Genomic DNA, 142,897 nt, shown 5'->3' with positions numbered 1-142,897 from the left:
ACTATCCCACTGGCACTGGGTTTTACAGATTTTGTGCCCTTTGCAGGGAAAGTATGAGCCCCTGAGATGCTCGGGAGCCCTTTTGGCTGCCTGTAGCACCAAGTTGGAGGTCTCTACTCCTTTGGTCCCCTGGCGTCTCTCGGGGTACAACTAGATTCCAGAGAGGGACAGATCCAGGGGCTCCTGCCTGGGGCTTGATTTATACTCTGACCTCCTGAGTCCACTCTGTGAGCAGAGTGGGGAGCCCCGCTGGGGTCCTGGGGCTTCCTACAGTTCTGGCAAGTGCAGTTTTGTCTTTCAGAGCCTGAAGGTGCTGAGGGACAGAGGCAGTTCCCCGGCCACACCTCTTGTAAACAGTCTCCCCACTGCAATTGGGGGACATGACGCTCTCCCCACCGAGGGTCTGAGGAGTCTTCAAATGACCCAGGATCCCCTCCTCCTGCCTCCTTCCCTCTCTGCTAGCACGAGTTAGGGATCAGAGACGGCATGCTTACCTAAGATAAAGGAACAGAGAGGAAGAGATGACAGAGAGTAAGGGGGGTGCAGGCAGGAAGGAAGGTGAGGGGAGACAGATGGGAAGAGATGAAACAGGGCAGGAGAGCAGGGAGAGAGATTGAGCTACAGGTGTGGGAAGAATCTAACTGCTGGGGGGCCTGGGGTGAGGGCAGCTGTGGTGGCAAAGGGCAGGATGGCATGGCAGTGGCATGTGGCCCTGGAGCTGGATGACGTGGGTTCAGACCATAGCTCCTCTGCATGGTAGCTGGCCTGGCCTTCAGCAGCTCACTTCCCTCACATCTTAGAGGGGAGGCCTTTCCTCCTCTTTACAAGAGGGTGTGGCTAGTACCCGATCTCAGGACTGCTCCCCCCCCCCCAGCCCTGGAGGAGTCACCACGTGGACAGCACCGCTCACAGATCACAACTGCAGCCGGGGTCACCGTAAAGGCCGGGACAGGTAGCTGCGGCTGGGTCTGGTTCTGAGGCCCGGGGGGGCCCTCCTGCAGGAGACCTGGTCTCCCCAGGGCAGCCTCTTGCCTTCCCCCCACAGGCTGCTCCTGGGCATCCGTGCGTGCTCCCTGGAAGGGGCGCTGCTCCCCGGGACTGGAAATCAGTCTGAAAACCAACCAACGGAGCAGGCTTTCCTAAATAAAAGCACACCCAGCCCCTTTAAGCTGCTCAGTAACTTCGTTAGGGAGGTGAGATTGTTATCTTCATCCCCATTTTATAGCTGAAGAAACTGAGGCTCAAAGTGCCAATCTAGTGAGTAATAGAGCCGGATCTAAACTCAGGTGTGGTCTGACGCCAGATTGCAATCGGGCCATTCCTGTGTGAAACTGACCTCTGGGGACACCCGGGCACAGAAGTGGGCCTGGGGGTGCACAGGTAGATGGTGCCCATGACGAAGCCCCTGGATGCCCCGCCTCTCCCCTGTTTCTCTCTATGGCCCGTCCCCCAGCTGAGAACATGGTCCTTGGGTAAGAGAGGGAGGGATAAAGAGAGCAAGAGCAAGTGACGTGGGCACTTCTGCCCTCCTTGCACACCCTGACTGAGCCTGCCGAGGGGCTCCGCCTGTGTGGGGGACTGGATGAGGTGAGAGGTTCCAGAGGATGTCATCGGAGGCAGCGCGGGCCAGAGTGGTAATCCGGCCAGTCCCTGGGCTGGAGTTTTATCCACGAGGCCGGCCCCAGTGCATCACCATTGAGTGCATCAGGAAGCCAGCCTGCTGTGTGCCAGCTGTGGTAGTGGGTGCTGTGGAATGGAAATCCTGACGAACAAGGCAGGCAGGGTCCTTCTCTGTGGGTTTTACAGTCTAGTGGGGGAGATGGACAATAAACAAAGGAATAGATTGATACCAAGCTAAAGATAGTGCGGAGAGGCTGGAGGGAGGCCTGCTTTCCACAGAATGGGAAAGAATGATCTTTTCTTGCTCACCTTTAGAGACCATCTTCTCTAATGGGCTCACTTCTGGGAAATCGAGGCCCAGACAGGAAGTGATGGACAGAGGCATGCTGAGGCCAGCCTGGGTTGGGAGCTTGACCGCCTGGCCCAGATCCGTGTCTCCTGCATCCTGAGACCTTTATTCCCCCCAGGGTTCCTGCTGGGCACACAGTGCATGGAAGAGAGAAGTGTCGCTCAGCCCCTCGTCTCTCCCTTTGTTTTCCAGATTAATAAGAAATATTATTCCTTAAAATACCAAGAAATTGGGCTTGGGCTTGTGGCTGCCATCACCATTCTCCCTGCCCCCATGATGCCGCTAACTTGGCACATGTTGGCTGGATCCATGGTTTCTGGGGATTCCAGCCTGATTATTCTGAACACTTGGAGGTACTGTCCTCCACAGGGGATGCACCAAGAAAGCAGTTTCTCTGCAGACTCCACATGACCAGTTTCCCAGGGAAAAAAAGGTTTAGCTGTGAAAGTAGGAATTGGCAATGCCCAGAGGGCCACGGACAATGGGGTTGACGTGACCAGTCCTCCTTTCCCCTTTCTCCAGACCTCACTGCCTTCAACCTCCCGGCCTCTTCTGAGGGGAGAGGTACTCCAGGCTTGGGCTTAGCCTCAGGCCTGCTATTGGGTCTTCCTGCTTCCAGGGATCCAGAAGGGAAGCCAAGGCAGGTGGGTTTCTCATGGCTATGTATCCCAGGGCTGAGGTGTGGGGGCCCCTGTCTTTTGCCAACGACACATATCATGAGGTGCCTCCTGGAGGAAGAATTGTTTCTTTTGGCTCCTGTGATCCTTCCCTACCTTACCTTCTCATGCAGGGCTGTGGATTTCCAGGATGTAGCTGACAGTAGAGCCCCTTGCTTTTAGGTTGGGACACCAAGTTATCATCCACTCCTCGCCTCTCACAGTGAAGAAGTGAAGGGACTTTGCACAAAGCAGGATTTGGTGGGCACTGGTTCCCAGGGACTCAAGAGACTCTGGACCCCTTCTCGAAAAGTTACCACAGGGTGGCTGCCCCTCAGCCTGGGGCCCAGCTGACTCAGGCCTGTCCTTTACCCCTGCCCTTGCCCCTGCCTACTTATTTAGGGCCTGTTTGGAAGCTAATCCCTGTATTCATTAAGTGACCCCTCATCCTGCCCCTTTTCTTTCATTAGAGACAAGAGAACTAATTACCAGCCCTTCTGAGGCCCCATCACAGGCCATTTTAGAGCTGACACAGCCCTTTAAGTGATTTAAAAATCCTATCTCCCTGCAATGAAATGGGCTACCCTTCCCTCCCTGTTAAAACTAATTACTATGCACTTCCCATCTGAAGAGGGACCCTGCTTCTTGTCCTCCCCGGACAGTTCCTCATAGAAGAAACTGTCCTTCCTCATAGAAGGTTCCTCATAGAAGCCTTTCCAGGTTGCTGGAAAGGCATGAGGTGGAAGTATCTGAAGCTCTTCTCCTTCCAGCTGGACATCCCAGTGAGTTCAGGAAGGCTGAGCCTGGTGGTGACTGGGCAGGACAAGCTCAAACTGGAGAGTTGGATGGAGAGAGTGTTAAGGAATAGGGAGAAAAACCAGCCCTGAATGGTGGCCACCAGCCCCTCTGGGGCCTCAATACTGGAAGAGTTCCCTGCCCAAATCAAAGACTTGAACATATCCTATGGGAGGGGGAACCAGGTCAGGCCACAGAGTTCTCTGGAGCTCTCCATGGTCCTGGAGGTTTTGAGCCTGAGCCTTTGGGTTCACGATCAAATGCATAAAGTGAAAGGGGTGGTGGAAAGCACCTCCAAGTATTATGATGTGGGCTATGCCTGGTACACAGGAGCTCACCATTTCAAAAAAAAAAAAAAAGCTCAATTTTATAAAGGGAAGACCTTGCTCAGGCCCCCTGATTCCAGGAAATGATGCCAACAGGGACCTTCATTGTGACCTTTGTCTTCCCCTCTACCCCCTGTCTGGGATCTGCAAGGCAGAAAAACCACACTTAGAAAAAAAAAAAAAGACTATCTACAAAAGGGTGTCTTAATTTCAGCATATATATAAGCTTATTTCATTTCAAGCATATAATTTTATTCAGCAATTTATTTTATTTATTTTAAATCACATAGGGAGATGATGTAACATTCTTTCTTGCACTTAAGACCTCTAACTTAAGTTCCAGACTTCATCTGGCTCTGTTCACTGGGGGCTTTGCTACATAATCTTAGAGGTCATTCCACCTCCCACCTTCTGAGAGCCCTTGAGACCCCTCCCCAGGGACATGTGGCAGTGGGCTGTCACTACATGCTCTCTTCCCACCCCCACCAGCAGTAGATGCACACCAATGTTTAGCCCAGAACCTAGTTCAGAACCAGTTAAAGTGGGAACATAAGGGAGAAAAGTAAGCATGATCTTCCCTCTTGGGGACCCCAAGGCCTCCGCAGCACGAGTCCCAGACCCTCCTCAGGCCAAGCAGGACTCAGACTCTATGCTCTGCCACTGGCCTTGTCTCTTACAGGCCTTCCCACCTGCAGCACTTTGAAGCATGAGGCATCATATTCCTATCCCCCTCTTCCTGTGCTCAACCAGTCCTGTGCACCTTCAAGCTTTGCCTTCTGATCTTTTGCAGGGAAACAGGTGAGGATAAAAACTCCATACAGAGGAAGAGGCACAAAGTCCAGAGTCCCACAATAGATGTAGGTTCCAGGCTCTTGAACCCATCAGGTGATGACCAGATCCCCATTACACTTCGGGTTGCCTTTATTCCCTAGGAAAAGGCTCACATGTCCACCTACCCTCACTGCTCATAAGTAGCCCTTTTGTGCAGCAAAATAATGCCCTTGAGCCTGTAGAGACTTTAGAGAGAGAATATCAAGGGCTCCTTGCTTCCTGTGGACTAAATTTCCAAGCTTATAGGTCTGTATCTTCTGGGAGCTTAGCCCCACCAGGGCCAACAACTCCCCATACTGGAAAATGTTTCTGCTTATTAAATCCACATCACCTCCTTTGCTATATTGTGTCTCACAGTGTCCCTGGGAGCACAGAGGTTAACATCCCCCTTTACAGGTGAGGAAATAAAACACATCATGATGTAGCTAGGTGGTGCAGAGGAGAGAATTAAAGTCAGCTCTTCTGGATCTTGGGACAGGGGAGCTGCTCTGTGGTGCCTCAGGTATACACATCAATAAAAGCAGCACGTGGGGAGAATGAATGGATGCGTATTATGTTGTGAGAACTCCGAAGAAGGGGCAGCCCATGTGGCACCAAATAGCTGAGAGAAAGCAGATACTGAGTTGCTTCTTGCAGAAAGAATGGCTGGAGAGATGAAGGAGGCCTTCCAGTTACAGGAGGAAGTCTGAAATCTTGACTGGTTGAAACACAAGAGGGGACAGTGGCAGTGGAGTGGGTTTGGAGTTGAGGTAGGGCACAGGAAATGGGAAGCTGAGTGGAAGAGTTTAAGCCTTGGCGTGTGACACAAAAAGCTGTTCTGGGTTCTCAAGCAGAATGTGGCACACAAGTCCTCTGTTTCCTAAGTCACAGCCACTTTCAATATATCCTTTCCTACCAGCACACAGAAAACCTCATTGCCCACCTCTATCAAAGCTCTACCTTGGTAAGAACAGAGGGACAGCCTACAGTGAAGCAAGAGTACCAAGGAAGAAGGCTTTTGGTGGTCTCAGGAAGCAGAATTATTTGAGCTAGGCCTTGGAGTCATCTGGGTGGAGACACAGAGAAAGGACTCTTCGGGCTGAGACAAAAGCATGTGCAGAGGCCTAGAGGCAAGGACAGGACTTGGGGAGCTCCCGCAGGTGGCCAGCTGTGCTGCTAGAAGTGGGGGGAGGAGGCAACAAGCAAAGGGGCGTGGCACTTGGAGACACTGGATGGTCTCTGTCTTGGGAATCAGGCACATGATTGAAGAGCCCTTTTTGGGGAGAACTTGAGGCCTGATAGACCAGAAAGTTTCTGCAGGCGGTAGAGTTTGGCACAGGGAATGACGTTTTTAAGTGCCATCTCTGCCAATAATGCCAATGAAAAGCAGAGATAACCATTCTCGTTGGTTAAAAGTTGAGCAATGACATGGCCCAGGCCAGAGCCCTGTGGCTGGTCACTAGGGACCTTCTGTCAGACTACTGTTATTGAATGCTCTTTGGGGGTAGTTCTTCAAACAGCTAAGTAGTACCATGTCAAATGCAGTTTTCCATCACAGGCATGGATGAGGTTATGAAATAATTTATCAAAAGTCTGGACACCACAAAGCATCCCTGATAGCTGTCTCATGCCCTAAGCAGAAAAAAATGTAGGATCGGTTTCATTCATCCCTCCCTCCCACTGTCCCTCCTTAAACCTCCTTCTGTTCTTCCTCCCGCCTACCTTTCTATCTATCCAATGTATGTTGAGTGTCTAATGCAGGGTAAGACAAGGGAGGCACAAAAGAAATGAAGCAAAGTCCCTGCCCTAAAAAAACTCTCACAGAAAGGAGGCAAGCAAGGAGCCAGCCTGTGAAAAAAGTCATAAGTCGGGGTGGTCAGTATCATGACAGCTTCAGAAAGAAGGCAGAGGAGGTGACTAACCCACCCTGGAATATGGGGGAAGTTTCTGGGGAAGGGACCCTTGAACATCAAACAAGGGACCTTGGATGAGCCCAGCAGATGGTGGGGAAAGGCACAGAAATGGGAGAGAGTGGAGCTGGGGTGAAGGGCGGCCCCGACTTCGACGTGACTGCACGCAGATGCAGAGGTCCTGGAGGAGAGCGGCAGGACCCAGGTGGGGCCTCTCCTGCTGGCCTGGGGAGATGCGCCTTTATCCCCGAGAAACAGGAAAATGTCAGAGCTTTGTAAGTGGAACAAGGCATGATCAGATCTGCACTCTTTGAAAGATCACTCTGGGGTGATATAAAGGGAGAATCAGAGGGAGCGGACACCAAGGGTGGGAGACACCTGCAGTTTCAGTTGCCCAGGTGAGAAATGAGTTTTGCATGACTTCCTCTTCATGAGCCCCTGCTGGGCTTTCTTTTTTTTATTTTATTTTATTTTTTTATTTTTGTACCCATTCAAAAACATACTAGAACTATCCTGGGAATACAGAGGTGAAATGCTCCACCCTGCCATAGCTTCCAAGGTCTGCTTTTTCCCTTTTCAGAAAACCCAGCCTCCCAAATCCTCTCCAGGACCTTCACCCGTGATCTGCTCCTAGGGCTTCTTCCAGAACAGAGAATAAAATGGTCAAAGGAAAAGTGTACGTGTTGGGCAAAGAATCTCTTATGAATTGAGATGGACTGTGGCTACCTCCCCAATGCCCTATTACCAGGGAAGACATTTGGGGCTTAAAGAGAGATGAATTAAGAATGGTGCCCATGTCCCGAAGGACTCAGGTAAATGAAGGGTGCTGTGAAAGCAGGGGCGGAAATGAGTCAAGCACTTCTTTAGCACAATAATTCTGGGTCATAATTATTGGGGAGAAATAAAAATCAGGTTACTAGAAGGCATCTGCACCCCTCTGGTGAGAATCAGCTTGTTGCAGTGGTGAATTTCTCTTAGCTCTATCCAGGAGGAAGCAATGCATGCCTGGTTGAGAGACCGAACTGGGTAGAGTCAGAGCATGAACATGTTCTTGTCTCTCATATAGACCAGGGATCTACCTGCGACACCCTCTGTGGTGGACATTTGGTTAACTCCCAACCTCTATTCTACAGATGATCACTTTAAATCGAAAGGGCAGATATATTCTGCAGCGTTACTGGTCCAGGGTGAGTAGGTATCTGAGTTGTCCTGATCAGACTAAGGACTTATATTTATGATCGGAGGAGAATTTTTCCATTTTTCTTTTTGTATGTGAATAAGGAAACAGCCGTGTTTGCCACTGGAAGCATCTTATGGCCACAAAGGAAACCAGGAAGGCAGGATGACACCAAGGCAGCAATGGGCAACCCGGATGTCCTTGACAGCTCCATTACGCTGCTGGTAGTTCATCCTGGGGGCCCATCCTTCATCCTATGTCCCTATCAAAGCCCTTTGAGTCAGGACTTGCAGTAGTTTTGTTACTTGCAGCTCAAGCATCTTTACTAACACCCTCTCCAAAGGACTCCAAAGGTGAAGCCTTGTCCCCCCTTGGTGTGGTACAAGGAACTTTTTGGTGGCATAAAATCTCATGCCACCATCTTCCAGCTTCCCATATTGATTTCAGGTGCTGAGTTGAACCCCTCAAGAGAACCGCTTACACCTCCAACCACTGTGTTAGACCTGGAGAAGACAGGGCAGGGGGGCCCTCAGAGAAGAGGCACGACCTTCTCCTTTGTCCTCAGATGGAGCGCTGGCCCTGCCACTGGGTATCACTGCCCAGAGCACGGACAGCTCCCCAGGCCTGAGGCTCCAAGGGCCAGCTGCCTAATTTTCCTCTTGAGAGAATAACAACAGACCATGCACTCGCCTCCCCCGAGGGCCAGAAAGGAGGGTCTTGCACTGCAGGTGAGGGTGGCTGTTCTCTCCACGTGCCACAGTATGTTCAATCCCATCCAGCCCCGCATTTCACCCCCTCCCTGACCATGTTGTTGGGGGGAGGAGCCATGCTCACGCAGGTAGCACCTGGGAAATCCACTGTGCATGAGCCAGAGCCCAGCGGAAGCCTGAGGCCAGTCTCCTATGGGGTCAATTGGCAGGCAGGCAAAGCTGGAAGCTGTTGTTCTCCTTCCCCCAGGCTGAGGCACCAGCTAGGATGGGCTCTCGAAATCCGCCAAAGGCAGTGTCTGTGGTGTAACCTGCCCTAGCTCCAAGGCATGGCCTGGCTGGGGACTGCAGGGGCCGGGGAACTTCAGAGCTGGTCTCCCTCCCCTCCTCTGCCTTGGAAACATGAAAGGGATTCTGATCCCCCATGCTGGTTGCTTTCATACCCAGCCTTCCCCACTGAAGAGACCTTTCCGTGTCGGTGCTGTCTCTCCTCGTGACTCTTGCCCTGTCTCCTCTTTGTCTCTCCCTCTCTCTTTTCCTTCCTTTTGGTCTTTCCTTTTGACTCTCTTCGTCTCTCTCTCTCTCCCAGGCTCTGTGTAGCTCAGATTTTTTTTTTTTCAAGTAAAATCTGAGTCACCCTGTGTAAGACGGTTAGGCTGCCACAGGGCCTTTGCTGGCCCAAGCCTGAGGCTGCCCATACCCCACTCTCCTTTCTTAGAAAGGACTCGAGCCTTCTGATACTCACAGGTGGTCCTGCCTACAGGAGAAATGAAAGCCTATCTGTGTCATCTGGGAGGCTCCCCCAGGCCCCAGAATAACCCCAACCCATCTGCCTGGAGTCTGAAACCATTATTAGTCATGCCATTGGGAACTCCCATCCATACACCAAGTGACACCATGTGTGAGCCTCACACTTTTTCCCTGAAGGGCCCTAGTTATCAGAAGGAAGGAGCTTCAGAGGGATATGGTCTGCTATATGCACAAGATTGTGTTTAAGTCTCATGGTTTGTCACACACAAAAGTTCAGACACATAATTCTAGTTCATAATATGGGCTTTTTAAAGTATGCTTTTTATTGAAATGTAAACAAAAGTGTCCAAATCATAAATGCTCAACCCCATGATTTTTCAAAAGAAGCATACCTATGTCACCAGAACCCAAAGAAAAGGGTTATCATTGGCACCCTAAGAACCTCTAAAACCCCTTCCAGCCACTATCCCTGAGAGGTAACCTCTATTTCACCAATCCATAATATATTCTTTTCAAAATACATGTTTTAAATCCCTTTCTACATAGTGAAAGTGTTGTTTGCAGGAGCCCATACCTGTCCTGTGGCATTCACAAGCTCCTGCATAGTGATGGGTACTCCAGACAGAGAAGTACAGAGCCTCTTCTTGCCCATCTTCCCAGCAACTTCAGGAAATGAGGACTAGCCTTGTTATTTTTACCACTTGACAGCTAAGAAACTGATGTTCAGAGAGATGTGATTTGCCCAAGGCCACTGAGCCTGAGTGATGAGTCAGGGCTGTGAAACCCCCACCAGCACCCTGCAGCTCCAGAGGAAAGATATTTGCTCCCTGGAGCCTGAGATGTCCCATCTGATGAAAGGATTCCTGTTGAGAGCTTGATAACATCATATTAGAGATGTACAGGGGGCAGGGGGCCGGGGTTTAAGCAAGACTGTCTCCCAAAACATGGACATGGGAATGAGGGCAGGATACCAGGCAACCTGACTGAGGTGCCCTGTGGGCCAGTGGGTGTTCAACCTTCAGAATCAAGCTCCCAACAGGAGATGACCTTAGTCCTTAGACACGAGTGTGACCTTTGGCTCCCAGATCCATTCATCGGCCCTTCCCTAGGGGCAGAGAACAGGACATGGTCCTGCCCCCATAGTGTGGCTGGGTGACCTTAGGCAGGTCTCCTCCCTACTCCTCTTCACAAAAGAAGGAACTGGAAGAAATTTCCCCAAAGGGCCCAGTGTGGCTTACAGTCCCCAGGGCACCCAGTAAATTATGCTGCCAGTGCAGAGGGTCCTGCCAAGGCCACACTAGTAGAATAGGGTTTGAATGGTCTAGAAGGGTCTATGCAGCCCCACTGACCTCCAGACTAGAGCCTCCAACTCGCATAACTTAACTCCCTGAGGGAGGCTGCAGCCCAGAGAAAGGGTCCCGAAGCAGATTCTGAAAACCTGCTTGAGGAAGATCACACCAAATTTTGCTAAAATTGAGACAATTGGAGAAGGTGACTTTTTAAGCTGCTTTTCAAAACAATGAGTCTGAACTTGGGAGGGCAGGAGGTGTTGTACAGGGGGCGGTGACCCCTTGCCGAGACCCTCACTGCCGACCAGCCTGGATTAACAGAGTACAGTGCGGGGATCCCTGGGTGGCTCAGCGGTTTAGTGCCTGCCTCTGGCCCAGGGTGTGATCCTGGAGTCCCGGGATTGAGTCCCGCATCGAGCTCCCTGCATGGAGCCTGCTTCTCCCTCTGCCTGTGTCTCTGCCTCTCTCTCTGTCTCTCATGAATAAATAAATAAAATCTTTTAAAATAAAAAATAATAAAAAAAAATAAACAGAGTACAGTGTTTCACATGGGGGCGGGACAGACTCACTCTGCTGTCTCCCGGCCAGACCACCTCTGGGCTGTGGACTTCAGGAAGAAGGTTCAGGATGGGGGAGAGAAAAGAAACCTTGTAGAACAAGGAGCAGCTGCTGCTAATGAGCTGGTTTACCCTTCGGGGGAGCAGCCTCGGGAACGTGATTTCCCGATGGTAGAGCAGAGTGGCCAAAAGCGGGGGCTCAGGTCTGGCGGGGTGGGGTTTCGTGCCTCGTGCTGCTGCTTTCACCAGTGACCTTGCTTTGGTTACATCCTATGTCTGTGCCTCCGAATCCCACCTACCTCACAGGGACAGCAGGAACACTAAATGAGGTGGTGCGTGGCAGAGGGCCTTGTTGTGGCATATAGTAGTTCAGTTACTATTAGATACTGTTATGGTTGTTGCTGTTATTAGCTGAGTGGCTCTTAGGGGGAGAAGGAGACTCCGGGTGGGGGTTGGAGAGGGGAGCACACAGACTCTGTAATCAGGATGACCCTTCTCGTTATGAAAGCTGCCACAGTGGCTGTGAGCTTCCTGCCCCTCCAGGTTCAAACAGAGGCTGAGTGACCTCCTGCCCCAGCTCTTAGGGCCACCTCTCGCTCTTAGCCAGACTTTTGGAGTCCCTTCCACTTTTGTACCTGGTGGGGATGCTCATGACGGTCTGTCGGTCTGTCCACTGGGCTTTTATCCTGGTCCAGAGCAAAGGAAATGGGCAGATGGTATGGTCCTGGCCAGTGTCTGCAGAGGAGGATGCAAAAACTCCTTCCTGATTCATCTCTTTGCTCAGAAAAGCCCTCAGAATTCCTCTTTCTGAGCACAAGCAGCAGGATAGGGACAGGGATGAGGGCAGGAAGAGGTGGCTTAATAAAAAATCCCAATAAAGCTCTGCAGCCCCTGGTGGCCAGGGGCAGGTCCTGGGCACAAGCCTTCCTTAGACCCGCCCACCCGGGGGCCCTGACTAATATTCCTGGAGCCTCTGCCTGCCCCTGGCTTCATTAATGATGCTGAAGGGGCCGAGAGGTCCAAGGGGGTTCCCAAATGCTGCCTGACAATATTGCTGAGCAGCCTATGCTGGCCCCACCCCGGCACACATACCCCAGCCCCCCACTCCAGACCCTCTGCTGAGGAATGGGTTTGATTCAATCAGCCATTTGCCTGTGGGACCATCCGGGTCAACTTATTATGGGCAGATGCCAGCTCCAGGGAGTCCGGCAGCCCTGGTGTGGAATTTGGAGCGAGGACTCATTAAAGAGCAGCTGACATGTGCAGGCCTGGGGTTCTGTTCCCCCCAGAGCAAACCAGACCCAAGATAGGCTCTAGCTAGGGAAGGCCGGGCTGGGGTACGTAGGGGCAGAATCAGGCACGGCCCCCACTGGGCACTGCCCTCCTGGTCAGAGCTGGCCTCCCTCCCTCGGGGGCTCTGGGTGTGACAAGCTGGGGCCTGTTCCTTCTACCTCCCCCCGCTAGAAGGCTTTAAGGAGTTGGGGCCCGTTTGAAGGCAGCCAGACAAAGGCCTGGCGCGGGACCGCGGGTGCCAGGCCCTCAGCCGCCTGCGCCTGCGAAGACAAGGGAACAGGAGTGCGGACTCTGCAGTTCGGCTTAGAAAGCAAACCTGTGAAACAGAGCCAGGCCCCCTCCCTCCCCGGCGCTCGGGCATTAGCAGGAGGGGCTGAAAACATTTGTTCCGAGGGGGAGGGGGGGTGAAAAGCCCTAAGTGCTTCTGCTTCCTTTTTTTTGCCAAATCATGCAGAAGATGCTGGCAGCTGCAAAGATTCAATTATGCACAATGCGAAAAATCATTTACAAAAATAATGGCACTCGAAAAAAATGGCCTCTCCAGAAATGGCGTGGAACAATAAATCCGTTAATTAGCTAATTAATATTCAATTGGGGTCAGTGGGCTTAATAGAACCTTTCTTGGAGACCCAAGAAATTCTAAACTGCCGCGAGGCGCCTGCCCACTGCCATTATCTCGGGCGAGCAGGCCCTTATCGGGCCGCCAGCTGTCCCCGAACAATGCAGGCCCTTATCAGCTGGGGCAGCAGCCCTGGCCGCTCGCTCGGGCTCCCTCCACCCTCCCTCCACCCCGAGGAGCACGCAGCCTCTGGGTAATTGATATATGGCGCAGCTTTGTCTGAGGCTGTTTGCTCTGCTGGTATTTAAGGCAGCGCGGGCCCCCTGATTGATTGCCATTGGCCAAGTGTCTGCCGTCAATGACAACCTGTCAATGAGGGGCGAGCCAATGACGGTGGCTAACCCTCCTGATGCCCCTGGCCATCTGGGCTGGGCCACGGACACGTGGCGATGTGACCCACTTGGGTTTGGCTTGAGTTTTGTTGCCCTCCTCAAGTGGGAACCCAAGCCCGCATAGACTTGGGTTTGTGTGGCTGAGCAGCGTCCCCTGCCCTGCTTTGTGGAGAGGGTGGACCAGACCCTTGCTACTCTGGTAGTCCATGGTCTTGAGGCATCCATTGCCTGGGAGATTGTTAGAAACACAAATTCTTGCCCCCGCACACCGCCCCCCCGCCCCCGATCTCCTGAATCTGACTTTCTGGGGGTGAGGCCCAGGAATCTATGTTTCATCAAGCTCTTTAGATGGTCCTGATGCATGCTCAGGTTCAAGAAACATTTGACAAAAGCAGAGTTCCCGCTCCGGATGCGTCTTAGCATTACCCAGGGAGGGGAAGAATTGATTATATACATTGCTAGGTCCTGCTGTAGAGTCCCTTTTGCCTCACCCACGGAAAGCACTGAGGGGGGGGGGGGCACAGGGCATTCTAGGAACACTAGGACCAGCCAGCAAAGAGGCCACGGGTTCCTCTGCATCCTGCATTCCCATCCTGCTCTTACTTTCTCTCATCACCCCACTGGCCCATCCCCCAGGTCTGCCCTGTCAGGTGGGGCTCAGTGTCCCATAGCTCATCTCTTCCAGCCTTCCCCCCACCCAGACCCACATGTCCAGAGTCACAAGCACTCAGGCAGCAGCTGTGGGTGTCTCCACACATGAAAGAGCAAGCCTGGGTCCCTGAGGTAGAGGGCTTTGATCGGATGCAGACTGGGAGGCAGCCTAGGATGAGGAAGTGGGGAGAGTCCTCCCCCTAATTATACCCCACCTTCACTCAGGTCCTATGTGAGAGTTCATCAAGAAACAGGACCTGGGAGGCCATGGGGAGAAGCAAACACCCCAGGCATGACCCAGCTCAGGCTCAATGCCCCTGATCCCACGAAGTGGGGGAGGAATCTATAGATCACAGAGCTTGATGGCAGGAATTCAGGGCTGTGCTCTCCAGGGAGCCAAGGCTGGGTGCAAGGAGGGCTGAGCATCAGCAGGCAACAGGGCCCCAGCCACAGTGGGCAAAGTTTGAGCAGAGGACAGCTCTAAGCTTAGGAAGATGGCATCCTTGAGCAGGTGACCCAAAGGGGCCTTGAACCAGCTATGATGAAGTGATCAGCCCTGGGGCATGAGGCAGGGACGGATGTGATACTGAATGAGGCCAGAGTGACATCTCCTGGGCCACCCTGAGGCCACAGGTGGCTTCAGTGGCTGATGAGACAGGAAAGAAAGAAGCCAGGGAGGCAGCAATTCATTCATCTAAGCAGTTCCTTTGTTTTTCATGTGACTCCACAGCAAGGGCTCTAGGTGCTGCTCCTCTGGGGTCATTTCTGTCTTGAGGAACAGGTGCCCTTACGGCCTTGACTCCTGTGTGGGAGGATTAACAGCTGCCCCAGGCCTCTGGGGAGGCTCAGCAGCTAGCTCTGTCTGATTCACCAGTGCTCAGCAAGGGAAGGAACATAGCTCATGCTCAATGATCTTTTCATTGGTGCCCTCCCTGGGGCTCTTTGGTGTATCAAAAGGCTGTTGAATAACATCAAAGGCAGTTATCCATCATCCATCACTCTGCTAGGTTAAATGACTGCTCTTCTGATATGTTAACAGACCCTAATGAGAAAAATAACCTTCCATTAAGAAGCAGAACATTGACTTGAGAGCCCATGGATTAGCCCAAACCCTAATCTACCAAGTTAGCTTCTGAAGCTTCCCAGAATGTCAAAAACAGTCCCTTCCTTTTCTCACAAATGTGCACACACATGTCTTTCGCCCTCCTAGGGCTCCTGGGTCCCTCACTGAGCAAGTCTGTTCCTTTGGACACCTTGAGTTTGGCTCATCTTGTCAGATCTTGGGGTTGGGGTCAAAAATGGTCTAGAGTCTTTGGGGAGTAAGTATGTGATCCGAGATTGGGGGTACTGCCCTGCACAAGATGATGCAAGAGAAAGATACTCCCATCCTCCTCTGCCAGATTGAATCTGTTTTGGTTATGCTTCAGGAGGCTACTGAAGAGGCTGGAGAGGCTCCCATAGCCACCTGGTGGTAGGAGAGAGAGACAGTGAGAGGCAACAATGGAACAGAGACATGGAGAGAGACATTGAGAGACTGGAGAGGCAGGGAGAGACATCAAGAGTGCTGGTTAGTTTGTGTAAGAGTGAAGGGGAGCTCTAGTCATTAGTTAAATCATCTGGGACTCTCCCTTGGCTGCCACAGAGACTTCCTACACCTATGATGACAGACGCCAGGATAAGTGGTGGTGGGCTGGGACCCTGGAGGTTTTCTTGACTCCAAGTCCCTATTCTGATCTTGAGTCTCTGGTTTCCTGCAAGTCCACAGTGGGCTCGTTCTTGAATAGAGGAAAAGCTGAGCTTCTTTCTATCCCCTCTGCCTCTTACCCTTGAAACACCAGACTATTGGGAGCCTCTGACCAGTGTCCACCTTGACTTTATAGGCAAGGGAACGGGGTCCATGTACAGACTATACATATCGAGTCAGGTGCTGGGCTGGGACTCCAGAAACAGCCCTCTGTCCCTCTTGGATTCTCTACCTCCTGCCCCTTACTCCCTCACCTGTCTCCACTGCCTGGGAGTCCAGCCTCCACCACCAAAGGAAAGAAAGTTTCTGCTCACCTGAAAAGTAGCCAGCCTTAGGAGCAGGAGGGCCCTGAGTGCGCCTGCGGAGTTTGGAGCTCCTTCAACTTCACGACTAATTGCAGAGAGGCAGTGGGCGGGCTCTTGGCAAGCGATTAGCTGTCCCACTGCATGAATAATTTGCATAGAAAATGCTTTATTTTGGCAATCTATTAAAGGGCCCACAGTGCTGTGGCTTATCTCGGTCTCACAGCAAGGAGAAGGCTTGGCTATCTCGTTAAGTTCTGTTGATGCATAACAATTTGAAATGGGCACAAGCTAGTATGACATTTAAAGATGCCTTCACTTAATTATATTACACAAACATGGGGTTGTTTATCCTTGGGAATAAAGTCTTTTTGAAGTCAAAGTTGGCATGTGCATAAAGGAGGGCCTTTTAACTGATTTTTCAAGAGGGGGCCTCCTCACTTCAAACTTTGGGGGGTTGCATTTCCCTAGGGCCTCGTAACACAGAAGGTTCTATGGCTGAGATGCAGACTTTGAGATTGGTTCTCTTGTTCTTCTCTGGGGGTGGCCTACAGTTTGGCACTTAATGTAAAATCATGGAAAGAAAAGCTTGTTAGAGCAAGGAAAAGAGACTCACTGTGTGACCTTGGCAGAGCCCCTCCCCGTCTCTGAGCGTCCACTGCATCAGTGCAACATGTGGGGTGGGGCTTTCCTGCACTAAGGCAATGATTGGCAAAACACAATGTATTTTTGTTTTCTCTTTGCCTCTCATCTTGTTGACTCTGTAAATAAAAATACAGCCTCTCTGTTAAGAGCCAAAGGGAACTCAAGGTCTCCGTCATGCTCTTTCTAAGGACTAGAAACATGCTGGGAAGGAGAGATTGGGGGAAACGAGGAAGGGGCTTGCAGCTGCAGAGGTAGGAGTATGTTTTCTGCTCTGTCAAACCAGAAGGCCCTGGGAGACTACAGAGTGAGTAGCCTCGCCTCACTCCCTTGAAAACCAGGAAGTGGGCCCTGGCTGGAGGGAATGCAAGGAGAAGCCCTAGGGGCATTGAGGAAATTCTGCAAAGCCCTGAGAAGCCTGTTTTTGCCCACAAGGTGCACAGGGAAAACCTTATGGATATGGGCTATCTCTTCACCTCTGAGCTTTGGAGCAGAGACCAGTGCTGCTGTGGGAGGAGCTCTGGACACAAGGTTAGGTGGGCTGGTTTCTGGCAGGATAGAGTCTTTGATGTTTCCAGTGATAGTGCTGCCTGAGTAAGTCTTTCAAGAGAAAAAGATGCAGAGAAAGGAGGGCTTGTCCAGGGCCCTGGCTTCGAGGCTCTGTGTTCCTCCCGGAGTTAAGCTTTCTGGAAAACAGACTCTTATTCCACCTTCCACTCCCCTCTTTGCCCCCTAGGACTGAAGACTGAATTCTCCAAAGCTCATAGACAACATGCTCCTACTCTGCCTCTTCCTGGCACTTAAAAAAATAGATTTGTGATTAATGGACACATTATCTGTGATTAAGTATAGAGACGATTCCCATTCCATTATGACTTCCTAGAAACAAAACTCTCTGTTGAAATAATTAAGAGAGTATTAATTAGCATTAATAGTTAGTTAACCTTATATTTAACTGATGTGTACCACTTTGAATAAAATCTAAGGAAATGCCAGCTCCCAGACACAATAGGTAACTCCTTGGCTAGTCATGAATTGTCGGTCACTGTCTGCTCTAACATGATTGTCGCCCAGGCTTGAGTAAAACTAAGCCATTGACTATGTAAATCTTTTTTTTTTTTTAAGGTTTATTTATTTATTTATTCATGAGAGACACACAGAGAGAGAGAGGCAGAGACACAGGCAGAGGGAAAAGCAGGCTCCATGCTGGGAGCCCGATGTGGGACTCAATCCCAGGACTCCAGAATCACACCCTGGTCCGAAGTCAGCAGCTAAACCCCTGAGCCACCCAGGGATCCCCATATTTTTTTAAAGATTTTACTTATTTATTCATGAGACACAGAGAGACAGAGGCAGAGACACAGGCAGAGGGAGAAGCAGGCTCCATGCAGGGAGCCCGACGTGGGACTCGATCCCTGGTGTCCAGGATCACACCCTGGATCGAAGGCGGCGCTAAACCGCTGAGCCACCAGGGCTGCCCTGACTATGTAAATCTCAAGTCAAATCCTTCCTGGTGATTGCTAGAAAGAGCTTCATCTCTAAGTGTTAGCACTAGACAGTCAAGGTGGGGAAACTCACTCACTGTTAGGCTTGTACCATCCGGATAATAAGCAAAGTTGCCACTCACTGGGCAGTTGTTCTGAACCAGGGCCCATACTAAGTACTTTGTTAGACTAAACCATATGAAATTAATGTTTTTGTAGTTCAAAAATAGCCAGCTGGTGGCCACTTCATATGACTCAACCTAATATCTCATTTAATCCTTACCATACTGAGTAAGTCTTTCAAGAGAAAAAGATGCAGAGAAAGGACGGCTTGTCCAGGGCCCTGGCTTCCAGGCTCTGTGTTACCTTACCATTGTTACTACCCTTTCCATACTGCACAGGAAGAAAATAAGGCACAAAGAAATTAAATAATTTACCCAAATTACAGAACAAGTTAGTAGGGCCAGGTGTCATGAGCATTGACTCCATACTCATCTAGCCCTGACACTTTGCTTCTTATCAAAATGTTCCCATAAGTATTTCACATGTTTTGCTCAATGGACATACTTAAACTGAAACTGGTACATATTGTGTGTTCAGTTAATGTTTATTAAATGAACAAATAGATAAAGGATGGATTACAGGGTGCCTGAGGCCCCATTATCAGTATGGTACACAGGAATGGGCTGGCTGGATACTACTGAGCCATCGAGTACTTGGCCAAGGATCCTCACGTTCTCTTCTCTTCATCTGCCCCCGCCCCCCATACACACACCAGGTTCTTTTCCAGAGTGAAATGTGGGGCCAGACATGGCTTGAAAGGTGGTGTGGGTAGAGGGAGATTGACCCAGCAGCTACCTGGCTGTCAAGGCAGAGCACTAGGACAGAGGGTTATTTGGAGAAATGGAGGAAAGAGGGTAAACAGAACCATCATGCCATGAACAGCTGTGATTAGGCTAAGAAGCAGAGCCTCCCCAGATCTGGATTCCTCCTGCAGATGTAAAATGTCCACTAACATCAGAGAGTCCCTGTGCCACAGACATTATTTCCTGAGCACTTAGAGTCCTTTCTTCCTGAGCCTCAGGTCTAGTCTCTGGGCTTGAATCAAATCTTCCCTTTCACAGCCACCTAAACCTCAGCTTCTCTTAACATTGCCCTATGACCATGCCCAGGAGACCGAGGTTGGGCATACTTAAAGGCCAGCCATGGAAGAAAGGAAAAGAGAAGGCACCTCATGATCCCATGCATGGTATGAATCAATGGGTTGTACTGTAATTTATGTATTTGTCAATTTTTGACCAAACATAACTAAGAGATTGAAAACTGTAAAATGACACATAGATGCACAATAATTACAGTTCCTCTATTGAATAGCTTCCAATAACAAGAAATGGATGTAGTTAGCATAATTGTTCCTTTCAATTTTGCATTGAGTAGTATTTCTGAAAGTGATGGATTAATAGGTGCTGACACCACACCTTGCCCTCCCTTTGGGCAGCAGCTGCACTGCACATGGTGATGGTTATAGAAGTCCATGGTGACAGGAAAAATTTGGTGAAGTTGGAGTTTCAGATTCCAGGCTATTTCCTCAAGACCAAGGGGAATGGATGAGTGGGTGCAAAAGGAGGAACAGCTAATCCCTTGGGAATGGTAGGTGCTAGAAAGCCTCACCTTCCTGGGCCTAAAACCTCCAGATCTGGATCATGAGGAAGGGTCTTCTGAAAGAAAGAAATTCAGTTTCATTCAATGACTTCCTTTTCCATACTGTCCATATTGAACCCTGGAGACTACACAAACCCACATATTTTGCCCTCAAAGAGCTTGCAGATTTTGCCTGGCTAAGACCTTATCTTGGATGCCATGCTCAATATCATTACCATCACAAGTCCTAACCCCATGCACCTTGTTTGATGATTCATAAAACTTTCGTTAGCGTGTTTAATTTTGCAACAAACCTCTAAGGGCAGAAATCATTATTCTCAGGGAAAACTGAGGCCCCAAGAGTAAGTGATCTTTCCAAGCTCACTCAACAAGTCAGTGATGATGAAGGGACTGCAACATCGGTGTTCAATTTTGAGTCCAGAACTCATCCCACAAAAGCACACTACCTCCTGGGATGAGGTGGTGAGAGAGGAGGAGAACCCTGTTCTGCCAGGATTGATCTGGTGTGGAACGAACAGGGTAGAACTCATCTGGCCTTTGGGACTCACACAGAGAACACGAGTCTTCATGAAGTCAGCGTGCAAAGAGCCTCACCTGGATGGAAGAAAGCAACAAAGAGGGCAGCCCGGGGGGCTCAGCGGTTAAGCGCTGCCTTCAGCCCAGGACATGATCCTGGAGACCTGGGATTGAGTCCCACATCGGGCTCCCTGCGTGGAGCTTGCTTCTCCCTCTGCCTCTCTCTCTCTGTCTCTCATGAATAAATAAATAAAATCTTTTTTTTTTTTAAAAAAAAGCAACAAATAGACAAATCTTCTTCCAGATAAGATTACACCTGTATGATGTCCTGAGTCATTTATCATTCATTCAACAAATTAACTGAGATCCTGCTGTGTGTCAGACACTGTCCTGCAGGATATCCTGGTAACGGAAGACATCCTATTACAATCCCCCAGCTCTGTCCTCTCCCTTCGCCTGTCCTCAGTCCAGCTGTCATAACCCAGAAAAGGAAGGCTACTTCCTAGCTGTACTACGGACAGCTCAGTACATGTACCAGTCAGAGGAGTAGCCCAGGAAAGCGGGGTAAAAGGCCACATATGCCTCCTTGCTGAGGATAGCCTCATTTCCTGGTCTTGCCCTATACCTCCAGGACATTTAAGACAATCTATACACCTGCCCCTTTGGTATATGGCATCCAAGGCTATGAAAGATGATTTGGATGTTTCAAGGCTGCTTTCAAGGCTGCTCAAAGAAACCACCCAGACCCACTCTTCCTTGCTCCTTCCTCATGGGCTTTTCCTTGTGACACCATCTCAATATGACTCTGTGCTCTTGCTTTACAAACCAGACTTTGATCTTGCCACTGTCCTTTTAGGCTTCCAGTTTGTTCTGGGTGTTTCTAGTGGATCTTTGCTTTTTCCTAAAATAGGGTCTGATTTAGCTTGCCCCTGTCCTGCCTTGGATAGGAGCTCCACATGGTACCCAGACCCACATGTCAGCCATGTGGCTGTGTCCCCTCTAGGCTAAACCTAAACAGACAGGTGGGATGGACTTGTCTTCAAAGTGGCTCACTAGGAGAGGAAAGAAAAGCTGGCGTTTGAGAACCAGCTAGAGCCAATTGACAGAGAAAGGTTGCAATTTGTAAATGACAGAGAAGAGAAGAGCATCAAAGGAGTTTCCCTATGAAGTTTCTTATTTCTTAGGGTTTTCTGATATGAATGAAGTGAAGAAAGATTTGAGGACAAGGAGTCAATTCTGAAATTGTTTCTGTGGAAAGCAGGAAGCAGAGATACTGGGGACCAGCAGAGGGATGGATGGACAGTGCTGAGGGCTCAGCATTGTTCATACGGTTCTGGTCCTTGTGTTTGGGTAACTGTCCCCAGTAGCACTCAGCTCCTTCCATGCAGAGATTAGGATAAGGCGTGTACTAATAAGGGCAATGGGAAAACAGGTCAATGGAGTTGAGTGTTGACAAGACCCTGCTCTCTAGCCCTGCAAAATCCTCTGCTTGGGGAGTCTAGAAGCCATAGCTTTCGTTCCCATACACACACTGCCATCTGCTGGGAAGATGGAGGAGCAACCCAGAGGCTGCCTGGCCCTTGAGCCCAAGCAGAATCCATCCTAGGAAAGCCCCTCTTTCCTGCTAGTTCCAGCCAATCGGTCCTCATCTTCCCTCTCTCCCTCCCTCCCTCCCTCCCTCCCTCCCTCCCTCTCTCCCTCCCTCCCTCTCTCCCTCCCTCCCTCTCTCCCTCCCTCCCTGCTTCTTCTGGCCTCCCAAGCCCTCTCTCACACCCCATCAGGGTACGGATCCCTCTCTGGCATGGATTCCTCTCCCCCAACTCCTCACCTGACAGAGTTGCTCCATGAGGATGGATTCCATCCCAAGCACGGAGGCACAGGCACAAAGCAGGACCCCTGGGGCACATGGCCTCTCGGGCAGAAGGTGCTACCCATCACCTCCATCATTCTGGACCAGGCCAGGCAGGAAAGAGGCAGACATGGGGCCTGACTTGTCATAGGTCTGGAAGGGAGGCTACGTGGATGTGCTGTTTCCAGTCTGCCTGAGGGTTCTCAGCCCAGAGAACCAGGCCTGTTCCAGAGCTAGCTGCACTGAAGCTGCACTGGGAATAGAGAATGCCCCTCTCGTGACCTCTGGGAGGAAGGCAGGGTTGCAGAGCCACCTAGCAGACCACCAGAGAGTGCTGATCCTCTGAGACTTCCCATTGGAATCCCCATTTCATGGATGAAAAAATTGAGGCCCAAAAATAGGTTGCATCACATTGCCCCTCTTGGTAAGAGGAGCTGTTAAAGCATATCCCTAAAGCACTCAGAGGATGTCTGGTCTAATCTTCTCACTTATAAATGGGACACCAATTCCCAGAGCGAGGACAGAGGGATGCTGACCTGCTGCAGGTTGTGATACTCGTTAGTATCTGCTCTATGCTTTCTCCATGCACCAGACTGACCCAGTTGGAAGAAGTCAGCTCCTAATGGAGGCTCTGCTTGCACACGGGAGGGCTCAGGGGCAGAGGGTAGGCAGGGAGACCGTCTGGCCTTCTGGTGAAGAAGAATGCTGAGGCAGCTGCCACCAGCTGCCCTGTCCTGCTGCGGTGTTCCCACCCTTGCCTTTGCTGCTCAGAGCAAGGCCAAAGTAGGAGGCTTATTTATTCCTACGCTTTTATTTATTCATCTTTTATTCATTCACATCCTGTCAGTGTATATTGTTTACATTATAAATCATATGTATTCCACACTCCTTCTTAAGGAAAAGACCCAAGAATACAGATTGTTGCAAAGCTGTAAAAAACGGTGACGGTGGCAGCATGCCTCCATCCCCCCTCGGGCCTCCTGGCAGGGTTTGGAAAGCCCTCATTATGGTAGGCTGAGGACTGAGACCACCTGGGTCTCCCAAAGCACCCACTCCATGCAGCATATACATCTGCCCCTCAACAGAGAGAACAGGAGAAAGAGGGATGAGAGAAGGTAGGGGTCTGCAGGGACATCTGAGGATGGTATTTTTCCCACACCCTTTCCCAAGCTGGGCTGGGGAAGTAGCTGCCTGAAGCCATCTGTAGGGAGTAAGCTGAATCCAAGCTAATCTGTAGGAAAGCCTTAAGCCACCAGAGAGATGATTGCAAATGCGAAGACCAAAAGAAGAGAAGCAGATTTGTGAAGGAGAGATGGAGCCAAGAACTGGTAACCTGGTGGGGTGTGGCATTCAAGCAGAAGCATGTTAGGAGCAAATGCAGAGGCTCTGGAGAGGCCCGGTGGGCAATCACAGTTTGTATTTACAGACTGCCCTAAGTGAATGGGAGGGCCTGGAGTTGTGGCTAGACTGGGGTTGGAAGCACTGGACTGAGCAGATGTATCCTGCAGCTGCCAGACAGCAATGAGAACTGACACATGTATCTCTGTGCAGGGGGGAAAATCATTATGTTAATTGTGTATCAAAACCTTTGGATAAGTCTAAAGCCATACTCAGAGGAAGAGTCATAGACTCAGATGCATTGTTGGACAAGATAAGTAACCAATAGCTGGTACAACAAGCAAACCCCTAAAATTGTGGTGGCTTAGTACAATAAAGATTACTTCTTGTTCATGCTATATGACTGTTTCAAATAGGCACTTAAGGATGCAGACTGATAGAGAATCTTCTGTCTTGTAGCTGGACCATCTGGAACACATGGGGAACACATAGTCTACAAGACTGTGGTAAAGTGGAAGGAGGAGGAGGAAGAAAACATACCGGCTCATAACTATTTCAATCCAGACAAAATATACACCACTTCTGCTCACAAACCATTGCCTACATCTAGTCACATGGATGATCCCAGATTTCAAGAGATGCTGTGATATGTAGGGGAATAGCACATATATATCCACTGAGCACTGTCTCAGCCACACATTAAACATTAAACAAGAAACGATTAAAATAAATGACTTAAGGATCCAGCTAAAGAAACTAGAAAAAAGAAAATCATTCTATGAACAGGAGTAAGAAGAAATTAATAATGAAATAGAAAATCACTCATTAAGAACAACTTATTAACTGCCCAACTGATGAAAAGACTAAAAAAAGATGAATTAGGAGTTAATCAGATTTAAAGAGAAGGAAAGAAGCATAAGTAGACAAAATAGGGAAATAACTACAAATATATAGGAAATTAATTATAATTTTAGAGTGTCACAACTCTGTGTTAATGTATTTTAAAAACCGTGTCATTATTTCTAGGAAAATGATATTACCAAAATTGGCTGAAGAGTGTTAATAGTCATGGAAGATACTGAGAAAAAAATCTTTTAATGATTTCGTTGTATGTATATACGCACATACACACACAGTTTCACGAGTGAATTCATTCAAATCTCTGAGGAACAAGTAATTCTGGAGTTGAACTGTTCCAGTGCATAAAAAGGAAAGGAAATCTCCAAGTTATTTGTTACAGAGCTAGTAAAGTAGTGATAGCACAACTGGACAAGGTAAAACAACTACTACAGATTAATCTCACTTTGAATAACAAAACAAAAATCTTAAATAAAATATTAGCAAATAAAACTTAGCAGCATATTTTTATATATTATATAATTATCAAGTAAAATTCATAGCAGAAATGGAAAAGTGATTTAAAATTAGGAAATGTAATTTATCATATTAATACACCTGGATGTATATTCTTAGACTAAAATTTAGCACCATTTTTAATGCTGATGTGTTAAAGTCATTTCTACCAATACCAAAAACAAGGTCAGAACATACTCTTATGCTACTATTATGTAATATTGTGTGTAGTTACTGACTACTGTAAATAGCCAAAAACTAAATACAAGGCATAAAATTGGAAAGAAGAAAGTTCCTGATTATTTTTAAAAGATATAAAAGATCCAAATAACTTGATGGGAAAAACAAATATCAATTAGAAAATTGACGTAAAATTAGATGATTTCTGTACAAAAAATAGCCAGTTAAAAAATAATATAGGGAAAAAAGTTCACAGTCACAATAGCAGCAAAACAGAATTACATTTAAGAGAAAGTGTTCAGAAGCTATGAACTTTTTAAAAAAGATTTATTTATTTTAGAGAGAGCGAGTAGGGGGAGGGGCAGAGGGAGAGAATCTTCTGGCAGAGTCCCTGCTAAGCTTGGAGCCTGACTCAGGGCTTGATCCCACGATTCATGAAATCCCTGAGTGGAAACTAAGAGTCAGATGCTTAACCAACTGAGCCACCCAGACACCCCTGAACCTATGAATTTCTCAAGAATTAAAAGACTAGAATAAATGATGACACAACTGGTATTTAGCTATGAAGACTCAATTCTTCTTAAATTAAAAAAAAATCAAAGATTTTATCTTTGAGAAAGAGAGAGCACAATAGAGCAGGGGGCAGAACAGAGGGAGGAGCAGAGGGAGAGGGAAAGAGAAAGGGAAAGGATCTCAAGCAGACTCCCCCACTGAGTACGATGCCTGACTCAGGGCCTAATCTCATGACCCTGACATCATAACCCTAACTAAGATCATGATCTGAGCCAAAACCAAGAGTCACATTAACCAGCTAAGCTACCCAAGCACCCCTGGGAAAACTCAATTTTATAAAGATGGCAATCATCAATAAATTGATCTATACGTTCATTGTATTACCAATCCTACTAGTCCACTTAGAAAGTGATTCTTTTTTTTTTTTTAAGATTTTATTTATTTATTCATGAGAGACACGGGGGCCGGGCAGAGACACAGGCAGAGGGAGAAGCAGGCTCCATGCAGGGAACCCCACGTGGGACTCGATCCCGAGTCCCCAGGATCACACCCAGGGCCAAAGGTGGTGCTAAACCGCTGAGCCACCTGGGCTGCTGCCCCTTAGAAAGTGATTCTAAAGTTAGTCTGGAAAATATATTTGTGGGAATAGGCAGTAAAATTCTGGATAAGAGAAAGAAATGATAATGAATTAGCTCTCCCAGATAATAAAACATATTACAAGTCTTCAGTAAATGAAACAGTATACTACAGAGACAATAGACTGATCACTGGCACATAATGGAGAGTTCAGAGAAAAATCAAAATACGTGTGTGGATTTACTATAAGAATAGTGTTTTTAATCAATTCAGTAATGGTGCTGGGTCACCAGCCAGTGTTTTTCTGGGGCAGAAGATGGGAAGAAGAAGCAGTATTTCTGCCTCACTAGTTTAGCAAAATGAATTTCAGATGGGGCTGATATAAATGTTGGGCATAGAGGCATTAAAGTACCAAGATAAGATACTGGTGGATGCTCTTCAAATTCTTAAATTGGAGAAAGCTTTCTTATGCATAAAATAGAACCTCAAAGCCTTAAAGGAAAAGGTTAATAAATTAGGCTACAGACAAGGTAAAAATCTCCTCTCTAATGAAATCTGCCATAATTAAAGACAAAAGAGAAGCTGGGGGCAGAAAAAAAATCTACCACACATTAGGCAGGCAAATGGAGAAGCACCAAATGGAGAAGCACCCATCATTCTATGGAGAAGGGAACAGGGGAGTGAACAGAAGAGTGAGAGGAGAAAGAGTAAGAAGAGGGGAGCAAAGTGGAAGGAATCAAAAAAGAAGAGAAAGAACATTGAAAGAGAAAAATCCATTTCTTCTGTTGGAAAGTTGCTTCCCACGGGTGAATTTCCCTCTTTCCACTCCACTTCTGAAAGGCAATGCAGTCAGCTCTTCCCTGTAGATAGGGTGTTCCAACCCCTGGTGACTGTAGAGAGGCTTGGTAATCGCAGGAAGGCTTAGTTGACCGTGCAGAAGAGGCTGCCAACTTCAGATCTGGAGAAATAGCTTAGACCTGGGCTGGTTATATCTCACTGCCAGGAAACCTGCAAGGCCTTCAAATGGCAGAGGTGAATGCCTTTAAGCAAATTCGGTGGCTTCTTATGGGTGCTAAGATTAGATTTAGCATCTTTGAAGTAGGCTAGTATTTTTCACAGTTTTCACAGCAGAACCCTTTTGTTTCTCAAATGAAATCTATGAAGAAATCTAATATATAAGCAGATTGAGAAGTATCTTATTAGTATACATACATTTATCTTTAAAGTTGAAACATTTTATTACTGTAAAGTTACAAGGAATCTAGTTAAAGCTGGTAGTATAAAAAATTCTACTTTTCTTGTTCAAAACACACCACACAACCACAAAAAAAAAAAAAACATAATGAAAAATAGAGGTGAGAAATGCCATTTTCATTGGAACAGAGAAAAATCCACAATCTCACTGTATCAACTATGAAGTCTACCTGACAAAAGTTATGAATAATCTGGAGCAAAATGAGGAGGTACCCTCAAAAACAAGACATAAGTCAAACATCCAGCAGAATATTGTTCTGTTTTGTCATAGCAGATATAAATATTTTTTAAAAATATCCAATTCAACACACCTTTGATTAGCAATGGACTCAACCTTGCCACACATTCTAATCCCTTAGCAGATATTTTATTTAATACTGTGCCCAAGTCCTATCACAGACATATTAATTCAGAGTTGTAGGAAGTAGGGTCCAGACATTAGCATTTTTAAACGTGCAACCAGGGCATGGGAGCAACAAGAACTCAGGACTCAGGTCACAGGAGCTGAAATGACTGATCTTTGAGATACCCAGTTTGCCATGGAAGAAGGGCAGGGTGGATGAGTTGGCGGGAAAAAAGACACTACTTGCAATTATCACTATCTGCTACCTAAACTCCTAGCCAGAGGTGAAGTAGTATAGAGGCAGAGCTTAAATGGGGGTCATGAGATCATAATAAGGAGAACCTGTGACTTTAAGATCCCTGCTGTAAGCCTTCTGGATCTCTTGAAAGCTGAAAACTGATGGAAAACAGGCACCCAGGGCAGGAGAAATAATGTTGCTGAGAGGCTGTTTGCCACGACTCGCTAGAATTGAAGCTGTTAACTGTCTCAGCTCTCTCTTCTCTCACCTCTCCCTGCACTATTTTTCAACAACCCGTTCAGCTATAGGGTAAGATACAACCAGCTGGAAGTCACACAGGAATTTAGCAAGGGGTAGGGAACATAAAAAAAGAACATAAACAAAAAAAGCAGATGAAGGACATATATTGCAAGAGGAATTAAGCAAACAAAAGAAGGATTCAGAAATCCTTCCAAAAGAAGGATTCACAAACAATTTTTTAGAGCCTTCATTAAATTATAGATTACATGATCTCTCTTTCTAAAGAAAAGTACAGAGAAGCAAAGGTGTAGAGAAGAGCTTATAAGATAGCAAATAGTAAAATGGCAAAAGTCAAGAGAATAAATAGAAGCAAAAGAAAATAAGAGATAGTGAGGCAATATTATAGAGAGCAGTCTCACATTAGAAGCAACAAATAACAGGGGGAAAAAATGAGTGAAAATACAGCCACAGTCCTTGTGATCAGAATTTAGGAAATCACGCAAGATAAAGTGGAACAAAAATAAAAGTAAAAACATGATTATGAAGAGGTTGATAGATAAGACTAAAGAAATCTCTATATATAATTGGTGTTCTTAACATGAAAATGTCCCCCGCCCAAAAAACATTTAAAATACCTACTTACCTATCTTTTGCACATTTTTCTTCTCCCCTGCCCCAGTCTATCTATATATATAAGCTCAAAGATTTCTGAAATAATGTTCATTAAGAGTTATAGATGGTTCTTTTCAGGTAGTAGAGTTTAGGAGTGAATAACTCCTAAATAACTAATAACTAATAACTCTCTTCTTTATGTCCTGTATTGTTCCTTATAGTAAGCAAGTGTTAGTTTCATAAAAACAAAATCATTATATTTAAAAAAGGAATTCAAACAATTAAAACAAATGGTTTTGAATGTCAAGAACTAAAAGCAACCATCTACAAAAATCAGCTTAAAATGGATAATGGTCCTAAAGGTAAAACTCACATAGAAGAAAACACAGAAGAAATTTTTCTTGACCTTGGGTTAGGCAAAGAAAGCACAAATCCAGAAAAGAAAACACTAATAAATTGGATTTCATCAAAATTGAAACTTGCGCTCTGTGAAGGATACTGTTAAAAGAATAAAAAGATCAGCCACATGTTGGGAGAAAATATTTGCAAATCATATTATCAGACAAATTACTTGTACCCAGAAATATAAAGAACTCTCAAAACTCAACAATAAGGAAGCAACTCAGTTGTTTAAATGACAAGGGTTTAAATAGATACTGCACCAAAGAAGGCATATTAATGACAAATAAGCACATGAAAAGAAGCTTAACATCACTCATCATTTGATAAATGTAAATGAAAACTGCAAAAACATATGAGTATATACACATCAGATGGCTAAAGTTAAAAAACAAAATTGACAATACCAAGTGCTGATGAGGAAGAGGAGCAACTGAAACTCTCTTATGCTCCTGGTAGAAATGCAAAATGATACAGCTCTCTGAAAAACATAGTGTAGCAGTTTCTTTAAAAAGTGAAACATGGGGCACCTGGCAAGATCAGTCCGTGGAGCATACAACTCTTGATCTCAGGATTGTGAGTTCAAGCCCCATGTTGGGTGTAGAGATTACTTAAAAATAAAAGAAATCTTTAAAAAAAAGTAAAAATAAATACAGAATGAAACATACATTTACTTATGTCTTGTGAATCCCATTTCTTTGTATTTATCCTAGAGAAATGAAAACCTATGCTTACACAAATACCTGTGCACAAAAGTTTATAGCAATATTTTGTAATCGCCAAAACCTGCAATCCAAATGTCCTTGACTAGGTGAGAAGATAAACTGGCCTATACAGTAACTTCTTGCAAGATTCATCCATGAAGGCAAGAGAAACAAAAGCAAAAACGAACTATTGGGACTTCATCAAGATAAGAAGCTTTTGCAAAGCAAAGGATACAGTCAACAAAACTAAAAGACAACCTACAGAATGGGAGAAGATATTTGCAAATGATGTATCAGATAAAGGGCTACTTTCCAAGATCTATAAAGAACTTATTAAAGTCAACAGCAAAGAAACAAACAATCCAATCATGAAATGGGCAAAAAACAGGAAGAGAAATCTCACAGAGGAAGACATAGACATGGCCAATAAGCACATGAGAAAATGCTCTGCATCACTTGCCATCAGGGAAATACAAATCAAAACCACAATGAGATACCACCTCACACCAGTGAGAATGGGGAAAATAAACAAGGCAGGAAACAACAAATGTTGGAGAGGATGCGGAGAAAGGGCAACCCTCTTGCACTTTTGGTGGGAATGTGAACTGGTGCAGCCACTCTGGAAAACTGTGTGGAGGTTCCTCAAAGAGTTAAAAATAGACCTGCCCTAGGACCCAGCAATTGCACTGCTGGGGATTTACCCCAAAGATTCAGATGCAATGAAACGCCAGGACACCTGCACCCCGATGTTTCTAGCAGCAATGTCCACAATAGCCAAACTGTGGAAGGAGCCTCGGTGTCCATCGAAAGATGAGTGGATAAAGAAGATGTGGTCTATGTATACAATGGAATATTCCTCAGCCATTAGAAACGACAAATACCCACCATTTGCCTCCACGTGGATGGAACTGGAGGGTATTATGCTGAGTGAAGTAAGTCAATCGGAGAAGGACAAACATTATATGGTTTCATTCATTTGGGGAATATAAAAAATAGTGAAAGGGAATAAAGGGGAAAAGAGAAAAAATGAGTGGGAAATATCGGAAAGGGAGACAGAACATGAAAGACTCCTAACTCTGGGAAACAAACTAGTGGTGGTAGAAGGGGAGGTGGGCGGGGGGTGGGGGTGACTGGGTGACGGGCACTGAGGTGGGCACTTGACGGGATGAGCACTGGGTGTTATTCTATATGTTGGCAAATTGAACACCAATAAAAAATAAATTTATAAAAAAATAAAAATAAACTGGCCTATATCTACACAATGGAATACCACTCAGCAATAAAAAGCAATGAACTATTAATACACACATCTTCAATGAATCTCAGATGCATTTTTAAAAAGGATTTTATTTATTCATGAGAGACAGAGAGAGAGAGGCAGAGACATTGGCAGAGGGAGAAGCAGGCTTGCTGTGGGGAGCCTGATGCTGGACTGGATCCCAGGACCCCAGGATCACGACCTGAGCCAAAGGCAGACACTCAACCACTGAGCCACCCAGGTGGCTCTCAAATGCATTTTTCTAAGTGAAAGAACTCAGTCTCAAAGATTACATTCTGTGTGATTTCATAATTTTGGAAAGGGCAAAAATACAGAAACAGATAACAGATCTGTGGTTGCCTGGAATGGGTATAGGGAAAGGATCTGAGGACAAAGGTACAGCATATGGGAGTTCTCTGGGTTGTTGGAATTTTCCTGTATCCTGTGTGAGGTGGTAGTTAAAAGGATCCAGGTATGGGGCAGCCCGGGTGGCTCAGTGGTTTAGCACCACCTTCAGCCCAGGGTGTGATCCTGGAGTCCCGGGATCGAGTCCCACGTTGGGCTCCCTGCATGGAGCCTGCTTCTCCCTCTGCCTGTGTCTCTGCCTCTCTCTGTCTCTCTCTGTGTCTCTCATGAATAAATAAATAAAATCTTTAAAAAAAAAAAAAAGGATCCAGGTATGTATAAAACCTCATAGAAAGTGAATTTTACATTTGTAAATTTAAAAACTTTAAAAAGAATCCCCAGTGAACCCTCAGCTTTCCACATTCAAAACCTTGATGTGAATGCATCAACCCAGACAGAGGGGGACAAAATATAGAATAATGCTTGGATCTACAGGTTCCCAAGACTTTTTAAAGACTCGAAATTGTACCCTTGTGGTGACACTAGTTTATTTGTTAACATAACTGCATCAGTTTCCTAAGAAAAACAGAATAAAACCAAAAAATAAAAGACCACCCAAAGTACCACAAATGCAAAATAATTACCATTTCAAAGAGAAGGCTATTGAGGAGAGTTTCTGCTACTTATCAGTTTTGGCACTCAGTCAATTTCTACCTTTTGTTTTGGTCACAGTATTGAGAAGATTCTAATACCTAGAAAAATGTAGTGCAAATGGCAACATACTTTAAGTTCACCTTGCAGCCTCAAGGTAATCTTCAATCTACCTCAGAAGCTTGAAAGAGAACAGAAAACTGGTGTGTTTGTTTCCAACAGAGAATCACCAAAGGTATCTGACTGCTTGCTTGCATTCCTTACTAGATAAAGTGTTGCAAATGGAGAACTCCAAACTTATCATGTTTTATGCACATATTTATAAGTAATCCAAATATATTTATAGAAATGAAAGAAGAATCTTTATTCTTAGGCTCTACTTTTTAAAAAATGAGCCAGCATGACAGTACTAGTTAACACATCGGGAGTTGTCAATATATTCAAATTTAATATACACTGCATTTGAGTATGTTATTCTAAATATAGTTAAAATATATTTGAAAAAAAATAAGAACAAACATTGAAGAGAGCCCTGCAGCACCTGAGTTTCTACAGAACACCATTTAAAAACCACTCAGCTCCAGCATGGTAAACACCATCTAAGCCAAACATGAGAAAGTGGATGATCAATCATTCAATGGAAATCTGTTCCCACTTCATTTACCCAATTGTGGTTTTCAGCTGCTATATAATATGCACGTAACTTATTTCCAGCCAGTTTAGAAGCCTTTTCAAAGCACTTTATCTGTAGAATCTATACGTCGTCATCTTCACTCATCCATTCAAAGAATATTTATTGACAGCAGGCACTGTCCTAGGTACTAGGGAAGCAGAAGTAAGCAAAACGGACCAAATTCCCTTCCCTCATGCAGCTTATACTCCAAAGGAGAGAAACAGGAGAGAAACCAAAGTAATAAGCTATAGAAGATGATAAGTGTTGCTATAGAATGTATGTTTGTGCCCCTCCAAAATTCATATGTTGAAGCCTAATCCCCAATGTAATGGTATTTGGAGGTAGAGCCTTTGTGAAGTGATTAAGTCATGAAGGTGATGAGCCTCATGATTAAGTCATGAACTCTTATGAAAGAGACCCTAGAGAGTTCCCTTGCCTCTTCCACTGTGGACACTGGAAGAAGATGGCCTTCCATAAACCAGGAAGCAGGCTCTCACCAGACACCAAATCTACTGGTGTACTGTTCTTAGATTACAGCCTCCAGAATTATGAGAAATAAAGTTCTGTTGTTGATAAGCCACCCATCTATGGTACTTTGTTATAGCAGCCTGAACTGGTTAAGACAAGTGCCATGGAGAAAAATAAAGTAGAGCATGCAGATAAAGGAGTGCTTCACCTTGCATAGGTTGGCCAGGGAAGGTCTCACTGAGTATGGTGATATTTGAGGAAAGACTTGAAGGAGGTGAGGGGTTGGGCCATACCAATGTTTGGGGCAAGAGCATCCCAGGCAGAGGACACAATTGCAAGGACACAAGGTGGCGCTGCCCAGGCCTGTGTGAGTGTGAGAAGGAGGCCAACGTGGCTGCAGCTGGAAGCAGAGACATCCCAGGAGATGTGTCCAGAAAGGCGAAGACACCGTATATACAAACTCTGGCTGCTTTGGGACCCTAAACCACATAATAGTAGGATTCAATCCTTCCTTCTGCCCCTTTCCCTTCCAGGATTGCTGTCTTCCAGTGCATTTGGGAGAAGCAGCCTTTGTCCCAAGTACATTCTTACCAAACATGCTGCAGCCAGCCTCTCTGCTTTCACCCAGCCACCCCACAGCCTTCCATGCACATTGTTTTTTGTAACCTTGGTCTTTGGGATTAGCATTCTCTACTGATTCAATGCTGCTCCCTCAGGCCTGGTGTTAGGAGGTGAGAAAAGCTGGAACCAATCCCCTCCCATATTCCCTAGCACCAATGGCACCACCCATTGCATGTCACAGGCTTTTCTAGAGGCTGGAGGAAACCATCAGAGGAATGCAGTGCAGGAGGAAAGCCTGACTATCACCTTACTGAACCCATAGCCCATTAAGCATCTCTTATCACAGGGAGCTCCTTCCTGGTTGACTCTCTAAGAGGCATGTTCCTCCACAAACCACGAGCCTTCAAACCCTTGCTGTCTTTCCTAGTCCCTCACTGTCAAACTCCTGTCTCTGAGCCTCCAGAAATTTCAAACTTTACAACATAACAGCCTCTCATTGAAGGAAAACATCACTTTAATTTACTCCGAAAAGCCCCTTGTCTCATTGTCTTAACCTCAACCCAGTCCAGATGACCCTTCTCGGCCTTGCTGGGCCAGAAGATTCCTAGAAGCATTTTCCTGTGCCAAGATAAGTCTTCCACCATCCCTAGGATACAGAAACATCTCTTGGAATAGAAAAGCTTCCACTAGTCTTTCCTCCACCCTCTTCAGTAACTAAAACCCATATTCATTATATAAGTACTTAGTCCTAAGGCAAAGACTGGCGTGGCTTTCCCAGCAACCAGGGCACTGACAGACACAAAACTGCCTGGTTCTCCAGTTTTCACCATCTTGATCCCCCTGCAGGAAGAAAATAGTCGTTATCAAAAAGGCAATTGTCATTCTCCCTCTTTAGAAAAATTCCCATTAAAGATAAAGCAAATTTTAATTAGATTAAGTATCCAATTACTGTAATTACATTTTTTAAAAATTCACATCATGAAGATGACCCTTTTTAAAAGGGTTACAGGAATAATTAGTGTATTCATATTAACCAAAATGTATTGGATAATATTTATACCCAGAAGACAAAGTACATTACACACATTTCACCTTTGGGGAAAGCTTGCAAATGTTTTGGCAGTGGTATGAATATTTATAGGCAAGAGTGTGCTTTAGCAAGATTATGTGAGGAAGCATTTAAATGCTCACCAATTTTTACCCAGGGGTAAAGTATACAGAAAATGTAGCTCAGAGATTATGGATATGCAAAGTGTGACTTAGGCAGGGAATTTCTATCAGTTTGCTTAATTAATTGGAGCCAAAGACTATTTCTTCTCATTTGAGGCAGAAAGGCCCAAGGTATCCAACTGTGACTTCTCTCTGCTTGGCATCCGCTGGGGGCAGGGGCCAGTGAGGAGAGGTGGTATGAGAGTGGTAAGGACACTCTTACCTTGACCATACTCCACCCAGAAACCTGGGTCCTCATGCCCCCAGCCTCTGCCCACCCATTCCCAGTGTGGGAAAGCTTTAGCATGACAAATAGGGGCCTTAGAGAAGCTTCCTCCCAATAGGTTTGCTCCTGAAACTGTCTCCCCTTTTCTGATTCTGGTTTTCTTCCTGTTACCTGCTTTGAGCTGTAGCTACGGCTGTTGTTTTGTGTTACACCCAATTGCCTTCCAGGCTCCATCACATCTGGTAACTCAGGGAGGGGAGGCAGCACAAAATCCATTTCACAGGTGAGAAAACTGGGGCCCCAGACCTTGGAGCAACCCCCAGAACCATGCCACAGAGCTGGCCTCCTGAGGGATCTCTGCAGGCACTGCCCCAAGGCCTGTATGGTCTCAGCTCTGCCTCTCCGGAGGCTGCTGTGGCAGCCACCAACTGCAGGAACATCCCACCTCTGCTGCTACCTAGGACCATTAAAAGGCACCCCAGGCATTGCTGTTTACTCTCACAGATAACTTCCTAACCAAAGTCAGGCATGGGTAGGTCTGACTGAGGAAGTGGTCATAGACCTCTACCTAGTGGCAAGGGGGAGTATAGTTTGTTGGATTCTACACTGAGAATGTGAGGTTCTTGATGTGGACAGCATCAAAGAAGGAATATTCAGGGCACCTGGGTGGCTCAATGGTTGAGCGTCTGCCTTCAGCTTAGGTTGTGATCCCGGGGTCCTAAGATTGAGTCCTGCATCAAGCTCCCTGCAGGGAGCCTGCTTCTACCTCTGCCTATGTCTCTGCATCTCTCTGTCTCTCATGAATAGATGAATGAAATCTTAAAAAAAATAAAAAAATAAAAAGGTATTCAAAATATTTTGGACATCCACAATTAATAGGTGTTTATCACATTTCCTTCATCCTCGATGGAAATTCACCCTTCTTTCAAGGCCTAGGTCCAGTATTTGCTCTGGGTCTATCCTGCGCCATCTCCTTCCTTCCTTCTTTAGCTTCTTCAATCTGGTCTAGGAGTTACAGGCCATGCTCCCTTATGCTCAGTGTTCTGGATATTTGGGTCTTAATTTCCTGTGAACCAGCCCAATTTCCTGCCTATATTAAGGGTCCATGACTCTTTTTTTCTTTTTAAAGATTTTATTTATTTATTCATGAGAGAGAGAGAGGCAGACACAGGCAGAGGGAGAAGCAGCCTCCATGCAGGGAGCCCGAAGTGGGACTTGATCCCGGATCTCCAGGATCACTCCCTGGGCTGAAGGCAGCGCTAAACTGCTGAGCCACTGGGGATGCTCAGTGTCCATGACTCTTGACTATAGTTCCTTTGGGCTCGTCTTTAAATCTGTTCTCAGAGACCAAGGTGCATCCTTGGAATCTCCTCTGGGATGGAGAAGCTTCAGTCACAGGGGGAATCTAATTGGAAATGTGAACCAATTGGATGTTGAGTATGGTCAGGATGGGGAGTGGGGATGGGGGAAGAAGGAGAGAGAAAAAGAGGGAGCAAGGGAGAGATTTATTTTAAGGAATTGGCTGATGTGATTATAGAAGTTGGGCAAGTCCAAAATCTTCAGGGTGGGCTGACAGACTTGAGAGATCCGGGAAGAGCCAATTCTGCAGCTCAAGTCAGAAGACCTCCTGCTACAGAATTCTTTCTAACCTAGAAGAGATGAGTCTTTTGTTCTGTGCGGGAACTTCAGCTGATTGGGTGAGGCCCATCCACATTATGGAGGGCAATCTGCTTTACTCAAATTCCACAGATTTAATCTCATCAGAAAATGGCACCCTCATAGAAACATCCAGAATAATGTATGACCACATATCTGGGTGCTGTGGCCTAGTCAAGTTGAAAACATAAAATTAACTATCATGGTCACTAGGAGATTTGGTGGATGAGGTAGAGTGACCTATGGTAGGCAAAATCAGTGACTTGTTGAAATGAGACTCTCTGGGGTAACTTTTTTTTTAAGCCATGTCTTTTTAAATTGAAATATAAATATAGAATATTGAAATTGACATAGAGCATATTAGTTTTTATTTTGTATTTTTAAAAAGATTTCATTTATTTATTCATGAGAGACACAGAGAGAGAGACACAGAGAGAGAGAGACACAGAGAGAGAGACAGAGAGACATAGGCAGAGGGAGAAGCAGGCTCCTGTGGGGAACCTGATGCAGGACTCAATATCAGGACCCCGGGATCATGACCTCAGCCAAAGGCATATACTGAGCCAGGCAGGTGCCCCAGCATATTAGTTTTTAAAAAGAACACATTAGTTTCAGGTGTGCAACATGATTCAATATTTGCATGTATTATAAAATGCTGACCAAAATAAGTCTAGTTAACATCTAACACTACATTTTTTTTTCTTTTTTTTTTTTAAAGATTTTATTTATTTATTTGAGAGAGAGATCATGAGCAGGGGGGGAAGGGCAGAAGGAGAAGCAGACTCCCCACTGAGCAGGAAGCCCAACATGGAGATCCATCCCAGGACCATGGGATCATGACTTGACCTGAAGGCAGATGCCTAACTGACTGAGCCACCCACGTGCCCTACAAGCTTTTTCTTACAATGAGAACTTTTAGGATCTCATAACAACTTTCAAATATACAACACATTATTATTAACTATAGTCACTATGCTGTACATTATATCCCCAGGACTTATTTATTTTTATAACTGGTATTTTATATATCTTCTGGGGTGACTGTCAAGGAAACTCTATTGATTCCTAGGAAAATGTATAGTTCTTGGAGCAGTGGCAAAATCGATGTGTGTGTGTGTGAAACCAGCAGCCTCATACTTCAGTAAGAACCTACCGTGAATCAGTTCTGTGCTCAGTCTTGTTATGGAAAGAAGCTATAACCCTATCCTCTTGGGGTTCCCACCCAGATTAAAAGACCCAACAAACCTATAAACCCATAATAAACAATGTCCACAGCAATTCAATGAAAGGAGAATTGGCATGAGCTGGACCTGCAGAGCTTCCTGGAAGGGGTTCAGGTTTATTTGGGCCTTCTGTCTTAGGCAACGTCAGCTGTGAAAGGAGTGGAGGGAAGGACTTTATTGGCAGCAGCTGCAGGTCAGTGGCTCCAGCTGTAGGCCCTCATGGGCCTCATATCAGGGTGCCCTGCTGGTCATTAAAAGGCAGAGTAGAAATAGATTCCAAGGAGAAGGAGACAAATAGAGGTCTTTCTCTTCTTTGGTGTTTAAGGCTGGAAGAGCCTTTCTCTGCTTCCTACTGCACACTAGAGAAAGGCAGGTTCTCTGTTTTGGGTCTTGTGATCCATGAGCAGTTTGTTTCTGGGCTGAAATTGAATGACAAGATAAGTGGAACAAAGGTAAATTAGGAATGTTGGGAAGGCGACTAGCATAGGGAGAATGCCAGCAACATGGGGGAAAGCTTCGAGGGGGCAATTTACAGGTTTCACTGCAATGGGATGGCAGACAAGAGGAATAAAGGTCTATTTGAGTATAGAACAATAAAAAAATATAATGAGATTAAGCATTTAATGATTAAGGGCAGGCGTTTATTCAGAGTCTTGTATTATCATCAATGCATTTCCGTATGTAAAGGACTTAGGAGTATGCTAAGGAGAACCTGCCACCACCGCTACAACTGGTCTCAAAACAAGCAAACACAAGACCTACCACTCCTTACAAGAGCATGCCTTCTGATTGTTCATTACACCTTCTGTTTCTGTCACCTTCTAACTTCTCAGTAAGTCTTTATTCAAGATTTTAACACTCAGATCCCATCTTCTTTCATACCCCATTTCTGTCCTCATAGTTGGAACTTCAACATAATGGTGTAATCTAGATTTCCTCGTGTGGCATCTCCTCACTCTATGTGAGCACTCTTGCTAATCTTATCTTCTCCCAGACTTCACTTACTATTGAAGGGCCGATTGCTTCCATATTTGCAGCCCACACATCTCTTGTGAGTTTCAGACCCCTATATCCAACTGGATAGCCGTACCTGGATATTTCATGGGACACAAATCTAACTACTCAAAATCTGAACTCCTTGTCATTCTCACAAACCTGATTCTTCTGTTCTCAAAATGCTGCTATATGGAATCAGTGCCTATCCAGTCACCCAAGCCAGAATTTCAGGGGTCATCACAGTTTTTTCTGCACCTCTTAGAAGCCATATCCCATCAGTCACCACCTCCATGAGCTGCACCTGTTGTCCATGAGTCCAGAGCTTTACTCTCTGATTCCAGAGAGTAAAACTGCTGGTTAAGAGGGCTCTAGAGTAAGCATGCCTGGGTTCAAATAATAGCTTTCAATTGATACTACGTGATTGTTGGGGGGTTACTTAAGCTGTTTCTTGGTTTTCTCATCTGTAAAATGAGTATAATGCTTCATAAAATTGTTAGAATTAACTGTTATGTAAAATACCTGGAATACATAGTAAGTACTCAATAACCTTTGGTGATGCTGATGATATCAACAATGATGATGCCCGAGCAATGCTGGTAGGGGCAACCACCCAGCTGCAATAATTGAGGAACAAGAGTTGGAGGATAGCATCTGCTTCTTTTATTATTATTATTATTATTATTATTATTATTATTTATGACAGTACACATACACACACAGAGAGAGAGAGGGGCAGAGAGAGAAGCAGGCTCCATGCACCAAGAGCCCGATGTGGGACTCGATCCCGGGTCTCCAGGATCGCGCCCTGGGCCAAAGGCAGGCGCCAAACCGCTGCGCCACCCAGGGATCCCAGCATCTGCTTCTTAACTAGATTTTCAGCCCATCCTTTATTCAGTCTCACATCTCTGCCTTTAAAGGAACTCTATGCCTCCAATTCTTAAGACCTCCTAGGTTCTGAGGGGCAAATTAGTTTGCCTTTTCTGGGCTTTCCCTCAGTAGGTAACTCCACTTTTTATGCTCTACACCTGCACTGCCCAGTATGGTACCCACTAGTCACATGTGGCTATTGAGCCATTGAAATGTGACTGGTGAGTGCTATACATGTTGAAATAATATTTCGGATATATTAGGTTAAATAAGATGTATTAAATGAATGTCTCTCCTTTTTCACTTTTCATGTGGCTAGTGGGAAATTTTAAATTACATATGTGACTGTCATTGTTGGATAATGTTGCATCTTACTGTTGACCTTTCTTGTCTGCTGTTATTTTCACTCCTTCTCCTTAGTCTGCTAGTGGATACCCTTTCATTTTCATTTTTTTGTGAGGTGTCTGGAAAAGGAAAGATAAATGGGTGTGTTTCATCTGCCATGTTGAACTGTAAGTTATACCCAGGCTTCTCACACTCTCGCTCCTGCTTGTATTTGTAGTCTTACCACTTTCTACCCTGTCACCAACCCTACGGCCCAGCCAAAATGAATCACTTGTAATCTTTGGAGGACACAGGGGCTTTCATGCCTTTGCTTTCTTTGCATCCTTTGAGTAACTCCTCCCACCTGTCTAGTGACTTATTCTTCAAAATCTCAAATTTCACCTACTTTCAGGAGCTTTTTCTTGACCTACCTCTCCTTCCAGTTGAGCTGACTGCTCCAGAGTTCAGAATATTTCCTGCATTTTCTTTATTATTTTTATTTTTAAAAAGATTTTATTTATTTATTCATGAGAGAGAGAGAGAGAGAGAGAGGCCGAGACACAGGCAGAGGGAGAAGCAGGCTCCATGCACCGGGAGCCCGACGTGGGACTCGATCCCGGGTCTCCAGGATCAGGCCCTGGGCCAAAGGCAGGCGCTAAACGTCTGGGCCACCCAGGCTGCCCCGCCTTCTCCTGTTCAGATACCTCCCTGCCCCGTAGGAAACTCCCTCTTCTTCATCAGACCCTGTAGGGCCATTTCTGGATTTGATGCATCGAAGGAACTAAACGTTTATTATTTAATGTCCATAAAATAAAGACCGGAAGGACGGGCTGTGGGAATACGGAGGGAGGCGAGGGCTGTCTGGAGAGGTTTCGTGAAGTTAGTATTTTTCATTTCTTCCGAGTTTCCCGCCGGGGGAGGCGGCCTTGGGAGTTCCCGGGGGAGGGAACAGGACGAGCCCAGCTTCCCTGGAGGCGAGGACTACGCCAGGGCAAGGGCAGATGCTCCGCCTGCACGCGGCTCTGTGAAGACATGGCTCAGGGCCCCGAGGTCCTGGAAAGAAGTTTGAGGGCTGGGCTGGGGAGGAGAGGAGGTGTTCGCGAAAGGCTTCGGGCCCAGGCGCGAGGTCACGGCGCGCGCGGTTTGGCGGGGGAGGCGGGGGTGGGCTGGCTGCGGGGGCGGGCGGCGGGCGGCGGGCGGGCAGGGGAGCGCACGCGTGGTCTGGGGGCGCGGCGGGCAGCGCCGCCAGCGGGTGGGGGAAGCGGCGGCACCGGGGGCACCACCTTCAGCAGCTCGGCGCGGGGAGCGAGGAGCTTCCAGGCGGCCCAGACCCCAGGGCGCGCGCAGCGGGTGGGGGCGGGGCGAACGGAGGCCGCGGCCGCGGTCGCGGTGCGGGGGGCCTCACGCGCTTGTCCCTCGCGCGTCGCCGTCCGCGCAGCTCGCAGTTCGGCCGCCGGCGCAGTGGTTCCGGTTCCGGTTGCGGCGGGCGTCGGCACCTGCGGCGAGGGCGGCGGCCATGGCGTACTCCACCGTGCGGAGGGTGGCCCTGGCCTCGGGGCTCGTGCTGGCCGTGTCGCTGCTGCTGCCCAAGGCCTTCCTGTCTCGCGGAAAGCGGCAGGAGCCGCCACCTGCGCCGGAAGGTAGGCGGCGGCTAGCTAGGTCCCCGTCAGCGTACGGAGAGCGCTGCTGCTCCAGGGCGGGGGCCCTCGAGGTCTCCTCCACCGTGGGGGGGGGGGGGGGCTGGGAGAGCCGCGACGACTCAGACCCCCCTCGGCAGGGAGGGCGGCGATGCCGGCGCGCGCGTGCGTGGTGCCCGGGCGCCCTCCGGGTGGCCCCCACGCCTGCCTCGTGCGCAGCCCATCCCCTCCCTGGCTTCACTCCGCTGCCCGCTCTGTTCAGGCGCTTTGGGCCGGGTCCCGAGGGCTCCCACTTGGATTCCCCTCTCCGGGGTTCCCCGATGCCTCGTGCCGGGCTTTTTTTTTTTTTTTGTATGAAGCGAAGTCCATTGGCCTTGGTATTGGTTAACCTCGAGTCATTGTGTACTTCCAGCGCCCCCACTTAAGGCTTTATTTTTTTAATGCCTTTTAAAATAGAAGATTTTTAACTCCAGTTTCAATTACTGAGATGAACAGACTGCTACGTTTCCTTCCCCCCCGTACTTAAGTGTTTGCCAGTCCTTTGTTACCGTGTGGTTGTGTACGCGGTGTTCACGAATCCACCCTGTTGGCGCGCTCAGGGGCTTTTACATAAGGAGTCCAAAGGGATGGATGTCCAGGCCGAAAGAAGGAACTAGAGCAATTCCGTGTAGCTCCTGAAGTTCCACGGGTAACTTTCGCCTGTAAATTGTCTCTGATAATGACCCTTGCGGATGGTTTTACGGCCTCCAAGCGCTTCCACTAATGTTCAGCACGTTGATGATTGGACAGCTCCTGTCGCGCTGAATCCGCCTCCCTGTGATTCGTGCGCACCGACTCTAGTCCCCTCTCTTGCGCGTCGTAGATAGGAGTCCTGTAGATGCAAGGCACCAAGCTCTAGGGATAGAGGGCAGATTGAACCCAGAATTCTCTTGATCAAAACTTTATGCTTGGAAAACTACCTGGAAGAGACTTCTAAAAAATGTGGGGTTTTTATTTTCTTTCTTATTACAAAACGCCAAAGGTTTTACTCGTTTTGTCTAATTGATATCGTCTTGTCTGCCTTGAAGATTAATTCATGATGACCTTAACAGTGAAGATTTTTTTTTAAAACAGTATTTTACTGAATTGAATTCCATTATGCTGACTTATCTTTTTTTTTTTTTTTTTTAAAGATTTTATTCACGAGAGACAGAGAAAGAGAGAGAAAGGCAGAGACAAAGGCAGAGGGAGAAGCAGGCTCCATGCAGGGAGCCCGATGTGGGACTCGATCCTGGGACTCGATCCTGGGACTCCAGGATGATGTCCTGGGCTGAAGGCAGGCGCTAAACCGCTGAGCCACCCAGGGATCCCCTATGCTGAATTATCTAAGCTTTATTGAATGTGCATGGGAGATACTCTTCTGAATGTTGTATGGAGATTAAATGTGGCACTTTCCCTTGAGAACTCAAGAGTTGATATTCAATGTTCTCGTCTTACAATCTTTGCACTTTCTGTCCTTGTTCTTGTTCTTCCCTCAGCTTCCTTCTGGTTACTCAAGTTTCTGATCAGCTGTAACCTCAGAGAGATTGTCCCTACAGACCCTAGCTAACTTCACCCTCCTCCTTCCCTATTCCTTCATGTTGCGTTTCCCTTCTTGAAGGAATTACTATATGATATGAAATGTTCTTATTTTTTTCTCTTTCTACCTTTGAGAATAGAAGTTTCATGAGGGCAGGGACTTGGTCTAGTTTTCCACTGTTTCTTGAGCACCTGTCTAAAATGGAAGTCGACAGATATTTTTAAATGAATAATTTAAGCTTATGAAGCTATTAGTATTGGGAATTCTCTTTTTGCATTAGTTACCAAAGGAATATGATCTAGGCAAAAACTTCTCTTGTATGGTATATTTCAGTAACTGAAATTTTGCTAACTAAACTCTTCATCCTTGGATGAACCTAGAAGGTGTTATGCTAAGTGAAATAAGTCCGACAGAGAAAGACAAATACTATGTGATCTCATTTATGTGTGGCATCTAAAAAATAAATGAGCAAACAAAAACAGACTCATAAATATAGAGAACTGATGGTTACCAAATGGGAGGTGTGGTGGGGGAATGGGCAAAATGGGTGAAGAGGAGTGGGAGATACAGGCTTCCAGTTATGAAATTAATAAGTCACAGGGATGAAAGCACAACATAGGGAGTATATGGTGTTGTCATAACGTTATATGGTGATAGATGGTAGCTGTACTTACTGTGAGCATAATAATGTATAGAGCTGTAGAATTACTATGTTATACATTTAAATCTAAGGTAACATTGTATGCCAAGTATCTTCAATAAAAACAAATTACTTGGGGATCCCTGGGTGGCTCAGCGGTTTAGTGCCTGCCTTTGGCCAGGGGCGCGATCCTGGAGTCCGGGGATCGGGTCCCACATCGGGCTCCCCACATAGAGCCTGCTTCTCCCTCCTCCTGTGTCTCTGCCTGCCTCTCTCTCTCTCTCTCTCTGTATCATAAATAGATAAATAAATAAATCTTTAAAAAAAAAAACAAATTGCTTAAAATCCCTGGGCTGGTATGCTGACATTTTAAAAGTAGTGATTCCTAGCCTTTTTGGGGTTATTTACCCTTTTGAGAATCTGATGAAAGTTATGGAGTTTCTCCCTAGAAAAATTCACATACCATTTATGCTGACATTCAGAGTTTGAGTATCAATTCAGAGAATTCACATAACCCGAAACCCTTGTTTTGGAGAAAGAGACAGCCTCAGTTACTTGAAAATTCTTGAAATCTGTCATTGTAACTTTCATTTCTGCCCATTGGAATATGTGAAACAACTACAGTCCCTTTTCCACATGACAGTTGTTAAGACGTTCTTTTAGTAAATACTTATGATGTATTCACATAGTATATACACAGTATACAGATAACCAAGGATTCTAAGAAAAATGAACCAAATCTTGCCTGAGATTCATAGTTTAGTAGAGGAAAACTGACAGTAAGTGTGTGTCAGTTGCATGTACTCAAAGTCCTTGCAGGGAACAATGGGGACTCATGGTTAGAACAGTCAGTTTTAAAGGGGACAAGAAAAGTGTCCTAGAGCAGGAGAGTCTTTTTTTCCTCCCTAACAACTTTCTTGAGATATAATTCACATACAGGTCACCTGCTTAAAGTGTACAGTTCAGTGGAATCTGTTATATTCAGATTTGTGCAACCATCACCACAGTCAATGTTAGAACATTTCCCTCATGAAATCCCGATATTCTTTAGCCATCACCCTCCAAACTGCCCCACCCCCTTCAGCCCTAGGTAACCACTAGTCTACTTTCTGTCAATATAAGTTTTTCTGTCCCAGAAATTTCATATAAATGGAATCATAGGACATATGATCTTTTGTGACTAGCTTCTCTTGCTCTGTATGTTTTCAAGACTCATCCATGTTGTAGCATGTATTAGTGCTTCATTACTTTTTTTTAAAGATTTATTTTAGAGTGAGAGAGAGTGAGAGGGAGGAGCAGAGAAGAAGAAAGAAACCCAGGCCAACTCCATGCTGAGTGCAGAGCCTGGGTACGGTGCTCGACCCAGGGCTCAGTCTCATGACACTGAGATAATGACCTAAGCCAAGACCAAGAATTGGATACCTAACCAGCCACGCCACCCAGGCATCCCAGTACTTCATTACTTTTTTATAGCTGAATAATATTCCATTGTGTGGATATACCATACTTTATTCATTCATCTGTTGATGGACATTTGGATTGTTTATATTTTTTATTATGCATAATGCTATTACAATTTGAATACAAACTTATGTAGACATGTTTTCATTTTTCTCGGGTGTATACATTTCGGAAATATGAGCATTTTAGTGGCTGGAATGAAGAGTGAAATTTCTAGGTCATGTGATTACTCTATATTTAACCTTTTGAGGAACTGCTAGACTGTTTTTCTTTTTTTTTTCTTTTTTTTTTAATTTTTATTTACTTATGAGAGTCACACACACAGAGAGAGGGAGAGAGGCAGAGACATAGGCAGAGGGAGAAGCAGGCACCATGCACTGGGAGCCCGACGTGGGATTCGATCCTGGGTCTCCAGGATCGTGCCCTGGGCCAAAGGCAGGCGCTAAACCGCTGCGCCACCCAGGGATCCCTAGACTGTTTTTCAAAGTGGCTGCACCATTTAACATTCCTACCAGCAGTGTATAAGCGTTCCAGTTGCTCTACATCTTGCCAACACCTATTGCCTGCCTTTTTGATCATAGCTATCTGAGTGGGTATGAAGTGACACCTCATTGTGGTTTTATTTGCATTTCCCTGTTGACTACTGTCCTTGGCTGCTTCTTGTGTGTGTATTGGCTAATTGTATATCACTTTTGGAGAAGTATCTTCAGATCTTGTGCCCATTTTTAAATTGGGTTACTTTTTATTGTTGAGTTTATTGTTTATTAAGAGTTCTCCAGATAAGTCTCTATTCAGGTACATAATTTACAAATATTTTCTTGCATTTAGTGGGTTGTCTTCGTTTTCATGCTGGTGTCCTTTAAAAATTTTTTTTCATTGTGGTGAGAGAGGAGACCAGAGATGTTGGCAGGGGCCAAACTGTGAGGAACTGTTTTTCCCTCTCATACTTAAGGAGGTTGTAACTCTGGGAAATGAACAAGGGGTAGTGGAAGGGGGAGGTGGACCCAGTCCAGGGATGACTGGGTAATGGACACTGAGGGGGGCACTTGGCGGGATGAGCATTGGATGTTAGGCTATATGTTGGAAAATTCCACTCCAATAAAAAAAAAATTAAAAAAAATACTTAAGAAAAAAAAATACTTAAGGAGGTTAGATTTTATTCTAAAGGTAGAAGAGGCCATTGTAAGTTGGTAAGTAGAAGAGAACCATCCAGTGTGGTTTTAGAAAAGACATCCTGGCAGCAGTATAGGAGATGCATTGTGAGGATTTCTTTACAGTGAAGATACTTACAGTACTCCAGTTGGGAACACAGGAGCATCATTAAGTCAGTGTTGTTGAGCTCATCAGTTAGGATCTTCATGACAAATGGCAGAAGATTTAACCTCAATGGCCTTATGACAAAAAAGGGATGCATTGCTTTGTATAAATGAAAAGACCCTGTGTTAGAATTGGCCTTCAGTGTTGTTTAATCCAGAGCTTCCCAATCTCATCTGGGCTCCAGCTCTGATTTTCTGTGTTCATTTAACTTCCTAGTTCCAGGCAGCCCTGGTGGCTCCAGAGGTTTAGCACCGTCTTCAGCCTGGGGCGTGATCCCGCATCAGTCTTCCTGCCTGGAGCCTGCTTCTCCCTCTGCCTATGACTGCCTATGTCTCTGCCCCCCACGCCCCTCTGTGTGTGTGTCTCATGAATAAATAAAATCTTTTAAAAAACAAACTTCCCAGTTCCTTCTCAAGTTGGCTCTGTCCTCTGACTGCTTTCTCAGGATAGCAACAATGGTTGCAACAGTACAAGACATCACTTCTCACATTCCATGGTTCAGAGAAGGAGCATATCTTTTCTTTTAAACTCTTCCTTCACTCCCACCTCATTCTTATCCACCCTGCACCCCTACCCCCTTATTCTTCCCTAGTAGTTCCAGCTAACTTATCCATGCATCTTAATAGCTTGAACTAAGTTACTTGCAGTGTTTTGGGTAGAAAGAATATGCTGATTAATCACTCTGAAGTTGATAATGATTCCCAAAGGGATATGGGGGTACTGGAGGAAGGAGAGCAGGGGGGCTGTCTTCATTGGGTAAGAACAATTTTTTTTAAAGATTTTATTTATTCATTGATGAGAGACAGAGAGAGAGAGAGAGAGAGAGAGGCAGAGACACAGGCAGAGGGAGAAGCAGGCTCCATGCAGGGAGCCCAACGTGGAAATTGATCCTGGGTCTCCAGGATCAGGCTCTAGGCTGAAGGTGGCACTAAACCGCTGAGCCACCTGGGCTGCCCGGGTAAGAACAATTTTAAGAGCTATTTTTATTATATTTCTCTGGTATTATTTTCATATTTAATGATTTGAGATGTATTTAACATTGTCAGAAATTTCAGTTTTAAGAGCCATTTCTTTAGGATTTGAGAGTGCACGTGTGTGTGTGTGTGTGTGTGTGTGTGTGCACATGCATGAGTGGGGGGAAGAGCAGAGGGAGAGGGAGGCTCCATGCTAAGAGTGGAGCCTGACACAAGGCCCCATCTCATGGCCCTGAGATAGTGAGCTGAAACCAAGAGTTGGATGCTTAACCAACTGAGTTATCCAGGTACCCCATGTGAGCCATTTTTAAGAAGAATTGGAAGGTGAAGGGGAGGGAGACATCTTGGATTAGTCTCAGGTTATTGGCTTAGGTGAGTAGGCAGTTGGTAATGCCCTTCATCACAATAGGAATGGAGGAACAGTAGATCAAAGGGAAAATGGTGAGTTCAGGAATGAAGACTAGCAGCATGTCCCTTTCTTCGGTCTTTTTTCTTTGTTGACTTCTCTAGGAGTTCATCCATTCCTCCTATGACCTAGTTTCAAGTATCTCAACACAGCCTTCTTAGAAGGCAGATGATAGCAAGTGGAAGCCTATTAGATCATGAAAGAGCAACCTGATGCCTCCCCCATCCTCCTTTTAAAAATTCTCTACTTCTTTTTGTGCATCTTGAGGATTACTTTAGATAATTTGCATTTTACTTACTGACCTTGTGATATATTAGAATCCTAAGCTGACTTTTTTTTTTTTTTTTTTTTTTTGCTGCTCATCTAGGTTTTGTCCATTTTGTACTTTTCACTTGTTTTGGAGCATAGGTGGGGGGAAGTTTAGCAATCAGCCTCAATTTCTGCACTTAGTCTCTCTCTCACAGCTGCAGACACAACAGAAGGTGGGGGATTCTTCTTTTGTGGCCAGTGAAAAGGCTTGGTTGCTGGAACTGCGGGGGTGCTGGTGTGTGGGGTTATCTTTCACTCTCTCCAGCACAGGATTCACTTTGAATTGGTGCTGGTTTTTGCTGGGGTGTTTACAGAATATGGTGGGGCTGGAGACTCTTTACAGAGACGTCTGCCAACGTTGTGCAGGGGAAGCTGGTGCCGTGTACATGGTGCTAGCAAAATAGGTGGAGAGCGTTTATGCTGGTTTTTCCAAGTGTCTGGCTTTCTAGGTTTAGGGAAGGGAAGAGAAATGGCGCTTGCCAGCACTTTTGTTGTTGAAGTATCCTGAAGATTCCTGCGCCTCCAGCACGTTTTGAGAGTAGTAAATACATCTTCTTCACATATACCTCAGACACTTTTCAAACTTGTTTCTATGCTGTGTTTAAAGTCGGGTTATTTATTATGCTTTAGGGTGAGGACTCCGTTTCCTATCTCCCTTCAGCTCTCTTGAGTTAAGCCCAGTTGATTTTTTTTTTCTAAGTACCCACAGTTAAACCCTGCTGATTTTTAAAGCCAAATAAGCCCCACTGATTTTTTTTTTCAAAGCCAGATAGATGTTAATGGGGACTCATCTTCCCAGTGTGGGTCCCCATAGCCTGGGGTGGGGTGTGATCCTCTAACGTCTCTAAGGATGCTTGTGGCATCTTTCCATTTGTGGTTAGTCCTATCTGGGTTTGTTTCCCAATCTCTGCTCTGTGCCTCCGCCCTTTATCTTTGCGGCTTTGCTCCTCAATTTCTCCCTAGGATTAAATGTGGAAGCACTGTTCTGCCAGTTCTTGGGCATTTTCAAAGTTAGTAGCACAGTTACAGCTGTTATTTCCATGTGCATGGATGAGTTAAGTTCAGGATTCACCTACTTTGCCATCTTCCTCACAATCTCCTGAAGAATCCTTCTTAGAATCTAGCCCAAGAGCTATACAGTGTGCTCACTTCTTTTTAGTTGAAAAGTCCACCATCCACCTTTTGCAAACTGGAACAATAGTCACCTATTCCACTCTTTAAAATTTTCCTCTATCAACATAATTTCTTAAAATTTTAGTTTAATGACCTTTCTTGCAAGTTTTCCAGTGAGAGTAGAAATTATTTGGTGGATGGACTTATCCTCCTCACCCATCTGGGACTTTATATTTGTCCTTAGGATTGCTGATTCTCTTTCATTTAACCCAAAATTCATTCCCTTTGATAGACAGTATGGAAGCAGAATAGAAGTTCAGAAATTCTGCTTCCTTAGCATTACATTTTATAATCCGGTAAATCCCCCACCCCCTTTTTTTACTCTAAAAATACCCCTTTTGCTTTGGCTAGCCTTTTTGTAAATCTTAATTTATTTTGGACCTTGGCCTCAAGTGGTTCTTCCAAGTCTTGCCACTCATTCACTTATGTGTCGTTTTGTTCATCTTTTCTTTTTTAGAGGAGCTACCTGTACATCTGCTTCCCCCCACTCCGCCTTTCCTACCTGCTTGACAATTTTTGAAATGCCCAAGCAATACTGCATTTTAAGAGCTTTCCTCTTAAAAAGTGTTTCATGCCATGGGGCTATTTTCAGAACTTAATTCTGCCTTTCTGGAGCCTGTGCCACACAACCCCTACCTTGATGCCACAAATACTAAGTTGGTACGGTCCCTTTCTCCTATCGTTCTCTTCGTTACACAAACCAGTTTTTTCTTTGGCCAAAGTAGCAATTCCCCTACTCTTACCATATATACCTGTGTAATGTGGAAATACCAGCATATGAGATGAGGAACTTGTCAGCCATTCCAAAGTTAGCTTACTGAGACTTTGGACAGGTGCCAGAGCAGGTGAAGCCTTCCAAGATGACAATTGTATGCTGCTTCTGTGCTTGAGTCAGCTTCAGGATAGCCCTGGTCAGCACTTCCATAGCTGGATCCTGTAGTGCTTCCACGATAATGTGATATCTGGCATCTCTCCTCCTGATCCTACCTGCCCATATTTTCCAGTGAGTGGCTTACTTTGAGTATTATAGGTAGTGTTCCTTATGAGTACCTTCCCAGTGGCCCCATTCCTCTGAAATAGCTCAGACTCTTATGTCACCACGTTCTCCTCAGGTGAGTTCTGCCCACTGGGTCTTGAGCTATCTGAGATATGGAAATATATACTCCTATATGTATAGTTATGTGTCCATATATGTGTGTGTGTTTGTGTGTGTGTGACACATATACGTAATTCTTTGTAATCTTAGCTCTTTATGTTTTGATATATAAGTGCTTGAGGATGAGTGTATTATTTTGGTCCCTTACCTTTTCTTTTCTCGTAATGAAACCTCAAGTATCTGCTCTGAAAGCATGTCAGAGAAGGGAGAAGACCATTTGAGAGCCTGTGAGTGCATGAAGATTAGGTACTCTTTCAAGTTCAGAAACTTTTAGAGGAGGGAGTATGGAGCAGAGTGGTGGGTGTAGAGCACCTTTACCAGTTACTCTGACTGTCATTTTCTATTCTTAAAACTAAAAACCATTCAGGATAATGATGTAAAAAATTATTTTTAGCTCTGAGCATAACTAACTGTGCTGGGTCTTGAGATTCCAGTAAAGGCCAGCAGGCCCTGTACAAGTCATCCACATCAATTCAGCAGAGTATATAGCATGCAAGACCCAGAGCATACCCTGAAGGGACCCAAGCATGGAGAAAACACTGAACTTCAGCCACAGAGCACAAGGAATACCTAGAGTTAAATAAGTTGGATTTATTATTTGTAGCAAGGGAGAATGCACAGCATGAGGAAGCTTGTGGCATCACATTAAGAATGTGAGAAAAGCTTTATTATAGGGTATGGACATGTGTTAGGTGAATTTGAAGAAGGCTTAAGGATGTGGGGGTTCACTCTAGATTGGATGCCATCCGGTAGGGAGGCAAATTCTATGGCTGAGTATCTTAATAGAGTTTATCTAAAGGGAGAGCAGACTACAGAAAGGCTGAAGCTATAGTTGGTGAAGAAGCAGCAGTCGCTCATTATCCAGGAATGGGGGCTATTTGGAACTTTTTACCTTAGACAATATTCATGTTTTATCTGTGTTCAGGCAGATTACAGAGTGGTCTGACTCTTTGTCTTGATCCACGGTAGTCACAGAATGGCCTTGTCTAATGTTAATGCTCTGAAATTGCTGACGTTTAACAGGAGGATACCAAAACCTAACTGTGAGTGCCGAGCCAGCTCCTACCAACACCAAGGCCTAGCTGATAGTACCAGGCCAGCTTCTGATGTCACAGGCATCTTTTCTGGTGCTCTGATAGGATTTATAAGTTTTGGTCAGCACTGAATAAAATGGGGTAGAAGTGGTACTTAGTGGAAGATTTCATCTGTTTCTCAGTCCATTCAAGTAGAGGCTGTAAGGCACATAAATACAACTCTTGAATAAGGCCAGTTGTGATAAGTGCAATTAAAGAGATTCAAGCAGTATGTTCTAAGTGCATGGGGGTGACGTGAGAAAAAGCATTGGGGGTGAGGGCAGTATTTGGCCTGGGCCCTGAAGGATAAGCTGGATGTAAACATGTAGAGTTGGAGAGAAAAGCAAAACCACTGGAGTCAGCAAAAAGCAAAGGCTTGGTAGTAAGAAATTACAAGGCTGACTCAGAGCATGGTGAGAAGTCTAGTTAGGTTGAATCAGGAGTATATAATGAGAAAGAAATGTGAAGAGGTACTTTTGGGCTAGATTATAGAGTTCAGTTGTTTAGAAATTCAGTTTGGAGGAAAGGCAAAACCAGAACTTGTTAAATACCCATTGTGCATGCAGGGTGCTTTGTATATGATTTTTAACCTGTAATCCTTGTAACAACCCTGAACAATCCTTTTAATGATCCCATCTATATCCACTTTACAGATGATGAAAACGAGCTTTAGAAAGGCTCATTTAACATCCACTTAAATAGTTGGAGGCCCGGCTAGTATCTCTCTCTCTCTCTCTCTCTTTTTTTTTTTTTTTTTTGTATTGGCCAGTATCTTAACTAATAACTGACTAAAAAGATAGTACTGATTTTACTCTGCTGCCTTACTGTGTAACAAGTCTCTTGTCCTCTGTGGGAACCATTGAAAGCTTTTGATCAGAGAAATGGCAAGACCAGTTAGAATAATGCTTTAGGAAGATGACTCCTAACAAAACAGTAGTAATTAACATGCGTAGAGTATATAGACTAGGCTCTGTGTTAAGCAACTTAGACACGTAAGTATCTCTTAGTAGTATGTAGGGTGATTTGGAAGTGGGGAGGTGAAGAAAAGATATGGTTAAACTAGCAGAAAACATCAAAGCAGTGGTAGGCAGAGCACAGTTAGGAGGGGAATGTAACGAGACGAGGGCCCTTGAAGGAGACAGATGAGGACCACTCAGCTGTGGTCCCAGGTTCCATTTTAAGTAATGCCAAATTAAATTTGGCCTGTAGAATTTCCTCAGTATTTAGGGAAAAGTGTATATATCTTAAGGAATTGGCCCGTAAGGATCTTTCTTAAGCTGCAGTAATCAAGTATAAACACATACAGTTCTCTATTGATTTGTCTTAAGAATCAAGTGTTGCAGATGGTTTAATGCTGCTTTCAGAAAGCTCTTTTGTTAACAGTGCTAGAGTTTTTGTTTTTAGCAGTAAGGATGGTTATTGACAAGGACAAGTAGAGCTTCACTCTGTAAAGTCCATTAAGTTTGTAGTCAAGCTTAAATGATATGCTAAATGAAATTTTAATAATTCTAAATATAGGGAAAGCTTTCACTGAACAATTAGATTTAGTCAAGTCCCATTTTAGAGAATACTTAAGTGTATAGAGAGATAGTGAACACAGCTGTGTTTTATTTTGAAAAGCACAATTTTAATGTTATAATAACTTTAATAGACTGATCTCTTGAGATTTTTTTTTTTTTTTTAATTTCAGAGTGCAAGGTGGTGAGGAGGAGCAGAGGGAGAGGTAGAAGCAGGCTCACCCCTGAGCCGGGAGCCTCAAGCAGGACTCAATCCCAGGCCCATGGGATCATGACCTTAGCTGAAAGCAGACACTTAACTGACTGAGCCACCCAGGCACCCCTCTTAAGCTGTTTTTTTAAGCAAAGTTTTTAAAAACCATAGATTTTCATTGTAATGTAGCTATAAAGTAGAACGTTTATAATAATGAAAGAGAAAATAACCTAAATACTCATCAGCTACAGAGGTGATAAATTGTGATAATGGAAATACAAGGAGATGCTACATAACAATTTGAGTAAATGAACTCAAGCTACATATATCAAATCAACATGTTACATTTCTAGGCCAAAATATTAATCCTTACCCAGAAAAAGGGCAGAAAAGGGAAGTTGCAGAAGAATGAGTACGGTAGAATACCATAACATAAAGACTTTTAAAATTATTTACTTATTTTAAGGTTTTGTTTGACAGAGAGTGCACAAGCAGAAGGAGAAGGAAAAGCAGGCTTTGTGCTGAGTAGGAAGCCTGATGCAAGACACGATCCCAGAACCCTGGGGTCCTGACCTGAGCCAAAGGCAGACGCTTCACCAACTAAGCCGCCCAGGTTTTTTTTGTTTTTGTTTTTGCTTTAGTTATAAAATTTATCATTTTAACCTTAGGTACACAGTTCAATGGCATTAAGTATATTTGTATTGCTATACAACTGTCACTACTATCCATTATATAAAATTTTAAAACTCAAAGACCATATCCATGGTTTATAAATGCATACTTAGTAAAGTATAAAGCGCACATTCTGATAATCGCCAAATTCAGAGCTCTATCTCAGGGAGAGACAGAGGACACAGGTCTTCCAATTACACCTATGTGGTTGAGAGGTATACAAGTGCTTCTATGTTATCATTTATACTTTTTTGTACACTTGAAGTATTTCACTTGAAATAATTAAAAAAAATTTTTTTTCAACTAGACACTTCCAGATGTTTTATAGCCATTGAATTTTCAAACATCCTGGCTTCAGTTCTAAGAAATATGGTACCAAGATACAAGAGGTGAGGTTTTTCCCTGTTGAGGACAGTTAACTTTGTGGGGGGGGGGGGGACATCTCTTCCAAATTGAGTATTCTGACCCCAGCCTACCCTGTCAAGAACTTCCTCGGTCACAAGTGGCTGAGGTTGTAGGTCTCAAGCCTAACAGTCTGAGAGAATGACTCTATAAGAAAAAATACACAGGAGGAGGGCAGGTTTTGTAAAGTGAAAAATGAGTTTCATTTTTGGATTTGACATGATAGTCTGACAAAGGGACATACATACTAATGAAATTTAGAGATAAGAGGAGCTTGGGAAGAAGGGTCAGAAGTAGAGCTGTACATTTTGGAACTTATAATAGATCCATGAAAATGAATGAATTTGTGAAAGGAAAAAGTATAAAGAAGAAACACATTGATATAAAAATATCAGGGAGGGGATGAATGAAGAACTGGTGCAAGACACTGAGAAAGAATAGATTAAAAGACCAATCAGGGCAGTCTGGGTGGCTCAGTGGTTTAGTGCTGCCTTCAGGGCAGGGCCTGATCCTAGAGACCCAGGATCGAGTCCCACGTCAGGCTCCCTGCGTAGCGCCTGCTTCTCCCTCTGCCTGTGTCTCTGCCCCTCTCTCTCACTCTCTCTGTGTCTCTCATGAATAAATAAATAAAATCTTTTTAAAAAGTAAATAAATAAAAGACCAGTCAGTAGGAAAAGAGAGCTCAGGAGAGTAGTGTGCCTGAAATTAAGGCAGGAGAGTTTGGCAGGGATTTCAGATTAGTTCCATATTTGTTAAATGGGAAATAAGTGATAAATCACTTTCTTGTGTTGCAGATGAGTCTTTTTTTAATTTTTTAATTTTTAATTTTTAATTTTTTATTTTTTTAAGATTTTACTTATTTGACAGAGTGCCCAAGCAGGGGGAAAGAGACAAGCAGACTCCTTGCTGAGCAGAGAGCCTGACCCGGGGCTTGATCCTAGGACCCCTGAGATCTTGACCTGAGCTGAAGGCAGACACTTAACTGACTAAGGCAGCCAGGCACCCCAGAGATAGTCTTAAGAGTGAGACCTGAGGGGAAAAAACTATCGGATTTGATGGTTAAGGCACAATTAAGTCATTGCTGGGACTATATTACTCCTCTGTAAACTCTTTAAAGACCAGGACTGTTTTATTATTATTATTTTTTAAAGATTTATTTTAGGGATGGAGAGAGTTCACATGAGTGGGAGGGGCAGAGGGAGGAGAGAATCTCAGGTAGACTCCATGCTGGGCATGGATGGGGAAGGTTGCAGTGCTCAATCCCATGACTTCAAGATCATGACCTGAGCTGAAACCAAGAGTTGGATGCTTAACAGACTGCACTACCCAGGCGCCCCTGTTTTATCATTTTAATTGGTGTCTAGCACTAAGTTGTTGTTTGGTAGTAAATATGTAAAGTATTATACCAAATACAAAATGCTGAGCTTTCTCCTAGGATATAAAACCTATTTTTACCATCTAGCCTATCTGTTCCATTGCTCTCCAATTCCTTTTCTTACCTTTGAAAATAGTACATTCCTCCACTTTTCAGCTCCTCTATTTTTTTTTTTAAAGACTTTATTTATTTATTCATGAGAGAGAGAGAGAGAGAGAGGCAGAGACACCAGCAGAGAGAGAAGCAGGCTCCATGCAGGGAGCCTGATGCGGCCCCTGGGCCGAAGGCAGGCTCTAAACTGTTGAGCCACCCAGGGATCCCCTCAGCTCCTCTTTGATTCCAGTCTGACAAGCTCTTTATCAGTCATGTTTCCCCACTTCTTACCATGTCACATTCAGTGTTGCCTTTTGAAACCCTACATTTTATTTCCTTTCTTACTCCCATCACTCACTCATTAACTCAATATAAAGAAGACTACTGGGCAGCCCGGGTGGCTCGGTGGTTTAGCGCAGCCTTAAGCTTGGGGCATGATCCTGGAGACCTGGGATCGAGTCAGGCTCCCTGCATGGATCCTGCTTCTCCTTCGCCTGTAGTCTCTACCCACCCCTCCCCATGTGTGTCTCATGAATAAATAAAATCTTTCTTAAAAAATAAATAAAAATAAAATAAAATAAAAAAATAAAGACTACTCTAACAGAACTGTTCAGAGGTGGCATGAGCGTCCCGGGGACAATACTGAATTTCCTGTTTGATGGTATTCAGCAAGGTCAGGACCTCCACTTAAGGAAGGTGTGAGGATATTGAACACAGGTGGTTAGACTGGACGACTTTTAAAAAAACTTTGAGATGTAATTCACATACTAGGTAATTTATCTACTTAAAATGTACAGTCAGTGGTTTTTAATATGGTCACAGATTTGTGCAACTATCACTACAATTTTAGAACCTTTTTTTTTTATTTTAGAACCTTTTTATCACCTCTTCTACATACACACAAAAAACTCCATACCCATTATTAGCAGTTACCCCCACCCCACTTCTCAGCCTCAAGCAAGCTGTAATCTACTTTCTGTCTCCAAAGATTTGCCTGTTCTAGACGTTTCATATTCATAGAATCATGTAATATATGATCTTGTATGATTGGCTTTTTCTTGTGTGTTTTTACTTAGCATAATGTTTGCAAAGTTCATCCCTACTATAGGATGTAGCAGTACTTCATTCTTTTTTATGGCCAGGTAATATTCTATTGCATGGGTGTACCACATTGTACTTACCCACTTATTGTCAGTTGATGGAGTTTTTCGGTAATTATGAAAAATGCTACTATTAACATTTTTGTGCAAATTTTTGTGTGAGCATATTCTTGGGTATATAGCTAAAAGTAGAATTACTGGCTCATAGGGTCAATAGGTGTTTACCCTTTTGAAGAACTGCCAGGCTGTTTTTCAAAGTGGCTACCATATTGTGCATTGCCATCAGCAGAGTAGGAGAGTTTGATTTTTTTCCACATCCTTGCCAATACTTTATTACCTTTCCTTAAAATTATAGCATTCTGGTGGGTGTAATATAGTATATTTCATTGTGGGTTTAATTTTCATTTCCTTGATGACTAATGGTGTTGAACATCTTTTCATGTGCTTATTGGCCATTTGTGTATCTTCTTTAGAAAAACATCTATTTAGAACCTTTTACCATTTTTTAGTTTTTTTTTTTTTTTTTTTTTTTTTTTTTTTTAGGATTTTATCCATGAGAGACACAGAGAGAGGAGCAGAAAGACAGGCAGAGGGAGAACCCTGGGATCATGCCCTGAGCCAGAGGCAGATTCTCAACCGCTGAGCCACTCAGGCATCCTGGGTTATTTTTTTTATTGTTGAGTGGCAAGAGTTCTTTATATATTTTGGATACTTGAACCTTATCAGATCTATGATTTACAAATATTTGCTCCCATTCAGTATGTTGTCTTAACTTTTTGTGGTATCCTTTGCAGCACAAAAGTTTTAAAATTTGATGAAGTTTAGTTTACCTATTTCTTCTTTGTCTATTTGTGGTTTTGGTGTCCTATCTAAGAAACCATTGTCTAATCCAAGGTCACAAAGATTTATGTCTGTTTTCTTCTAAGAGTTGTATAATTTTTTTACATTTAGGTCTTTAATGAATTTTGACTTAATTTTTAAAAATAGTGTGGGTAGGGGTCCAACTGCATTCTTTTACAGGTAGACATTTAGTTGTCTCCATACTATTTGTTAAAAGACTGGATGATTTTTAAGGCTTCTTCTTACTCTGAAAATTATATGATGCTTTGTAGTACATTGGTTTCTGCTATTGTCTAAATAGGTGGATAGTCAAGATTTCATAGGATGGCCATCTTTTTCCCAAGAATACATTGTGTCTAAAAACAGGGATTGCCATTAGTCCTTTATCAGTTTTTTCAAGACTTCTCAGTTGCTTTCAGTTCTGCCTTTCTTTTTTAGGATACTAGTTTGCTTCTGATCTTTGACAGCTCCATTTTTCTCCCTCTTTTTGCACATAAGTACACCTATCCCACCAATACTTCTAGTATGGGAATACTTCACTCACTCTATTTTTTGAACTAGCTTTTCCATTTAGGTAGCTTATAGTTTCTTCTCAAGCCTGACTGTAGTCTCTAATAAAAATTTCTTCTGAATGTGTGTGAAAAATGGGTACTCGGTCTTCCCCTTGTCATGTCTTTGTCATTATCTTTTCTTAGTCTATTAAACTCCTAACCTTGGAGTTTTTTGACCCCTTTCCTCATTATTTCTATGTTCTGTCCAGTATGAAATGCTGCTAATCATTCCATGCCAAGAGCTTTTGGATCTCTTGCTTCCTCTTTCCTCTTCCTCTAGAGCCAGCGCCTCATCTCCGAGCTTAATTACTGCCTTCTTGCTGATTTTTTTAAACCCTAGTTTCTCTCTGCATTAGACCCTATACTCAAATACTAGATTTAATCCCTCTCAGGCACCCTTCTCATGAAGTCATTTCTCTGATCTTAGACCCACAGTATCAAATTTATACATCACAAATTAGCATTTAAACCCTCCACCTCCACTTCTCTCTCCTTATCTCTTATTTCCCTAAATGGAGCCAAACTAATTGGTAGTTAGCCTTCTTTATTCTTTGTTCTTGTTTCTTTGTTCTCCTCTCTTTCTTGTTGCAGAGGTGTTCTTTCCTCCTGCCATGCTTTTGCTTCTTTGCTATTGTGTCTCCTTCCCCTCAGTGATTGATCCCATTTGACTCCTTTTTTTTCCTTCTTTGCATTCTTTTAATGCTTAGAGATTTAGTTAGTCTAGTAATAAGGTCCATGATACCCTGTCCTTTTTTGTTGTTTTGATTATAGTGCTTTTTAAAAGCATCATTCAATGTGGGAACTATTGTTTTTATTTTATTTATAGCTCACTCCTACCTATAGCAGAGTCCTGGACATAATAGTTGTCCAGTAAATCTTCCTGGCTGATAGACTATAAAAGTTTTGGGGAGAGATGTAGTGTTTAGCATTGTCATCATTTTTTAATTTTAGAAATGCAAAATAATACCTTTTGTGCCATTACCTGATTTTTAATTTTTTTGTTTTATACCAAGGTTTGGAGACTGTGCTCTCAGTACAACAGTAAAATGAAGTTTAACAACATATACTACTACAAAATATTAAATCTAATTTATTGAACACTAGCCATCTGATATATCAGATTCTCTCAAGAGAAAGGTTAGCTTCTTGGATGCTGGCTGGGCATTTTTTGAAGGTGCATTATAGCCTTAAAGCCATTACTCACCATTTAATATATTAAGATCCTTGACAATTTAATAGCTATATAGTCACCAGAACCCAGAATAAAAGAATAAAGAGTGTTGACCTGATTTCCTTCTACTGTATGAAGCTCTGCTTTTGTTGCTAACCTACTCTTAAAAAGCATTTCTTCCCATAATTTCCATGTCCTTCAAAGTCAGTAATGGGAGGGAAAGGAGGATTACCGGAGTGGAGTTGGCTGAGCGAGGGGATTCAAGGCAAAGGCAGCTTCCAGACCTTGTGTCTAGCTGTGTTACCTTCCTGTCTTCTTTCTTAGCTCAGGAGCACAGTTGACTTAAAGGTAGTCATTAGTTTATACCACCTTATTAACATTGCTAACCCAAGTTTCCTTTCTTGTTCCTTTCTTTTTAACCCTTTGTCTTCAATCCACATGCCCATTCCCTTCCCCATTTATATGTGCCTACTGTGATTTGCTTGAGAAATACGTAGCATAATTATGGTGTCTTCAGCTTACATAGTGGTTTGTCTATTTTTTACTCAGTGCTGTGCTTTTTAAGATGTATTCGTATTGCTGTAGGTACATTTAAAGTGATTTCTAGAAGTTACATAGAATTCCATATTTGTATCCACTCCATTTTGAGTTTCCATTTTTCCAGTTATTGAAATCAAAGTTACTTCAAAATTCCTTACTACATTATCATCACAGCAGACATTCTTACATAGGTCTCTAATGTGTATAACTTGTATCTAGACCATCCTACTTGGAATGTCTCTTGAATTTATCCACCAGAGTGGGATCACTGCATCACATAGGACACAGACATACTTCATGTCACTAAGGACTCTTAGCAAAATGGCTGTATCCACTTAACTTCTTTACATCTTTGCCAACCTTTACTGTAACCACCATTCTAACTTTTAAGCCCTTCTGAACAGTATGAACAATGCTATCTGGTTTTTAGAATTTGTATTTGCTTTTACTCTGAGTTTGATCATCTCTTCATTTACTTGCTAATCATTTCACCTTCTTTCTGTAGGTTCCCTTCCTGTAGCTTTTGACTATTTTTCTATCGGGTTTCTTGTGATTTTTATTTCAAATTATAGAGATTCCTTATCTATTCTAGACATTTAGTCTCTTGGCAACTTTAGATGTTGCAGGAGCTTTTCTTTGTCCTCTATTTTAACTCTTTTTGTGGTATTCTGTATTGAACAGAAATATACAGTTGTGTTGAAGTCAAATCTAACAGTATTTCACTGTATAGTTTGTATTTTTAGAGTCTGATTTATGAAGTCTTTCTTCTCTGTAATGTTAGCTCCCAGTGGTTTTCCCCCACAAACCTATTTACATGGCCTTTTGAAGAGAGGGCTTTCCTTTCTCACCTATGGCTCTCAGGAGGCTTGGCAGTTGGTGTTAATGTTTGACTGCCCCTGATGGAGGAAAAAGATGCAAGAAAATTGCACACTCCTTTCTCTAAGCCCTATGGTTCTACTCACAGGACCTGGTGACCCTGTTTGTGCTGTATGAATCCTGTCTGCGCAAGTGATAGCCAATGGGGAAAGGGATGCATATCTACCCAAGCAGAGTGATCAAATCTTCCAAGGAACTTGGAATTGTGACTAGTCTCTGTTGGCCTCTTGAAGGACATGCAGACTGAGGGGTTTTGGGGTGACCCATATTTCCCCATGTTCACAAAGAAGCTAGAGAAATGGTCTGCACAGAAGGGAGAATAAAGAATATAGGCATGGAGAAGCACAGGAAGAAGCCTCTGGCCCCATGGAGAGGGAGACTGTAGAACATGAGAGTAGCTGTCCTGGATCCTGATGGCTTTCCAGCTTCTGGTTCTTTTCTCTTCTGAGACCAAATTGCATTTCCTTTTCTGTATTAGTTAGGGGTGGCTAACTCTGTAACAGACTCGAAAGGGTTTAATGGCTCTAACACAATGGAAGTTTATTTCTTGCTCACATAAACAGGTCCAGATGGTTCTAAGTTGGTGGAGTAGCAGCATTGGAGGGCTCTGTGCCACACAGTTATTCAGAAACCTACACTAATGGAGGCTCTGCCATTTTTATCACATGACTTCAAAGGTCTCCCTAGGTCAGTATGAAGCCTGCAGATGGGAAATGATGGAGTTTAATACAGGAGAAGTTTTATAGGCCAGGCCTTGAATCAGCACACACCACTCCCATTCCTCTGGCTAGAACTCTATCTCATGACTACCTTTAACTGCATAGGAAGCTGAAAAATCTTATCAAGCTATGGACCTAAAAGGGTTTGGAGAACAGGTAGATTGCTACGTCATATTTACTATCTGTGTGATACCTCTGTATCCTTAAAGTCAAGTTCATGTTTTTTCTTAACTTGTTTGAGTTGGCTTCTGTTCTTTATGCCTCAGTGTATGACGTAGTTTCATAAGAGCTATCTTTAAAATAGTAGAAGAAATAAATACTGATTATTTTCTCAGGAAAGTTGGGTCGATTTCCACCGATGATGCATCATCACCAGCCACCCGCAGATGGCCAGACCCCTGGGGCTCGTTTCCAGAGGTCTCACCTTGCAGAGGCATTTGCAAAGGCCAAAGGATCTGGTGGAGGCACTGGAGGAGGAGGTAGTGGAAGAGGCCTGATGGGACAGATTATTCCAATCTATGGTTTTGGGATTTTTTTATATATATTATATATTCTATTTAAGGTAAGTGGAATCATCTTGATCATATTATATCAAGAAAATTTGGTATCCTAATAAAAATCATTTGTTGGCATTAAAACTCTTTACAGTTCATAACCTTTATTCAAATTCTCTTTAAACCTTGCTTGCTCTTTATGAGGTATTTAGGATAATTGTTACCTCGGTTTTATAGAAGAGGAGATTTTTGCTCAAAGCTTAAATGGTTTGCCCTAGAAGTCACAACTAGAACTGTAGAATCACGTCTTGAGCCTGGGTCTTCTAGTTGCTAATGCAGTGAGCAATAAAGATCAAAACTCCTCCCACTCCAGTTTTTTTGTTTCTGTTTCTTTGACTGGATGCCTTTGCAAGCTGAAAAGGTGTAAAGCTATTTTAAGGAGAACTTTATTACTAGGATTGGCACAGTGATTTTCAAGTAGCCCACTGTGAGACCAAATAATGACCATACCAACACCACTTTGTCCTCCTTTTCCCCCTCCAGGAGTGTGAAGTGATGTTTTTAACATCTGCTGTAGTTTGCTGAAACAAAACTGCCAATTCTGAAACTAAGCCTGATGTCTCGTAGCTCTGGGGAGACATGGTTTGGGTTCTTCAAAAGCAACTCCCAGTTAAGTTCCCCTTCCAGGTGGATTTCAGTGAGCTATGGGCCTAGACATGAAGTGGAACAGAAGTCACATTCTGTATCCTTTTTGGAAATCTTAAATATTCACTGTGCCCTTCTAATCACAGTAAGAAGCAAGTTTCTTCTTGCTCAGGAACTCTGTAAGGGACCCAAGTTGCCTCTGTAAGAACACCCCTGGGGGCTGTACATCCCCTTTTAGATGAGTGTGGGAAAAGCAGATGACCTGGAAAGAGATTTTTTTTGTCTTTGTGACTTGATGGGTTTTCATTTGGGGGCCTTCTTTTGGTTCTCTCTCTCTCTCTCTCTCTCCCTCCCTCCCTCCCCTCCCCTCCCCTCCCTTCCCCTCTCTCTTTTGAAATGTTTCTCTGATATTGGTATTTGATTTGATTTCTGACTTAATTTTTATTTCCCAACCTTTTTTTTTTTCATTTAATATGAGGGGTTCCATGACTTTGAGGTTCTGAGCTGCTGTTGATGTGCTGTACCTCCTTCAATTCTCAGCTTTCAAAGGGGAAAACTACTGCAGAGGATCGGAAATGCTCTACTGCCACAGCTGGAAACACCCACAGGAAAATTAGTAAGTGCCCCTTCTCAGTATATGCACAGGTTTTATTGAGTTAGACTGCCATAATATGGTCAGAGGGGCAATCTATGGATATGTCTTAAAAGAATTTCTTAAAAATTTCCCCAAATTAATCCAATGCCATTTTTACCTAAGCTCTGGGAAGTCTTGAGTTTCCAAATTGATGTTGAGCTTTTAAGAGAAAGAGTTCCAAAAACTATAAAACTACCCGTTTACTTTTTTATATATTAGCAAATTAATATTTCACATTTAGAATGGGTTACTTCTCATTCCAGACTTTAGAATATTTGTAGCAGATACCTTTATTTCACAGACAGGAAAACTAAGGAAGAAAGATCAAGTCATGGCCAAAATAGGTTATTAAATCTAGGGACCGGGTTTAACACTTTTGACTCATGAAATAACACGGTCATCAAATATTTACTGACCAAGTGGAGTATTCTGTGCCCTCTGGAGAAATGAAATGTGTATGGCATGGCTCTTTCTTCTAAGAATCCATAGTCTAGGATGAATGTTAGGAAAAATAACTTGTGCAAAGTTTATTATCTAGAAGGGGACTTGATGAGGGCCTTATGGGAAATGACATGAAGCTGGGTCTTGTCAGATAGATGAGACGGCTTAAGGAAGACACAGCCTGATACAGGATGGCTGTGGGAAAGAAGGCTGGGGGAGCAGGTAGGTTAAGCCATGTCACTGAAGGCCTTGGAGGCCAAACTGCTTTATCCTGTGGATAATGAAGCCTCATCAGAAGTTTTTAAGAAAAAGCAGCAAAGTGAAGTGAGGCTGAGCCACTGAAGCATCTGCCCTTGGCCGTAACTGCTTTTTGGATATACTCAGAATTCTCTGGGAAGTAGATATCCCAGTCATAGTCTGCATCCTTTTTAGAAATCTTAAATATTCAAGGAATCCTTTAGGAAAGCGCTTGAGTTTTTTTTTTGTTTGTTTGTTTGTTTTGTTTTGTTTTTAAAAGATTTTATTTATTTATTCATGAGAGACACAGAGGCAGAGACACAGGCAGAGGGAGAAGCAGGCTCCATGCAGGGAGCCCCATGCGAGACTCCAAGATCACGCCCTGGGCCAAAGGCAGGCACTAAACTGCTACACCACCCCGGGATCCCCTAGTCCTGCGTTCTTAATTGAGATAATGTCTAACCAACAGTGATGGTAAATGCATCAGTAAAATAATTTTGAAAAGATTTTTGGACTCTCAAAGAATAGCAAGTTCTGTATCCAGTCACATAATGCATTTAAAACAGATATAAATAAAATGAATTCTTAAGAACAGCCGTCTTGTAATATAGCAGTTATATCTGCTTCTTATCCTTCCATTTTGAATAATGCAGACAATTAAAATAACCTAAGCATTTATGTGGCACAGTCCTCTAGACACTGCAGATGTTAACCGCATGCATAAGAATTTGTTCTAAAAGTATTAAAAGGCCTTTGAAATACTATATTTTACAGTGGCCTTCTAAATATATCTGGTTAGAAGGATACTCGTGTGTGAAACAGAAAAACTGGATTATCTGCATAGTGAACAGCATTTTGTTTTCCTGCTGCCTTAAAGTTCATTTCATGTACTAATTGATTTTTTTTCTACTCTACTTTTAGGGTCTTAATTTCAGTAGATAGATGTGATCTCTGTTGACCTTTGTTGAGAATACTGGGGACCAAGTACACCACTTCATCCCAAATGATGAGGGTAGGAAACGTTGGTCAGGGAAGCTTCAGCCCTAGTTCAAGACTTCCTCTGTGAAGAAAGGATAGTATCATGATCCTCTAGATACGTTTTCAGACTTTCGGTTCAGGTGAAATACTGCTCATTTCAGGGTGTTACCTCCTTTTCTAAAGTACCTTGTGTGTTTGGTACTTTTCCCCTCAAGCATCATTGGATTAGAAAGGATATGTTTATCTTCTTCATTTCTTCTTGGGTGATCATGTTGAGTGGGGTTTTTTATTTGTTTTCTCTTCTCCTAGGTGTTTTTTAGCTGGTCCTGCTGTGTTTCCATGTAAGAGAGAGTGATTTGTTTATTACTCCCAAAACCTATATACTTTAGATCTCAGTGGCCACACCTTGGTACCTTTTGTGTCCTGATTGGACCAGCTGGAGAGACATGAGGCTCTTCTCTGAATCTCTAAACCAGCTAGGATTATTTGTAGGGTATCAGAGCCAGACAGTTTCAGAAAAGAGCTTTGGGAGTTATGTATAATGGTTCCTTAGATTGATGCTTGTTTTTCAGCCAATTTCGAGCTTGTTCAACTGCAAGAAAAACTGAAAGAGACAGAGGAAGCCATGGAAAAATTAATCAACAGAGTGGGACCTAATGGTGAGAGGTAGGTTTTCACATAACAGGACTCAGACTATTTCCCATTTAGAGAATCCATTTAGAATTTTGCTTTACTTTGATTTCTGGACCATTTATTTTCATTTTATATAATTGTCAACTTATTTGTCATTTACATATTAGTTTTTACTAAGTATTTCCATTTTCATACCATCTGCTTTCAAGAGTCTTTGTTGAGTATTGTACACATTATCATTATTGTGAGGGGAAGTTTATGAGCAGTCTTGCCCAGTGAAATAACCAGGTTCTAAGGAAGATAATTTCATAGCTGTCTAATAATTTGGTTTTACTTTAAATTATGCCTTCTTAAATCTGCTTGAGACAAAAAGAAGAGGACAAGGGTGATTAGGCATTTGTATTTTGTGTTTTCTATTCTGGAACAGGATTAGACATGTAAAGTGGGGTCCAAAGTTCAGCTAGCCCTTTAGGATGCCTTACAGGGAAGACCACCCTCCTGCTACTGGGCCGGCTGAGAATCTGAAAAGGTGGCTTCAGGAGGTTGATGAAAGTGGACAAAAAACTAAGAAAATATAGATGTAGGAAGGCCAGGGAGGAAAAGCCAGAATGTCAGCTTGAGAAAGGAGAGGGATTCAGTCTTAGCAAGACCTTCTGACAAAGATGGAGGAAAGACTGAGGGTGAGTGGCAAAATCCCAGGTGTTAAGAGGTCTGTCCTGTGGGCTCACTGTGGAGACTCTGCTTCCAAGAAAACTGCTGCTGCACCATGGCCTCTGTTTGCCATGTTGGTGGTGCTAGTGCCTCATATCCTTCTCAGCTCCTTGGATCCAGCCTTGTGCATCTTTGGCTAGATAAGGCAAGAGTAAACATTCTCAGATTGCAGCTCCTCAGCTTGACTTTGTCCTACAACATCTAAAATGATGCTGAAATGAGGATGAGAATGAACCTTGCCTGTCTTCACCCAGGAGCCTTCACTTTTTGGTTCAGAAGGCAGAATGACTATCCAGACTGTTCCCATAGAGGTAGAGGAATGTGTACATACTTACACATGAGTATATCTCTGGAAGTGTGTAATAAAACTTGATACTTGTTGAGCACTTATGAAGAACAAAGCTCTGAGAGAAATACCTTATATCATTATCTAATGTAGAAGTATTTGTCGGAGCGTGACTAAACCAATTTGTACAGCTATACTTTTCTGGTCTTTTCTGCCCTTAACTTGTACTACTCACAGTCTAGGTGGGGAACTACCAGCCTTTTATGGACCCTCAAGCCTCAAAGAGTATCTGTGCCCTGGTCCATTTGAAGACCCATGCCACACCTAAGAGTCATGAAAACCATAGATGAAAACCTGTGGGCAGGGCTTCCCATCGGGGAGACTAAACCCCTGGGCCTTGAAGTAAGAAACAAGAGGAAGATATTTTCTATTACTGCTGTTCACACTCCCTTAGTTCAAATCATATAGCTCTGCTTTCCAACCTGTGCATATCATCTGTCCATTGAGTAAGCCAGTGATGTAGTACCTGTGACTCTTAACTACTTTACGCTTTGTGCCAGGATTACTTCTCTGTAAGGTAGATGAGTGGTCCCCACCCTGCAGCTAGAGTTGTGCCATCTCATTGTTTCTGGGGCCACAGGTCCTAGCTCAGAATGTTTACTCTTTGTAAGATGCTAAGTAAGGTATGGACTCCTTGAGAACCTGTTGAATCCAGCTTGCCACATGGCAATGATTGTAAAACATTTTCCCACAGTACTTCTCAGAAACTGCGGATTGACTCTCCTTCTAGAGAACATAGCTTGTAGCTCCCTTTCTCAAATCTCTCATCTTCCAGTTCTAAAAAGATGACTTTCTCCCTGTCACTTATGATCTAGTACCTTCTATCCTTACAGGTAGGCCTTATGGGACTTCACCCTCAAACTCAAAGGGCTAACTAGCCCCATGTTTTACGTGATTTCCTTTTTTACGCTTATATCCTTTAACCTTAGTGTCTGTGGCATTTGTTTTTCTCTGTGTTTCTGTGATTATTAGAAGAGCCTCAAATACCCCGGTATTTTTATAGCAGATCAAAATTTAACACATCTCCAGGCTCTGAGAGTCTAGGAGGGGATTAAAGACACAGAAACTATGTTCATTTACAGCCTTCTAAATCCTTTTAGGGAATGTTAATTCCATAATTATAAGGCTTTCTTAAAATTCCAGAAATATGTGGTTTCTGAAACTTAACCTAGGAATTACAACTGAAGCAGCATGTCTAGTTGTAATCATTCACCTCCTGGAAGCATGGCATGGCCTGAGGGAGAAGTGGGGTGCAACCCAGGCAGAAAACAGCCAGAGAAGGCATGTTGAGGATGCATATGAAACTGTAGATTTATGGCATGCATTCCTGGGATATAAACTTACTGAGGACAGACTTAGTCTGTTTAGTTCATTGTTCACATAGTAGATACTAAGGAAGTTCTTATTGTTGAAAAAGGGTAGATACTCACTTTTGAGACAAGCATTTGTACATGAATCATGGGTAGAAGAGGTAATCATGGCATTCTTTGCTAAGATCCTTCTCTTCATTTCCTGACCTTTATATTCAGGGTCCTATGTCTCATAGATTATCTGCCCTTCTTCAGTTGATAAATGTCTTTTGAAAGAATGTGCAAAATGAAAACCATTATCTGTCTCCAGCTGACTCTACTCCACCTTTAATATTCTCCATCTTGGCAAGTGGCTCCCACCATCTACTTAATTGCCCAAAGCAGAAATCTGATATTATTCTTGATTTACCTTTTTCTTCACTTCCTATATCTCATCAATCACCCTGTCTTGTTATTTCTTCCTAGTTAATAAGTCTGTCTCCCTGCAAAAGACTCTAAGCTCTGCTAGGATAGGGATTATCTGTATTATTCCCAGAGCCTAGCACAGGCCAACAGTAGGCTCTAAAAAAGTGTTAGTTGAAATGGAAGAATGCATTAGAGAATGAATGCCTTTTTAAAAAAATTATAGTTGATATACAGTGTTCTGTTAGTTTCAGTATATCTTACATAGTGCTTACCACAATAAGTGTAATTATCATCTGTCACCATACATTATCTCAGTATTATTGACTATATTCTCTGTGGTATTTTTTACCTATGTGACTTACTTGTTTTATAACTGAAAGTTTGTACCTCTTACTGTCCTTTACCTATTTTTTTTGTCCTTTTTTTTTTGTCCTTTACCTATTTTGCCCATTCTCCCCACCAGCAACCATCAGCTTGTTCTCTGTATTTGAGTCTATTTCTGTGTGTGTTTGTTTTAGATTTCACGTGTAAGTGATATCATGGTATTTTAGTATTTTTCTCTGTCTGACTTATTTCATTTAGCATGATACCCTGTAAGTCCATCCATGTTGTGAATGGCAAGATCTCATTCATTTTTATGCTTAGTAATAACATTCCAGTGCACGTGCATGCACATGCGTGTGTGTGTGTGTGTGTGTGTGTACACACAACAAATCTTTATCCATTCATCCCAAGTGGATGACACTTGGGTTGCTTCCATGTCTTGGCTACTGTAAATAATGCTGCAATAAACACAGGGTGCATACTTCTGAATTAGTGTTGCTGGTCTTTTTGGGTAAATGCCCAGTAGTGGAATTAACTAGATCATATAGTAGTCCTATTTTTAATTTTTTGAACAACCTCCATACTGTTTTCCACAGTGGCTGCAACAATTTAAATTCCTACCAACAGTGTACAAGGGTTCCTTTTTCTCTATATCCTCGCCAACACTTGTTGTTTCTTTTTGGTTCTAGCCATTCTGATAGGTGTGAGATGATACCTTATTATGGTTTTGATTTGTATTTCCCCAATGATTAGTGATGTTGAACATCATTTCATGTGTTGATTGGCCATCTGTCTGTCTTCTTTGGAAAATATCTGTTCAAGTCCTCTGCCTGTTTTTAATTGGATTATTTGTTGGGGGCCATTTGGTGTTGAATTTAGAAGTTCTTTATATATTTTGGATATTAACCACTTATCAGAAATATCATTTATAAATATCTTCTCCCATTCAGTAGATTGCCTTTTCATTTGGTTGATGATTTCCTTCACTGTGCAAAAGCTTTTTATTTCAGTGTCATCCCAATAATTTATTTTTACTTCTGTTTTCCTTGCGTGAGAAGATATAGCAAGAAGAATGCCACTAAGGCTGATGTCAAAGACATTACTTATGTTTTCTTCTAGGAGTTTATGGTTTCAGGTCTCACATTATCTTTAATCCATCTTGAGTTTATTTTTGTGTATGATGTAAGAAAGTGGTCCAGTTGTATTCTTTTGCATGTAGCTCTTCAGTTTTCCCAACACCATTTATTAAAAAGACCATCTTTTCTCCAGGGTATATTCTTGTCTCCTTTGTTGTAGAGTAATTGACCACATAGGTGTGCATTTATTTCTGGGCTCTCTCTCCTATTCCATTGATCTGTTTGTTTTTGTGCCAGTACCTTACTGTACCAAAGTATATAACTACAACTTTGTAATTTATCTTGAAATCTGCAATTGTGATACTTCCAGCTTTGTTCTTTCTTCTCAAGATGCCTTTGGCTATTTGGGGGTGTTCTGTGGTTCTGTACATATTTTAGCATGTGTTGTAGTTCTGTGAAAAATGCTGTTGGTGTTTTGATGGAGATTGCATTGAATCTGTAGATCTATAATATTCTTTCAGCCCACATATGTGGTATATCTTTCCATTTGTGGTATCTTCAGTTTCTTTCATTGCTGCCTTATAGTTTTCAGAGTATGGGTCTTTTACCTTGTTCTCTGAAAGGGGGGTATACGCAAAATGATTTCTAAAGCCCTAAAGAGCCATAAGATAGAAGAAAAAAGGCTGAAGAATCCTGTTTGTCAATAAGTGATTTAATAAAGGGACTTTATGAGCAGAAGTGTGCTGTGGGTGTCTGCAAAACAAGTAGATCTCCATAACCCCACCTGTCATGAGTTCTGCTTTTATAGCCCTAGATATTGGGGAATACATACTGGGAGACCTGGGAGGAAATGTTTCAGAATCACAGTCATAACTCCAGAGAAGATCAAGGACCTTATACCCCAAAGGTATATTTAAGGGTGTGGTCAAACAAAAAAGAGCATGCATTGCGGGGAGTGCTATACTGAAGGAGGCTTCAGGTCACAGAGTGGTCATCATGGTGGATTTGTGCAAGATAGTGTTAGTCATGTTCACACACACTCCCTTGGCTAAATTTATTCCTAGGTATATATTCTTTTTAGTGGAATTGTAAATGGGACTGTTCTAATTCTTCTTTGTGTTGCTTCATTATTACTATATACAAATGCAGGTTTCTATACAATAGATTTCTATATATTAGTTTTGTACCTTGCAGCTTTACCATATTCATTTATTAGGTATAATAATAGTTCTTTGGTGGAGCCTTTAGAGTTTTCGTTGTATAGTATCATGTCCTCTGCAAAGAGTGACAGTTTTACTTGTTCCTTACCAGTCTGGATGCATTTTATTTTCTTGTCTGATAGCCTTGGCTTAGAACTTCCAGTACTATGTTGAACAAAGGGGCATGAAAGAACATCCTTGTCTTGCTCCTGATCTAGAGGAAAAGCTTTCAGTTTTTCACTATTGAGAATGTTAGCTAACATCTAACCCATTCTATATATGATGGGTTCATCATATATAGCCTTGCTTATATTGAGTTATGCTCCCTCTAAGCTCACTGTTGAGAGTTTATCATGAATAGATGTTGAATTTTGTCAAATAATTTTTCTGCATCTATTGAGATGATCCTATGGATTTTATCCTTTGTTTTGTTAATGTGGTTTATCATGTTGATTTGTGGATATTGACTTTCATCCTGGAGTAAATCCCACTTGATTATAGTGAATGATTCTTTTAGTGTATGGATGGATTTGGTTTGCTAATATTTTGTTGATGATTTTTGCATCTTTGTTCATCAGGGATATTTACCCTGAGGTCTTTACTTCTGACCTAGGTCAGGACTGTCTCGTGTGGTAGCTCATGTGTTTTTTTCTCTAATTTTGCCTCTCTTCAATTCATTTTCTCTTCCAAACAAATGGATTATGGTGTTTTGTTTTGCTTTAACCCTGTAACCGGTCTCTGTTACTCTCGGTAAAGTATAGAATTCTTTAACTTGGCTTACATGGTCTTGGGTGACATGGCCCTTACATACCTTTGTTGCTTTATCTTCATTACTCTGTCTGTGCTCCATCCACATGGACTACTTCTCTAAAATGCCCATCTGCCTTTGCTTCTAGGACTTTGCATATAACTTTTTCCTTTGTTGCCTGTCTCTTCGACCCCTATCCCACACACCCTTATTTTAACTCTTTCTTGTAGGTATCCCTTAGGCATTATCTTCTCTTAACATCTTAGCCTGAACTTCAGACTTGGTTAGGTGTTCCTCTGATGTGCTCCCATGCCACCTGCATTCACTGATATTGTAAGCATCGTATTACTTTCTGATCTTCTGTTAACTTTTCTGTGCACTCAAACACCCTGTAATCTTAAAGATAGGAAATTTTCATCGTTCAAATTTGTATTCCTGGTGCTGGTACATTGACAGTGTCAGTACATGTTGAAAGAATGAATGAGGTAGATAAAGTACTTCAGATAATGCAGGCTGTTTCAGCAATAAGAATATCCTATGGCACCCAGTTTGATTTTGCTTTGTGTAGCCCTGTGTGGAGGTCAATGGCAGGTATTATTTTCTCTCTAAGAAACTATATCTCAGAGCAAGTGTATTCCAAAGATGGTATTAGTTTTCTGTGGCTGATGTTACAAATTACACAAACGTATTACCTTAAAACAACACATAATTATTATCTCACAGTTCTCTGTTACACATTCTGCACTGGGCTAAAATCAAGGTGGCAGGACTATATTCCCTGCTGGAGGCTCTTCTTTGCCTTTTTCAAGTTTTAGAAGCTACCCACGTTCCTTGGCTCAGTGGACCCTTTCCTCCATCTTCAAGGCCAATGACAGTGGGTTGGGACCTTCCTACATCCTATTACTCTGACCTCTTCTGCCTCTGTCTTCCATCTTTAAGGACCCTAGTAATTCCATGTGCGCTCATAGATAATCCAGGGTAAGCTGTATTTTAAGGCCAGCTGATCTGTACTTTAAATCTATCGCAACTGTAAGTCCCCTATATGTAAGGTAACATTATAGGTTCCAAGACTTAAGATGTGGATTTCTTTGGGGAGTGGGGAAGGGAGCGTTATTCTGTCTACCAAAGAAGCTCTGTAGAAAAGCAGGGATTTGAATAAGCCTTGCAGGACACCTTAGGCACAATTTGGCAGGGAAAAAACATTTCAGAGTAGCACAAGCAGCAAATGAGGTTAAAAAAAAAGTGATGGCATGTTTTTGGAACAGCAGGTAGTCATGAGTAACTGGAATAGAACGTATCAGGGCTGGGATAAATGCATAGGGAGGTAGGTAAAGGGAGAAAAACTAGAAAAGTAAGCTTGGCCTAGACTGGAAGGTCTTGAATGGTAGACTGAGAAGTTTGAAATTCATTGTTTTATAGTGGGATGCCTCTAAAGGCTTTTGAGGAGAAATGTCATGATCTGCTGTACTTTAGAAAAGTAAGTCTTCTAGTGTGATATACAGAGTGGCTACATGCTAGAAGATTACAGGGAAAGTTCTAGCAAAAGGTAATAAATAGGCTAGTGAGAGTGGAAATGAGGGGCCAAATCAAGGGGACTTGATGGAAGAGGAAGAAAATCGCAAGCTGGTTGGCTCAGTCAGAAGAGCATGTGGCTTTTGATCTCAGGGTCGTGAGTTTGAGCCCCATGTTGGGTATACAGGTTTAAATAAATGAATAAATATAAAGTTAAAAATCACAGGCTATTTTCAGGATTCCTTGGTAGCAAACAGCCGATTCTAGGTAGCAGAAATTTGGAGAAGGTGACAGAATTTATTGGAAGACAAAATTTATTGAAAATTTGTTGGAGATCAAATTCTTGAGGCATTTATGGGATAGCTCACAGTATCAAAGGAATAGCTAAAGATCCAGGTTTCAGAAAGAGGGGAAACCAGAGCAGCTCTGAGGATTCAGAGGAGAGAAACAAATGGACAGGTTCTTCAAGGACTACTGTCAGAATGAATTAACATGAAAAGTTTTCAGATCTGGTTTCACTGCATTCAAGACCCAGTTTTAGGAAAAAGTACAATTGGCCCAGTTTGGATCCTGTATATATCACTGAATCAGTCACTGCAGCCAAAGGATGGAGTGATATGATTGGCTATGGGCCATGGCCACTCTTGAAGGAGAGGTAAGGGGTTGGATAGCTTCACTCTAACCTCTGCACTATGAGCAGAAGAGGGTTTAGTTCCCCCAAAAGGAAAGCTAGGTAAGAGCAATGAAGGAGAAGAAAGAGGTAAAGATGAGTTAGATATTTGTGGCCCAGACTACAAGATTATATCAACCAAGATAAAAACACAGAATAGGAGAATAGGAGAAAGAAGATAAGGCTTTGGTATAAGGATCATGAGTTCAGCTTTGAGTATGTTTGAGGTGCCATCAGAATATCTATGTATGATAAAAAATAATAATAGGAAATTGGGGTACTGAAGACAGGACTAAGGACACAAGTTTGGAAGTCATTCGGCTGGAGGTCAGAGCCACGTAGAAAGGTGAGATCAAATTCTTGAGACATATCCTACTGTATGGCAGTAGCCTGCAATCTTTTGCTGATCTGAATTCTGTTCCAATCGTGAATAGTGTTTGAAAGAAACTATTTCATTCTCTCTATACTTTACTTTTGGATTCAGAACTTGATGATTCCTCTGGGTTTATAACATTCAAAAGTCTGATCAGAAATCTTCTAACTTGACCTTCTATTTTTCTAGCATCTTGGAATCTGCCATACCCAACCTTACAAAATGTGGCTGCTCATGCAGCTGTTCCTCATCCTGGGCCAACTGGGATCTGGTTTTGAAGAGTGAATTTAAGGTTACCATCAGTAATGGCAAGGCCTCTAAGTGGAAATGCCTAGATCACTGGAGTTATAAGACTGGTTTTCATGTGAAAAGTCAAGATTAGAGGTAGAGTGTGGGTATCACCAATGTAGAAGCAGTGGTTTAATTTGTGATACTGGGTCAGCTTCTGAGGGCATGACTGTAAGAGTGGACCAGTAAGAGCCCAAGGATTGAGCCTTCAGGAAAGCCATGTGTTTAGGAGGCAGATGGGGGAAAGTGAGCCAGGATCAGAGATCCAAGGATTGATTAAAGAAGTGGGAGGAATACAAAGGTCTCAATAGTCAAGGGAAGAGAACATTTTAAGGAGAGGATGGCCCATAGTACAGAGAGGTCAAGAAGAATGAAATGTGGAAAAAAAAAAAGATTCTTGGACTTGAGAGTAAAGCTTTATTGATGATTTTCAAGTTTTGGTAAAAATGGAGTAGAAGGCAGATTTCAGAGAAGAGAGGTGGGAGAAAATAGATGGTAAAGAAATAGGGACCAATTAAATTAGCACATATTTATTGAGCACTTGTAATGTTCATGGCACTGTGCCTGTACTGTCCTGAACTTATATCAGTGCCCTCAAGGACTGTCAAACCAAGTTGAGACAATAAGGAATCTATAAAAAATATTTATTACATAAATCCAGAAGATGTAAGGTAGACCATGATTAATTGCCTAATGTATGATATGGACAATGGGAATATGCTTGTTCAGAGGTAAAGGAGGATGCTTTAACTTAGAATTCTCTGCGAATGCTTCACTTGCCTGTTTCTGCTTCTCCTAGCCATCCCTTTTAAAATCAGGGGTTCTGGTTTCCCATGAGTTAGGAAACAGAGTCAAGACTGTTTCATTCAGTAAAAATGAGAAGGCACTGAGGACAGCCCAGAGAAGTAACATGTGCAGCCCAAGGCCAGAGCTTTGTGATAAACACGTAGGTTCTTTTTTTTTTTTTCCTTTCAAGTTTTAATTTAAATTCCAGTTAGTTAACATACAGTGTAATATTAGTTTCAGGTATAGGATTTAGTGATTTATCACTTACATACAACACCCAGAGCTCATCACAAGTGCCATCCTTAATCCTCATCACCCATTTAACCCATCTCTCCCACCTCCCCTCCAGCAACCCTCAGTTTGTTCTGTATAGTTTAAGAGTCTGTTTCTTGGTTTGTCTTTTTTCCTCCTATGTTCATGTTTTGTTTCTTATATTCCATATATGAGTGAAATCATATAGTATTTGTCTTTCTCTAACTTACTTTGCTTAACATAATACTCTCTAGCTCCATTCATGTCATTGTAAGTGGCAAGATTAAATTATTTTTCATGGTTGGGTAATAGTCCATTGATACATATACCACATCATCTTTATCCATTCATCAGTCAATGGACATTTGGGCTCTTTCTATAATTTGGCTATTGGTGATAATGCTGCCATAAATATCAGGGTGCATATACCCCTTTGAATCAGTATTTTTGTATCCTTTGGATAGTCAGTAGTGCAATTGCTGGATCATGGATTAGTTCTATTTTTAACTTGTTGAAGAACCTCCATACTTTTTTCCAAAGTGGCTAAACCAGTTTGCATTCCCACCCACTGTGTAAGAGGGTTTCCCTTTCTCCAAATCCTTGCCAACACTTGTTTCCTGTGTTGTTGATTTTAGCCATTCTGACAAATATGAGGTCCTATCTCCTTGGGGTTTTAATTTCCATTTCCCTGATGAGCGATGTTGAGCATCTTTTCATGTGCCTGTTGGCCATTTGTACATCTTCTTTGGAAAAATGTCTGTTTCATGTTTTCTAACTGGGTTATTTATCTTTTGGGTGTTTGATAAGTTCTTTATATATATTGGATACTAGCAAGTAGGCTGTTTTATCTAGGGGTGCCCTAGCTGCATCAGAAGCCCTGCACAAGGTGGGTTGTAGTAAGAATAATAAGTATTAGGAATTATAGAGAGCAGATGAACAGTTGTGACAAGGCAGGACTCCTGTACTGATAGGAAAAACAGAACTATAAGAGGCCCAATATATGTAAGATTTTAGCTGAATGTGGAACAGACCAGCTTCTTCAGTTTATGGCTTTGAGGCCATTTAGTATGGAAGAACTGGAACTCATGGTGCTTTTGTTGTCTTCTCACTGAGATCTGTAGAAATGTTGTACCTTCTTTTTCTTCACTTACCATCTTAACATTGGAGGGAGGAATACTTCTTTCCTCTGTTTTTCCTCTGTTAGTCATTAAGGCTTAAGTTTGTAGGCTAAGCATAAAAAGGAACACAGGCTCGAGACCGGCTGCTTAGAAAAATTGATGGCATCTCCACAAGGCTAATATTAAATGTCTTTTTTCCTTCATGAATTTACATTGCCTTCAAATGTTTTGGATTTCTAAGAGGTGCATAAGTAGCTTCTGTTAAATCCTGCCACTAGATAAAACCAGTTCTCAGTCTCTTGAGTAGAGCTTTTTCTGCCTGTGACTGAGATGCCATGCTTCTCAAAATAGTCCTACCATTAATCTTGAGTCTCATCTTATTTTTGTAGACATTTTGCCCAGTTTTTCAGCTAAATTGATACTCAAACCCAGGTTTTCTAAATTGAAACTTGAGCATTTTAAGAATTGCCGTCAGAAGTCAGACTTTAGTTGTAGTTCAAGTGCTGACATTAACTAGCAATAGGAATAAATGTAGAATTGCCCTTCTATGGACCTCAGTTTCTCTGGTTTAAATGACTGATTTGTCAGAATGATTCAGCTTTGAAATTTTAGGGTATTTCTTTATTTCTGCAGAAGTAGATGTAGTCTGGCAATTCCAGGGTTGGGCTAATAGGATATTTTTCTGTAGTTGAGGCTAATAGCTCAGCATATTTTCTTTTGATGACCTTGCTTTGGAGAAAAGTGGCTTATAGTAAATGGGTAATAAGAGTAATAGTGAAATCTCTTGGAGATGAGACAATCAGGGCAGTGAGGTATACTGAAGGACCGCTGAACTGACAGCGTAAGCATCTGTGGTCTGGTCCCATTATTGACCTTAATTCATTATGCGACCTTGGGCAATCACTTGATCTTTCCTGGGCCTTCATTTCCCCACCTTATAAAATCAGAACATTGAATTAACATATCCAGTTATCAGCTATGCATACCCAGGACCAATTCCTAGAACACTTACCTGCTGCTGTTGGACTTCCTCTTCTAGGATCCAGACAGATCTTAGTGATGTCTGTGTTCATTGCCCAGGAGTTCATTTACTATTAAATGGCTGGGTTGTCTGATATTTCTAAGCAGAGCACAGACTGTGACTTCCGACCAAGAAAAACGGTTGCTGCATCAGCTCCGAGAAATCACCAGGGTCATGAAAGAAGGAAAATTCACAGACAGACCCACTCCAGAGAAAGAAGCTGAAGAGGCCCCTTACATGGAGGACTGGGAAGGTAAACAGTGTCTTGTCATTTGTTGGTTAGCTGTCAGCCCAGAAAAGAGAACTTACAAGCTTTTAAAAAGTTATATGTATATATAATAAAATTGACCAGTTTTTAAAAAGATTTTATTAGAGAGAGAGAGCATGAGAGAGAGAGATCACAGCAGGGGGAGGGGTAGAGAGAGAAGCAGACACCTGCTGAGCAGGAAGCCCAATGTGGAACTCAAATCCAGGACCCTGGGATCATGACCTGAGCTGAAGGTAAACACTTAACCACCTGAGCCTCCTGGATGCCCTAAATTAACCAGTTTTAAGTGTGTGGTTGGATGAGTTTTGACAGATATGTAGAGTGGTATATCTAGAACATTTACACTGTCTCAGAAAGTTCCCTTCCCCTTCACAGTGAATCCCTTCCTGATGCCCTGGCATCAACATAACCACTTTCTGTCCTGACAGTTTTACCTTTTCTATATAAATGGATCATGTTGCACATTTTTTTGGTCTCTGGCTTCTAATGATTTAGCATAATGATTTTGAGAGTCCTGTGTTGAATGTATCAGTATTTTTTTTAAATTGCTGAGTAGTATTCTGTTATATGGATATATTGTTTCTCCACTCACTATTTTAGGAACATTTGTGTTGTCTCCAGTTTTGAGCTATTACGAATCAAGCTGCTATGAACTTCTGCATACACATCTTTGTTTGGACATATATTTTTATTTCTTTTGGGTATATACCTAGGAGTGAGATTTATTTCTGGGCTTTTATGTTAAGTGTATGTTCAACATTTTTAGGAACTGTCAACCTGCTTTCCAGAGTGGCTTTGCTATTTTGCCTTCTGCCAGCAACTTATGAGTATTATAGTTATGCCACATCTTTGGTAACAATTGGTATTGTCCGTCTTTTTACTTTTAATCGTGCTAGTGTGTATAGTGGTATCTCAGTTACGATTTTAATTTGCATTTCCCCAGTGACTAATGAGAATTTTTTTTTTTTAAGATTTTACTTATTTATTCAGGAGAGACACACAGAGAGAGGCAGAGACACAGGCAGAGGGAGAAGCAGGCTCCATGCAGGGAGCCTGATGTGGGACTCAATCCTGGGATCATACCCTGAGCCAAAGGCAGACGCTCAACCACTGAGCCGTCCAGGCGTCTCAAGGGTCATTTTTTAATGTCCCTATTTACCATCTATATATCTTTAGTGAAGTGTCTGTTTACATTGCTTGCCAGTTTTTTAATTGGGTTGATTATGGTGTTTTTTGTTGTTTTTTGTTTGTTTTGTTTTTAGTTACAGGAGTTCTTTATATGTTCTGGATAGAAGTTTATTATCAGCTATGTATTTTGCCAATATTTTCTCTTACACTGTGGCTTTCTCTTTTATTTTCCTAGTGGCATCTTTCAAAGAGCAGAAGTTTTATTTTGATGAAGTTTAATCATTTTTCTCTTTTATGATCTTTGCCTAACTCCTCCTATGTTTTCTTCTTCTAGAAGAGTTATATAGTTTTAGCTTATGTTTAGGCGTAGGAGCCATTTTGAACTAGTTTTTATATATGGTGTGAGGCATTAGGACTATATTTAATTACTTTGGCATGTTAGTTGAAAATCAGTTGACCATGTATGTGTAGGTCTATTCTGGATTTTCTTAAAATTTTTTTATTCAAGTAAGATTAACATACAGTGTTGTTTCAGGTGTACAATATAATGATTCAATAATTCTATATATTATTCATCATGATAAGTATACTCTTAATTTGATTTCACCTATTTCATCCATCCCACCCACCTTTCTGGCAACCACCAGTTCTCTATATTTAAGAGTCTGGTTTTTTTTGTTTCTCCTTTTTTCTTCATTTGTTTCGTTTCTTAAATTTCACATAGGAGTGAAATCCTGTCTATATTTACTTACGCCAATGACACAATGTCTTTATCACTCTGTATATTAAGTCTTAAAATCAGGTATTACAAATTCAACTTTATTTTTCCTTTTATTTCAAAATATTTTGGTTATTCTAGGCCCTTATTTTCACATAAATGTAGAATCAGTATGTCAGTTTCTATGAAAAAGCCTAGTGGCATTTTGATTGGCATCACATTGAACCTATAGATCAGTTTGGAAGAATTAACATCATAGCAATATTGAATCTTCCAATCCACGAACATTTTATATATCACCACTTACTAGATCTTTAATTTCTCAGTTTATAGTTTTTAGCATATAGGTCTTGTACATGTTTTGTAATGTACATGTTATGCTTAAGTACTTCATATTTTTTAAGACAATGTGTTTATTTTTAAATTTCTAATTGCTTACTGCTAATATATAGAAATACAATTTATTTTTGTATTCTGACCTCATTTCCGGTCATCTTTCTAAACACACTTAGTTCTAGTAGTTTTTTTTCTTTGGATTTCTTATGATTAAATTTCAGAGAATTTTCTATATAGTCAAATTGTGAATACACAGATATACTTCTAACTTTCCAATCTATCTATATGTCTTTTATTTTTCTTGCCTTATTGCACTAGTCAGAAATTCTAGCACAATACTGAAGTGTTGAGAGCAGACATCTTTGCTTTTCTGATAGGAGGAAGCACTCACACGTTCTCCATTAGTATGATGTGAGCTGTTGGTTTTTCATGGATGCTCTTTTTTAGGTTGAGGAAGCTTCCTTCTAGTGTTACTTTAACAGTTTTCAATCATGAATGGATATTGCATTTTGGAGAAGGCCTTTTGTTAACTGAGATCATATTTTTGTTTTCATCTGTTAACCCAGTGAATTACATTGATTTCCTTTTTGAATATTTAAACAATTTTACATTTCTGGGATAAACTTTATTTTGTCATGATGTTGTATATGGCTAGTTTGCTAAGGACTTTATTTTTGCATTTATGAAGGCTATTGGTTTGTGATTTTGCTTTTTTATAATTTTTTTGGTTTTGATTTCATGGTGATGCATTGCAGTGTGTTTCTTATATTTTCTGGAAGACTCTGTATAGAATTGCTATTTTTTTTTTCTTAAGTATGGAATTTTCCAGTGATACCGTCAGGGCCTAAAGTTTTCTTATTAGTAAGACTTATAGAACTGCTAGTTGATTTTCTTAACAGATATAGTGCTTCAAGTTATTTCTTCTTGACTGAGCTTTGTTTCTTTTCAAGGAACTTATGTATTTCATCTAAATCATCAAATTTATTAGTATAAAGTTGTTTATATTCCCTTATTCTTTTAACATGCGTAGGTCTGTAGGGATGTTTTTGGTTCTGTTCCTGATACTGGTAATTTGTTATTTCTCTGAATATTTTCCTGATCAGATTAGCCAGAGGTTAATATCTTTTTAAAGAACTATATTTTGGCTTTATTTGTTGTTTTTCTACTTTTCTGTTTCCTATTTCCTTGATTTCTGTTCTTTACTATTTCCTTCCTTCTGCTTACTTTTGGTTTAATTTGCTATTTCTTGTTCTAGTTTCTCAAGGTACAAGCCTAGAACCTTGATTGATTTCCATCCCTCAACCACTTTGGCCACTATTTTATTAATGATATATTTTCTCTCTCTCTCTCTTTCTCTTTCGCTCGCTCTCTCTCTCTGTCTTCCCTCCTCCCCACTTTTGATTCTCCAGTTACACATTTGTTAGACCTTTGAAATTGCCGTACAGGTCATGTATAGTCTGATCTTTTATTCATGCCATGCTTAATTTTGGATAATTTTTCTTGCTGTGTCTTTAGGTTTAATCTTTTCTTCAGCAGTATATGATCTGCTCTTAGTCTCATTTAATGTATTTTTAACTCATGTATGGTCATTTCTAGAGTTCTATTTGGGTCTTTTTTATATCTTTCATTTCTAAATATTTCATTTCTCATATATTCATATATTCTTATACCTTCTTAAAAATAGGCATATTTGTAATAGCTTTTTTTTTGTAATAGCTTTTGAATAGACTTAGCTGCTGATCTTATCATCTGGGCCTATTTGTAGTGACTAATTTTTTTCTTTACTGTGGACCCTAATTTCATGCCCTTTTTGCATGCCTAGTAAATTTTGACTGGATGATGGATATTGCAAACTTTACATTATTGGATTCTGGATTTTGTTTTAGTACTATAAGTAGTTGTTGGACTTCTTTTTAACACACAGTTAGGTTACCAGAAATTAGTTAGATTCCTTTAAGGCTTAATTTTAAGATTAGTGAGACTGGGTCCAGAGCAGCCTTTAATCTGGCTAAGCTAGCCCCACTAGTAAGACGATACCCTTCTTAGGAGTCAGCCTGATGCTCCACAGTGTTTTTCTACTCTGGCTAGTAGAAGCGGGAGCTATTCCCAGTTATATATGAACTCCAAGAATATTTAGGCCTAATGCTTTCAGTAGTTCTTTTCTTGGCCTTTGGTAATTCTTTCATATATATGCATAGAGCAGAATTCAGCTAAAAAAAATATGAAGAATTCTATCTGAAGATCCCTGGAACTCTTTCTCTACAAAGCTCCTTTCTTTCTAGTATTTTCCCTGCAAATTCTAGCTGCCCTGGCCTCCTTTACATTTTAATTTTAGTCTGAGACCACTGGGCTCTTTTCTCTTTTCTCAGGGACCATGCTATACTACCTATTAATGTTTGAAAATTGATGCTTCCTATATTTCATTTGGTTTTCTAGTTATTTAAAGAAAGAGGTCCCCATGTTTCCATCATTGCTTGAGCAGAAGTAAGAGCTTACACATTTAACAGTGAAATAATTCCAGATATACTAAGTAGCTAAGGATGGAGAAGAGGAACCTTTAAAAAATAGAAAAATGGTTGTGAATATATACTGGCTCTTTAGCAGGGAAGGATTTCTTGAGCATAAAAGCAATGCAAGATCCATTCATAATAAAAACTCTCAGAAAAATAGGAATAGAGAGGAATTTTATCAACTTGGTAAAGAGAATCTACAAAAACCTATAGCTAACATTATTTTTAATAGTCAAAGATGAATGCTTTCCTCCTGAGATTGGGAACAGGCAAGAGTGACTACTCTTATTTAGCATAATACTAAAAATTATAGGTAATGCAGTAAGGCAAGTAAAGGAAATGGCATACAGATTAAAAAGGAAGAAACAAAACTGCTCATCTTTGAAGATTACATGATTGCCTATGTAGAAAACCCCAAGGAATCCATTTTTAAAAGTCCCAGAGTTGGAGTGCTTGGATGGCTCAGTTTGTTAAGAGCATCTGACTCTTGATCTCAGCTCCGGTCTTGATCTCAGGGTCATGAATTCAAGCTCTGTGTTGGGCTCCATGCTGGGTGTGAAGCCTACTTAAAAAACTCCCAGTGTTCAGCAAGGTTGTAGGTTACAAGATAAATATACAAAAATCATTATTTCTACATGCTAGCAATGAATGCATTGATATCAATTGTAAATTTGATTCAAAATTTTTAATAAAAAAATGGAAGACTTAGGTATAAATTTAGTGAAACATGTATGAGATGTGTTTGCTGAAAGCTATATGGCCCTGATGAAAGAAATCAAAGGTCTAAAGGGGGAGATCTATCATGTTCATATATTAGAAGACTCAACATAGTACAAATACCATTCCCACATTGACAAATGCATTAATGCAACCCCTTTCAAAATCTCAGCAACATTTTTTTGGGGTAGATACAGATGAGGTTGTTCTAAAATATAGAGAGAGGGGCAGAGAAAATAGAAGCACTAAATAAATTTGGAAAGTGGGAGGAATTAGCTTATCTGATTCCAAGACTTACTATATATAGCTACAGTAATCAAAACTGTGTGATATTGGTATAGGAATAGACCTATAAATCAAAGGAAGAGAGCTGAGAACCCAGAACCACACAAACATGTACAACTGATTTTTGACAAAGGTACAAAAGCAGTTCAACAGAAGAAAGATAGCCTTTTTAACAAATGGTGCTCTAGCAATCAGATATTTGTAGTAAAAAATAATAATCCTCAAATGAAGTTCTACATATTACACAAAAATTAACTAAAAATAGATCATAAACATAAATGTAAATGATAAAACTATAAGCCTTTTTTGAAAAATACATAGAAAATATTGGATCTGTGGTTAAGCAAAGAATTTTTAGACTTGACATCATAAATCCAGTTCACAAGAGGAAAAATTGATAAATTGGATGTCATCAAAATCTAAAACTTTTGCTCTGTAAAAGACCCTGTTAAGATAATGAAAAGACAAGCTCTACATAGTGGGAGAAAATATTTGCAAATCACATATCCAATAAAGGACTTATATCTAGGGATTCCTGGGTGACTCAGTGGTTTAGTGCCGCCTTCAGCCCAGGGCATGATCCTAGAGTCCCAGGATCAAGTCCTGCGTCAGACTCCCTGCATGGAGCCTGCTTCTCCCTCTGCCTATGTCTCTGCCTCTGTCTCTCTATGTCTCTCATGAATAAATAAAATCTTTAGATATAAGTCCTTTTTTTTTAAGAGTATACAAGAACTCTCAAAACTCAACAGTAGAAAACAATTAGGAAATGCGCAAAAGATATGAACAGACTGTCACCAAAGAGGACATACAGGTGGCAAATAAGCACACAAAAAGATGCTAAACATCATTAGCCACTAGGGAAATACAGATTAAAATCACAGTGAAATACCACTACATCTCTATCAGAATGGCTAAAATAAAAAACAGTAACATCATCAATTGCTGGCAAGAATATGGAGAAACTAGATCCATTCATACATTGCTAGTGGGGATGTATACTTACTCTGTGAAATATTATGGCAGTTTCATAAACCTCCAACTCTATACAACCTTGTAGTTGCACTCCTGGGCATTTATTACAGAAATGAAGACTGAGGTTCACATAAAACTTGAACATGAATATTTATGGCAGCTTTATTTGTAGTAGCCCCAAACTGCAAACAACCCAAACATCCTTTAACAGGTGAACGGTTACTCAGCAATAAGAAGAAATTATGGATACATGCAACAACCTAGATGAATTTCCAGATAATTATACTGAGTGAAAAAGTCTAATTCCAAAAGGTTCCATACTGCACAATTATATAACATTCTTGAAATGGCAAAATAGAGATGGAGAACAGACTGGTAGTTGCCAAAGGTTTAAGGAGGAAATAGGGGTAGGCCAGAGTAGGTGTGGCAGTGAAAGAGCATACAGGATCCTGGTGGTGGTGATAGCTATGTTCTGTGTATTAACTATCAATATTAATGTCCTAGTTGTGGTTCTGTCATGTAGTTTAGAAAGATATTAACTGGGTAAAGGGCATGCAGGATTTTTTTTTTTTTTTACAACTATAGGTGAATCTACAAATACATTTTTTAAAAGCAATGAAGAAAATTTTAAGGGAAAGGATAATGTAGCCTGAATATATAAAACCTTTACTTTCTATAGACTAGAAAATACCATACAATTTAAAGCCAACACTAAACTAGAAAAAAATATATGTGACAAATGACTGAAAAGTTGGTATCTTTAGTATATAAGGAGTTCTATACTTTATAAACTGATCTCCTCCTTTGTAAGCAGTACAGAAAAGAAAAAAAAATGCACCCTACTGTAAAACATTAAAAAGTCTTTCAGTCTCTCTTAGTAATCAAAGAAATGGAAATTTGGAATTTTTCTCCTCCAAATTGCAAATCTTTTTATATAACCTTATTCCCAAATAAGGTAAAATCTTCATCACATTTATTTTCTGTCTGACTCTTAAGGTTGTTGAAATTATATAGAATTTTATATAGCCTATTTTAAGTATTCAACAATGGCATTAAAGTTCTAATCACATTATCAATAATTAGTTTACATTGGTAGTTCTTCATTGTTCACCACTTTCTCACATATGGTATGTTTTTTCTCAAATTATTTTTTTTTTTGTATTTGTCAGTGTTCTTAAGTACCTCCACTTCCTACCCTCTCATGTAACCCCTTATAGATTGGTATACTTTGAGTACTTGGATATCTACACATACCGTTTTTCACTTTTATACAAATAATTATTTGATCATGCAATTTTTTTTATAAGTCTGAAAACATTGCTATATTATCTTTCATTTGATGTTGAAAATGAGAAATCTTAGCACAGTCTGATTCTTTTTCTCAATAGGCAATCTGTTTTTAGTCAGCTAATTTGTTTTCTGGCTGGAAACTTATAATCTTTTAATACTTAAACATTTGAATTTGGGCAAGTTCATTGGCCTATATCTAAGTGTGTATGAGTGTGTGGATTTTTCATAGTATTTTTGCCTAGCATTTAGTGAGTCTTTTCCATGTGAAGACGAGTTTTTCTTCAGCTAAAGGATCTTTTCTAATTCTTTTTTTTTTTTTGGTTATTGCTTCCATTTAACCTACTATGCCCTCATTCTGGAATTCTGGTAACTCTGAGATTGGATATCCTGGAACAGTTTTTTTTTTTTTTTTTTTTAATGATAGTCACACACACAGAGAGAGAGAGAGGCAGAGACACAGGCAGAGGGAGAAGCAGGCTCCACGCAGGGAGCCCGATGTGGGATTCGATCCCGGGTCTCCAGGATCGCGCCCTGGGCCAAAGGCAGGCGCTAAACCGCTGCACCACCCAGGGATCCCTCCTGGAACAGTTTTCAGTGTAGTCTGTTTTTTTCTCACAATTTCGATTTCTTTGTCATTTTTACCTCTGTTTTGAAAGAATTTCTTTTTATTTTTTTTTAATTTTAATTTTTATTTATTTCTTATTTTTTTTTTTTTTTTAAATTTTTATTTATTTATGATAGTCAGAGAGAGACGGAGAGAGGCAGAGACATAGGCAGAGGGAGAAGCAGGCTCCATGCACCGGGAGCCCGACGTGGGATTCGATCCCGGGTCTCCAGGATCGCGCCCTGGGCCAAAGGCAGGCGCTAAACCACTGCGCCACCCAGGGATCCCTATTTCTTATTTTTTTAAAAAAAGAATTTCTATAGTTGGATTTCTAATATACTAATTTGGCTTTTAGCCATCCATGCCCATTTTAATCTATTTTCTACCTTTCTCAAGTTTAAAGATTTTCTATTTCTAATAACTCTCATTTTCTATTTGCTCCCCTTTTTATATTGAAGCCTGGTTGGGTTTTATCAGTATTGGTAGTATTTTGATTGCTGGGAATATCAATTACAAGTTGATTGATATTAATTCCTGTTTCCAACATTGACTTTTTTATTTTAGGGGCTGTTTACATAGTTTGCTTAGTTTGGTTCCCTTGCTGACTTCTTCATAGGATCAATGAGTTTTGTAGCTTGCTCATATTTTTAATGAAGTTCTTGAATAACCAGTGATGTTGGCTGAAAATGGGCTACCTCAGCAGCCCATTTGTGAGTCACTGGTTTTCTTCAGCAGATCTTCCCCTCTTAAGCCAAAGCAGATAGCCATGGGACTTCAAAGGTAAGCTTTGTCCGTGGTATGGGGAGAAGGCAGGAACATGTCAGAAAATGGACTTCTCTTAAGTATTCAGTCCATTTTGCAGCAAGTCCAGCAAGTAAGCTTCTCCAGCCCCTGCCCTTGACCAAGGAGGCTGTGAGGGCCTTGGGTGGCTAAGCTCTGTTTTACCTAGCTTTCTGTCCACAGTGAGTTAATAAGCAAGTGAACTGAGACTGACTCAGTGAGATTCTTCACATGCTACTGGCAGTGATGATGAGGGTGTGATAAGATGGACAGTTTTTTACATCACTGGTAGGACTAAAAGTATACATTTTTCTGGAAAGTAATTTGGTGGAGTGTGAAAACAGGCTTTGAAAAGATCTAGTCCCATCGGTTCTTACATTTCTAGTGGTATATCTTAAAGAAATAGGGAAATGAACATAGATGTATATTCAGAGATCTTAACTTCCATGTTATTTAGAATAAGGGGAAATTGGAGACAATCTACATGTTTTATATAAGAAGCATGGCCAGTCATGTCAGTTATGTAGCCGTACGATGGGATATTTTGTAGCCAATTTTAAAATGCCTAATGGTATGGAGAAATGCTCATGATAGAAGTTGAATGAAAAAAAATCAGGGTATAACATTTTACGCCACAGTATGTTTATATATGATAAAAAGGCTAGAAGTAACATGACAAATTGTTATCAGTGATGGGATTCTGGGTGACTTGTGTTTTCTTTTTAAAACTTTGTTTTTAAAATTTTTTTTACAATGAGTCTGTATGACTTTTATAATCAGAAAAAAAAAAAAACCAGTAAATGTTGTTAAAATATGTCTCTCCACACACACTACACTGCATCAAAAAAGACTTCTGCTTTTCAGAATTTGCAGGCAAAGAGTAGTTTGCATTAGGGTTGAACTTGCCAATTATCATAATGCGCAAATGGATTTTAAATTCTCCTGCCTTTTACATTGTGTAGGATGCATAGCTGCTGTTGCCAGCACTGGCATATGAGCTCCAGCGAGGCCCATCTGCTGCTCGGGCGCAGCTTGGCTGACACAGATTTATTTCATTTCATTCTTTAATTTGGCAACATTTTGTCTTTCCTCATTATCATAGCTGGGATTCAGCACCAGTATTACTCATTTTGTTTACCGGTTTGTTGTCGTCTTTTGTCCCATTTTGTGAAGACTAAGAAGCCAACAATGGGAATTCTGTCTTATGGAAGCGTGGGGCTTGTCCTTCGGGACCTTGGGCAGGTCTTGCTGAAGTGTGCTCGCTCTTTCTGACACTTGGGAGCCATTTCAGTTGTTTCGATTAGTAGAAGCCTTCATGGTATTTCTTTTCAAAGAGCTTAGTCGTCATCTTCTCCCTGCCCCAGGAAGATTTGGAAATGGATCCAAATAGAAATTATAAACATTAGCCTTGAGCTATGCTCTCTCCATCTGGTGTTCAGTACTTTTTTTTTTTTAACTGAAGACTCATGTTGCTTGTTTAATCTTCATCACTACTGCAGAAGCCAGAGGGGTGAGATGTCTCTTCTGTCCTAACCAACCTGCATTTAAGAAGGAATTTTCTTCTGAGCTGTTGTATTTCAGAAAACACTGGGATAGTGTTCCAGAGCACTAAGGATTTACTCAAGTAAAACTGTAGAACTGCTAGAGTCATCTTAGAGGTTTCTTGGCTGGATTTGTTGGGATAGGATAGCTGCTGCCTGAGAAGCCTCTTACAGCCTGATACTTTTTGTTGAAGAGATGTTCTTTGTAAAAATTTGTGTTACTTTTTTCTCTAGGTTACCCTGAAGAGACTTATCCAATTTATGACCTTTCAGATTGCATCAAGCGTAGGCAAAAAACAATCCTGGTGGATTACCCTGACCCCAGGGAGCCCTCTGCTGAAGAAATAGCAGAAAGAATGGGAGTCCTAGAAGGTGAAGAATCAGACCATTTGGGTTGGGAAATACCCACTGACCCCAGAGCCCAGGAAGAGAATTCTCTTACCTCATGTGACCCAAAGCCAGAAACCTGTTCCTGCTGTTCTCATGAAGAAGAGGATCCCGCAGTCTTGGCAGAGAATGCTGGATTCAGAGCAGACACTTACACTGAGCAAGAGGAAATCACCAAAGAAGTATGGGCCCAAGACTTCAGAGATGAAGGCCTAGGCATCAGCCCTGATAAAGCACATACAGGTGCCACCTTGAGGAAGCGGAACCCCCAGGGTTTTGAGTTGAAAACTACTGGTTTGGGGAAGTATCCATTACTCTAGTCCCAAGGTGACCTCTCTCTCCTCTGATTTCATCCTTGGCCCTGTGCCCTGAACTTCATTCTGTGTTTAAGTATCTTAGCTAATCAGGCCACTACCATGGATATCATATATCCTTCCTGGTGCTCACACACCTGTCACCTTGTAAAACACCATAGTAATTAGTATGAATACAGTACAGCTTCACTGTCTCTTCATGCTTTCCCTCCACCAGAGTTGATCCACTGAGTAAATATGTTTGAGCTATTGTACACTCAGGGGCAGAGGTCTGACTCTTCATGCTAGGAGTAGCAGATGGTTTACCTGTGAACAAACATCAGTTTATACATCATGAGGACTTAACGTTGCAAAAGTGAAGGTTTCAGAGTCTGAGATGCCTTACTCTGCAGGCCTTGAGCAGGTTAGTGGTCCCCTGATTCAAGAGAACATTTTGTTAGTGGGTATGATGGGGCCAGAGGCAGTGTAAGCCTCCGCTGTGTGAACTGAAGCCCCTTCTCAGTGAGGGCCTTTTTAGGAGCACTGTTGCTGCCCCGATCACCAGGGAATGTGTCCAGAGACCTGTTGGGAGACTGTTACTCTGGTATTGCTGGATCTCTAGCTTCCTTTATCCCTGTTCTGTTTCACAGAACTGTCAGCCCAGAAGCACCTTTGTACCTCTGGCCTTCAGTGGCCAGAGGGAGCTTTAAATAGACACAGTCCTTGCCCTACAGAGCCAATGCTGGAGGCTGTTAAGGCTACATGAAAGCCTGTGTAAGGGTGGTGCTCCTCTGTGAGACCCTCAGACCAGAGGGTCAGAGCTAGGGAGAGAATCCATGTACTCAATCACAAGCCTTGCCTAGAAGTAATTTCTAAATGTGCCCTCTGGGAAATTTATTCTTACCACATGAATTGAAACAGAAATGAGGAGGACTGAGCTTATAGACAAAGCACCAGCCCACAAGGAAAGTTGCAGTGTATGTCTGTTGCAGAGAACCAATATAGCAGTTCCCAGGGGGAAGAGACTATTCTATATTCAAGTAACTGGGTCTTTTGAGAAAGCTGGAGGGAAGCAGGAGGTAGGTTAAGACTGGGAGGATTTTGACCAAACTAAAGGCCTCTCATCTCTAAGGTGCCACCTGTCATGTGTCTTCTTGAGATAAGATGGCACCCATATATCCTGTCGAGTAAGGATGAGTGAATTCAGTTTACATGTAAGACCTGAGAATTTAAAGAGGACACATTTCCAGGATCATCCCTAGTCATGAAATGTGGAAAACTTGAAAACTAAGAAATGATGTAAAGGTAGATAGGGCTTTTGGAATTCCATTGTTCCTGGTCAACTGAGATGCCAGGAAAAGTTTAAATCCCACATATAAGCATAGAGACTGCTGTTCAGAAGGTACGGGATCATATTAAGATAACACATCAGTGACTAGTAGGCATTTCTTATTAATAAAATTAACATTTCTTGTTACAGAGAAGTCATTGAAGATTGAGTCTGTAGAAGTATATTGCATCCGTGTGTAGAACCTTTGATTCATTTTAAAGAGTACAGCTTAAAATGTACTGGAAATGATCTAGATGTAATGTAATGCCCAAGGTAAAAAAATAATGTAGGTGCTCTTTACTGTTTCGATAAATTGTTTTCCCTGTTATTTCCCCTTCATTCACTGTAAGCAGTTGATTTGTAAGGAGTCCTGGGTCCCTGGTTCCTTTTTTTGCCTTAGTATGTATGGTTCCTTATTAGAGATGTGTGTTTGTTTCTAACTTATGCATTCAGTTATTCATTTAGCAGGCACTGTCCAGAGCTAGGTGGTAGGAACAAAGGCTCAATTCCTACTTTTAAGGAACAAAAGTTTAGTGTGGGAGCTTTGTCCAATTTGTTTAAATGAAGAATTAACTATAAAAGGGCTTGAGATTGTGAATTTTGCAGGCAGAGAAATGTTGGTCAGGATTCCATCCCTGCCTTTTCTATCGGTAGACTCTTGTCGGCTCCTTACCTGTGCTGAGCCTTGGCTTTCTCCCATCTGATGCAGGAGAGAAGTCCAGCTCTCACACGGTGGGTAGGAGGAATGAATGTGAATCATCAGTGCCAGTAAAACAGCATTTGCCCTCCTACCTTCTACGTGGTAACTACTCACTGTTAGCTAATTTACTCTTATTATACAAAGTTTTACATTGTAATTGAGATGTGGACCCAGATCTACAAGAACACAAAGATCATTTTTGCCAAAGTACTTCCAAGAAGCTTTCCTGGGGAGCTGATCTTCAGGCATGCTAAGAACTTCTCCAGGTGGCTGAGGAACAGAATGGTCATTCTTGGCAGAAAAGGTGGTATTGGATGAAACAGTGACAAGTGTGAAAAGTATATGGATGTTCAGGTATTTTTATGAGGCTGGTACATAAGGTGTTGTATAACCAAGTCTTTATTTTGAATGTTGATCTTTGGGAGAAACTGGCTTATGGAACTAGGTCCTGCCAGAAGTACTAAGAGCTCTAGATGGCTCTCACTGCCCAAGCTCTTGGCTGGCTTATACAGCAGGGATATATTAGCGTATTTCTATTTCAGAAATTTTGATGTATTCATCAGTCATTTAGATTAGTACTTTTTGGATTTTCCAAAATTATTTTGTCCTTCAGAGAGAACAATTATATGTATATACAACCTGGGATGACCAAAATCATAGGACTGGCTTTTGTTGTCATGTGTGCTCTTTTCTTAATGTCTTTCTTCTCAGAAATGGTCTGAACTGTGAGCCTGATCAGGTACTAGGTCCTCAGTGATCTTTGAGCACCGTGCACAGTGCTCTGTCCTAGTTCTTGGGATAAATAGCCTTGGAACTAAGGGCCTCACCTTATTTTCCTGTCCATGGTCCTTTCCTGGAACCATGCTTGGTTAGGTGGGTGAACCAGTCAGGAGAGCCTCTTTCCTGGTCATAATAGGAGCATAAGGAAAGTGCCTTGTGAACTCCAGGACTACTGGTGCACATGCTCTAAAAAACTAGGCCCAGGGGCAGCCTGGTGGCTCAGCGGTTTAGCACCACCTTTAGCTCAGGCCCTGATCCTGGAGACTTGGGATCGAGTTCCGAGTTGGGCTCCCTGTATGGAGCCTGCTTCTCCCTCTGCCTGTGTCTCTGATCCTCTCTCTGTCTCTCACGAATAAATCTTAGAAAAAAAAAAACCAAAAAACCACAAACTAGGCCCAGGAAGGAAGGCATGTTGAAGAATGGAGGTATTTTTAACTGTTAGAAGAAGTGGTCTATGAAAACCACTCTCTCTCTACTTTCTGTGGTTTAGGTGATCAAATAACCCATGGTCCAAACTAAGACACCTTGAGAAAAGGTTAGAACTTTAATTATAATTATGCCAGGACAATAAGTATAAACCAGGACTGCCTTGGATATATGGTCACCCTGGCCATGACTATTTAAAAGATTTGTCTTTAACCTGACCACTAACCCAACAAAAACCTCTGGTAAAAACTTGCATATGGTTTCCCACAGAGGCAGAGCCAAGGACTTGGGCCATGGTAATGGCAGGATCTTGGCCACATAAAAACTCCAAATTGAGGGTAAAAAAAAAAAACAAAAAAAAAAAAACTGCTTACTTTGTTCCTAAGAACCAGTCCCCACCCCCCGGGCATACTTCGGTTAGAGAAGCCCTCTGCAGGAATGAGCGGTTTAGTTCCTAAGTATCTTCTATCCTTAACTATTCTTCAGCCCTTCTCAGCCTGGTATGTGGCCAGAGGGAGGACAGCTTCAGCCCACGTGATAGTGGTTCTAAAGCTGTCAGCCCTTCCAATCAACCCCCCCCCCCCCCGCCCTCCTGCAGGCTCTTAGGACAGACGGAATGAATGGTATAGGAAAAAACTTATAGGTAAGAAATGTTTTCTCTTTTGTAGGAGAAAAAAAAAGTGCACAGCAGTGTTGAAACAGTTCAAGTTTAATTTGTTGCTATATGGTCTGTACTTAGACAAACACTAAGTTCTACAACATATGTAATGTCAACATGGGAAAATACCAATTTTGTCATTGCACATACCAGTAAATAAATACATTTGCTCAAGAATACCAAAGAGTTTATTCAAAAAGTCACTTAATAAAAGCACAGTTTTGCAAGTTTGTCTAAAACTCCAGATAATTTTGAACAAAAACAAAATGTCTGACCACTCCAGAATAGGAAAAGACAATCTTGTGCAAATGGACATACACATTCTAGGCGTTAGGAAAACTGGCTAAATGGATGCTCCCAGCAAGAGAAGTGCCGCCCACCCTGACCAAGTCCCCTTTGAAACTCTGCAGGATTAAAGAGGCCAGAGTCAGGCTTCCCTTTCTAAGCAACTCGAAATTACACTCCAGGAAACTCTGGATCTTGGCCTAATCTGCCTGGACCTTGATGGGGAAAGGGAAAGGGGCAGGAGGACAGAAGAAAGAGATGTGATGTATTTCTTAGGAAAGAAAAAAAAGGCACAGTGATGAGCCAGAAAAGATAGTGATGAAAGCAAGGATCAATTTTCATTCACCCTGATTCTTACTGAAAGCTTTGACAGCCCCACCTCCTCAAGTTTGCAGATGAAAAAAACCTAGAAAAATCATGTGGTTTGCTCAGAATCACATAGCTACTAAGTGCAATAGTGCTCTCTATAAGACAACTTGCCTCTCAACTTGGTCAGAAAGTTAAATCTATCCCAACACTTCTGCTATGCCTCTCCCCCCATATCCTGAGATGACAAAATTGCAAACTGGAGGTACAGAAAGACAGGTAACCAGTACACTCAAACAAGAGCCCATCCCTCAGCCTGTTCCTGGGGGTGGCTACGTTTCAGTACTGGGCACCACAACACAGCACTCACTCAGCTATCTGGAAAAGTGTGCTCTGAGGGCCACCTGGCATCCTGAGGTCTCAGCTGGGGCAAAGAATCCTAGGGAGGGGGAAGGCCAGTGTTACTGCGTAAGGGAAAACTAGGGACTCCAGCTAGGAGATAGAATTTGTGCTTGCGTAACAGCCATGGCCCTGGCCAGCCCAGCATCTCCGCTCACTGCAGACCCCGCTGTGAGGAAAGCGTGCACTTACTAGGTTTGAAATCCTCACCATTGCTTATTAAATTTAGAACGGCCTCTAAATGCAGACTTACTTAGAGGTAAATGCTCCATTTCCAGACAAGCTTCTGCTTCTGTAGTGCTGTTGCCCTTTTTGTTACTGAAGGATACAGGCTCCAAAGGTTCTCTTCAGCTAGTGATTTTCACATTCTCTGGCTTCTCACACCTGTCTCCAGCAGGATTCTGGACCTTTACCTGCTCCTTCTGAACTAGTGTCGTGATTTTTAAGGCACATTCACTAGAGTATGTTCAAATCCATCCAAAAGCATGCATGTGTAACACACCAATTTCTTCAGGTAATGCAAAATGAAACTGAAAAACTAAAATTTCTTGGATGGTATCCTCCTAATCAGAACCTTTGGGAGAAAGAACTGGTACTTTCCCAGGTTTACTTTCTGATCAAAGAGCATGAAATGAACAAAATCCACAGGTGATAACATCCTTATTCCTTTCCTACTCATCCTTAGAAATATGATCGTAGTAAGAAACCTCAGTTGGTGATTTGCAGATTGCCCTTTTCCCCAAGTACACACAGACACATAGACACACAGACAGACACAGAGCACCTTGGAGCCAGAAGGAAAGAAAAGCTAGAATTGGAGAAGAGTGGGGAAGTGAACATCACTGCTCTACAGAAGAGCCGTTTGGGCAAAGAGGGTGTGGAGTTTTGGAGTGTGGCCCCAGGGGCAGTGACAGAGGAGCTGCCCAGGCCCCAGCTGCCCGCCACCATTAGGGCTTACTCATCCCATCATCCAGTCCCCTGCCCACTCAAGGAGCATCTGGGTAGAAGGTATGAAGGGTAAGAGCTCTTCCCAGGGAGAGGCTGAGCCCAGGTGGTCTCCAGGGCCCTGGCAGCTTTTTGAGTCTTTGGGCCCATGGCTAGGAGGCCAGTGGTCAGGCAAAACCAGCATCACCAGGAAGGGAGTCTGAAGAACAGACCTTGTGAAGATGGGTCTTGAGCAGGTGACTCAACTGCTCTTGCCTGTCACTCAGTGCCCAACAGAGTTTTGCTGCTGAGCTGCCTTCCCCATAGCCAGGCTGGGAAGCTCAACCCATGTTCCTGACCCCACCAAGCTATCCAACTGCCCTGCTCTCCTGCGTACTTGACAGAGGGCAGGGTCCAAAAGTTTGCCATTGTGCTTCTACCTTTTCCATGCTGCCCCAGGATTACCTCCCTGTCAGTACGCTCTAAAATCAGCCTGTCCCACTTTAAAATTATAGACCCAGACTTTAGACATCTAGTTTCCATCATCCTAAACTTCAGGTCTCTTCCCAGTCAGAAGAGAGAGCAAGCCAGCCTAGGGCTGTGAGAAGGAGGATGGCACACTCGCCGGGAAGTGGACTGGCCCCAGCATAAGAAAGTCTAGAGCCCTCAGATGACCCCAAGAGTGGTCCAGAGACTAGACCAGTGGAGGGGCCTCTCCCAGATCCATGCTTAGAAGCACAGATCCTAAAGATCCTTGCTTTAAGCACTCAACACAGCAAATCTTCAATTATAAGGAAATGAGAACACGCTACTTCTACTTAGATCAAAACAACTCCACCTCAATACAGAGCCTCAACAGAATGTTTAAGGTAGACTTGAAAAAGTCTCCACACAGCCTTTCCAAGTACATCTCCTCTGAAAGGAGGAACTGCTTGCCTCCCGCTTGCCTCCCACTGATCTCTGACCTCTGTCTGGGCAAGGAGCCTCCGCCAGGGTAAGTGACAGACCAGCCAGGGCTTAGCGTTCCTACATCTTTCGGGCAGAGGGTGCCACCCAAGGAAGAGGATGGATGGGAGAGGTCAGGCCCAGCCCTGGAACACTTACACCTCACCCATCACACCCAAATAGAGAAGGGGGCCACAGCCTCAGGAAGGCCTGCCCTTGAGGAGAAGCCACACCCAGAGCAGTTCTGAGCAAACTGATGCTCAAGAAGCTTTCAGTAGGGAACTACCTCATTTCCCACCGAAATGGTTTTCAATTTCCTACATCAGCTCCAACATTTCTAAGTCTCTGTCATCAGGCAAAAGGGGGAGGGCATGCAGACCAGGTCCCAGGAAGGCCAGAGAACCAGAGAGTAGTTTCCCAGGGGGAGGGGAGGAACAAAGAAATTGAGGGAGCGGAAGTTCTGAACTCTGCCGCTGACCAGTGACATGACGCCGTGCAAGTCCCAGTTTTCTCAATGTGCTTCACCTAACAGGACACACTGGACTCTGAGGCTCCTGCCACCTCTCCTTTCTAAACTATTCCCTGCTCTTCTTTACCCTGCCCCATTGCCACCTTGGAAGAACCACATATACAAACCCTCAGCAGCCACGACCTAGGCTGACCACCCTGGGTGCTGAAGCACCAGGAGCTAGAACTTCTTCCTGGAGCATACATGGTCCTAGGGATGGTGCTCTACCAGCTAGAGGCCCAGGCACGCCTACCTGGTGCACTCTGAGGCTGGTGACTCGGGCACTGTGTGGGAGTCGCTCAGCAGAAAGCTCCTCAGGCAGCTGACAGGACTCCTGACATAGCCCTGGTCCAGGGGACCTGTTCCAGGAGCCTGTTCCGCATGCTGAGCCTGTGTCCTGCGGGGCCTATCCTCTAAAACCTCTGGCTTCAACTGCCTCTGTGCAGAGAAAACCTAGAGAATCAAATGGGTGGGAACCCTCGGCTGCCGACCAATTCCCATAGCCAGAGCCAGGCCCCCACGGTCCTGACAAGGTCTTGCCACTCATCTACCTTTCCCAGACCCCCATAACTTCTCCTAGCCTGGCTGAGGCCTTCTGAAATCAGAAGACTTTCTATAGTTAGCAAAGGACCTGCTAGCTAATCCTAGCCCTTCTATGTAAAATTGATGTACCCCACACACACATGCACACCGTGCCCTGCACTGTGGGGGCCCTACCGTTCCAGACCCCTAGGCTGAGCAGAGGGCTGGGCCACAGCAGCCCCGCGTTGTGCTTCCTCTCCCTCTATACTTCCCACCTTCCCAGTGTAAAGGCTGCCCAGCTTGGCAAACATGATCGCAGCAAGATACTAACTCAAGAGTGGGGATGTGTGTGCGGACCTTGGGGCATGGGAAGAATGCACTCTGGTCCCTTCACACACACACCTCCCCCAGCTCGTCCTCTGTCCCAGCAGTGGAGGCAGAGGAGCCAGATCTCCCTTGGCCAGGGAGCCACCGAGAGCTGAAGGTTCATCTGGCAGGAGGCCTATGTACAGAGAGGGTAGGCAGGGCTGTCTCTGCAGGCAGGCAGCTCCACTCCAGGCTGGGCAACCCCAAAGGGCCCAAGGAGCCCTCTACTCGCAGGCCAGCTTGCTGTCAAAGCTGGACAGGGCGATGGCAAAGGCCTGCAGCGCACACAGTGGGTAGTTGTAATCCATGGTGAACACGTCCTCTGCTACACGGCCAAACTGCATCACGATGTAGTCCGCTGCAGCCAGGCACGGGCATGCACACACACACAGGACAGAGCAGGGATGGTGCAGGGGAGGAGGGACACACACTCAAATCACAAGCGGGAAGCGAAGGTGAGGAGCAGAGATGCCCAAAGGAGGTCAAACAAGTGGGAGAAGTGGTGGGAAAGAGGGAGAACACAAAGGAGAACAAGAGGCACAGGAATACCAGGAGACAGAGAAGAGAGAAAGTCCGTTCAGACGGTATTCCCACACCTGAGACTCTACTGAGTCCACGGAATCCAGGGTCAGGGCTCTAAGCAAGGGTCTTCCAGGGGCCCCCCACCGTCCCAGGGTCAGAGTCCTTGACCTGCGATGGAAGCCGTATGACCCACGTCCTTGAGCTTGGCCTATAAAGGCAGAGCTGGGTGACCTGACCCCTGAGCTAAAGGCCCTGGGTGTCACGGGGACTGTAAGGAGTAAGGGCAGAAGCACTCACGGTCATTGCCGTGGATGATCTGGAAGTTCTTCACGGAGGCCTGCGTGACGCGCCCGTGGAAGTTCAGTACATAGGACTGCGTGTCATCGTTCCAGACCGGGGTCTTGTTCTGCAGCTCGATGATGCTCTCCGTGTTCTTGTTCTGCCAGCGGGCCAGCAGCGTCTCATGCTCCTGGGAAGGCAGCCTCCCGCAGTCAGGCCCGGCCCCGAGCCGGGGCAGCACCGCCACCCGGGGTAGGATCCCTAGTTTCCCTAGACCTCCACCTAGAGCTCGGGCTCTCACGCCATGTGCCCCCGCCCCGCCCCCAGCAGCTCAGTTCTGCTCCCAGACGTGCACCCAGACGCCAGGGCGGCAGCAGGCGGGGTGGGGGGAGACTCACGTTTCGGGGCCGGATAGAGACTCTCTCGTGAACCATGTTCATGCCTGGGACAATCACGCTCATCTTCCGCGGCCCCTTGAAGCCCAAGACGTTTGTCTCCTGGGAAATAGAGAATGCAACAGTGGCGCCCCTACTTACCTACCAGGGACTCTACTTACCTACCAGGTGGAAGGGACTAAAGCTGATGGGCTAGTCTGTACCCCTGCCACCTGAACGTCTAACCGGCACCTCTAAAGTTTACCTGTCTGGAACCGAGTTCCCGAATCTCTAAGCTCCTCTTAGTCTCCCTGGCTTCAGTTGACAGCTCAGTTCTTCCGTGTGCTCAGGTGATGTATTTGAGTCGTTCTCACAACCCACTTCTGACCCATCAGAAGATGATGTCAACTCTACCTTCAGACTCTCTCGAATGCGACCACTTTTTTACCAGCACCTCTCCACCCGAGGTCACAGTAACAGCCATCATCGGGATTCCTTATTTCTGACCTTGCCCCGGCCCCGTCTGTTCACAAAGCAGCAAGGAGGCCCGCTGTCACAGCTTTTGCCTCCACTGTTCACTCAGGTTAAAAACTGAAGGTCTTACCTTGACTGTGAGGCTTCTGTGGTACAGCCCCTCTCCTCTCCTCGGCACTTGCCCCCCTTGCCTGCCACCCCCCCCACCCCATGGTTCCCCAGGCATGCCAGTCACAGGCCATCAGCACTGGCCGTGTTTCCCACTAGGCCTCCGTGGCTGGCTCTTCCCAGGTGCTACCTCAGGGAGGCCCTCCCTGCCATCTGCACGAAAAGCTCACACACACCTGAACATTTCACACCCCTGCTTTATGGTCTCTTCTTCACGTTTATCAGGAACGTTATTTTGCTTATAAATGTTTTGTTTTTGTTTTTTTTAGCTTGTCTCCCTCACTAGGGGTTTAGGTCCCATAAGGGTATAAATCCATGTCTCCTGTTTACCCCTCTCCTGGTGCCTCAAACAGTATTAGCTGGGGCTCAAGAAGCATTTGAAGAGATTCGGGCTGCCTCCCAAAGGTGACCAGCAGGTGGCATCAGAGGCTCACACAGAACAGCTATGGCTTCTCCAATCGGCCTCCAAGAAGTACCCATGCCCAGGTTAATGGGGGTACCGATTAATGGGGGTACCGATGTCTCATTTTAAAATAAGGTAGAGAAATTCCCTGTATTTACATTCCAGTTTGGTCACTTAGCTGTGACACCGGCAAGTGACCCAACCTCTGAGCTTCAGTTTCCTCATCTATATGAAAGAAGGAAATAGGACTGAGCTCTCAGGTCAGGAATTCCGTGAGATGATTATGCACAGGGCCTTGTAGGGTCCTTGCAGGGCCCAGGCACTGAAGGGAGGGGTAGAAGGATGTACCAACAAGAACTCAGGCCTCCTGCTTCCTTTCCTGGAGACTCTCAGTCTGGGCTGCATAGAGCTCAGCCAGGTTCCCCGGAGCTCCCGGAGCAGATGGTCATCTGTGGGCTGAGCTCTGAGGACACGCACGGGCCACTCCAACACAGGGCAGCCCAGCTCTGTAAAGTGCTGTCTACTCACAAAGACCGATGGGACAGCTCACAGAGTGGGCAAGTCCTCAGTGTCATGTCTAACTTGGGAGACCAGAGACCCAGGAATGCACAACTCACGTAGCACACGGCTGCCAACTCCTGACGCAAGGTTCCACTTTCCAAAGTCGAGGATGATGCCTTCTGAGGATTGACTCCATTGTCATAAACAGTGAACTTAGTGCCCATGAGGTTGGACCTGAAGGGACAGGCAATCAATAGATGATCATGCACCCTCTGCCCTGGGGCAGGGAACAGCTCAGTCTGTCCCAAGAGGAGCCTGCAAAATTCTAGGTTGGGCCAGGAGCAGACCGGGAGCCCACTGCACACTGAATTCCATCTCTGAAGGTGCTTCATGGGGAGAAGGCCTGGACTTGCTCTGAACAGAATCAGTGGGCATCTTAGTTCAGAGAAGGAAATTCCAGGAGGTAAATCTGGGTTCCACAGGTTTCCCTGGAGGAACAGGAGTGTTCCCCTCCTGGGAGGCGAGCAAGCAGAAGGGCAACTGGCAAGACCGTAGAGGACACTCACCATCCCATGGAAAGTGGAGATGACCTCCTGTCTCGGGTCCAGCCTGTGACCGTTGATCCAGCCCCATCTCTAGCATTAGATCCTTACCTCCAAACTGGACTTATGCTCCCCAAATCTGGCACTCTGTTCCCCGAGGCCTAACTCAGAACCTTCCCTCAACCCCAAGCTTGCTCTCTCTTCCCTCAAGGGCTCACTCACAGCCCTTCCCTCTGGCACTGACCGTGGGGCACAGGGCAAGGCAGCTCTTCCCTGGTGGCCTACATCTTCAGTGACTTCCTGAGGTCTGACCTGTCCCTCCTGGTGGGCCTGTGTCCTACTTGTCTAGAAGCAGCTCGGTAGGGTATGTGAGCTTCATCTCCAAGTGTGCTCTAGGCCGGCATAGACCTGGGCCTATGTTTGGAGCTGATGGACAGAGAGGATTCTAGGAGAGGGTCTGACCCCGACCTAGATCTCCCTCAGGGACAAGACATGCCCTCTCTGGAGTGTGGCCCTGCCTTCCCCCCGACCAGCTTCCTGGGGGAGCACTAGTACCGCAGTTTCCCGATGTAGCTGTCCCCTCCTCGAGACAAGTCTGTTGGGTCCACAGAGATGAGGTAATTGGAAGTTTTACTCTTCTTTCTCTTCCTTCCCGCCAAGAGGAACACCTTGGGGAATGGAGCAAGGTCATTTGAAGAGATTCGGGCTGCCTCCCAAAGGTGACCTCTTTTCCAGGCCCAGCCTCTAGTCAGGTACCATCCTGGGTGCCACTCCCACCCACGCCTCTCCCCTGCTTCGGCTCCTGAGCGTATGCACGTGTCCTACATGCACAAGGATGCCCCAGTAAACACAAAGGTATGCCCTGGCCAGGCACGGAGACTTCTGTCCCCCTGGTGAACTGAAAGGACAGTGCTGGACCTGAGGCCTCCAGTCACATTCCAGCCCACAGCACCTCAAGCCTGCCTAGGTGAAACCGCAGGCTCAAGCCAACCTCACCTTCTTCCCATCCTCGCGGTCCAGGTGCAAGAAGTAGGTGGGGTACATCCCCCGGTCCATCCCCTTCTTGTCCCGCGTAATGCGGCACTTGATGGTGATACCTTGGGGGGCCGGCCTCAGTGCAAACTCCTCGAGATCCTGGACCTCAACATCTGCCGAGGGTTCTGGGGCTGTCGGGCTTGGGGCTGAGGCTGCCTCCTACAGGGGAAAGACCCCGAGCAACTGCAGCTGGTGGTTAGGGACCCAAAGCTGCCCCCTGATATGGTGGGAACCCATCTTGCAGGGTTCCTGGGGTGTGGGTCTGGCCATCCTGGCCCTGGGGTCAGCCATTAGCTAGCTAGCTCCTTGGCCCTCCCCCCACCTCAGCAATCCCTGGGCAGAGATGGAGGACGTGAGCAGGTTCTCCAGGCCATCCTGTCCACTCCTGGCCAGGCTGAAGAGAAGGGGAGGCAGGACAGGAGGACAGGAGGGACCCACCCAGAAAAGCTCCTGAGAGTACCTAGGCCCGGTGCCGAGAGAGCCAACTCTCCATTTCTTCACTCCCATTCCCCTCCAACCTGGACGATCGGACCTCTGAAGCCTGCTGTCCACACTCCTGCTGGGCAGGGAAGTGCCTCACCCTGGTGGACTTCCTGCTAGTAGCCGAGCTGGGGCGGGTGTTGCTGTTTAGCTGGGAGGAGCTGGAGCTATTTTCATCCTCCTCTTCCTCTTCCTCTTCGAAGCTCATGCTGCTAGAGACACCTGGGCCAGGCAGAGGAATGGGAAGGGACAAGTGGTCACACACACATGCCCAGATACCCATTCAGAAGCCCTGAGTCACCCGTACACACACATGGCCATATGTACACACGTGCGTACACACACACACATCCAAATATATGCAATGACACGTTCTCAAGGGCATGCATGAGCTGTGGGTCACCATCCCTAGGGGGTAACCCCCTCTCCCCTCCCCAGCTTCAGCTCAGTCCTCCCAGGAGACCCCCCTCTGCAGCAGTCAGTGCCCATCTCCTGGGTAGCGAGGCGTGAGTGGAGCAGACCCTGCGCTGGGAGGCTTCATTTCTAGTAGAGGCTCCGGCGGCCCGTGCCGTGCAATCCGGTTGGAGGCGCCAGCTCCCTCCGCGCCCAGCCTGCAGTGCATGGCCCACGGGCTCCTCCCCAGCTTGCCTGCAGCCTTCGGCTCCACAGGTCTCCCCACCTGGAATGCTGCCCCCAGCCTCACGCTGCCCCAGTGGCCCTTTCTCCAGGAAGCTGGCCCTGACCTCACCTCTTGAGACCTGTGGCACTGCCGGGCTTCCCCCTGCCACCCTGTGCTGGTGGGTCCCTGGGGCAGGGCTCATGGTGGGGAAACTCTGGGCAGCAGGTTTCCCAGGAGGACCTGCCCTGTCCCTTGGCATTCTGCCCGGCTCCCCGAGCTCAGCAGATGTTGGGGAAACACTCTGCAAGAGGACCTTTTTCAAAGGAACTAAAGGAAAAGGAACCCTGCCTCCAAACCTGCGCGTCCCCGGGGGCAGGAGACGGAGGCGGCGAGACAGGGCCGGGCTGCCCACTGGTTGCTTTCCCTAGTTCACACTTTCCCTAACGTGGCCTTATCAGGGGCCCCTACGCCCGTTTCTCACGGGCCTCCAACTGTACCCCCTACCAGGGCCATGTTTCCCAAGAGGGGTGCACCTGAGAATCTGGGACTGAGCTTTGGGGGTGTCACTGAACCCCCACGGGGCTCACCCTTCCTCTGCATCGTGGCGCGGAGGTCCTGCCCGCTGGGCTGCGCGCCCCCACCGGCTGCCGTCTCCCCCGCGTCCTGGGCGTGGTCCGACCGGCCCACAGTCAGGATCTGCACCGGGCCTGGGGCCTCAGACTTCTCTTCCGCCAGTACTGCTGGCCCGCTGGTGCCTGCAGGCCACGGACACTCCTGAGTCCCGTGGGGGAGGGGGTGGGGTGGGGGAGGGGGAGAGCCCAGACTCCCAGACACCCACCCTTGCAGTGGGTGAGGGATGGTGGGGGGAATCCTCTGCAAAATTTTATTTGCAAAAGATTTTTAAAAAACTAATGACTGCCGCCAGCCTCTTAATGATTGATAAGCTACAAAGGGACACGGGCTTCGTTTCTTCTGCTGTCCCCCCAGATTAGTCGCTGAGGGTTGCAGTGCCTCGATCCCCAGGCAGAAGACCGCCATCTACAAAGCCAACTGCACGGTGAAAGAGACAAGACGGCCAACAAGGATGGATCACGACCACGGCCAAGGCCACCACTCGCTCGCAGACGCGGCCAGCTCCTGGTTGTCAGCGCTAATCGTCTCTCACACGGACAAATACACACAAACCGTAACTCACAGACATCGTTCAAAACATATGGGGGCCTCTTGAAAAAGATGGGGGTCGGCATCCATGCCCCTTCCCAAATGGAAGATCGCTCATCCCATCTCCGTCTGCCCAAGGTGCCCACGTAACAGAAGGCCTGGCCCACACAGGTGGCAGCCGCCCTGCCTGGCTAGGCTAGGCCCCAAATGCTGCGGGGAGCTCCAGAAGCCCAGGAACCCCGACACAGCACTGTCCAACCAAGTCCCAGAGGCCTGGGAGTCACTGCCCATGCCTAAGGGATGGGGACACAGACAGGACCTGTGGCAGGAGCCACCTTAATCTCTAGGGATCTTTGCTGGAGAGAGAGGAAGAGAGAGAATAGACTGGTCTGGGGGCCCAGCAAGCAGACTTAGGACTAGAACAGAGTCAAGAAAACCCACATGGCCACGGTGAGAACCGCACACGTGTGGGGCAGGCTATTAGGGAGGCAGGGAGACCTGCCAGAAGGAGTGTCCCGGGGCAGGACAGAGAGAGGGGGGTGCTCAGGTGGGGTGGCAGAGGGACTTCCTGGGCCGTACACAGTCATGTGCACCTCACTTCCTGGCACCATGGGGAGCCAGCCCAGGAACCCCAGGAGCCACATGAAGCCTGTGAGGCAGCTGGGTGAGGGCCTGGTGCCATCTGTGCCTGCACTGAGGCTTCCCACTCCATCCTGTACCTCCAAGTCTGGAGGGGAAACCTCCCCCCAACCCTCCAGTGGGAGCCAGGCCTCCTGAGGAGGGCTGTAGTAGAGGCCAGCCAACCTTTGTGCTTCCCCTTTTTCTCCTTCCTGGAGGCCCCGCCCTGGCCCCCCGTTGCCGCTGCTGCCTTGGTTCTCTTGGCTGAGGCTGGTGCTGTTGGGCGGGCAGCTCCCAGCTGTGCACTGATAAGCGAGTCGGCCTCTTGAACTGCTCAGGAGAGAGCCCAAAGGAGGGAGAGGGAGGGGGGAGAGAGATAAGGGGGGGTGAAGAAGGAGAGGGAGAGATAGAAAGAGAGACAGACATGGGCCCAAGGTGAGACCAGAACTCCAAGTGGAACTCACTTCTCAGCACATTTCCGAGGGCCCCACCACCACTCAAGCCCTACGGGGGCCTCTGTACCACCCATCTCCACAAGGCAAAGGTGCCCAAGGCAGGCCGGGCTGGAAGGAGGTGGCTCCCCCAGCCTGGTGTGATCCAGTCAACAGGCTGGCCCACACCAGGATCAACCTAGAAGCACTACAGTCAAAACTCTGGGCCAGCAAACTGTTTGAGCCTGGGAGAATGTGGGCCACTCACGGTGGTGAAGACAGACAAGGCTGCATCTCCTAGAAGACCCAGAACTAGTATGGCCAGCACTCCAGGGAGCCCGTGCTGCCCCACATGGGACAGGCCCAGGGGAGCCTGGGATGCCACGCTATCCCCGCGCCCCCCCCCCCCCACCCCGCCGAGCAGACCAACTCCGGGCTACAAGGGGCTGCACACACAGAGTCACAGCTGGGTGGCCTCCAAAGTCTCCACACATCAGAACTCCAACCTGCTTCAAGTCTTTGAACGACTTCTCATTGCTCATAAGATGAAAACCAACATTCTCCTGCAAGTCTGGCCCCTCCAGCTCCCTTCCACTTGGCCTTAACTACGCACCCCTCATCTCTCAAGTACTCCAAGCCCCAGCCCCACCAGGCTCTTCACACTGTACTCCCTCCTGCCACCGGGGCTTTGCTCTAGTTGTCCCACTGCCTGGGCTGTCCTACTGACGTCGGCCCTCTGGCCCCAACTAAACTCCCACTCGACCTGCAGATTCCAGCTCAGGCGTCACTTCCTCAGGGAGGCCTTCCCTGGCCCTAGTCTGGGAGCAGGTTCTCTGCTGTTCACTTACAGAGCCTGGTTTCTTCCTGCAAAGCACACCTGTGACTACCTGTTTAACTCTCTCCCCCCTCCTAGACCTTCAGGTCCCTGAACGAACAGAGACCACACTTTGTGCTTACCCAGGACCCTCAGCCTCTAATCCAGAGCCTGACACAAAGTGACCCCTCAACAAATATTTAAGAAGTGAATATATGAACGAGCATGGTCAATGAAAAACTGCCTGCCGGGGTAAACCGCTCTGACTCAGGTCAAACTCGCCCACCATCCTCTGGAAATGGTGCCCTTGTGTTTAACACCAAGAGCCAGCAGAGGGCAGAGCAGAGGCGGCTAAAGCCGCAGGTGGGGGTGGGCGGTGCTCAGGTCAGCACGGGGGGGGGGGGGGGGGGGGGGGGGGGGGAGCAGGAGCAGCACCACCCCCCCAAGCCCCCCAGCCCCCTCAGCCCCCCACGGCCTGGAGTCTCGGCGGGGATCAGCATTCAGCTGACTGGACCGCGGAACACACCATGGCAGCTTCAGTTTGCAAAGCCCCAAAACAGAAATTTCCTCGACTTGAAAATCGGCCCAGAGAGGGGAGGGGACTTGCACACAGTCACGAGTGAGCAGGTGCCCCACAGGGGCGTGACCAGAAACGGTCTCCTGACTTGGGTGGTACCCACTCTGCGGAGGGGCTGCAGTCTTTCTGCAGGCCTGGCCCTGCCCCCGGCACACAGTCGGTGCTCAAGAGACACCTGTCAAAGCAACTGCACAGCAGTGACTTCTGCAACTCCCAAGGCCTCCGGACGCCCGAGCGCATGCAGGGGCCCCAGCCTCCCTGGGCCCGCAGCCCTCTGCCTGGGCTCGGAGGGGTTCTGGGCCCGAGCATTCTCTGATGGGGAATGGAGGAGCCCTTCACCTGCCCCGGCCGGCAGGAAATCCCGGGGGGGCCCCAAAACAGTGCCAGGGTGTGAGGCCAGGGCACCGGGGCCTCCCCAGGCTGCCCCAAGGGCAGGCCTTACCTTGGTAGCTGGTGCTGCCGCTGCTGCTGAGGTAGGACTCCACCAGGGGGGCCTGCTCCTCCGACTGCCGGGCCCGCCGGCTCCGGGGCCGCCCGTCCGCATTGGCCTGCACCATCAGGGGCTCTTGACGCTTCTTCTTCTGCTTCTGCTCCAGCAGGGCCCGCTACAGAGGCACCGGACAGGCACAGAAGTTGGCGGGCCCTGAGAGGGCAGCCTGTCACTTCCACCCAGAGGGCAGGCTCCCGACGGGGACCAAAGAGAAGGCCCTGCTCACTCAGATCAGTCCTAGATCTGATGGGCCCACTATGGGCCACGGCTTCATGCCCTCAGCACCTGGAGACTCAGGGTCCAGGAAAAGGAGGCAGAAGTCGGCCCAGGCAGCTGCCCTGGCAGGACCACGGCACAGACGTCCAGTGCTCCGACTACAGGGACCCAGCTGCCTGCCCGGAAAAGCCCTGGCTTCTGGGGCAGTGCTGATGCTGAGCTGGTAGAGAGCTTGCTTTCTTCTGCAAAAGCCTGTCTCTGCCCACCCCTCCACCCCCCAGCTTGGGTCACCTCCCGGAAAGGAGACAGTCCTCCCTCTCCACCCTTGGAGATTCTGGCCAGAATGGTAAGTGCTGACTGTCCAGCCACGCCGCCCCGGCCCCACTCACCTGCCGGTCCAGCTTCTGCTGCCTCAGGTTGCTGCCCTCATCATCTAAGACACTGCGGAGGGAGAGGGGGGCACTCAGGACCTGCCCGTAGGCTGCCAGAAAGGAGCCCAGAGCCCGCCCCTGGCACATCTGGGTTCCTTAAACCCCTCTCATCATGACTCCCAGGTACACAGGAGAGGCAAGAAGGGTGGAGCCACTATCTGGCTGCAGACAGAGGTGTGTGCTATGTCTTTGCCACCTTAGGAGCTTTCTCTTGCTGGGAATCCCACTGATCCATGGAATTAGCCCAGCCTGGAAGTACAGGAGGAGACTTTCCCTTTGGGCCTATGAGCGGGGACATGACTAAGATCCAGGGAAGCCTGTCCAGAGGCATCAGGTGCAAGCCAGCTCCAAGGCTGGGCTTCAGACCTAGGTGCCTATCTGCTCTAGGCCCTCTCGATCTCACCAGCTCCTCCCTTGTCTTTCCATCCTTTTTGGAGGAGGCTGGATCCTTTCGGGCAGACTCTTTTGTAGTCAACCTCCTGGCTCTCCAGGTAGTGGAATGTCCCCTCTAAAAGAGGGCCCCTCATTTGGGAGAGTGAAGCTAAAAGACCAGCCAGTCCCTGCGGGCAGGACTAGGGCTGGGTGGGGATGTCTGCAGGCAGACGCAGCACCTCAGTGCACTGCCCAGCAACCAGCCAATATGGTGTGGGGGCACCAAGGCATTAAACTCCTGAGTCCCTAAAGGTCCTGGAACGGGCAGTGTCATCTCACATAGACTGGACCTGCCTCCCAGGAAGACAAGCGCATTTAGGGAGCTCCAACCACTTAGCATTCCTTCTAATCCAAGACACACACACGAGACACGTAGGCCCAAATTCTAAAAAGCCAAGGTTAGGGAGTAGGGATGGAGCCTGAGGATCTGAGCCCTGGGAACCCCCAGACTACCCCTGGCCCAGTTATACTGAAGCCTGCCCCTGAACCAGGCCTTGTGTAGGTACCTGCACAGGCAGCCGGAGTACATCAGGTCTGTACGTGAAGCCCTAAGTATATCTCATGTGTGTGCGCACACTGGGAGGTGTCCAGATATAGGAGTACATCAACACGTGTGAGCACACACCTGCATGTCTATGCATACGAACACCTGCGCAAGAGGTGGGTGTGCTTGTGAGCAGGTGAGTACGGTATGTGTGTAAGGAGGAGAGATGAGGGCAAGCAGCCCTGAAGACAAGGTAATGGCCAGTTCCGCCTCCTCCTGACAACAGCGGCTCTTTCTGGCCGGAAGGATCCTTGACCTGCAATGTCCCTTCAGCTCATCCAAACTAGCTGTGTGTCCGCGTGCTGGGGGAGCCAGCCGAGGGTGGCAGGAAGTCGGATTACTCAGCCCACCACCCGCCTCCCGGGCCACCACCTAGGACAACTGGATACTTGTAACTGGCAGCTGTGCCGCCGACTTGGACACCTTCCCCGATACCCATGGGCTGCTCTGCATGCAAGAGGAGTCCCGCCCGCCTGTGATCCGGGGCTGTTCCCAGGCTTATTCTCCAAAATGCTTGGCTGCCAGAACACGAGAGAAAATGCTACTAAACAGACGTGCTTCTAAGTCAAGGTCCCAGTCCACCTAAAAGAGTCCAGAGCTGCACGAGGGACCCCCTGAGGGCACTGCCAGGACCAGGCGACAGGGAACCGGCTCCTCAAAATTCAGGCTGGCTGGGCTAGTGAGTGCCGCATCAGGGAAAGCAGACGCCACAGGCCGGAGGGCGGCAGCCAGAGTTCTGAAGGATGCATTTATTGGAGGGAGCAAGATGCCCGGGGGCCCCGCCAGGTCTGAGGGCTGTAACCCTGCCACTGGTGTCTCCACCTCAAGTCACTGGCCCGACTGAGTGACGCCAGGGCAAATCATCTGCTCCCACAGACTTCAGAGGCTCTGCAAACACCACCGCCCGCCGGGGTCTGCTGCACGAGCAACACGTATGCATTTAAAACCTGCAGGACATGGACAGGAACCGCCGTCTGAACTCCACGCGGCACCTGGCTGACAGGAAGGACGGGGCCTGACAGCCAACCATGCTCCGCTTGCCAAGCTCTGGGGCTGGGTACACACACGGTAGCCCGTGATCCCAGTCATGTGCTAGTGGCCGGGCCACAGGAGCCCATGTCACCTCCACGAGCCTGCCAGCTCCGCTTCCTGCTAGCAGGAGGCCGCTCCGGGGCGCACTGGGAGCATGTGAGTCACTTGCACTTTCATAGGGCAGGGCCAGGGCCAGTCGTCTGGGTCATCCCGGTACTGAGCGTGGTGAGCAGGGCAAAGACGACGCCTTCTATGGTGCTGACGCAAACATCTAGGGGCATGCAGGACAGGGGACATCCACCTGAGAGTTACGCTGACATGAGCAGAGCCGCCTCCAGAACTGCCGGGTCACGGTGGCAGCTCGATGGGACAGAGGCGGCTCCAGCCGTGGTGGCCTTGTTGCCCAGTGCCTCTAGTGTCCTAATCTGCATGGTGGGTGGGGGGCACATTCCTACTCCAGGCTACTATCTCACTGCCATGGACTTTCCACCTGTCACACTTAGGCAAGAAGGCTGCTTTCTTCTTTCTCTGGCCCCACCCCCATTTCCTGGTGGGGCAGAAAGACCTAGAGCCGCAGGTTTCAGTACTGCTGGTTATCCAGAAGGATTTTAGGTGGGATGGACTTCACCAATGGCCTTCACAGAAAGATGGATGAACAAGGGGTAAGCTTCCGGTGAGAGTCCAAAAACTAAGAGACCCCAGAAGTGCCTAGAGAGCCACCCCCGCCTCGCTCACCCCCAGGCACACTGGAGCAGCAGGGTTGGGGGTGGGGGGATGCAGGCTGGGGGGCGCAGCTGGGAGAAGCAACCTGTGCCCAGGGAGTAAGAACGTGCCTGGCTGAGCAGGCCCCACGCAGGAGGGCCGGGAGTCCATGCACCTGCGTGCGCTGGCCCCGTACAGTGGGGCAGGTTCCTGCTCCGGCCCGGTTTCTAGGAAAGCGGCCAGAGTCCGAGGAGACCACGGTCTCCCAGCGGGGACGAGCTTGGCCTGCCTGTCAGCACTGTGTCTGAAGCGGACGTCTGTCCCCGGCGGGTAACAAATCCCTGCTAGCCCCAGCGGCTGCGGAGAACCGGCTGCGAAGGCCCCCGCCCCAGCCCCCCGGGCGGCCCTGCCCCTCAGCTCCCACTAGAGCATGTTCCTTTCTCTCTGACACTCCCCGGCCTGTCTCTGCCGATGGGCACCGTTCTGGGCAGCACTAAATGATAACCACAGAGGAGACAGTAATGGCTTTTTAACAACTCGGGCTCCAATTATGGAATCACTGCCAAGCCCAGGCTGCCAGCTGCAGCCCCGCCAGGAGACTCGGACAGGAGACAGGGCACTGATGGATGGGTCCTCCAGCTGACCCTGGCGGCATCTTCATCACAGTCGCCTCCTGCTGGCGACCAGACCGGGGAGATCCAGGGAAGCACCGGCCACTGGCTTGTGGGGGTCACAGAAACTCCGTCTGCTGTGTCCATCGATCCAGCCATCCTGCCCAGGGCCAACGAGGTGGCCCCTTGGCCTCCCAAGCAGACAGCCCCTCCGTATCCCCTTGCTTCCGCCAAGTTGCCCAACAGATGTCTGGAGAGAAAACCATGCTTGAAAACAAATGAGAGCAGAGGCACTCCTCTCCCGGGATGGAAAAGCCAGACACGGACAACACATTTAGGAAGCCGGGTCCCTGCCTCTCGAGACTCCACCCTGTGAGCTCGGCTAGGCCACCAGAGCTGACCAACCAGAGGCCTGGGGGCCAGGCTACCTAGAGACAGGCTCAGACTTCATGCCCAATTCACCCTGCCCTTTTATGCCCTCATTCTTTCCACTCACAGAAGATTCTGCCCCTGCTGGACCCAGGGAGGCAAGCAAATGTCCTGTCAGAGCAGGGAAGGCCACCCAGAGGGTCAGGCCCAACCCCATACCTGTGCCAGACCCCTCCTCACCCCAGCATGCCCAGATTTGTGCCTAGTGACGGCTTGGAACATCAGGGAACACAGCAGGTGTGGGAACAGGAGCACCCCAGAAGGGAGAAGCCCACAGTGCTGAAAGGAGTCTCCGCCTCCCAAGATGAGCCCATTCCAGCCACGGGCTCCCAAACCAGTGCATTACAACTGTTTTGGGCTCTCAGCCCTGACTTGGTGACTCAGAACTGCTAGGGAAGTTATCCCAGAATTGATCCCTCACCTCACTTTCTCTTTTAAAGCCAGAAACATAGATAATTTTAATGTTCAGTCATGCAAATGAGGACCATGAGCCACAGCTGGTGCTCTCTAAGGAACAAAAAGGAAACTTGAGAGTTGTTGAAAGTATGCAAATGCAGCCTTCTGTTCGGATGGGGGAAGAAATCATAGCCTGTAGATCAACCAGTCTTAGTAGGCCCCAAGTAAGATCACACAGGTTAGCTGAAGAGCTAGAAGACCCAGTGGTCCCCAGGAGCAAGCCCAGTCCACCAGCAAGTCCAGGTACACGCCCTCACACCTCTCTGGGGAAACTGGGAGGACAGCATGGCCAGGCTTCCATAGGGAATCGCAAGGACCAGTGACACTCACTTGTGGGCAAGATAAAGCAATGTGAATGGCACGCCCCTCCAATGAGATGACGCTCAAAGGTTTTTGCAACAATAAAGCATGCCATAATCGGAGGTTTCCAGCGACCCTTGCTTAGTGTGTTTATTGATCACCTAAAGACAAGGCAGGTCTCTCAGCAGACTTCTAGGTGACACGAAATAGAAGTGATACTAAACCGCCATTCATGAGAAAAGTACAACTTCAGAAGACACTGGAGAGCTAGCAGAGTCTAGCCAATGGAAACCTAAAAGGAGGAGGTCATTGTCTTACATATGGATCCCCAAACCCAGGTCTTCCCTACACAGGCAGAGTGGGGGACACAGGGCTTGACATCAGCCTGATGAGGCTTTGGGGTTCTGTTTACAGAGGCCTCAAGGTGACTAGTCAGTGAGCCGACACTGAGGACTCAAGGTCAACAACAGGAGCCAAGCAAGGAAGTAATAGCCCCCCCCTCCCCCCGCCCATGCTGCATGTGGCTCCAGACCAGTGCCTGAGAAGGGCAGAGACCAACCCGAGGGTACCCACAGGGCCCCTGCTCCCCGAGGCCTCTCTACCAACCCTGTGTTTCCTGCTCCTCCTGCGGGAAGGAGCAGGCTTGGGACGTGAGTAGTGTGATTCTGCTCCTCCTCCCTGTTGCCAGAGGAGAAGCGGCTGGCCTTGCATCCAGGGTACCCCGAGGTTTCCCACACAGCAGAACTGAAAGAGCCAGGTCTTGCTTGGTCAGCAGTCTTTCTACTCCCCAAAAGCATAGTCTGAAGTGGTGGGAGGACCCTAACAAGAGCCTAGAGGAGGGAAAACCCGGAGGCATGCTGAGGCTCACCCCAAGGAAGAGCTTCCTCATGGTCACAGCCATGTGATGGAAGAGAGCATTCACACAGGGGCCTGGATGGCCTGGAAGGGCCCTTCGAGCTGAGATTCTCATTCTCTGACGAGGGCCATGCTTTTCCAGCAGTACTCCTTTCTCTGAGGGCAGAGTACTACATCCCTTGGGTGTGCTGAGAACCCAGGTGTGGAGCCGGGAAAGCCAGAAAACCCTTAAAGCTATCTGGGGATGTCTCTTTGATTCAAAGTAGTAAGCATCTTGTCTATGCTGGGTCACGCCAGGCACATAGCCAAGGACCAGAGGGGTCCCTGCTCTCCAGGAGTTCAGGGCCTGGTGGGGGGCAATGGCCACAGGACCATGGAGACAAAGCACTGAGGACAGGGCCGCCCGTCACTCCCTTGCTCTTAACGCTCCACCTGCAAATCCTAAATGGTTGTGAAGCCAGGAATGAGGGGCATTTAACACGCAAGAAGAACTCGGATGAAGAGAAAAATGGCAAAAGTGAAAATTATTAACAGTCGTAATAACAGGAAAAAAAAAACAAAAGGCAAAACAAAATTTCAATTGTTCAACTTTATAAACTAAATGCCTCCCTTCTGAGTCAGAATGTGAGATTAATCCATGATCATTATAAACTGAGCCACAATTACCCTTAAGAAGATTATCACCAACTGGCAGTTGCTTCAAAGAAAATGAGCCAGGCCTAGTGAACGCAGGTGCAGCCACCCCAGAGGGAGGGAAATCCCCACCAGGAGAGCTAACGAGAAATCGACCGACCTCTCTCCCCTCAACCAAATGCCACATTCCAGTTCTGACACGCTGGGACACTGGGGACACCTCATACCAGAGCACATGCACACGTGCCCATCCCCCTCAGCTGCAAGTAAACGGCCTTGCCTGTCTTCTGCCCCAGTTTTCTGTGATCACACAGGCATGTGGCTTATACTGCAATCAGCAGCCCAGTTCATGCGAGAGGCAATTTGCATCTCCTCTTCTCAGCTCAGGCAGGTCTCCCCACTCTGGAAGTCTACACCCAAAGTCCAGTGCAGGCTCAGAAAGACCCCAGCAAGGCAGGAGAGATTCTGGCAACTTCGGACCATGGCCTGCCCCCAGCTTGAGAACCATCCTCCTTGCCATAGAGCAAGAAGGCAGGGGCGACAGCAATGGGAAAGCAAGCAGGTAGGATCACAGGGTGCCAAGCTGCTCCTCAGGGATGGGCTTCCATGGTGATAAGATTCAGTGTTCCAGGGGGCACGTATGGGCCCAAGAAAGGAATGGGGGGACAAGGTGGTTGGGCCTAGGCTGAGACAAGTGCCAAATCACCTCCTTCAAGGATGCCAGTACACTGGGCACCTCTGAAGGACAAAGCCATTTCTCAGAGACCACTCTACCTCCCAAGGGACCCCTTTCCTAGAGGAAGGCTTTCTCTAAGACTTGTGCACTTAATCTACACATCGTTTTGGTCTTTGGCTCCTGGAAGAGGCTTCCTTGAACCATGATCTGGCCCGGCCCCTAGTGTGCCAAATCCTAAACACGCCATCGTATCTACAGCCACAAGTGCCATCCCTTCCCTCTGTTCTAAGTCAGTCTGTGGCCACCACCCTGCCACGTGTTCCCCCACACTCGCACTTCCACAGCATAGGAGGCTACTCAGCCCAAAGGCGCCACACAGGCACTTCTGCTGGGTGGCTAGAAAAGGTTAACTCCATGGGGCTGCACGGTCTTCTAGGAGGTCCTCAGCACAGATGTGTCAAGCCAGGATGCTCCAGAAACTACCTGCGCCCCTAGCCCTGGATGCCGGGGGCAGGGTAGCAGCTCTTCTGAGTCAGCAAAGCCCCAGTCTCCCGATGGGAATACCTCCCTGATCTATGGGAGACTCGGAGATGTGACTGCATGATGTCTGCTGGAAACCCTATGGGCAACTCGTGTGTGTGTGCACGTGTGTATGTTGGCAGGAGGGGCACCCACGAATTCTAACTTAGGAAGCCCTAAAACCCCCAAAGAGCTTAGAGACAACAGTTCTCAAGAGAAACCCTGAATCCTCAGGTCAGTGGCAGGTGCCTGTTTGCAAAAGGATCTGCTTTTAACAAGCTTCAGGCGGTTTCGGCTGGTTTCCATTTTGGATGCTGTCTGGACAGACTCCTAAAGGAGCTCTGTCAGAAGTATTTTCCATCCGTGAGTACAATCAGGTCCCTTCCCAAGAGCTGGCTGTGTTACAGGGCAGGTCCTGAGGGTCTGCTCCTACAACCCACAGGCATGTGCACCTCTGCCGGCAATAACATAGTGGCCCTTAGCAGTTCAGCACCCATTTTACACACATGCCTCTCTGGGAGGCCTAGCGACAGCCCCGTAGCCCGTGGCAACCAGGAGCCAATAGGTGGCCAAGGATCTGGTGCTGCCATGACGATGAGCTCTATTCCAGGGGTAATGGAGAGAATGAAGAGTGGATGGGGAAAAGGCTTGCACCTATGTGAGAAGCCCCCCAACACCCCTCCCCCACCCCGACCCCCAGGCACTTGGCAAGGCCCATCTATCCTTGGGACAGGTCACAGAGTCTGGGAACACAGGGCAGCGGTGCTTTCGTGAGTGCTCCTCTGCTTGTACAGGCAGTCTGGCGCGGGGAGTTGGTGTGCGTCCAGGGATAGACGGAGGGGACTGGAGTCTCCGATGTGAATGGTACCTGTGAGTGGGGAGGGGCGTCAGCTGCTGTCCAAACACAGGTCGTGTCTGTGCACAGAGAGTAGGAGTACACCTGTGTGAGCCCGGGCGTCTGTGGGGGCGTACAGGGCGCATGTGCGTATGAGCAGCCCGTGCCCTTGGTTCAGAATAACGGTCTCCAGGAATTCATGCTTTGAGGTGTGAACAGCCCAGCAGGCGCATCTCCGGCCCGAACGCACCCCCGGGGGTGGGGGGGTGCACGCCTGCAGCCGCAAGGGTGCCGCTCGGCTATACTGGCGCGTGGCCCGGCGCGCTGGGCCCGGGGGGCTCGTGGCTGCGCGCGGCTCCCCGGCGGCCACATGGCGCTGCCCGGCCCAGCGCGGCCCACACCGGCGACCCCGGCCCACGAGCGGGGGCGCGCCCGGCTCGGTCCGCCCGGGGCCCAAAGTTGGGGAGGGAAGGCCCAGCGCCCCGAGCCCGCGCCCGCAGTGCGGGATGTGCGGGATGTGCGGGATGCGCGGGCGGAGGCGCCCCGAGCCCGCGCCCCGGAGCTCAAGGGGAGGTGGGACGGGCGCCCGCGTACCTGTAGGGAATCCAGTCGGAATGCGGCTTGGAAGTCATGTCTCCCGGGGCCGGGGCGGCGGCTGCGGCTCTGGAAGCCGGGGCCCGCGGGGGCCGGCGCGGGGGCCCTGCTCAGCTCCCGGGCCGCCCCGGGCCGCATCCTCCCGGGCCGGGGCGCTGGGCCCCGCCGAGGCCCGCACTGCACGCCAGGGCCCCGGCCGCGGGCTCGGCGAGCGGCTGCCTGCGCGGCGCGATGGGCGACTCGGCGGAGTGCGCGGGCCCGCGGCGGCGTGTGCGCGCGTGGGGGCGGGGGCTGCAGGGGGCGCGGGGGGCGGGGGCTGCAGGGGGCGCGGGGGGCGGGGGCTGCAGGGGGCGCGGGGGGCGGGGAGGCCCGGGAGGCGGCCCGGCCCGGCCCGGCCCGCACCGCACCGCACCGCACCGCCCGGCGCCGCCGGAGGGGCTCGAGCCCGCGCCCAGGGGCCGGAGCGCTGCGTGGCGGCGGAGGCCCCGCCCCCGGGATGGCTTCCGCCCCGCCCCGCCCCGCCCCGCCCCGCCCCCTCCCCAAACCCCGCGGCGCCCACCCTGGGCCCCTGCGGCCGCGCCGACCGCCCAGCCGGTTTCTTTCCCCGCCCAGCGGGGCTGTTTCTAACTCCTACCTGCCCCCCGGCTTACCTAGCTCCCCTGAGGGGTGGGAACCGCGGCTCAGATGGGGGACGGCCGGGGCAGCGGGGTGGGATCTTTCGGGGCGGAAAGGGGCTGAGGCCTGAAAGGAACCGGAGAGGTCCCGGGAAACCTGCAGGTCCGAAGCCTGGAGGCTGGGCTGGCCTTCCCCGCCCTGCCCCTTCCACTCCCCCACCCCCGTCTTCACGGGCCCGGGGGGCGGGGGAACCTTTGTTTTTTTTTTTTTTTTTTTTTTTTTTTTTTTTTTGTTAAGGGAGCTGCTTCCTCGCAGCAGCGGGTTTTTCCCCCCTAAGCCGTAGCAGTCAAGAGAAGAATAACATACGCTGTCTATTGAATTCCCAGCCCTCATAAATTCATATTATTTAAGCTCCACAACAGCCTTGAGAGGCATGTATTTTATTCCTACTTCCGGAGAATAAAGCGTCAGTAATGCTAAGATGCCCAAGGACCTAAAGCTACAAAGCGATGGAGCTGAAATGGAACCAAGGTCTCTGTCCTCCAAAGTGCTTTCTAGGGGCCATACGTAAAAGGAGGCAAAAAAAACTTAACAAAGGTCATCTTAAAGTCTCTGAGTACTAAGGAGGTCTTGGCTGTGACTCACACCAACTTTAAAGCAAGCTATGGCATGATGATAGCTGAGAGATAGAGAATCCCCAGCTGGGGAGGAGAGGACAGGAAACGGGCCAGGGGTCTGCCGAGGGGCACAGTCCCCATGCTCCAGGTGTGTGTCCTCATGCGCCCCCTGCAACCATGCCAGAGAGGGTCCATGTGGGGATACTCTGGTGCAAAATAGGCCAGCATGACTGCACGACCGGGTGGGAGAGGGTGAGAGAAGAACCAGCTGGGCTGAGGGAAGGCCCCATCCTGCTGCCCTAGATCCACAGCCAGGACTCCTCACCCCAGGACTCTCCCTGCCTTCCCACCTGGCCTTTGCTATTAACTGTAAAAACAATAACCAAAATGTTTGGAGCATTTGCTGAGTCCAGGTGCTCTCTACACTATAACTCATTTCATCCTCACAACCACCCTAGGAGGTAGATGCTATTATCATACCCATTTCATAGCAGAAGAAACTGGGGCACAGAGAAGGCAAAGATCTTGCCCAAAGTCATAGAGCTGTCCAATGGTGAAGCTAAGATTCACACAGTCTGGGCCCACAGCCCCTGCCCTTAGCCTCCTTTCTGCCTAGCATGGTTCACATAGTGCACATGCCACACACCCGGTCTCATTCTGCAGGTTTCCAGAGCTCAGGACAGGACAGATCCACCTCTGCCTGGCACAACATCCATACTCTCTGAAGGCTGTTACCTCAGATTACTTATCAACCTCCAAGAGCTATCACTGTCAAGGGGACAGAGAGCAGACCAAAGAAATCACTCCAGAATGAGGTGCAGAGGGCAGAAAACCAGAGCTGTTTCCTTGCCTGCTGGGACACTTGGCATGGGCCTTGGTTCCACTTGTCGGGTTCCCAGGAAGATCAGCAGAAAGGGACTGGTTCTTGCCTTGGAGGCCAAAGCACTACCCTCAGGGCCTCTGTCCTTTAGGGCCTAGCAACAAGAGGCTGGTCCACACTCCAGACCATCCTTCCCCAAACTGCAGTCAGCAGCTACCACTTCCGTGACACCTAGAGCCTGGAAGACTTCCCCTTCCAGAATTTGAGGCTGCTCTCCCCAATTCTTCCCAAATGATCTGACACCTTAAAGCAATCAGAATCAAGTTGGAAGGTCTCAGGAGCCTAAAGTAATTGAATCTATTAAATAGAAACTTTAGGCTCTGTCCTAAGGGAGCAAAATCTGGAGGCAGAGTGAGGTGCAGAAATAAGACAGCTCCCCATGTCTCCTCCTGCAGAGGCTGCGCGTGCCCATGGGATGTGTGAGAGCCACTGGGACTGTGTGCCATGTACCCATGAGCATGTGTGTGAGGGGCGTCCCTGCATCCGAATGGGTCTGCACAAGAACATTTGTTGGATGGTGTGTTGGTGTGCATGGGGAGGATCTAAGTATGTGCTTCCATGAGTTCTAGGGGTGTGTAAGTGTTCCCACTCAACTCAGAACTGGCGATGGGTTTTCCTGCTCCAATAGCTTCCGTGGTTGACATTTTAAGAGTATGCCCTTGGTGTCCATCGAAAAGTCACTCCAGAAAGCCACATGAGGTATACTGTACTAGGCCATGGTTAAAATACAGCTGTGCTATGCGGTGACCCTTGAGAAAAGGCCTAAGCTTTTCAAATTTAGCCTGCAGAATGAGGTGATCTCTACCAAAGTGCTGCCACATGGCAAACCCAACGCCCGCCTCACCACCTCTCCAAATCCTCCAAGGGTGAATTAAATTCTCCTTGTTGCCTTTTAGCATTTTCAAACATGATCACAGTTTGTGAGGGGAGTGCAAGAGTTTAGCCCAAAAGAGACCCTCACATCCGCCACCCCAGCTAGAGGACGCCTGAGGTCCTCTCAGCAAGACTATTTCACCCAAGGAAGGAGGTTAGCACCTTCTCTTGGCTCCTTGCTACTTCCATGTGGAGCCTTAGATTTTTCTGTTTCTAATTTAACAGTTTTATTGAGTGTGGCCCACCTCTAATCCATTTTGGAAGCAGCAGGATATGGATAATAAGTATCTATTCAGATTGGGCACCAAGTCCCAAGAGGCCCTGCCTGGTTGCCTAGTGTTGCAACTCTGCAGGCTGAGGAAGGCGATTCAAGTCAATCAGACGTGGACTAGACCAGCCTGGGCGCACAGGTCTGTGCAGGGCTGTGGCAGACATCAGGCCCAGCTCTGCTCTCAGGGAGCCTTCAGCCTGGCAGGAGAGATGGAAAACTCCAAGGTGCTAGGGTTACGACACAGGTGTATAACGTGCTGGGGGGCACAGAGGAGGCGCAGCTAGTGGTACCAGAGGGAGAGAAGTCAGGGTAGGGCAGGTCTCTCCTGAGAGTGACAAAGACGACACTGGAATTGGTTCTTGAAGGATGAGTGGATCTTAATAGACTGATAAGAAAGGAAGAGGGAAGCTTACCGGTTACTGAGATTCTACAACTGGCCCAGTGCCAAGCTGGGCTCTCTTACCCAAGGGCGTTCTAGACAGAGAAGATGCCGTGAGCAAGCCATGGGGATATGAGAACAAGTGACCAATGCAGTTGCTAACCAAAATGCAAACCCATATGATAGCATGTAGGTGAATGGTTCCAAGAGGCAGAAGGGCCTAGAAAGTTAAGGTAGGGCCAGATCACAGAGCACCCTGAACACCAGGCTGAAGAGTCTGATTTTTATCTATAACCACCAGGGAACCACCAAAGGGTTTCAAGCCAAGAGTCACCTGCCCAGATGTACTTGTAGAAAGATATAAATAGGGAACGAAATGGAGGACAGAGGGAGACAAGGCCAGACATATTGACAGCTGCTGGCTGGCTCTTGGAAAAGTCCAGGACAGAGATGAGCAGGCCCTAAGCCAGAGCTCAGTGCTGTTTCAAAGCTGTGGAGCAGACATGATGGCAAAAGGGTAACATAAGTGTCAGTGGCCAGACGGTGCCCAGTGAAATTCCCATTTAAAGAACTGCAGAAAATACAAAGACCACTGCCCCATTTCTACATGACTCAAGTGAGATAAGTAGGCTTACTGATATATTTGAAAAAATGTAGGCTAAGCACTCGCAGAATTAAAAGCAATACATCGATTTTCCAAATAACTGCAGGAGATAATAGCAAATTAAAGTCTCCACTACCGGGGATCCCTGGGTGGCTCAGCAGTTTGGAGCCTGCCTTTGGCCCAGGGTGTGATCCTGGAGTCCCGGGATCGAGTCCCACATCAGGCTTCCTGCATGAAGCCTGCTTCTCTTCTGTCTGTGTCTCTTATGAATAAATAAATAAAATCTTTAAAAAATAAAAAAAAGTAAATCTCCACTACCTCCACCATCACCACAACAAGCATTAGTCTAAAGGAAACATAAAATTGGGCCAAAGCCAAATATAATTATGATGGAGTGAGTGCAAGTGGGGGGCTGTGGATGGGATCACACGTGACCATCACTTGTTGAGTAAATGCTCTGTGCCAGGCACCTACTGCTGGTTGTTAGAGGTTAAAGAGGAATTTTAGAGAGAGCCTCAGGGTCCAGTGGACCCTCAGTGGAAGCATGGAAGGGGACATGGCCTTTGCCTCAAATCCAGAGAGTGGGGCTTGAAAGAGACCCCCTAGGATGGCTTATGTGGCCATATGTGGCCCATATGTGGCCACAATGGTCCTGAGGTCATAGGGCACAGGCAAAGGATCCATGCCTACAAATCCAAAGAGCAGGTGGCAGGTGGCCGCCTTGATGGCTGTTTCAGGGTCAGGTCTGTGAGCAAAAGAAACATGAGTTTTTCCTCTGGATCAATGTGGGTCCCAGCATTAGGGCTAGATGTGGTTATCTTAGATCTTAACCCAGAAGCAATCATTGTGGGCGGAGGTGACAGTAGGCAGAGGAGATGAGCCCAGGCTTCCCAGGGCCTGAGAATTTTAGAGAGAGCCTCAGGGTTCAGTGTCCTATGGAGAATAAGCATCACCCACATCAAGGGAACGGAGCTTATGGAGATACCCCACGTGATGGAGTGGTCTCCAAGAACCTCAAAAAGCACCAACATGACTGGAGAGGTAGGATTTTTCCACTCTTCTCCTCTCTTCTTCCCCTCCCTCCTTCCCTTTACACTGGACCCTGGAAAGGGTCAGAACTATAAGCTGGCCCCTCTCCCACAGGCAGCTGGCTCACAGCACACCATGATAGGCAAGAAGAGTTGATATAACTCTGAAATTTAAAGATTTTTTATTACAATAGACAAAACACATTAATTATTGACAGGATAAACTTTGGTTACCTGGAAATGGCCAAAGAAGTTCTGGCACTTCCCCTCAATTTCATCTAGGTCTGGGGGGTGGGGGGTAGAAGAAAGCCCCACAGAATAAAATGAAAGAGACCATGGGAGACAAAAATAAAGTTTGCTTTATGATTATATCTCATGAGTCATGCCTATTCAACCTAACAGTTACACACGGCTCTGCTCACAACACCACTATGAGGTAGGTACTATTATTACCCCCATTTTACAGGTGAAGTGGGAGGTTATATAACCTGCTCAAAGTCACACAGACAATAAGTGGGAGAGTTCAAATTCAATCTCAGGCACCAGAGAGTTCTTTAGCCACAGGCCTAACTGCAAACCTCTAGAGAAAACCAGATGAGAGCCTTAGCCCTTTGACTCATTAATTCCTGTTCTAGAAATCTAACCAAGGGAAATACACAACAGAGTCAGAAGTTTACGAACAGAGATCATCCCCATCGCTTTATTTCTAGCCGGAGAAATCGGCAGGAGTAGGGGGTACAGGATGTCTATCTGTTGGGACGTGGTTTTAAGTAAAGAATTCTGTGTTCACAGGATGGATCATTAAGCATCCTTTACGGGGAGGTTTTAACGAGGCAGGAGCAGGTTTATGAGCTGGAATACGACATTGCTGGAAATAATGTGCTCTCAAGAAGCCCGACGTGCTGGCACATGCACATGTGGTCTCATAAAAGGCTGCCTGGGATGAGGGAGACATGGCTCAGTGTCATCAGCCAGACCACCCGAGGGCCACATCCCCTCTGCAGGTGGCATCTCCTTCTAGGTGCTGAGCTTCCTCTTTCTTTTTGGCTCCTGTGAGGGCCTAGTAACCCCTAAAGAGCCCAGACCACACCCCTGACCCCAGGTCGGGGGAGAGGGCCAGCAAACAAATGCTGTGTACAGATTTTGAAAGTAAGCAAATAAATATTGTAAAGGCTGTGCAGTTGAAATATCTTTAGTCACCTAGTGGAGTGTGAGCTATCACCAAGACGACACCCAGACGATACCCAAGTGGCCACGCTGTAACGTGTGCGGGAGCTGGACAACACCTGCAACTTGGGGCCAAGTTATTCCCCTTGGAGGGGCACACGGGATGTGGGGGAAGGATGTGGGGGAACCTTTTTTTCTCTATTTAAATTCAATTAGCCAACATATAGTACATCAGTAGTTTCAGGTGTAGCGTTCAATAATTCATTGGCTGAATCTTAACACCTGCCCTGCGCCCCCTTCGTGGGCTCCACTCTAGAATCTGCTCAGTTTCAGGTGGGAGGGCCCCGGACTGGGGGCAGGGAGGCCCGGTGCCAAAGCACAGAGGCCCTGTCCTGGAGAGGCTGTCACTCCCAGACTGAGTCCTCCCGCCCACTTCCAGACCCGGCTCCCAGGCCCTGCTCTCCAGGGAGTGGGGCCGAGGTTATAAACACAAAAAGGCTTCTGAGGATGGGCGGCCAGGCCTGTGCTCAGCCTGCGGGAGGGGTCTGTTTTACCAGCATTATTGGATTTGCAGATAAGCAACAAGGAATTAAGCTGATCAGGAAGAGAGGGACAGAGCTCTCATTTGTTCATAATGCAGGATTTATCTAGCAGAGTCCTCTCCTTTGTCAAACAGAGAGCCAGGGCCTTCATATCCTCCAGCAAAGAACATTTTATTTTGTAACCTTTCAGAAAAGCCTATGAGTGTGCATTTTTGACCTGTTATTCTTCCTCACCCAAGAAAACCGTGGTTATTTAAAATGTGAAATGCATTTTAAACAATCCTACTCTGAATTCATAAACCAATCTCTCTAGCAAGAGGAATCAGACCCTGAAATGCAATTCAAACTGTTTGCAAGGTTTATTATTCCCAATATGCCAATATTTCGCTCCCTGGCCTTCCCTTTTGCTGAGGATGGTTCATAAACGTCACACTAGACCCACCAGGTCACTGAGGAAGCAGCGTCCTGAAAGGCAGTGCTATGGGACTGGAGTCAATAGTTTGCCTCTCTGGCTCAGTTTTTCCCATCTCTGAAATGGGGACAGAAGTTCCAAGGCCTCTAAGTCATCAGTATAGAGGAAAGGTCACTAGGCCTAGGTTCCAGGGCTGGTTCTGTCACGAATTGCTGTGTGACCTTGAGTGAGGATGTGGCCTCCTCTGTGTCTCATGGAAATCAGGGGGTGGAACCATCTTAAGGGCTCCCTCCCAGCACTAAATTTCTCTGGTATTTTGGCTTTACAGCAGGGCTGTTAGGAGATAAGAGACAGTTACGGCTTGCTCAAATCCGAAATAAGGATAGAAGTCTTGTATTTTCTGGAAGAAACACACAAGAGTGAAAGCATGCTAAATAGAAGAGAGCTGAACTCTTGTGTTCTCTGCTGCCAACTCACTAGGTGGCCAGGGACCACTGGCCCAGACTTGCCTCAGTTTCCTCACCTGTTAAGTGGGGACAATGCGCATCTTGCCTAATATGTGGGGTGTGTGCGGCTGAACTGAGAGGGGGGCGTGTGGACCTGTGTCCCCCTGTAGGAAGTCCAGAGCACCGCGGAGGTGACAGGATGAGCAAGTGGAGCTCCACCGGGTGAGTGGTGCCTGGCATGGGCACTGTGCTAAGTGTGATCTCACTGACCGCTCACAGCGCCCTGCGGAGCCAGTAGGCAGCAGGAGGCAGGAGCACCCCGGCCCCCACAGCCAGGATTTCCCCAGGCCCGGCCAGAGGGTCCCGTCTTGGCTGAGGATGGGCACTGCCTTGCCTGGGCTCTAGGAGGGAGGACGCCCGCCTGCCCCCCTGCAGAGATCACCAGCTCCGGCACAGGGAGGAGGCCCTGCTGAGCCGGGTCTGGGTTTCCCCGGATGAGCCTTGGGCCGGTCAGTGGGGCGGGGTGGGGTCCACTTGGGCCTTTCTCCAGCTCTGGGCTGCTTCAGACCTCTCTGCATCTCTCTGATTCCTGGTCCCCATCACAGCCTACCTTCCTGCACGGCTCCTCTGCAGGCACCACCCTCCCTGGGGCCACCTTGAGGCTGCCAGTGAGGGGTGCCTTGGGGACAGGGGTTCCGTTCAGCAGGACAAGGCCCTGGATTCCGAACTGGTCATCGGAGGCCAGTTGGCCCTGTTCTGGCCCTCACGCTTGTCAGGACTTCTGGGGTCTCCCTGGAGATGGGCAAGCTGGGCCTACTCTTCAGATGAACTTCGGAGGCCTCCGTTCTGCAGGGCCCGGGACCCTGGGCATGCCCAGTCACTCACCCACTCTGCTTCAGCCTCCTGCTCCCAAATCCCCCAGCTCCCCGAACTCAGCTATCTGTCCGTACCCCTTCCTCTAGCTCCCCCAGCCTGTTCTTAGCTCTGCTTTACCCCACCTCAGGGCTGTGACACACAGCAGGATCCTCCCCTGGCCCACCAGGATAGGAGGCCAGACACTTGCTGGCCACACCCTCCCTGGCACTGAAGATGCCACTAATGTCTGGATGTTGGGAAACCTGAGAGCCAGGTGTCAGTCCCTGGCCTCCTACATGACAATAGACAAGTCCTGCCCCAGTTTTCTTGGGCTCAATGTCTCACTTTATAGGATGAGGGGTGGGTTAATGTCTGGGGCCCCCAGTATCACTAGAGTTCTATTATCTAGAGCCTTATCAGATAATCTACATGAAAAGCACACCTCCTACCCCAACTGCCCTTGGAGAACAGAGTGGAAGACGCTTGGATCAGGCTCACCTTGCTCTCATACACCCCAAACAAAAGGTATGATGAGCAGAGACCTATCCCTTACCCAGTCACACACCCAGGGGACAGATGGAAGGTGCAGAATGCACCTGAGTGGTGAGTCTGAAGTATCCTCCACCTTCCATGTGAACAAGAATAGAGGTGATGTGCACATATGAACAGCCCAATGGAAGAGACAAGTCCTGGAGAAATTCCAAATGGCCACAAATGTGTGGGAAAATGGGTACCTTGATTTCTCCCCCATCCTGGTTTCCAATCCATTGCCAGGTCCTGTTAAAGACTAAGTGTATCTTTAATTGGTCCCCTTCTCCCCACCTCCAATGCCAACACCATGCTCCTAACTACTCCATCTGTGGCATGGGATGAGCTAGGGTGCTTCAGAGGGGCCTCTGGAGCCAGATCTGCTGGTTCCAAGCCAGGCTCCACCACAAACTACCTGTGTGCCTGGGGCCTCCTTAGTTAATATACATGAGCCACTGCCAACAGCACCTGGTACGCCAGAAGGAGGTGTATGACTTAGCTGTTGTTACATAATGACGTGCACCCCCTTTCCCTCTGGCCGCCCAGCAGTCTGTTCTCACATGGCAGCGAGAGTGATCTTTTCACCGTGCAAATCTGCCATTGCACCTGCTACTTCAAAACTTCACTTGCTCATAGACCAAAAATTTTTAAGTGTCTACAAAGCCGATCAGGTTGTTCTCCCCACTGGTCTGCTTTCAGACAAGGCATGCTCACGCCCTCTCCAGCTCTGCAGGTGCCATCTCCTTGGTCTGGAAGCTACCTCCCACCCCGCTGCTCCCAGTCCCCAGCCCTGATGCAGAGCCCACTGCTGGAGTTCCATGGGGATGGAATGGGTGCCACTACCTGCATTTTTAAAAAGTTCCTGTGGCCAACACTGATGAACAGTCATTAGTCTGCTATAGTAGAAAGGAGGAGCCACAATTTATATTATAAGTGATTCACTATATGGAGGATCGAGAAAACATAAGGGGGATCAATGAGAAAATCTCTAGAATCAGAAAGTTCAATGAAATTGCCAGATAAAAAGATAAAAAGGAGCTATCCGGTAACATTTCTGTTATTATTATAAAATAATAATGTTTTACAGAATGCAAATGAAGAAGATATCTCACTTACAATGGGAAGACTATGTGTGAAGTGTTTTAAAATAATTTTAGTGAGACTTATTTGTGATTCATATGAAGATGATAAAATACTTGAGATTTAGAAAAAGAACTTGAATAAGTGGAGATTCCTAGTATATTCCTATGTGATAAGGAGACTATTTTAAAGACAGTGATTCTTCCTAAATTAGATTCCATTTAGTTCAAAGCAAAATACCACAGGGATTCTGAAACTTGATAAAGTACAGGGATCTCATAAGGTTCCCTGGGATGATGATCTAAAGAAAGGAGGTGCACAAGTTGGTCTGTGAACATGGGCTCTAAGAGAAGAAAGCCGAAGGCACCACCCTGACTTGCAGACCTCAGTCAACAGTGTTCCTAAATTTTGTCTCACAGAGTAGTTGGGTCAGTGATGTGATGACGTGTCTACTCTGTATCTCAACTGAGTGTTTCTAAGGAGTAAATAGGCTAAGAAGAGGTAAGGTATTTTTGAGGTAACAACCCTCTGGGAGAGTGGCCAATGAGAGGCAGACTCTTCCACCAAAGCAAAAAGATCTAGGGCTGGAGACAGACTCCTTAGGAAGCCTGGGTTCTTGCTGGCAGGAGGGAATGTGGCAGGCACAGTGGTGCCGGTTCAGAGCACCCGTGAGCCAGGCCTGCTCCCCGATTGCCCCCTACACTCAAAGCTGCCCAAGGGGCCCTAGTCTCAGGAAAGCCACAGTCCCAGGACAGCAGAACTGGGGACAGTGATGAGGTGGGGGGGGGGGGCGCGAAGAGTTGGTGACACTACTTCCCTGTTTGCCTATTTCACCCCATCAAAGGGCCTCTTCCATTGTCAGAGCCAGGAGTTAAGAATGGTCAATTCCTTTGACCTATGTCAACAGCCACGATAAGGGCAGCCTGGGATAAACTATTCACTGCCCTTCATTCCTCTAGGTAACCTAGGTAAAGATATTCTGGAAGAAAAAAACAAAAGTAGGTAAGAAAACAAAGAAAATTCTGATAATGATGGTTAGTGAGAGGAGGACCAGTCCCACCAGACAGTAAAACATATTATAAAGCTACCACAACTAAAACTGTGTGGTGATGGCCATGAATCACACATTGAGGGAAGAAAATAAGCGACCCAGAAATATGCCCCATTCTCCACAAAAACTGAATTTAAATGTCAATTACCAAAAAAGAATGCTAAATAAGAAAATGAGAATGCAGAACGGGGATCACAAAGGTGTGGAGTGTGCACACAGTGATCTGGAGAGGAGGAGGACGCACAGCGAGGAGCCCGTGGGCTGATCTGCAGTAACTGTTACCCCAGCACGTAGTTTACGGAGACAAAGAGCAAAGAGAAGACAGAGCAGTTCAGCGACCACACAAAGACTCTGGGCACAAGGCTGGGGTCTGAATTCCAGTCTCGGCTTTTCCTCGGCCAGGGCTCTCCCCTCCCAGGGCCTCCATCCAATGCCTCAAAGATAAAGGACTGACGTAGATGACCTCCACTGGCCCTTCAGCTCAGTCATTCTGGGATCTGACAGTGCGGGACTCACTCCCCACCTCTGGTTCCTGCGGCAGGACTACACGGGAGAACAGCAAGACATTTGGGCCTTTCCTGCCCCAAATCACCAGGTGACATCGTAGGCCGGCTCCGGTCATTTCAGTGTTGAGGCTCGCTCTGCACTCAGCCTAGAAGTGCAGGGGAGAGGGTGCAGGGGAGAGGGCAGTGGGGATTGGCCTGGCTGGGGTGGGGGTGGGGGGTCGGGCAGGGCTCTGCAGCAGAGCTGGCATTCGAGGCCTGGACTGGTTTATAAAGGTCCAGGGGGAGGCACAGGAGGCAGGAGCATGTGAGGTGGGCGGTCTGACTGGGACCCTCCAGTGAGCAGGAACTGAGTGGGGGCAAGAAGGGGAGGTCATCTGGTGCCAGGCTGAGTGTTTGGCCTTGAATCTCCTAACAAAGGGAAGTCCTGGGGTTGCTGGCTTTGGGGAAAGGACAGGGTCCCGCCCTGTGAGGGAGGAGCTCACAGGCAGCACCTGGAGCAGGGATGCTGCAGGAGGGCTCCTCAGAAGCCCAGGCCAGGGTGGCCAGGCCGATGGCAAAGAAGGGGATAGGGTGAGGGGTCCAGGTGAGCCCACAGGACACAAGGCAGGGGTACCCGGGGGCAGGGAGAGCACAGCCTTTGGAGACAGCTTCTGAGGCCAGACTGCCTGGGCTTCTCGCCCTGGCTCTGCCCTTTGCTGTGGCAGGGCCTTTTGGTATTTATTTAAGCATCCTGGCCTCAGTGTCCTCCTATGCAAATAAAAGGAACTATTTCTTAGGCATGTCAAGAGATTAATAAACGAAAGGCTTCAGAACCGTGCCTGTCGGGGCCCGAGTTCGGTGAGAGCAGTGATGCCGTGGTAAAGACGGTGATGCAGGGTGGCTGCACTTGTGCGGGGTGGGGGGAACTGGAGGGCACTGAGACCCCCTCTGGGGGGCACTTTGAATCCCTGCTCGGTGGTGCTAGGTTCCAGCCTCCCTAGGACACACTCAACAGGCCCTCAGAGCTCAGTGAGAGGAGGGGTTAGGAGACAGCAATTCAGGGGTCCTGCAGGGAAGGTGCAGACTAGGAGGAGGGGAGGGCTCACGGCAGAGGCTGGAGTTTGTAGCTGTGGAAGCAAGAAGAATCTGAGGTCCCCGAGGTCAGGCCTTTCCCCTATTTTGCTCCCTGCTATGTCCCCTTGTACCTGGGATGGTGCCTGGAACAAGGCAGAAGATTGATACAAATTTGCTGAGTGAATAAATAAGCATCTTTCTTGCAGTCATCTACTCCAAATATTAGGCACAAAGTAATAACAGAAGCTAGCGTGTACTGAACACCTATTATGTGCTAAAAGCTGCACGTGCCAGGTCTCGTTTAATGTTCAGGGCAGCCCTACAGGGAAGGTTCCCATTTTACAGATGAGGAGACAGGTTCCAAAAGGTGTCACAGCTTGCCGGAGTTCTGACATGGCTGGTAAGGCGCAGAGCCAGGGTCTGAACCCAGGGCTCTGTGATCCCTGGAGGTGCTCTCCTTGACACTGGCTGAGCAGGAAGGAGACTGGGAAAAATGAAAGACAAAACAGCTCCTCAACAATCCTGCTGTGCTAGTGCCCCAGTGCTCAGTAAAGAGTGAGTGTTACTAATCTTGTTGGTGGAAGAAGAAGCCAGAAGCATGAGCCGGAGAAGCAGGACCTAGTTAGTGTCAGACTCAGTGGGGCTGCTGATAGACCAGTGTCTTGTGAGGCCGCTGCTGGAAGAATGGGGAGCAGATGAAGCGGGAGAAAAGATCGTGGCGGTTTGAGGTCCAGAACGGACATTGGCAACAGAAGGAGAATGAAGAGGCCCGTCCTCACACTGTGATGGTAGTGTGTGGGTGTGCATGGGTGTGCACATGCTGGGGAGGGGTGGGGGCTGCCCAGGGGATCCAGGCAGTGTCTCTGGGTGGTCCTCAGCCATTTGCAAGATGCAGGACTGTATGCCGGGCAGGGGTGAGGCCTGTGCAGGTGGCTTTACACCCCCTCAGAGTAGTTCTCTAACCATGGCTAAAGTCCCCAAACACCCCCAGCATCATTGGTGTTAACAAGTAGTCTAGTTCCTAGAGCACAAACTCCATGGGACAGGTCCAACTCTGCCCCCTGCTGCACGCCTAGCACAAGCACAGCACCTAACACATGAGGGCGTTTTCCAGAAAGCTAGAGTAGCCCAGGTCTCCAGCTTGCAGGGGACAAAATGGGACTGAGAACCCAAGAAGCCTCTGGGCCCACAGCTATGGTGCCCAGAGCAGGTGGCCCTGGGGAAAGGCTGAAGCAGCTAGGGCCTGATTCTACCCCAGTGTCTGCATCCTTTGCATGGTCCTCCTGCCCCCAGAGAGGGTTAAGGTCCAACCCCTATGCATGGTGAGGGATCAGGTCTGGGATCAGGGCTGGGCCACAGGCAGCTGACCTGTCCAGGGACCGAACCTGGAGCCAGCTCCCCTGAGACTGCATGGAGTTGCTAGGCCCCTCCATCCTCACCCACTTCTGACCCGGGCTGGGCACCCCCTGAATCTCTCATCTCTTTGCCTCTGGTAATGGCTCCTGCAGGGAAAAAGCCATCCAGCCTGGTGCCTGAGCAGACTGGCAGGCACCTGCCCCTGTCCGACACCCCCCTGGCCCTGTGTAAGAAAGGAGAACTACTGAGTGTCCCCAGCACACACCCACAGGTCCCAGGGCCCTCAGGGTGGCTTCCTGCTGGGCCCTCCCTCCTCAGCCAACTCTAGGATGACACCATCAGGCACAGATTGAACCAGAGCACTAACCACAGCATATGCCCTCTTCCATGTCTGTGAAACCCCAAGCTGGACTCTGAGGTCACAGAGGGAAACTCCCCACGCGGATATGATTCCGCAGTCAACAGGGGTGCCAGCAGCCACAGAAACCACCCCGTCACAAGAGTATGTGCATGAGAGGTGCTAGTGCTTTCCATGTAGTCTCTATTCTTCACACAACCTCTGGAAGTGAAGGCTGAATATACCCATTTTTTAAAATAAGGAAACAGAGGTTCAGAAACTTGCTAGGATTTAACTCACCAACTTGCTGCTTCCCGTGTGGTGCACCTACCAGGACCCTCAGGTCAAACTAACCCAGCAGTGAGGTTCTAGTCCAGCTTAGCAGACGGCATGCTGCCCCCCTACTCCCCAGCGCAGGGACCGTGGAGACCCGGGGAGGAAGATACCTGGGCGCACACAGACGCTTGACCCTGCTCTGGGCGCTTGTGGAGGCAGAGGGAAGGAGACTGGCGTTTGCTGAGCAACAGCTAACTCTGCTGAGCGCTTTCCCATATTCTTTTCTAACTTCATCTTTCGGCCACGCTACACTGAGTATCTCCATCTTATAGAACAGGAGACTGAGGCTCAGCGATGTTTGCACTGAGGTCACACGGTAACAGGTGGCACCGGGACGGGACCAGGTCGTGTGAATGTCAAGCCCATGCTTCTGCTGCACCAAGCCACTTCTCAACTCTCTCTAGTTGCCGTCTGGGGGTCCTCGGGCATCTACCCTGTCTCCTCCGTCCATGACCACCTTGCCCAGCCCTTCCCAAGCTGGCCCCGTGAGCAGCAGGCCAGGAATGTGAGGGAAAGGGGATCTGCTGCCTGCTTGAAGCCTGGGGGACCTAGGTGGCCCATAAGAGCTCCCTGCTACCGAACAACATGCATGCTTCACCTTCAGCCTGATGCCCTCGGTCTGGGCTTGCCCTCCGCGCACACACGAGCCCTGGCCAAATGCAGCTGTTGGGCTGGAATGTGGATCCCCTGACCCCCTTCTGCCAATTCGCCTCCAAGAGGCTGAGCCCTCCTGTCTGCACCACATACTGACCCACCCCTGCCCCAGCAGCCTGCTTCCACACAGAGAGGCTCTTGGTACAGAAGTCTAAATCCCCTTGGTTGTACAAACTGCTCCATCCTGCCCAGAACACCCTAGAATGTCCATATCTGCCTCTCCATTCTCAAGTTTTCCGAGTCCTTTGGCCCTGTTACCTCAGCCTGCTCCTGCTCTGCTGGTTCCCCCTGCCCACCAGCCACGTCTGCTTGCACTCTCCTCCCTCATCTGGCCGGTCTCTTCTGAGATCAGAGCCCTGCCTGCAACAGCCGTGGCAGCCAGGTTTCACGACTGGGTATCATGTCCCTGAACCACTTGCCTCGAGTCCCTGACTGCATTGCTGGCCCCTCTCTGCATGATCTGCAGGCCACTGTGTTGGGTCCTGACTTGAGGCAATGTTCCTTAACACCCTTCTTGTTCCAAACTCCCCATGCTTGGACCCCAGCAAGACACAAGGGCCCAGACTTCAATAAACACTCCTGGTCTGACCCAGCTGGCCTCTAGTCAAAGCCCTGGTTTGACAGGCAATGGGCAAACTCTTGGTGCAGCAACCCTAATGATCTTCAGGATCAAGACAACTACAAAGCCTCAAATCTGGGCTCCCTCAATGTCCACAGCCACAAGCACAGCATGGCTAATCTGTGTGCCCAGAAGGCCACAGCTGGGCAGGTGGCTATGGAGTCCCCCAGCAGAGTGTGCCAGGCCAGGGAGGAGTGAGGAGCCACAGGGTTTCCCCGCTCTCCTTCATTTCAGCCTTCTCCCCTGGATAAGTGCCTCTGCTTCCAAAGTGCACTCAGGATCAGAGCATTTGGGACAGTGGCCCCAGGTGCGTGCTGGTCTACTGCGGGGGCTAGGGACTGAGGATGCTGATAGTACCCAAACTCTGTTTCCTGGCGCCAGCCCAGCCCTCTGACTCAGAGCTGACCCCATCATAATCCTCATGGGGCAAATGATGCCCATCAGGTTCTTGGAGTCCTTCAGAGGACACTCAGCCTCAGCAGTCATTACAGTAACTCACGCTGCAAACAACTTTACAGCACCACTCCTGACCAACATGGCAATGGGAAAAGTCAAAACAAAATCATGCAGCTCCAAATAAAGAAAAACAATGGACCTTACTCTTGGAGGGCTGTAGGGACAGCCGTACATAACTGGTGTCATGGTAAACAGGTTCAACATTTCTGAAGAACCATCTAGTAAGATGTGACAAGAGCTATAAAATTGCTCATGCCCTTTGACTTAGTAATTCCACTTGGGGAATGCTTCCCAGTAAAACACTAAGAAAGTAATTTGTACAGAGATATTCATAGCAGTGATATTTATAATAGCAAGGAATTGGAAAGAGCCCAAAGGTTCAGCACTTGGGGACTGATGCAGCGAACTGGGTCGAGCAAGCACCGCGGATGCTCCACAGCCAGGAGGCGGAGGGAAGGGGCGCCCAGCCGGACTGGAAAGGAACTGGCTCGGGCCAGCTCAGACTCCAGCTGCATCGCATAAAGGCCCACGCAGTCACTTCAGGTCAGTTAAATCAGTAGCCTGTGTGGTAATGATGAGGGCCTTTAGGGTCATTTTAAATTAAGTGGATCCTTCTTTAAAAAATACATCAAAAATGTTAAAAAGCAACTCCATCAACAAATACCCTTGGCATGCCTGCCTTCCAAGAAGTCCGCTCTCTGACCCCTATTCTCCTTCCTCATGACGTGTGTACAGAAAAGCCAGGCTCACCCATGGGGCTGGATGGGGTAGTGTGGGGGTGGGTGTGGCTCCTGCTGCCTCGCACTCAGCCACAGGCCTGTGCATGGATTCCATACACCGGGATGTGCAAGGGCCCTTCCTCCTTAGGCTTCTAGGCCTGCATCCCTCTCCCTCCGGAGTCTCTCCCTCAAGGGCCCACCCGGTTCACCATTCTTTCTCCTCTCGTGCCCCAGAGCACATTGGGTCTTCCCCTTGCATGAGATTCCGGATGGTCAGAACCATTTGGAAGGGACAAGGCATGAGTGCCTAATGGTGGTACTGCAGGCAGGGGCCTCTGGCCCTCCACATGCCTACGATAAGAGTGGCCCGGGGTAGGCGTCCCCCTACAGCAATGCTGTTCTCACCCAGCTAAACTATCTATCGAAATCATGAGGGGGTTTTAAAAATAGAGAATCCTGGGCCCCATCCCAGACTCTTTGCTGGTCGGGCCTGGGAATATGTATTTTTAAAATCTCCCCAGAGGTTCACATGAGACAAATCACTTTTCTAGAGACATTGATGCCCAAGGAAGAAGACACGGGTCTGCATTCCTGAGCTCCTGAGTTCACAGAGTTCTTAATTTGGGCCAATGCAGTCAGTAATCATGGCAGAGACCACAGCCCCTCATTGTGAGTGTGCGCGCGCGCACACACACACACACACACACACACACAGTGCTCAAGGGAAGACCCCAGCCCGGTGGCCTAGAATATCAGGGAGGGTCTGCCACGGGCCCCTAAGAGCACAGGTCCCTCATTCCCCAGAGGCCCAGAGCCAGCCTCTGCCTGGGCCCAAGCACCTGTGTTTCCCTGGCACCGGTAGCCTCCCAGCTCTCCGGGGTCCCCCACTGCCCGCTGCAGGGTGGCCTGCTGCAGGTGCTCCTGGTCTGTGCCCGCGTCCCGGGGGGAGCAGTAGGGGCCTGTGGGCCCGCCTGCCCGGGCCATACTTACGGAGTCATTTTATAAAGCTGCGTCCTCCTCTCAAACAGCGACCCTCCCCAGGCCCAGGGCCACACCCCGGCCACGGGCATGGCCTGGGCAGACTCGGTGTCACCGCCCCCTGTTTCCACGACACTCTTCAGCTTCACATTGGTGCTTGAGTCCCCCAGCCTGTTGTCAGGAAACACCGAGAGTCGTCACCCCTGCCCCCACGCAAACACCCTGCCAAGTGAGAACCGATCCATGTGGCCTCTACGGTCCTGGGGAACCCAGCGCACAGGAGGGGACGGGGGGGGGGGACCCCTGGAGGGGGCTCCTCTCAGGAGCCTTGGAGAAACTTTCTGAGCCCATCTAGGATACTGGGGAGAGGACAGGGTGGGAGCCACTTCTGCTGAGATCTTTCTCCAAACTGTTCCTAAGGCACAAGAGACCCTAGGGCTCCCCAAAGGCACACTTCAAACCTGGGATTTGGGACCCCATGTGCCCTGGTTTGAGGGAACTGGATCCCTTATGGGGAGAGGGGCAGGGGCAGAGCCACCTTCCGAGTGAAGGGAGGGTTATATATGGTGGGACATGAGTTTGGGCCAAAGTGGCCATGGGATCTGTGGCCCCTGTGAGTTCATCGCAGGAGGCAGGACGGCAGAGCCGGCTACCCACCCCCCAAGGCGGTCCCCCCACAGCTCCAAGGTCCCACCCAGAGGGAGGAGAACCAGGCATGGGCTTCCTGCAGATGTGAAGTCACCCAGGCCTAAAGGTCCCGTTTTCACTCTGGTGGCCTGCTCCCACCTCGGGGCCTCCCCTCTCTGGTCCAGACGCAGCCGTGCCTCTAGCGTGTGGACAGTGCCTGGCTCTGTCAGGGGTCAGGGATGTTTGGCGGAAGCCTGGTGGGGCTGGAGGGCAGCCAGGGTGTGACCCTGCCAAGGCCTCCAGCACACAGTGGGCATCATCACTGAGACACTGATGTGTTTCATGTCCTGTTCTGAGACCCTTTGCTCTGTCTCTGTAGAGACCGCGGGCAGAGAACATCAAGGGAGTAGGAGGCTGACTCGCTGCTTACAGCCAGCCTCACATTGCATGTGCCCGGGGAGCAGTGGAGCATGGACATGTCACACAGAACCCACCGGTGACAACCACTGAAATCCTCTACAAGCAGGCAGAGCTGGGTCCTCTGTGACTGTGGGTCTGCCCTGGACTCAGCTCATGGGCAAGGAGTACTGAGGCCCACGAGAGTCTGCAGGAGGGCACTTGGCTTCCTCACTGTGTCTTATTACTCTTCCGTCTCCATCAGTGTCTATGCTGACAAGGCTTCACAGACTTGGCATCCTCTGACCCAGGGGTTTTTAGCCCGGCAGCCAACATAGAAAGCAAGCAAGCAGCTGGGATGAAGCTGGGGGTGGGGCAGGGGCTGGAGGACCCTAACCTTGGCTGCACCCCTCCCTGCCTAGTACTTCCCCAGGGGTACTTCTGGGTGACCCTGGGACTCTAAATGTCAATTCAAAGTCACTGGTCTGGTCCAACCTTCTCTTTTGCAGATGAAGAAGCGGAGGCCCAGAATGAGCAGTGATCTGTCAAAGGTCACACAGCAAGTTGGTAGCAGAGCCAGGACTGGAGCTAGAAACGGGGCCCCATGACTCCTAACCACCGTGGCTTCCAGCTCTTCACTGAAGGCAGCCCGCCGCCTGCCCGTGGTTCTGAACTCCTTCGACCCTCTCCAGCCCACTCTCTGGCTCTCCTGCATGCAGGGACCTGGCAACTGGGCCCCCCTTCCAGAAATGAGACCAAGACAGACCTGAGTTCCTGGCCCTTTGGGACCAAATCTGGACAGCTGTTTGAGACGCTTCTCATTCTGTGCTCTCCCAGGTGACCTGTCCACCCCACAACTCCCTCACCTATCAGCAAGGGCTCCCAAATCTACTTCCTGGTGGCTCCCCTGAGTTCCTAAGGCCTCTGGGCTCCTCCAGAACCACCAAGGCTCCAGGTCTAAACCAGAATGTTTCTCACTCCAGATCTGCTCTTCTTCCTGTTTCTGGCAACATTACAGCCCCGCCATGCACTCTGTCACTAGCCCAGAAGCCCAGATCCACCCTACCTCCCCTTCCTCCTAGCCCAGTTTATTGGACCTGCAGCCCCCTCTCTGGGCCCCTCCCTTTGTCCCCACCTCTGTCTGGCTTTAGGGGCCCTGTGTCTCCAGCCTCTTCCAGGCTCCTCTGTGCTGTCCTGCCCTCTCCAAAGGCACACACTTTCCAAAGTCAAACTGAACCTATCATCTGTCCGCTGACAAGGATCCTTCGACAGCCCCTCATTCCACAGGATAGAATGCAACCCCCTTCACCAGGGCTGCGAGGCCGTGTGAGCCGCCTTCCTCCGCCACCTGCTCCTCTCTGCCCACCCACCAGGCTGGCCCAACTCTGCTCCAGCTGCCCTGACCTCCCAACGCAACTTCATTATCTTTCTCATCTCGATGGAACAGTGTTTCTCCAACTGTGGCCTGAGGGCCACCTGCTTCCCCATCCCCTAGCATACTGCAGACTCCTGGGCACTGCCCTGCCTGGAGACAGTCTGCATTTTAACAGAGATCCCAAAGAGGCTGCACACTCAATGCCAAGGATGACTGCTCCAGGTGGAAAACATCCATTCTAAGTCTCTGTCCCATCCTGCCTCCTTCTCCAGCTGGGCAAAGCATCTCCTGCCTGCCCCACGCTCTCCAGGGATTGACTGGCTGTGACTGGGTGTCTCCTCCTCTGGCCCACGAGTTCCATGCAGGCAGTGAGCACATCTTCCCCTACCCATGAATCCATAGCACCAGGCCCAGAGAAGAGTGAGCCCTGCACACCTGGCCCGGGACAGGGAGGAAGTTGCAACTGAGCTGGGGTAACAAGCCACAGCTTTTCTGGAAATCTGAGAAGCTGCTCCCGTGCCTCTAAGTTGTACCTGCCCTCCTTTGCCTCCTCTCCTGCAGGATAAAGGAGACCTTTCGGGAGTTGTGGGTAACTAGGGCCTAGTGAGAGCTTGAAACAGTAATGCTAGGACACCTGGATGGCTCAGTGGTTGAGCGTCTGCCTTTGGCTGAGGGCGTGATCCTGGAGTCCCAGGATCAAGTCCCACATCAGGCTCCCTGCATGGAGCCTGCTTCTCCCTCTGCCTGTGTCTTTGATAGTCTCTCTCTGTCTCTCATTAATAAATAAATTAAAATCTTAAAAAAAAAAAAAAGAAAGAAACAGTGATGCTTCATACCCGGCTCTCCAAATAATGTTTGCAGTCATACATATGCAGGTTTATTATAAATTTTACTAATCTGAAGAATGGATAGCACATAATTTACAAATAAAAATACCAGATAGCCCATTAACTGTCCCAGCAATCAATGTGTTCATTGATTTTTGCCTCACTGTTTATCTGGAGCCCACCTACGGCTGCAATGACAAATGAGTGTAGTTCCAACTTGAGCGTTTGTTGATATTTTCATTTAAGATGAAAGCAAAACAAGGAAAATATGTCAGAGCTTCACTCATTCATCAGTGAGCTGAGTGACTTCTTTGCTGACTTGGTTAACAGCTTTTGCATACTGGGAGAATATTTCTTCAATATTTTGTGCTAGAGAGCTGCACTGAACACAAGTGAACACAACACAGCAGCCACAGACATGACCAGCTTTGAAGTTTAGCTGTACGACTATTGTCTAAACAATTAACAAAATAAATCAAGTCTTGATTTGTAGCATTTCCTGACTAGGGCAGAATAAATACACCCTCTCTGGCCAGTTGTGTGACACAACATGGAGCTGGAAAGAGTATTTCTACCGCACGGATACAACAGACATGAAACATCTCAAGAACACAGACGTAGTCAAATGTAGTTTAAAAAAAAAAAAAAGTGAGTGAGTTTTGTGTATTTATTACCTTTGTTTTAAATTTATTTAAGGGGTCTCTGGGTGGTTCAGCCAGTTCAGCATCTGCCTTCGGCTCAGGTCATGATCTCAGGGTCCTGGGATCAAGCCCCACATCAGGCCCCCTGCTCATCGAGGAGCCTGCTTCTCCCTCTTCTCTGCCTCCCCACCAAGCTCATGTTCTCTCTGTCTCTCTCTCTCTCTCTCCAGTAAATAAAATCTTAAAATTTTTAAAAATAAATTTAAGTTTATAGAGTTTAATTCCTTTTTTGAAAAATCATTTTTATTTATTTTTTTTAAGATTTTATTTATTCATGAGAGACACAGAGATAGAGAGAGGCACAGACACAGGCAGAGGGAGAAGCAGGCTCCATGCAGGGAGCCTGACGTGGGACTCGATCCTGTGTCTCCAGGATCACCCTGGGCCGAAGGCAGTGCTAAACCGCTGAGCCACCTGGGCTGCCCTAGAGTTTAATTCCTAATAGCAGCTATATTTAACAACTGGCTCACTAAAGCTTTTCTTTACTGCCCCTGAGACCATGCGGACCAGCTTCAGTCCAGGAACCCAGAAGAACTGAACACGACCTGCTTTAACCCACTGAGCCACCAGCAGGCCAATTCCGTACCCCTGCCCTCTAGAGTCTAGGTTGTGGGCTGCCAGAGTTGGGGTCCCCTCTATGAGCCTCAGGTTCTTCAACTTTTAGGGGGAAAATCACGCCCACCAACTCTCAAGGTGTAGGGGAGGATTATGCCCACATGTCCCTTCTGCAACATACTCCGTACATTCATGCACCAGTTCGTTTGCATCACTTACCCAAATACACACAGCACCTCAGACATACCATGCACATGTTTTGAACGCACATACACTAACATATCAGCCCCTCCTCTAGCAGGCACAGACAAGTTCACATGTACACAGCTCCCTCCCATATATTACCCCAGACACTCCACTAACATACTTGCTTCCAACTGCATCTCACACTCACCCACCCAAACCACCACACACATTCACACATGCATGTGTACTTGAAACTCCTTTACATACTTCAAACATGCACGTCCCCCACCAAGTACCTATCACCCTTCAATTCAAGGCATTTCACATATCAGCGGACACCTTACCCTACCCAGCACATGGCTCCCATCACTCCAGACATACCACACAGAGTTCCTGCCTTCCACAAACATGCATACACGCCATGCATGCGTGTATACCACCACCTACCTCTCTTTCTCTCTACACTCATGTATCACACAGGCATCCACACATGCCACCCCATACACTGAGCTCTCACACTCAACACATTCCCATATTACCCCCATGTTCCAAGACAGAAGACCCTCTGCCGGCCCCTAAACCTACTCCCTGATCAAGGATCATGAGGGGGATCCAGGTAGCAGGAGTTGGGAGAGCTAGAGTGAGCTTCCCTGGGGTGACAGCTTGCTTCCCTGGAGGTCAGGTTCTGGCCTGAGATCCAGGGGGAAATAAGAGGACTGAGAGGTGGGGTGGGGAGGAGGAATGGGACATGACCTGCTAGCTAAATGCCCTGGTTTCCTGTAGGCCCAACCTCAGGCACCATGGGGGGGGGCCCAGCAGTCCACCCCATTGCTGCTTTTCCCAGAATCCCCACTCTCAAACAAAGAAGCCGCCCTGCTTCTGGAAGTTCCTCTCACACCCAGCAACAGGAGGCCTCTATGGGGTATGTGGGCCTTGTTCAGGGTGCAGTAAATGCTCAGCTCAAGTTCTCCTGAGCTTGTGGAAGGGACCAGAAGGCAAGAGGCACAGGGTCCTGGTGGAGAGCAGCTGGTAGGAAGGCAAACAGGGAAGTCAAGGCTCTGAATTACAAACCCCACAGATACTCTCAGAACCCCAGGGCATGACCCCTTTCTGTATCATGCCAGACTGAGACTGTGGCAGAGGCACATCCTGTTCTTTGCTGTCCCAACTTCCAGCTCCATCTGGAGGTTAGGAGCCATCCAGTCTCTCTGGCCACCATCCTATACTCTTGTTCTGTCCCTGCCTCCTGGCCCATCAGCAGCAGAGATGAGTCCTGGGTGAGGGGTCTGTGTTTGCTGCCGTCAACCCCACTGTCCATGTGGCCGGGCTGAGGGCCTCTCTCCTGGACCACCTCATCATCTGAGGGAGAAGGAGCCAGAGTCCAGCAGATGCCAGCTGGGCTCCAAGGCCCATGACAGGCAGATGCCAGCACTTCTGTCCAGAGCAATTCTAGTTCACCCTGAGAGCAGCCCTGATAGACACAGGGAAGCCATCTCAGTGGCACATTGCCCCTTCTTACAGCACCACCCAGCAATGATCTGGAGTAATGGACCAGGCCTGAAAGGATGGTAGTGGGGTGGGCACCTTCCTCTTTAGAAAGTGTGTGATTGTTCTCGCTCTTGTGCACACGCTTGCACTCTGATTCTGTCTCTGTCTCTCTCTCTCACACACACACACACACACACACACACACACACACGGCCTAGAGACAGGCCATACTAGATGGGCCCCACCCTAGTGCAGCATGTTCCCTCTGGACTCCTCATTCTGGTCCTCCCAGAAGACACTGCTTCCAGGTTTCCATGGCAACAGCACTTGGGTCCCTGATTGATGAGTTACCAGTCCTTCCCTCTGTTTAGCTTGGGGAGTCCCCAGGGGACAAAGCCTGGGCCTCTAGGTCTGGGCTCCAGACTTGGCTTGGCCATGACACATCCTTGGTGTGGGTGTCCCCGGGGCTCAGTGAGGGCACGGCTACACTCTAGCCCTGTCAGCTCTGACACACGGACTCTAAATAATCTTCCAACATATCAGAAACATCTAGTTAAAAAGATAACAACAAGAGATCTTACTCACAAAAGCAAGAGGAGAAAGAACAGATCCTGGAAAACCTCACAAGAAGCATCCCAGACAGACACGAAAACACTAAAAACGCTAATAAAACAAAGTAGAAATCTTACCTATGCAAACAGCTACGATAAAGAGACGCCCCCTCTGTTCCCGTACGGTACTGTAATTTTGTTGAATGAATTTACAGATTCCATGTCATTCTAATCACAAGTGCAGTAGGATTTGTTTGTTTTCAGCGGGACACATTTATTCCAAAATGCATCTGGAAAAATAAGTCAATTCTCCAAGATAACCAAGAAAATGTGGTAAGAGAAAAAGAATAAGGACTTGCTGCATTAGCTATAAAATTGTACTATGAACCTGAAATAATCAGAACAGTGGCAATGGCTCAGGACTGACCAACAGACCGATGCCATGTAGAAACGCACCCACATTTGCACAAGAAATTGGATTATGACAAAGACGGCCTCACAAAATGCTGAAGAAACGTTGCATTGTTTAGTAAATGTTTTCCAGGTCAACTTGCTATCCACCTGGGGGGCAAAAGTTATATCCCTCCCTCATGTCACACACAAGAACACGTAACAGGTGGATTAAAGACTTTTTATACAAAGCAAAACAAAACAAGAAGACTTCAAGTAGAAAATGTTGGAGAATATTTTTCTAATTGTGTGTAGGAGGTTTCCTAAGGATGTTCTTAAATCCAGAAGCCATACAGATTTTATTAGTATAAAAACAACAGTCTCCTGTGTGGCAAGAGATGCTGTGAATGGAATTGAATGCAAAAGTGGCAAACAGCACTGAGGGAGGCAGTGTGTGTGTGGGGTGGGGGGGGCAGTGTGTTCTTATAGGTAGTCTTTCTGAAAGGA

General features: G+C 46.7%; 2 protein-coding genes and 1 long non-coding RNA gene across 14 annotated transcripts; 1 reads left to right on the top strand and 2 right to left on the bottom strand.

Annotated features, from left to right (window-relative positions):
- Positions 1–41,027: 41,027 nt before the first annotated feature.
- On the bottom strand, positions 41,028–41,608 carry LOC119864999. The gene is made up of 2 exons (XR_005375722.1): positions 41,531–41,608; positions 41,028–41,324 (listed from the first exon to the last, which is right to left on the bottom strand). It is a non-coding gene; the product is annotated as an uncharacterized LOC119864999 (long non-coding RNA).
- RIC3 (RIC3 acetylcholine receptor chaperone) lies at positions 41,180–94,151 on the top strand. Of its 11 annotated transcripts, none has more exons than XM_038568960.1 (6): positions 41,180–41,297; positions 62,336–62,479; positions 63,680–63,755; positions 66,002–66,095; positions 78,306–78,454; positions 89,585–94,151. In XM_038568960.1, the coding sequence occupies exons 2-6, from the start codon at positions 62,387–62,389 to the stop codon at positions 90,055–90,057; spliced, it is 885 nt and encodes a 294-aa protein (XP_038424888.1). In that variant the 5' UTR covers positions 41,180–41,297; positions 62,336–62,386; the 3' UTR covers positions 90,058–94,151. The 11 variants fall into 11 exon arrangements, with proteins under 11 accessions (XP_038424888.1, XP_038424895.1, XP_038424885.1 ...); XM_038568967.1 differs by lacking the exon at positions 78,306–78,454 and adding an exon at positions 41,686–41,887 and having other exon boundaries at positions 41,218–41,297; positions 62,336–62,562; positions 89,585–89,728; XM_038568957.1 differs by lacking the exon at positions 41,180–41,297 and adding an exon at positions 41,697–41,887 and having other exon boundaries at positions 62,336–62,562.
- TUB (TUB bipartite transcription factor) lies at positions 93,958–122,512 on the bottom strand. 2 transcript variants are annotated; one of them, XM_038568955.1, is made up of 12 exons: positions 122,434–122,512; positions 108,273–108,324; positions 107,620–107,782; positions 105,542–105,685; positions 104,164–104,331; positions 103,058–103,179; positions 102,439–102,636; positions 101,998–102,110; positions 101,017–101,134; positions 99,379–99,477; positions 98,999–99,170; positions 93,958–98,537 (listed from the first exon to the last, which is right to left on the bottom strand). In XM_038568955.1, the coding sequence occupies exons 1-12, from the start codon at positions 122,475–122,477 to the stop codon at positions 98,404–98,406; spliced, it is 1,527 nt and encodes a 508-aa protein (XP_038424883.1). In that variant the 5' UTR covers positions 122,478–122,512; the 3' UTR covers positions 93,958–98,403. The 2 variants fall into 2 exon arrangements, with proteins under 2 accessions (XP_038424883.1, XP_038424884.1); XM_038568956.1 differs by lacking the exon at positions 122,434–122,512 and adding an exon at positions 116,933–117,035.
- Positions 122,513–142,897: the final 20,385 nt, after the last annotated feature.

Source organism: Canis lupus, chromosome 21, assembly GCF_011100685.1.
Source record: "Canis lupus familiaris isolate Mischka breed German Shepherd chromosome 21, alternate assembly UU_Cfam_GSD_1.0, whole genome shotgun sequence".
Classification (NCBI taxonomy): Eukaryota; Metazoa; Chordata; class Mammalia; order Carnivora; family Canidae; genus Canis; species Canis lupus.
The sequence above is the reverse complement of the archived record's forward strand: the minus strand, read 5'-3'. Positions and strand labels throughout refer to the sequence as shown.

What these genes read in the sequence shown, in the direction of transcription:
- RIC3 (XM_038568957.1), top strand. Translation starts at nt 41,764, where the DNA reads ATGGCGTACTCCACCGTGCGGAGGGTGGCCCTGGCCTCGGGGCTCGTG. An exon ending in GCCGCCACCTGCGCCGGAAG is followed by an intron (nt 41,888 to 62,335) that starts GTAGGCGGCGGC and finishes TTATTTTCTCAG; the next exon opens with GAAAGTTGGGTCGATTTCCA. An exon ending in TATTATATATTCTATTTAAG is followed by an intron (nt 62,563 to 63,679) that starts GTAAGTGGAATC and finishes TTCAATTCTCAG; the next exon opens with CTTTCAAAGGGGAAAACTAC.
- TUB (XM_038568955.1), bottom strand. Translation starts at nt 122,477, where the DNA reads ATGAAATTGAGGGGAAGTGCCAGAACTTCTTTGGCCATTTCCAG. An exon ending in ACTTCTTTGGCCATTTCCAG is followed by an intron (nt 108,325 to 122,433) that starts GTAACCAAAGTT and finishes CTCCCTCCGCAG; the next exon opens with TGTCTTAGATGATGAGGGCA. An exon ending in TCTCTATCCGGCCCCGAAAC is followed by an intron (nt 99,171 to 99,378) that starts GTGAGTCTCCCC and finishes CTGCCTTCCCAG; the next exon opens with GAGCATGAGACGCTGCTGGC.